This window comes from Semicossyphus pulcher, unplaced genomic scaffold, assembly GCF_022749685.1.
Source record: "Semicossyphus pulcher isolate SPU_LCO1_2020_fin unplaced genomic scaffold, fSemPul1.0.p SCAF_24, whole genome shotgun sequence".
NCBI lineage: Eukaryota > Metazoa > Chordata > Actinopteri > Labriformes > Labridae > Semicossyphus > Semicossyphus pulcher.
Window position 1 is genome coordinate 12,530,303 of NW_027211698.1, and position 144,179 is coordinate 12,674,481.

General features: G+C 43.4%; 4 protein-coding genes across 4 annotated transcripts; all 4 read left to right on the plus strand.

The window, feature by feature from the left end:
- The first annotated feature begins 10,066 nt into the window (after nucleotides 1–10,066).
- On the plus strand, nucleotides 10,067–92,022 carry LOC138603553 (nck-associated protein 5-like). Its single transcript, XM_069675398.1, has 18 exons — nucleotides 10,067–10,512; nucleotides 23,964–24,027; nucleotides 35,636–35,769; nucleotides 48,947–49,037; nucleotides 53,844–54,014; nucleotides 56,829–56,897; nucleotides 60,118–60,156; nucleotides 60,337–60,456; nucleotides 65,673–65,777; nucleotides 66,605–66,793; nucleotides 67,010–70,638; nucleotides 71,193–71,298; nucleotides 72,353–72,440; nucleotides 76,781–77,101; nucleotides 79,698–79,813; nucleotides 80,073–80,196; nucleotides 80,297–80,472; nucleotides 89,282–92,022. The coding sequence occupies exons 1-18, from the start codon at nucleotides 10,484–10,486 to the stop codon at nucleotides 89,579–89,581; spliced, it is 5,871 nt and encodes a 1,956-aa protein (XP_069531499.1). The 5' UTR covers nucleotides 10,067–10,483; the 3' UTR covers nucleotides 89,582–92,022.
- Nucleotides 92,023–93,227: 1,205 nt separating this feature from the next.
- Nucleotides 93,228–101,007, plus strand: LOC138603607 (ly6/PLAUR domain-containing protein 1-like). Its single transcript, XM_069675475.1, has 3 exons — nucleotides 93,228–93,276; nucleotides 96,453–96,587; nucleotides 98,800–101,007. The coding sequence occupies exons 1-3, from the start codon at nucleotides 93,228–93,230 to the stop codon at nucleotides 99,039–99,041; spliced, it is 426 nt and encodes a 141-aa protein (XP_069531576.1). The 3' UTR covers nucleotides 99,042–101,007.
- Nucleotides 101,008–105,667: 4,660 nt separating this feature from the next.
- On the plus strand, nucleotides 105,668–110,360 carry LOC138603611 (actin-related protein 3). Its single transcript, XM_069675478.1, has 12 exons — nucleotides 105,668–105,834; nucleotides 106,268–106,323; nucleotides 106,747–106,871; nucleotides 106,962–107,072; nucleotides 107,212–107,307; nucleotides 107,735–107,842; nucleotides 108,074–108,217; nucleotides 108,516–108,689; nucleotides 108,781–108,873; nucleotides 108,960–109,085; nucleotides 109,304–109,387; nucleotides 109,499–110,360. The coding sequence occupies exons 1-12, from the start codon at nucleotides 105,791–105,793 to the stop codon at nucleotides 109,592–109,594; spliced, it is 1,257 nt and encodes a 418-aa protein (XP_069531579.1). The 5' UTR covers nucleotides 105,668–105,790; the 3' UTR covers nucleotides 109,595–110,360.
- A 263-nt stretch (nucleotides 110,361–110,623) lies between these two features.
- On the plus strand, nucleotides 110,624–115,020 carry LOC138603762 (transmembrane protein 182-like). The gene is made up of 5 exons (XM_069675664.1): nucleotides 110,624–110,806; nucleotides 111,798–111,891; nucleotides 111,969–112,091; nucleotides 112,169–112,306; nucleotides 114,688–115,020. Exons 1-5 carry the CDS (start codon nucleotides 110,624–110,626, stop codon nucleotides 114,960–114,962), a joined length of 813 nt encoding a protein of 270 aa, XP_069531765.1. The 3' UTR covers nucleotides 114,963–115,020.
- The last annotated feature ends 29,159 nt before the right edge of the window (nucleotides 115,021–144,179 follow it).

Consider the following 144,179-nt stretch of genomic DNA (forward strand, 5'->3'; position numbering starts at 1 on the left):
TCAAACTTGAAGAAGGATTTGCTATTTTAAGCGCCTCCCTTTAAACTGAGGATCAGATAAGACTCCATCACATACTGCTTCATGAGGGTTTGTGGTTCATGTTTAGCTGGGGGCAGGTGCTAACTACAAAGACAACGCCAGCGCTTCCTTCTGTCTTCCACTACTTGAGGAACTCCTGCACAGATGCCACCTTTTTAAGCCATTGCAAAGAAAACCACAATGAATTCATTGGCCTCAGAAACCCCGCACGTCTTTGAAGCATCGAGTTTTTAAAAACAACATACCACCAGACCGGATTTGTACTTTCCAGCGTTGGCCAATTCAGAGTGCCGACGTTGATAAATGACTCCACAAAGGCTTTTGTTCAGCTAAAACACAGACCGCAAGTCACAAATACGCCTCCTTCCCCCTTATTAAGCAGCGTCTCACAACGCTATAGATGTCTCCCTCCACCCATCAGAATATGGGGCCCATCAATCCGTCAAGAAAAGAAAGCATAGTCGTCACATTCTTCTAGTTCTCTGTGTCCCTTCTTCATAACCCAGTGACCCAATGCATTCATGCCCCTTATTGTGCCATATTATAGGGTAGTTTCACACTGGCCGAGGACACGGATGTGACAATTATGACTTCCCTTTCAACCAGACTCCTTTTTTTGAGTACTTTAGGTAAAGCTACTATCATCTGCAAAGAATCATACTATACCACAAACATCAAAGTGATGGAAACGCAAGCCTAAAACAGTTTCAGCTTGTATTTTAATTTCATGTCATGAGCATCTGCCGTCTCCTCAGCATCCTGAAGCCCCTTGCGTGCACACACAGGCGCTCACACACCGTCTCTCTGCAGCATCATCGCTCGATGAAGCACAAAACCCCAGTGGGATGCTGGCCGGGCTCTCCTGCTCCCTCCATTCAATGTGACCACGTCCTTGACAGACGGAAACAAAAGCTCTGCGGCGCAGTGTCAACATCAGATGGAGCAGATCCAAATTTGGCAACACGAGATGCGGCGTACAGTAGGACGCTGACCTCGGGGTTTCCACTTATTCATCATGCGTTTGCAGTGTTTGCGAATGTCTTTTTAAACGTCTACAGTGTCATTAGTGTTGGCCTTGAAACAGCGGCGAGGATGCACTCAGTTGTATTGAGGAAAGGAGTTTATTAAAGACTTGTGCTGAGTGACAGACATGCGTGGGAGGGACATATGGATGCTCTGCAGCGCTAAAAAGCATGACGGGTGGGGAGTGAGTTTGCATGACCTCTTTCTGACAAGCTGCTGTGTCAAGGCACCGTGACTGTGTAATCTTCCCTGTGGATTAAAACAATGTAGATTAGATTTTTTCCCCCCCCGTCTCTGCTTCCGACCCTTTTTATCTCTTGATTTGTGCTGAGCTGGCGTCCCCTGAATCTTCTTTTGACCTTGTTTTTTAGTGGGTCGAGTCTGACTCAGATCACATGCTCTGAAGTCATCCTCACCTGCCTTCTGGAGCAGATGGCATTTGTCTGGGGCCCCTTCAACACCTTGGAGGGCAGGGAGGGGGCCCTGCTCTGATATACTGGGAGGTGTGGGAGGGGGAGGCGGGGGGACTCAGCTGGAAATCTACGGGGCTTAGGACAGGTTGCGCAGAGCAGGCGGCTGCAGCTGCAGCCCAAGCCGAAAGGACATTAGCGACGACATTGGCTGATCAATAAGCTATTTGTCATGTTCATAGAGCAACTGCGCGTGGAGACGGCGGAGATAGAAAGTGGAGGTCAGATCAGATGTGCTCTGAGCTGAGGGATTATAGGTAATAGGACTTTCTTTGTGTTCGTGAATTTGCCTGTGGGTAGAATCGAAAATTGACCAGTTTTGTCCTGTTGGACTAAACATTTAGTCCAATTTGTCTCGTCAAGAAATATTTCTATTTGAGGCTTAGGATTTGGGATTTGAAAGCAGTTGCCAGAAGCTGACTTATTTGGTTGATTATTAAAGTGTAATTTGGATTATTCCATATTTCCCTAATTGTTTATGCGATTAGCAGCTAATCTCATTAACGATACAAATGGCAAAAATTAGTTTCAAGTGAAGTTTAAGGCTTCAAAAGATCTGCACAAATTTCAACCAATAGAGGACACTTGGATGTCCTTGCAATGCTACAAGAAAGGCAAGGTCAAGCGAGGACGGAGAAAATGTGTGAGCGTACACACCGAGAGTAAAAAGACCACAGGAACACAAAGCTGGGAAACAGCTTTACAAATCTGGACCGTCCTGATGTTACTACAAGGCATATCTGGCCTCAAAGACGCCTGTGTGCTGCCGGCGGTCTGAGCAACATGAAAGGCTGTAATCCTCGGCTGAAGTATGTGGCCGGGCCTGTTCTGTCGATGAGGAGGTGGATAGGGTTCAGCCTCCCGCAAACCGTCCAACGCCCCGAGGATCTGCCGTCTCGCTTGGGCGAAAGCACACGCATTTTACAACTTTAATTGGATAAGTTGACCGGTCTAACGCAATAATTTGATCATGCTAAGCTCCGAAGAGATCTAATGCACTTCCAAAGTGTATTTGTGTGCCCTCTGAAGTGAATGACTGCGCCTAATCCGTCCATTAGAGGTCACTTTACGGCCCAGGAGCCCAGAATCCAGAATATCTCAAAGGAGCAGTCAGTGGGCAAATAAATCAATCCATGAAACGTTCATCTGAGCCTCAAGGCACTGGTGGAATTTGGTAAATAAGACGTTTCGAAGAGGTCTGTGGGTGGTTTTTACTCAAGATTTTCTTCTTCCACTTCTCTCTGTGTCCTCGTTTCTACATTTTAAAGAGGTGCTTTACAATTCACACACAAAACAAAACTGATTTAGGGCCTTTGAAACGACATGGTGGCGGGGATGCAAGGTGAAACAGTAGAGTACGTTCTATGCATTTAAAATGAAAATGTAGTGGCGTAGACCTAGCCCAAAGCTGGTGGGGGATAGCCCAAAGCAATCTTCTGTGTTTAGCATAGCTTGGTTGTTAGCATCTTTTTGATCTATATATCAGGCAGCAGGAGTTAACTGTAAGCATGATGATGGACTCCCCAAAGCAATTAGTTAAGGAGGTAACCCAACGCAACGCTTGCTAGTTTATCTCCTTTAAGATTCATTCAGTCTGTCTGGCTCGGGAAAATACACTCGTCTCCTGAGTCCAGTAAACGCCGCACGCTCCGGCCGTGATTCATCCGCCGAGTCCAGGCCCGGCTAAAACACATGCATCACTTTTTATGGAGCTTATGAGAGGACGAGGTTAATCGAATGGGTTAATGAAGCTTTTTATTGATGATCGCTCAAGGTCGTTTCTTAGCTTTTGGCGGTGCTGCATTCCCATGCACACTGGGTAGCAGGAGCTATGATGTGCTTTAGCTTCCCCGCTGTGCTGCCTCTGCTTCCACATATCATTCACCATCAGCCTTCGTGTTTTCTACCTGATGCATTCAGGGTTAAGCAGCTGTCTGCTGCTCTTACTCTACTTAGCATGATGGTGCTAAGCGTTCCCGGCAGATCGAGTTTCGTAATAAACGTTGTTGTTGTTCTAGCGGTTTCACAACATGGATACACAGCGTTTTACAGGACTTGTGACACGTAGTCTTGGCATTCGGATAGAATGGGGTATTATCTGCATTCCTTGTAGCAATTAGCTGTGTTTAAGAGCTGAGTCTTTTTCAGTCTTACATAATAGCTAATTACCACTCTTGTTTGTCTAAGTGAGTTCTCAGGGACTAATTTTAATGCCTTGTGCTGCTGGAAAAACTACTTTAATTACGCATTAGCTCAGAATATTGCATTGTTGTGTCACTCTGGCGTTGTCTGTTTCATTTAATGGAGGTTCGCACAACATTTAAGTCTATTAACTTCCTCTTTCCATTGTGTAATGAAGATCTTTTTTATCAGGATCAGCGTTGGGAGAATGTGCAAAGACTCCTTTCGTGCTCGTGGAAGCGTGCAGTTATTTTGACTAATGTGCGCGCTTGCAAAGCGTTTCGGAAAACATCCTCGCACTCAGATGAGACGAGCGATAGATCCTGTGTGGTTTAGATTGTAGATAGATCCGGTGTGTGGCTCGGGTTGTTGATGGATCCCGTGTGGTTTTGGCGGGTGGAAGTCACAGTGGTTGCATCCACGCTATTTTCCTCCAGCTCAGGGCTCTTTGAAAAACATCCTATCATCTATCTGAGGACTCCGGGAGGGGTAAGAATGTGTGAAACTCACAACACGTCAGTCTTAAAAGAGTCTGTTAATATCAGGGCCGGACAGTATGAAAGTATTGAGTATTATCTTTTTGGGAAACTTTGACTACACTACATTTCTATGAATGCTCTCGTTACTCTTTTGCTCTGAAGTCGGCTGATCCCAAAGACAACAGGTAGTTCTGTGTGTAGTTTGTCTAAGTGGTGTTGCCGTACCTCTACCTGGCACGTCTCCATGGTTGAATATAGAGCAAACGTCATGTGGTGGTAATGACGGCTACGATTCTCCCCCCGAGCACCCACGGCCGTATCTTCAGCCCATGTTTGAGGTTTTTGAAATGAAGAATGATTCTGTCGTTTACCAAGCTCACATTCTCCCTGGTCATCAGGTATTTTTGGTTGTTCCTGTTATTGTTCGATCATTCTAGAGCTGCAAATCTGGAAATCTGAAACCCATTGCATTTAAAGATCAATGAACTTCTATCTCCTCAATTGATATTTAACGCTAAATACCAACCGCGATTGGTCCATTCACTGCGTTTCTCTTTGTAGTTTGAGTTTAGGTTAAATGAGGCTGTGGTTTCTTCCACGATTACCCTTCAAAGAACATTTTTCAACAAATGAAAGCCTCTGTTTGTTCACTGTGTCTCACATTGTCACGCTTTGAGGAATTAAACAAAAAGGACCCAGATGCAGACGGTGATATTTAATAAAAAAACATACAAAACAAGGCAAAGACAAACGCTTACTACTGAGAGTCCAGGGAAACAAAAGTTAAGTCAACTAAAAAATCCAACAACAACCAGTCCAGTGAATAAAATTAAAGTCGTCCACAGTTAAACACGGGTATGACAAGTTTACTGAGGGAACACGACGAAAGACATGCAACATGACGAAGGGGAACACAAAGACTAAATAAACTTGGGAGGTGAGACAATCAAGAGGCAATCAAACAAGCGGGAAACGCACAAAGGCAGCAAGTGGAAGATCACAGGAGACAAGGTGACAAAGTAAAACAGGAAATGATCTAAACAAAAATACACAGATGAAATACTCAACTAAACAAGGCAGAATCATGACAACAATCATGACAGGGCTCAAACCCCCAACCTTCCAACTGAGACACGGCAAACTCCACCACTGAACCACAGCTAGGCTGCAGAGCGTCTTTGCTTTATGGTTTGAAATAGGAGGATGTTATACCCGCATTGTTTTAAATATTGGTCCCCGTAACCTCTTAACACCTCTAGTTTTTGAGACAAATAGTTTTGTAAGAACGTCTATTCTTCAATTCACTCCATTCTAAGTACTGACTTGCTGTGGGCTAAACTGTGCACTACAGCTTCCCTTAAAGGGCCAGGTCACCAATTTTTAACCTCAGTCCTATCATGCTATTATGGGGGGCTAGTACCATTATGGTAGGAAAAAAATGCAATTTGGCTCTGTGCCTTTGGCGGACGCTATCCGCTTCTCCAATGGGCCCTGGAAAACCAAGCCAAGGAGCTTGCTAAACTACACTTCCTCAATCTAGGACGCCAGCCTCCGATGTCGTGTCTCAAAATCGTCAGGTTTGAAATGTAGACTGCAGACCTGACGATTTTTTAGACGATCCCCTGGTATGTTCTCGTCCTGTTTTGGACTCCAGCGTCTCTTGCTGGGCCGTTCCTTTCAGAGGGACGGGCGCCATGCACCCTGGGTGTTGTAAGAATGCTTGAATTGCTCCTTTTACACCAATGAACTACCATCACAGTGAGTTTAAGCTTACATAACAATGACCAAAGTCAGCATCTATGGGTGGAAACACTCCTTTTCACATTCAGCTCTTGTTCGCTGGCTCTAAATAGAAGCATGGACCTTTTTTTCCCCTATTAGCAGTAAAAAGACTAAATGCTGATGGAAAAATAGTAAAGCAAGGACATCCCTGTGAATGGAAACAAGAGGCTTATGTCATAAAAATGTGGTGTTCATTTGGAAAAGTCCATCCACCAGTACCACCCGTGTGAGATAGAAGGATCCCACTGAAGTGAGCCGGGGTATAATAGTCCCTGTTGTTTACCATAATCACCCGAGGAATGTTAAAGTAATTCTTTAAGATTTACTGGAGATTAATTAAAGATTAACTCCATCAGTGTTAATCCTGCTCATTCCAGTCCTGATGAGCATTTCCTGAGTTGCACAAAGAGGAAAATCTCGCCCGCTGATGAAGTCTCGCTGGACCACCATCCCGTTCCGCCCCCATCCCCCCTGCCTAATGAAACATGACGGAGGTGCATTATCGCTTGCCTTGTATTACACACTTCATCATGCCACACAGAAGTTAAACGACACACATATCGACGCTCGCTAGCACGCACACACAATCTCTGGAGGGGGCTCAGCGTGACCCGTCGTGTGATTTGCATCTGCCTGGGCGTTTGTGTGGATCCTTGTGTTGGGTAAACAAACACTCTGCCTGGCATTTCCTTTGCTCGTCTTGATGCAGAAACACCCTCCTCTCCCCCCCTTCCCAAAAAAAGTCTAGCCACGCTGACAGCTAAGTATCTCCTGGATGGATCATTCCCACCCATGGTCCCTCTGATGTGCTTCCAAATCATTTTACACCCGTTACTTTTCCCCAGGAGTATCAGACATTAAATAGCTGTTCTCAGAAGCGTGTCTAAGCTTAAACACCGCATACATGCTAATCGTCTTTAGGGTGCTGGAGAGACGGGAAGGAAACAAAGTTTTCCTTCTTCTTCCCCCCCGTGTGATTAATGCCTGTCTCGGAACACACACCTAGACGGCGGACTCGGCTGGTCGGGTAATGAGCTCAAGTGACACTCCCCGGCCTCCCCCCCCTGGTCACTCATCTGTGATCAAGCTGCAGGGGATTAATGTCGTGGAAGGAAAGTGTGGCTGATGGCTGAAGCAGTGGGCAGTCCACTGAACAGCTGTTTGTACATTCATGTACACAAGTACATTTATTTGAGGGACCTGCACTTTGGTACAGTTTTTGCAACTGTACTTCTAATTTACTGACTGCAATGAAACTTTAAATTTCTGCTGCCTGAATTGTGCACTTACCTGTATTTACGTAGCCTTCATTAGTACCCCCAGAATGCAAAATACAACATTACTTAAAGGGCCTATTATGGGGAGCTAATGCCATTAACTTGCTTCAACCTACCTCGCATACCCAAAATACAGTGCCTCTTTCACTTCAGTAAAGTGTCTAAACGCCATGCACACATACTACCACAACCACTAGCATCCCTTAAAGCGGGGCCGCTTTACACCACTGTTTAAAGGTGCTTACACTCACATGTCCCCACATGAGCATCCCTTCCCCTCAGACCACCCTGCACCCCATTACAAATCCATATCGACCCGCCGTCCCTCCGGCCACCGTCCCAGCACCGTCCTGTCTCCCTATTACCCCCCCCCTCCTCCTCCTCCCTGCGGAATGCTAACCTAGCTTAAGTGTGTGTGTGCGTGCGCGTGTGTGTGACAGTGGTGGAGCCAGGCTGGCTGTGTGGGCGGCCGAGTGTTTCCAAACAGTGGAATCTGTCACTGACACCCCTGGCAGAGCAATAAGCAGCGCCTTAATGAGCTCAGCAGATCACTCAGCGCACAGGGTCGACACACACACACATGAACACACTCGAGCACACGCGTACAGGCGCATGAAAATTACAAATACAGACACATAATCGCATATATACACAGATACAATAGGCATGATTGGGGTTGACGGAACCTATATGCACCCATATGTGTTGTGTATGAACACGCCCACGCACAAGACTCTCATTAAGCAGTTAACATGGGAAAGAGTGAAGCTAAACAAACAAACATGGCGTGTTTCCTGCTTAGAGGAAAGAGGGGGTTCTGGGAAATAAGGATTCCTGACACCAACGCTACCGAACTCTGTTTGTCCGTCGACCTATCAGGCAAGAGTCATCGCTCAAAAATTCAGTAAATTAAATTAAAATGGAACACTGCCCTCAATATTTCTAGATTACCCCCCATATGTATGTGCCACTGCTGACTCAGGCGTCCATTTGTCTTTTTTTACCCAAATGGGACAATAGTGTCTAATTGGTGACCACCTGCTCTTAAAATCGAATCACGCTCGCTCTGTATTCAGATTTCCCCGCGAGCCAGCTGCGCTTATGATAAACACAATTACCCCTCCGCATGACATTTCCCTCATAAATGCAATAATCAGGCGTCATGAATCTCACTGAGTTTTATGATGACAAATGGGAATGTGGCAGCCGGCTTTACGAGACTTCTGATAACGGGAACGTGACAGGACGTGTCAATTTTTTATGATCGCTGTTGGGCGACGCCACGTTTCCCAGCATGAAATAATCAACCTCCAAACCCTGCGAGTGACAACTCATCCTTCCATGTTTGTCTCCACCTTCCCTCAACTTTCCGCCCTTCCAGCCGACCCCCCCTCTTCGACTCTCCGGCAAACTAATTTTCTCACATGGTTAGTGTCATTGTTCATTTAGGACATTAGTGACAGTGAATGTGGGGCAAAGTGGCAGTGATGGCCCCGGCTCTAAGTCAGCCCCGTCCTTTCTTTCCCCTCTTTAACTGAGCGCTCCTGTCACCGGGACCCTTTTAATTCTCCCTTTCACCCCTCCGGTGCCCGCCCCCTCTCGCACTGGTCCTATTGGGGAGCAGACAATAGAGAGTGTCCCCCCTCCTTTTCTGCCTCTTCATCCCCCCTTTCTCATCTCCCTAGACCCTAGCAGGCGTCCTGCCTGGTTGAGGTTGCGGGCTCCAGGCTGCAGTTTGTCACAGCCATTCAGCTGAGACTGATTGTGATTGCGGCAGATGGGCTGGAGCCTGGACCGTCACTCTGGCCCAAGCAGACCCAAGCACTTCTCTCCCTTATTCTCTCCTAGCCCTTTTTTTCTCCCTCGCTTTCAGAGTGTGTCCTTCGCTCTCTTGATCTTGAACTCTTCCTCGCTTGTCCCTATCTGTCTTTTGTTGGTGCCGCCTCTTTCTTTCTCTGCATTGTTTTCCAAAAGCTCCCTCGTATAGAGAAAAGAAAAATGGCTTGGTTGGAACTGAGTGCCAAAGATTCTTTCATAAAAAAGGACTTGGTATTCTTCAAACAGAGTGTATATCGTATTGTCCAACAGTCTCTGAAACCCCTTGTCCCAACACCTCCCAGACATCAGAATTGGCCCCGAGTTGACCATGTCTTTCAACTCTCTAGAGACGGACAATCCAACAAGCACAGCCACTTTACAATCATTTGCCAAGGTGGTGCAACATCTGAACTTTCCCTCATTTACTGACTTCCATCACTTGGACAACCAATTGCAAAATCATGAACGCTTTCATGTCTCTAGGAAGGCAGGTTCTTTGCCCTGTCTTTGAGGGTAGCCCTTCAAAACAGGTACAAAACACTTTTGCATTCAAGTGTGGCTTGATGACACATCATTTGTCTCTTCTTCTGTTGTCCCGACCTGTCCTTTTTGTCACCTCTTCTGCCTCTGGACTAAAAGAGCCCAGTTATTGGAACATCACAAGCTGGCTGCCTCTTGCCCGTCTCCTTGTTGGAGTTAAACCCCCCTCGACACTGTTTTCACCCCCCAAAAACTCCTCCTCCTCCGACCAAACCCCCACTCAAACCTCGCTTCTCCTCCCCTGAGGAAAGAGCCACCTTCAGAGAGGCAGCCGTCTCCCTGAACACATGTTAAACGTCCCGCAAGCCCGAGGAGGAGGGACGCAGTCAGAGAGAGCTCGCGAAAGACCCAGTGACAGACAGAATGAGCGAGAAAGAGATAGAAGCAGAGACAGACCGAGGAGAGGAACAGTCTGAGGATAGATAAAGCCTGGAGGCGGGGTGGGCGGGGGGAGGCACACAGCGCTGTGAGTGTGAAGAGGAGCCTCCGAGCGTGTGTGTTAGTGAGAGAAAGCCTAGCGCAGAGGGAGAGCGTATGTAGCGTGAAGGAAGAGAAGGGGAAGAGGGAAGCAGTGTCGGGAGAGTCAACGCATGTTGCCAGATTGAGAGAGACAGGGAGAAAGTAGAGGACGGAGGCAAAGAGGAGTAGGAGAGGGAGAGTGAAGCAAGGATTTTGATTGCTTGAGGGAACATAGAAAAGAGAGAGAGAGAGAGAGGAGAGGCAGTTGGGTCTCAGTCAAGTGGAGAGGCAGGGAGCAGTGTAGAGCCGGCAGTGCTGCATTGTGGATGTAAACTTTATCGTCAGCGGGATCAGTGGGTAGCAGCTGCAGAGCAGGAGGAGAGCGTGCTGGTGGATTACCATGTGTGTCCTCTGAATGCACCAGGATGCTGCATCTCCACTCGGGTAAGAAGGGGACAGTCGTCAGCGTATATGGAGGGACAAAATTGCCTTATTTCTTCTGCAACTTGAACCGTCTTGTTGATTGATGTACTATGTCTTTGTTGGAGGATATCTATTCATACGTGACATACTGTAGTTCTCTGTTGGCAGAAGAATGCATGCACACTCAGCTTTTGCTAGCACCCGATTCAACAAGGCTTAATGATTTCTTCCCCCAGCTGTACCTCCTTTAGGCATCTTTACTTTGTAATGAGCTGCAATTTTCCTGATAATCCCCTGAAGAGGCAGAATATTTCATACGGCAGCACTGTACACGTGCAGAGGATGATTTCTGATTTGCACTGAGCCCGATTAGCCAGTTGCAAAGGGGAATCGCGTGTCCTGTTGCTAGTAGCAACAGCATGGGGCCGGGGCGCTGCATAAACCACTTTGATTCTGATTGATAGCAGAAGGAAATGGATACCCGTCGTTTAAGCGGAGGTAAAACAATCAAGCATTGCAGGGGATTTGTAAGTGCAGGAATGCTTTCCTTCCCACTGCTCCTTTTCTTCTCTCTCAGGCAGATTAAGATTTTCTACCCAGCCCACTAATCCCACACTGAAATGACTGGTGTTGAACTGGGTGTGGATATGTGGTGGAGAATATGGATTATGGGGATAGAGGCTCTCTGTTATGATCAGCTTCTCTGCAGCTCCTTGTTAATGTGGCGTAAAGTGCTGCAGCACCAGCGTCCATATGTCAATGTCACGGCAGGTCAGAGGTCTTTTCTCATAGTCAGCCATATTTCCAGGACACAGAGAGAGAGAGGCTTGCAACTAACACACCAAGGATGCCACATGTAGGATTTTGGACACTGGGTTTATATTTTTAGTTAGGGTTGTTATCTCTAAAAACAGAACTGCAAGGGAACATGGAAATGAGAGCATGGGAGAGTATGGGAGGTATCATCACTCTCTCGCTGGATGCTGTCAAAGTGCCAAAAAGAAATGCCATTCCCCGTCTTTTTTGAGGTTTGTTTTATGCCCTGGGAACTGGTGCTTCCCAACACCAGAGCAAAAAATAGAATCTGCCATGTAGTGGATGCTTTATGACTGGAAATGCCAATGGATGTTAAGAGGAAAAGAGCTGTATCCTTGTACTACCTTCCAAATCTGGCGTTTGAGTGACCTTTCCCTAAATGCTTTACATTAGTATTTCTTGAACAACGCTGCCTTTGTCAGTGCCTGAAACTACGGGATTACAAGCAAGGTAAACAGGGATGTAGCTCAAAACAAAGCCATGCTCTATCAAGATGGCCGTGCCTTAAAGACCAAGTGTCATCAACAACAAGCATGTGACCTTTCAAGAACTTGACTTGAGGGAAATTCCTCCTCCGTGATTGCACTTAATGTATCAAATCATGCACTAAATGAACTGTTTGCATGCACGCTGGCCAGTTAACCCTAATCAGAGCATGTATCTGGTATCTAACCTTACTGCCTGTACTTATTAAAGGCTACAGTTGAGCCATTTTCTTCCAAACAGTGTCAGTTTAAAGCCTTTATTGGGACCAGAGCAGCAGCCAGTCATATCATCCCGCCACATGGGCAGATGTGTTGCTGCACTGGGCAGTTTGAGCCTGCTGCCCTCTGAAACCTACCTGGGGATTACTGGATAAGAGGATTGCCAAGTGCAGGGATTTGATTTTATAGAATTAAAACTGTAATTCTCTCCATCCCAAGCATGCTGCAGTGCAACCATTTTCCCCACGTTATTATTTCCCCCCCTTCTGCCATGTTCTTGTCTGACTAACACGTTCGACTGCTACATCATGTGTCCTACATTTAAGCAGTTTTGACTTAAAAGTCACGACACAGGAATGGCAGAAGTTGGCCTACATGTCGTTGTAAGCCTTGTGATACCAAATTCACTCTACAGAATTGGATTTGAACTGGGACATTTTGCCAGTTTGTGTAACTGTGGCGATCATTGTTACCCCAAACACCAGCCCAATCAACCAGATTAAGACCCCTCTAGAAGATCAAACTGACGTTTGTGCTTTTCTATTTCCTCGCACCCGTCCAATTCTTGTGCATCACTTTGCCTCTCACTCCTCCACATCCGATTTTCCCAACTTTTTTCTCCTCTCTGTATGTGGCGCTCAGTATTCAGTGACCCTCAGCTAGCATATTGGGTTCAGGTCAAACTGAATTACTGAGGAATGTTCCCCTGTTCAATGGCCGGCCCAGTGGGCCTCAGCATGGGAGCACTTCCCCTTCATTGACAGCCAGGGGACTTTAATTTTGAAGGAGGGGGGGAGCGCCTTCCAGACAACTTTCCCATATAATTCCCACTGTCTCCGCATTGGTACATGGAGCCGTGAGCCAAAGCAGCCAGTTTAATGATGTGTACGTGTGAGGCACATCTCAGGATCTCGCCAGCCTTGTTGAGACGCTCTGCTTCTGTGACTGCAGGCCATCCAGCTCAATTAAGGGTGCTTTGAATGCATTCCTCCCCTTGGCCTGCTCTACATTTATCTTCCCCCATGAACAGCACGTGGGAACTCTAAAAACAGTCCCGCAGAGCTCTTTTGGACTGTTATGAACCTGTTTTTTCTGCGCATGCAGCATCTGAAACAAACAACATTGCTCAATAACAGGTTTTGACATTTTTCCAGGCTTTGCATTTTTTGCTCCAAAGAGCCAAAACACATTACATTCCCCCTGAAGTCTGATGCTTGTTGTTTCACTGGATGTTAACAAGTTGGAAATCCAGAAAAACTGGACTCTCAGATGTCTTTTCTCAATGTCTCCTGTTGGCTTAACTTAGAGTAGTGTCACTCAGGAGAAACATAAAGTTTAATGGTCCGACACAATTTATAACCAATAAAAGGCTTTTATTTGCTAGCTATCAATGGCTTATTGCATGCACTGGCTGTTTTGCCTGGAGACAAAGCTTTGCCCAGACACCCTCGCTGACTGTTAAGTGATGTCATTAGAGACGGAGCATTTTTGTGGTTTTTAAATGGATGAACTCGCTCCATGTGAGTTCAGTAAGGTGCGAAGACTCGTGGGCTGTTCTTGCAGTTACTGCCTGTTGTCCAGTCAGAACTGGTTTAAAACATCACATAATAGCAATTGATTTTGTTGAATTATGTATGTTGGCTTGCAAGAGAAAAGCTTTTGTTCCTATCTGTTGTGTTCATGCCACAAGTGTTTCAGTTCTTTGGGAAAAAAATCCCCAAATTGGATTAGTTTTTTAGGTCATAGTCCTGCATGCCAACATTTTACAAGATAATATGTTGTTGCCCTTGTTTACTAGATGCGGCCTTCCTGCTGACACACTTTCACAGTCGCATGCATCTCACAAGCTGTCACATCAAAGCAGTCGAAACCCACTTTTGTGAGCGTTCCCTCTTCTTTCATATATCTTTCCTCGTCACGGTGATGCTTTCAACGGAGCCGGGCCGTTTACGAGGTTTGGAAAGGGGGTCGGTGTCGCATTTGAGGGCTGCGCGGTGCGGGAATGTCAACAGAACTTCAGCTCCCCACTATCACGGCTGTAAATCACCGGGTAATAGTGGGAGAAAACTTGCAGGACCTCGGCCAGTGGTTGGAGGTGTTGGTGCAGCTGGAGAGGAAACGGAGAGTGGCTGCTGGAGAGGCTTCACCTTAATGCCGTAAAACTCTTTTCCAAACACCTCTCTTGTTGAATTTAAGCTCTTTGAGCCATTTGGTGCAACTCTTTACTTGAAGTGAATTACAATGACTGCAGTGACTTTTAATTACTTTATTACCAGCATGCCAGAGTGCCAGAACAAGGATGCCATGGCAGTATTCCTTGGACAACCGAAAGAGTTCTTGGGTAGATTTTTCCCTCTATTTCTATCTTTATGTCTCTAAAGTTTTGCCTTTGGATTGAAAGAAGTTATGAGTCGATTCTAAATCTAGGGAGTCTCCTGCAACAGCTGCCCAGCAACTTGTGCTCACAAAGGCACAAGCACCCCAGTTGTAGAGGTGTCAGACCCGTGGTTCGAGTGCTCCTATTTACCGTACTTTTTGTTTCTATTGTATGTGAACCGGCCATTTGTCTGCCTTGTGTAAAGGGCTACTGTTTGCCCTGCTTCTCTGAAAACGATGTGTTGACAGCCACTGTAAAACACCCAACAGCCTTTGCATAGTCTCCATGAGTCAGCAGAACCTTCTAGTATTTCAGTACAGTAGTAAATGTGAGTCCCCTGATCCCCAATTACTTCAGCACAGGCCTGCAAAGGTGTGAATGCAGAACAATGGATGAAACGTGTGATTAACCCGAGTATGCTTGTGCCTTTTTTACTGCTGAGCATTTCAGGGGGCCCCACGGGTATTGGATATTAATTAAGCACCATATATTGAGCTTATTGAATCCTGCGTTTGGTTGTCCTTTTTTGTCTTTTTAGGGTACATCAGTACACTTTATAGATTTGTTGGTGATACCTTGACAAGGTGCCCAACCTTGGTTCCATCTTTGTCCAGTGGCGACTCGCAGTATTGCCGCACCAACGGGGGTTTCAAATTTGTAAAACTTTCCTTTGAGCCTAGGAAAGGATTTGAAATACCGTCACATGGACCATTGGCTCAGCAGGAAACCATGGCAGGGGCAAGAGGTAGAAACACTACTGGGCATATTCTGGGAAACTTAAGCAACTTCTTGGACTGAATAGGTGCCAACTTTGAGTCAGAAATCCAAGTCTTATTAACCAATCAGCTAGTTGTATGCATTAGCTTCCCTGCCATCCTCTGTGATCTAGAGAGGCTCATCAAGGCATCAAATTAAGTTTCATTGGATCGTAACGCAGCATTTAAAACCCACATCTTTGACATCTAGGAGGCTTGGTCCAATGGCTCCAGTGTTATCATCCATGTCATCATAAATCTGAGCTATATCACATTTGTCTTTGTAGAAGTATAGTTCCCCCCAAAACCAGGCCTTGTCCGTGTGAATGCACCTGACAAAGCACCCCCTAAATCTTGCGGTAATTGTAGTCCAGTGTGAAGGGTTCTTCACTTAAACCCAATTATGTGTCAGACTGTGTGACTCAAGCGAGACAAGCATCACTGGAAAAACTCAAACACACACATACCACAGGATTATTACCTGTTGGAATGTGAGCGTGCGGCTGGGAATGCCTTTTGATAAGCTCAATTTTAGAACAATGTATGTCTGAGAGGTTTTTTCCCCGTCTTTTGGGGGAAACTCGCTCGATTTCTCGCTCTGAATCAACACGTTTTTCCTTCCTCTTCATATCTGATGTTGTTCAAGCCGAGCAGCAGCGCACCTCTTCAGTTTGGAGTCATTTCTCTTTTATGATTTGGACATAAAAGATTCAAAATTTTGCAAGTGTGTGTGCATGTCTTTGCATATCCTTTCCAGTGTGTTTGTACATGTGTGCTCATGCATGTGTTTATGAGTTGCCCCCTTGTGTGTTCACGTCTCGCTCCGGTCTCATTCTTCACGAGCCGTCGCTGGTGAGTAAACCCTGCTGGCAGACGGGCGGGCGGGTGCTTCTGCGGCCATTTTTAAAGCACATCTGCTCATCCGCAACGTTTCGTTTCGTCTGGACAGGAATGCGTCTGTGGCTTGGAAACAATCGAGGTCAGGCCCTGCTCGCAGAATAAGAAAACATTTAGGGAGACAGACAGTCAGGCAGGGGTAATCCACGGCTGGCGAGCGCATTCCTCGGAGCTCTGGAGGAGTCTCGGAGGATTCCTCACGTCTGATTTTTGCTGCTTCAGAAGTTTGAAGATGCGGCGCATGCATTTGATCTGATCTTGACCTACAAAGTGATGCATTTAACTTCCCTCTCTTTGATTTGCAGATAAGATGCGCAAAGACGAATCATTTACACACACTTTTCATTGCATCAATCATGTTCTCCTGTCAGGAAACTACAATATAGGTCAGGTCTGTTAACTTGCAGCAGTGTAATTAAGACTCTCCAAGGAGCTAGATTTTATCACAAAGGGAAAGCATAAACAACCCCAGAGCATTCAACATGTTGTTGACTTTGGATAAATCTCGCTAATCACGAACATCTCAACTGGTTTGACCGCATTGCTGGTGCGCACGTGTCCAAACAAATCCATGACTCCATACATTTAGAGGAATAAGGGCAGAGCTTTGTGAGGGTGTTTAGATGACCCACATTTCTGGTGGTTTTTAAAAGGCTTCTTGAGTTGGAAACAGATTTTCTTTTGGGACAAATCATGTTGATTCGAAATGTCGCTTTTCCTACAGTAAAGATATTTCAAGGCCACATGGCAGCACGAAAAACCGTGTGTTCTTTGTGTGCTCACAGCAGAACCTCATCACATTTCACCTCGTCAATAATTGATGGTCTGCCGTGGTGAGGTAAGGCTCATTGTGCCTGCTTGCCTGGCTGCCTGGCTGGATGACTGGGTGGTGGTTGGCTGGGGCGTGTGAGGTGCTGACATGTGGCTCCTGTTTTTTCCGCTGCCCTCCGGTGCAGACGGGGTCCGAGGCGGGAGACGGGAGGTCAGGAACCAGCTGTGGGAACAGGCGCAGGTCGGGCCCGGTTGTTCGGCATCCACGGTGGAGCTCGCCGGTGATTGATTGGAGCTGCTTAATGCGTTGGGAGCGATTGAACGGTCACAGATGTGCGGACCCCGCCCCTCAGACGCCTGAAGCAGATGATGTGTTTACACTGAGGGCTGATTTTGATGCCTTTGCGGCTGCATAAAGGCTCATTAGGTCTTAAGAAAACACTTTGATGATGTGAAACGTTCAGATTCTGAGAACAATGAAGTACTAGTAGTCTGTATTAAAAATTTACACCCCCCCCAAATGTTTTGATCTAAAAATGTGGACATTTTTAAAGCCCCAACATGATAGTCTCTCATCCCATCTTGACTCCAACCTCCTGGCAGTTGCAACTCTGTTATCCTTTGAGGCTGTGTTGGATGTTATAACTTATCAAACGGCTCGGTAAGCTCATTGTCCCGCTGCTCGGGCCTGGAGGGGAAATTCTGGATCGGTGCAGAAGGTTACATAACAGAGCCGGAGGAGGATTAAGTATGGGAATGACCGGTCCGGAGTCGGGGCCAAAATGCCGCCTTTGGAGTCCGTTCTGAACAGGATGGATTCCCTATGCGTGGAGGTTGCGTGCATGTCAGAGCTCTTAACCCAGCAGGAGTGCAGACGCTAATACATAAATGCATGGCAGCGCTGCGCTCATCCAAACATTTGTGCATCCCTCCCGGCTGCTGTGTGTACGTTTGTGGTTCAGAGCGATCGAAATGTTTAGCTCCCTGTAAGCCCCGATGACAATATCGCAGAGACGGTTTATATTTATGCATCTTTTATACATCCTGATGTCAGAATAAGTAACTGCTGGAGCGTTTCTGTGGCGTTTAGTCTGTTAATCCAACAGAGGGGAGATTAAACACACTTGATAATAAGGTAGTGCAAAGGAAATGGGAAACCAAAAAGGCAGCAGACAGCACTTTCTTTCTCTTTCATTATGTGCTTAAGAGCAAACAATGTACAATGGATTACACCACCTGTATGAAGGAGCCGTGATAGCAGTGATGAAAACACAGCCGCCTCCCACAATGCACTTCAAAGCACATGGAGTCCAACATGTCAGCTCAGGTTGGCAAACGCTCTCCGTCTGATTGATCCGCCCTCGGCCCTGACAGATCGTGTCTTTGCACGCCGCCGCCAGCGTTGTCTCAACGTGAGCAGGAGGGGCGGGGGGGCGCGAAAGCGTGAGCGGGGTTTACACAGTGTGTGAGTAGAAGAGGAGGGCGGGGGGGGGGATCTGCTGTGAATGAAACAAGGCTGGTGTCATGATCACTTTGTGCTGAGAGAGGGATGGAGGGCTTTTGATGTGAAGGGGTTGCACGAGAACGGATCTGAGGTGTAAAAAGTTTGTGTGGGTGGATGGCAGGTGGTGTCAGCTGAGAATTCAAGAGAAGGAAAGTTTCAGGTGTTTGCAAACAGGGATTCAAACTTAGAAGATCCCCTCACCAAACCTTGATACAGGTCTGTGCAAAATGCTTATCACAACCTTTATTTTTAGGCGGCAACCTGTAATTATTATGTCAATATTAAAGAAGGAAGTCATGTGATGTCTGTGAGGAATCTCAGAGTTCCAGGTCAAGGTAATTCTAAGTTGTATCGCCTCTCATCCCTTGGTTGAGAGGCGATACAACTTAGAATTACCTGTTGTTATTTTGGTGCCTAGCCCTCACCAAACTGTGACCATTTCACAACCTTAACCTGGCGCTCCACAGGTGTGTTCAGTACAGACTTGTTCAGGTATGGCAAAGTGTTGCCTGCCATCTGTCGGGGCCCTTATTTAACACTCCTGTGGATCGTATTAGAGACTAGGAGCATCATCCAAAGCATGCATAACATTGTTTAACACATATGTTGCATCTCCAAAGCATCAATTTGTGAAGGAACCAAGACAAGCAGCTTTGTTCTAAAGGTCTAATCCGAGATCCCAAATCAGGAATGTACCTTGAATTCAAGGTATGATCTGACATACGCATTTAAAGTTGTTGGGTGTATTGAAGCAATCAATTTGACTGACCTGTGTTGTTTGAACTTTTAGCCCTGAGTAACCCTTCTCTTTACATTCAAATCACCCTATTTGACCTTTACCTAAAAAACAATGCCTTTTTGACGTCTCCCAATGTGTTGCGGAAGTGCTTGCAGGGGACCAAGTGATCCTTTCGCATGGCAGTAGCACTGTACGTGTTTGCTGCAGTTGTCCTTAAAATCAAGTCTTCGCAGCCTTTTTCCACATTAATTTTTGATGCATGGAAACATGAACACTGAAGTACACGGCCATTATCAGCTGGTTTGGCCTTCTACTCCAAGTCTCTGCAGGATTGCCCGCGCCGATAAGTCCTCTGGTGCTGTCAGGTGATTCCAGGTCAGTGGGAACCGCTGGAGGTCCACGTCGACGCTGCTCACGATTGGCTGCTGGAATTTACTCAGCCGAGCTTTATGTTGGCGCTCAACAGGGAAGAAAAACAGCAGAGGAGGAGGAGGAGGAGGAGGAGGGGGAATGTATGCACGGTCAACTGTCAGCTTGTGCTTTCATCACATGCTTGGATGTGCTGCGTAAAGGCATGGGGCTGTAGCCTGAAATAATTCCCATTTAGTCACAGTCAAGTGTGAAATATATACAGTGTGCGGAGCGTATACAGCGAGTATGTACAGTGCTTTGTTATTGGCTTAATTTTGCTGAACTTCCTGCCACTGTGGAAATAATTCTTCCTCTTTGTCTTGCAAGTCAGTGCCATCCTTTTAATGTCTAGTTCTGGTTTATTACAAAGTGGGTTTTACCTTAATGGGATAAAAATGTGGTACCATCACGAAACAGTGTGTCTGATATGGCCAAAGAAACAGAAGCAGACGGTTAGCCAAACAAAACAGGGATACTGTTACCTCAAATGTCCAAAGTTCGGGTTTAATTTTGACCTACTGTACTTGCCGTATGTTACTATTCATATACTAGTGGGAAAAATGGCTCAAATAAGCTGTTGGCAGATTTTAATCGTTACTTTGGCGTGTGCAATATGGCTGTCGTTGGGAAGGGATTTTTACCCTGTGGTGATTTTAGGCATACAAATTGGATGTTTGATGTATAGCCCGGTTTCATAGGGACCTCTGTGGCGCAAATTTTCCTATATTGCCTGGTCTAAATTGCCTTGCTGTCCCTCTCCATTGGTTGAAAGCTGACATGTTCCCAAACTGGAAGGGCCTAGCACGCAAAAATGAACGTGAACTTGTGACGCCGGCTGTCCAATAGTGAAGCGCTACAATATTGTGGTAATCGCAACAGCCAATCAATTGCCTTGACTACACAAAGAAGGCTACAGTGTGTTAATTGGAGTTTTCCTTTACGATAAGGTCTGTTTTAGCTGAAAATATGACTTTTGCATCTCTTTAAACTGCCTTCTCCAAGAGATACACGTCCTGACAATCGCTCAGTTGGACAAGGTTTCACATCTGGTAAAAGTTTATGAAGTAAGCGATTGGAAAAATATCAATTGGGATTGAAATGCAAAATGACATAATCAGAGCAGAACATGTCCAAACATCTATTACAGAATATAACGGATTACAGATTACCACGCTGTTCAAATCTGCTTAAAAATCCCACGTCAGCGCCAATTGGATCCAAATGTCGCCGGTGAGCATTTCTGCAGTGTTTAGAACACTGTTTTTTGACTGCTGCTGCTTGTGCCAGTTACTATAATTACGTTTAACTCGGGACGTCAAATTGCTCTATATTTGGCGATGATTTTCTCCGGGCGCAGTTGGCTCATGCTCGGTTGCTCCTGGAACATGCCTGTGCATAAGTGTGCTGAAACTTAACCCCTTACAGGGCTGACGCTCAGCCATAACACAGACTGGAGGAATGCCAGGCCGGTCTTGTTTAACAAAACAATATCTGGAGTGAGGAGTTCCAGAGACGTTCCTTTTTTTTCTTAAAGTAGTGTAATGGCTTCAAGCTATATGTCGTAATAGGAAGAGACACATTGTTTAACTGGAATATGAGTCAATCTCAGGTCTAGTCAGACTTTTATATGAATTTATGAGGGGTAGAAAACTCTAATAACACCTGTTCTCTAATGAGTGTAAGTCCCACGCCCTAATGAAGCCACAACACACTAATGCAAACATTCAAAACACACCCAAACACACCTCCTTGTCTCACTCATTGCTTGACTTCCTCCCGGATTTGTCACCGTCACAACGTGTCTTTCACAACCGGCGTGCCAGGCTCGCTCAGTCTGCTCCCATCAGAGGGAAACACAGCGACCGAAATGGCTGATTCCACTAGAAAAAGCGACGTTGCCTTGTAGCTCAGGTCCAGACGGCGGATTCATCCGTCAGACATACGTCTCCCCGGCTGTCTCTTAATCACAGGGGGGTTTTCCCGGCAGGTAAGCCGCTCAGAAACAATGATGTCTTGTCAGTGATGTTAGTCATGAGTTATTTTGGGGGAGTTGGGGGAGGTTGGCGAGGGGGTTTAGGTGTCTGCTCTGCTCAAGAAATGTAAAAAATGTGCAGGTGATTGTGATTACTTGCGGCTGTCTGCCGTATACTCTTCCTTATTAGGTCCCATGGTGCGTTATTAGGTGGCTGTGAGTGTGTGTGGTGTGTTGTTGTGAACACAGAACAATACTTTCCTGTCATTCACAATACATGTCCTTATTTTACTTTTAAGCGTGCTGTGTCCTGCTTTTATTCTGCTTTTTTGGTTGATATTTGTAATTTATTGTCATATTTGTATCTAATATTCTGCTTTTATAAGAAGCAGTGGAAGCATGTCTTATCTTATCTTGCTAATTAATGCAATAACTAGCTTAATTATTAAACAACATTCACATGGTGGCCATCCACTGAAGTTATGCCATGGGTGGAAAACTAAAATCCTGTTTTGTTGTTGTAAATTGTACAATCTTTATGAATTTAACAAATCGATATAATGACACATTTGAATGCTTGAACAGCAGCAAAAAAGATAAAAGATTCTGAAGGACATTCAGCCTTATTTCAGTGTAAAACAACATAGCCTAGATTTGATAGCTCATTAGCTATAGTTTGACCACAGCTAACCTTAGCTTTCAACTACTTTAAGCTTGCTAACATAACCCTTAGCTCATGAATGCCTTACTATCTTGTCATGTAAAACTATCAAGTGGTTATGTTAGCAAAGAATTGGCTGAGTGCTAATGTTAGAATATTTTACGGTAGTTAATGATCTACCAAATATGTGGCTCACCAAGTTCCTTGCTCACTGTTAGCTGGCTAACATAACCCTTAGTTAGTTATTATAGCATTTCCTATCATACTGTTGGCTTTCAAACAGTAGTGTTAGCTACAAGTGGTTGAAAGCTAACGCTAGCTGTTGTCTAACAGTAGCTAATGAGTTACCAAATATGTTGATCTCAAAGTTCCTTGCTAACTGTTAGCTGGCTAACATAACCCTTATTTAGTAATTATAGCATTTCCTATTGTACTGTTTGTACTGTATTGTACTGTTGGCTATTTAAACAGTGTTTAGCTATAAGTGGTTGAAAGATAAACGCAAGCTGTCAGCTAATGGGTTACCAAATATGTTGATCACCAAGTTCTTTGCTAACTGTTTACTGGCTGAGATAATCATTAGCTAGGAACTACAGCCTTTCCTGTTGTACTGTGTTACACTTTCAAACAATAGTTTTGGCTACAAGTGGTTGAAAGCTAATGCTAGCTCAGCTAGCTTGATCACCAAGTTCCTTGCTAACTGTTAGCTGGCTAAAATGACCCATAGTTGGAAACTGATATCTTTTTGTGGAACTCTATCAATTGTAATGTTGGCTTGAAAGTAGTTGATTGCTAACGTTAGCTGTTTTAGCTTGAAATATGGCTTGGTGTCCCTTTGTATTGTCACTACTCAGTGTCTGTGTAGCGGCTAATCAATCAGGAAGTGGCTAAATTAAAACCTTTTTTTCAGATCCGCTACTTTTACACCTTAAACTGAAGAGTATAACTTTAAAATAGCATTTTACCTACCCTATTTTAGCTAGCTCCAGCTCTACCCTGAATGTAATGTTGGAGGAAAATGACGTGGCTGGAGCTTATGTCCCTCTTGTGTCAGAAAACCTGTGAAATACAACATGTAGAACACTGTTATTTCATTTTTATGAATGCTAATACACTATTTGACATGAGAATGAATAACTTTGTACCGAAACCAGCGATTCAAACTGCCAGAGGAGGCTTTTTCCTCTGCAACACATCTGTTGGTCTTTCAGCCCTTTGGATAAAAACATTTGCAGACTGTCAAGCTTACAACAAACACTGTATGTCTCATCTCCGACTGTCAGGCGCAGGCTGGGTTTTCCTGCAGCGGTGCTTCAGTTGTTGTGATACCTCAGGAGAGGCCATAAAACAGGCTTCTTTATTATCCTACTAGTGTGCCAAGATTTATCCCATTAAAGTCTGGAATGCCCTCCTCTCCTCACGTGGGAAATGGATTGGGACGCGCACAGTCAATTTCTTTGTTTAGCCTGTTTCATGTGTGCGAGGGAGAGCGGGAGGGGGGGAGTGTGTTGGGAGTGAGGATGCCCTGCTTTTTGTTTCCTCCTGAGCTATTTTCGTCCGGACAGAACTGCAAACGCTCTGTTTTTGCGTGGTTAGCGGATGACCCAGTCTCCTCAGCATTGGTGTGTGTGTGTTGTCTGCTGATTTGCTGGTGGGCTTGTGAGGCAGCAGGGGGGAAAGATGGAATACAGATAGATTGGAGTGTTTCCTAGTTTAAAAGTGGCCTTTTCTTCACATTTTTTGGAAAAAGCTCTTAATTTAGATTAATTCGATGCAAAAATATCCGTGTCAGTGGAACCTGACCTGTGTCACCCACTAAACAATGACTCACTCTCCTTTTCTCCCTTCCTTCCCCCTCTGTTTAGAGAAAAGCTGGCCGTGGCTCGCCTGCAGAGGGAAGTCGCACGGAGCAAGAGCGAAGGAACAATGGTAAAGTACAGTGGAAACAGCCCGTCCCCTATAATCTGCACAGAGCCAGAAAAGCCACAGTATGCTCACTTCACACACACCCACAGACAAGCTGTAAAGCCCTGCCAAGCCGCCACACCGGCCAGAGTCAATCTTTGGTGTCTCAACACTTCATCAGCTGATCTTAATGGGGACAATAGTGGAGGAATGAGCGCAGGAGACGGAAATATTCTGCCATTTAACATGTGTCCTAAAAAACAAGGGCCAAATCCCAATTCCATCCTCGATGACGCCTTATTTTTGGGGCTTCCCTCGACTGAGTGGTGGCCCTTCTACAAGTGGTAGGGTTGGAAATATGTACCCAGGAAATGGGACGCCACATATTTGTCAAGCTTTATGTCAAAGGATTTTCCATGCAATGCTTGTTATATGACCGAAATATTCCTTAATTATAACCAAACAGCTTTTTACGCCTCTGCACGATTATTTGCAAAGCGGTTGTTCTTTGCAAAGGTGGCAAACTTCCATGTTAAAATGCCTCAGTTTGCAAAGCATTCTGGGAATTTCCTGTGGACTAATTGCGTCCTTTGGAGGCCACTTTGGAGGACTAGATAACCTCTTGATCGTTCACTAGACTTGGGGAAATAAAGAGGTAGGGCAAAACAGGCGAATTGGGATGCAGCCGAACTGTGCAAGAACTGTGCACGTGCAGCTCAAATTTAGGCAATATCTGATAAAAAGCTAAGAATCCAGTATTGAATGCCACTTTTGCATGAATCAATAACCTCTGCAATGAGGAAACACCGTGTATTTACTGAGCAAGCAGCAGTTTGGATAAAGTTTGAGCCTATCTGCAGGAATAACAGGTATTCAGATGCGTGCTGAGGTTGGGTAACATTACACAGCTCTAGCTGGGGCTTAACCTGTCAACACTGCATTGTGCCGAGCTTAACTGGAAGTTGCTGATGTTGTGCTTTCACTTCTTTTTTAAACAGGGGAAAGAATTCAGGAGGTCTATACGCGTACATAAGTGTTTGCATATTTGCCCGTGCGTCTGCAGCATGTGCGCTTCAGCGAGGTCAAACCACGTGACGGAGCCGAGCTCAGCTGATTGCAGCCTCCGTGCAGCGGCTGTAACCACAGGCCCAGCTGTTTGACTGCACCCCAGTGACGCCTCTTGTTCTCTTTATGGCAGCAGGCCTAAAGCTACAGCGTGCAGAGGGGCTGATTCACTGCGAGATTTTCACACTATTTTGTCTGATTCTCTATCGATCGCCGAGGGAGGGATGCTTGTTTTTTTTCCCTTCTCGTCTCCCCCGCCCCTCCCGGGTAGAGGAGGTCAGCTGACGGGGTCGGATTCAGAACGGAGCCCGCCGGAGCTGGGCGAGGGTTCAGATGAAGCTCGAGGGCAGAGGCTTATTTTTAGACGCAGTGAGAGAAACACGCCGTGTTATGTTCTGGATTCGAAGGGAATCGACCATGTGATTGTGGAAGATTAGTCCATGAATGTAAACATTGATAAAGCTGTGACTAATGACAGACGAGCGTACCTCGATCGCCGTCACCTCCACGACCTCTCTTGAACTTGGACATAAACAGGAAGTCACATCTCCCCCCAGTTTAACCAGCTGACCTTTCTGTGACTCTTCCAGTACTGTCATCCCAGTTATGCATGTGAAAGGAGGAGGTGCAGTATTGATTCCCACAGTGGGAATGCATGCATCCTTCATATCACGGGGAGACAATCAGTCATCTGACTGCTAGAGTATCCAGTAATGCTCGCTATAAACATGGCTAACTTGATTAGGTACGGCCACCTTCACACCTGTAGTTTGGCTTACAAAAAAGTAGTCCCTTTCTGTTTCATGCTGACTTTTAACAGATGATCTAAGAGGTGTAAAAATGAAGTTATACGGACTGACCGGTAAGCAATCCATCCGCAGTTTTGACAGGAAGTCATTATGACTTCACCGAGCTTTATGGGTTTATTTGTCTTCTCTGGTTGTCACAAAGGGGTCAGAGAAGTCGGTAGAGCCTGCAGCTAGACCCTATATGTCATAAATAGTGACAGGCAGGAGTGCAGCTGTCAATAATCGTAACGAACTGCCCAAAACATCATCATCACTTAGGTTCACTTTGTCGTGCCTCTGTGGTCCTTTTTGGCACCTTATGTGTGCACACCTTCTTGCGACGGCCTCCGGTAACCTCTCCTCCTCTGACCTTAACGTAGCCCAAGAAAAGCGCATCATTCTCCACGCTGAAGGCCCGACTCCGAGCCTCGCGCTAGTGGATGACATGCTAATTTGGAGGGGTATGCGAATTGTCTGCGCATGCACGGGGTTGAGAGAGAGAGAGAGAGAGAGGGATGAGTTATCTGTGCCAGACAGGAGGAGGGTGAGTTGGGGGGAGGTGGTGGAGGAAGAAGAAAAAAAAAAGGGAGGAGGGGGGATATCACTAAGCTCCATTTGAAATTGGGATAATCCCCGTTGGAGTCCCCTCGCACTCTCTCTCTCCGGCATTCCTGGGAGGCTCCGCAGCTCGGGCACGGTTCTTCAATGGGACTGCTGCATCAAGGAGATAATTGTCAAGAAGTGGGAGCTGCGCACCAGCCTCGCCTGTGCCCCGCAGACCCCCACACACCCCGACGCCCACTTCTATGCCCACTGGATTCCCCCAACCCCCCGTCTTCGCCTGCCAAGGGGCTAACCTAAAGAGACAGATTAAAAAGCGAGGACTTTTTGAAGTGCTTCTGTATCTGATGCGTCCCTTTAGCAGCCTTTTGGTCCTACTCCTCTACAACCATTAGTGTCTTCAGTGCAAAGCCATCAGAGTGCCACCCATTGCACAACAGTTTCTCCTCTGCGGGGAGGTGTTACGCTCCATCGTTGCTCCCGCTTTGTGTTGGGAAAGAATGCAAGCGGTATCTTTATGGTGGTACACACTGCCGCAGCTGTAAGCCTCGAGGTCTCGCTCGCAGAAACACACCCCTGAGTGTAAATGAAACAAGTATTAACAACGCAGTTTACAGAGGAGTGTGTGTTTTAATTGGGTCTCCTGTTGTGCAACACGACGGCTACTGGCGCTGCAGAAGCACAACGCTCTTTTGTTATGGATCTTTTGGGAGAATCGAGTGAGGCCTTTTTGGATCATTTGCAGGGAAATCAGGGGAGGACTCGCAGCAACTCCACCACAAAATATGGCCACACAAGATGAATGTGTTGGAAGGGAAGCTGTCCAACAACCATAAGGTCTGTCTGTCCTGGAGCCGCCTGTGTTTGCTGAGCTGCACTTCAAGGTTTGGACGTAGAGTTGTTCCAACATAAAACACAGGCTTTTATTTTGAAAAGATTATCAAAAGGCTCATTTGAATTCATTGTTTAATGTATTTACAGGATATTATATTAATGATGTTGAGACAGACAGATAGAGAGACAGACGGACAGAGAGTCAGACAGAAAGACTAACAGATGGACAGAAAGACATGCAAAAAGACAGACAGACAGACAGACAAGGAGACAGACAGGGAGACAAACAGGCTGGCAGACAGACAGACAGATTGGGAGAAAGACAGACAGACAGACAAGGAGACAGTTGGACAGGGAGGCAGGGTGACAGATTAGGAGAAAGACAGACAGACACACAGACAAGGAGATAAACAGACTGACAGACAGATTGAGAGAAAGACAGACAGACAGACAGACAGACAGACAAGGAGAAAGACAGACAGACAGACAGACAGACAAGGAGACAGTCGGACAGGGAGACAAACAGACTGGCAAACAGACAGGGAGACAAACAGACTGGCAGACAGACAGGGAGACAAACAGACTGGCAGACAGACAGGGAGACAGGGAGACAGACAGGGAGACAGGGGGATAGAAAAACTGATGGACAAACACACAAGGAGACAGGCAGAAAGACAGGGAAAGAGACAGATAGAAAGATGGACAGTGAGACGGACAGATAGACAGATAAGGAGAAGGCCAGATAGACCGTCAGACCGTCAGACAGACAGACAGACAGACAGATGGACAGACAGACAGGCTGACAGACCAACAGACAGACAGACAGGCCGACAGAGAAACAGATGGACGGACAGATGTACACGCAGCAACAATGCCAACAGTAACAGTAGAAATATTTCTAATATAATAACGACTACAATAATTATGTTGTCTGTGTGACTGATAACAATCACAGCAGTTGAAGTGCAGCAGGTCCACAGCAGCAGAGTGTTTGATGGAGCAGAGGTCGGGGTTAATTCAGGGAGGGCCTCGGTTTCCCTCCAACAATCCTGCCCTGTCTGCCTCCAGTCAAACCGCTCATTCACGGCCTCATCATCGCTGCTGTAGGTTTCCTCTGGAATTCCTCACACCCCAAACCCAGAGGCGTGGTGATGCAGGGCAGGGCTGTTTCTGTCTCCCGCTCCCGTTTGATGCCACTCCGAGGTGCAATCTAAGTCCGTCAGGGGCAGGATGCCGGGCTTCCTGTCGGGGTAGAAAACAGAAGTGCACATGCAGGCTTGTAAAGGCTGCTGAAGGGGGGGGCGGCGGGCTCTCCATTAAACAGGCGTTTAAAACAGTCGGGTTAGATTTTAACCACTGGAAGCGGCTGTCTAAACAACATGGGAAAATAAACCATCGCGCTTTGAGAGAAACTGGCTTTATTTTTCTTTGGGTTTTTGTGGACGCGCCGTGATATCTGAGCTTAAACAGATACGAGTCACATTCACACGCAGTTATTCTCCACTGAGGTTTCTGCTTGATTACAGCGTTTGATTCGTTCATACGTACGAACGCTGAAGGGAGCTGTTTTTTTTTAACTTAACTGTGTGACTCACTTATTTAAAAATCAGATTTCTCCAGAGCATTTCATGTAGAAAATGAAGTTAAGATAAGAAAGGAGCCGCTGTGAATTTAAAGTGGGAACCGGGTGGCACAGTGTGGTTAAATAGGCCCCGGAGCCAAGATAGGAATCAGCTATTTCTGTCCGTGAAAACAGATTTCTCGTGTGCTACGGTCTGCAAGATTGTATGTGACACAGTTTGTAACAGTGCAACAAGAACATTTTACTTCCAGAGACGAGCTAATGTCCTTCTGAACAAATCATTTAATAGCAGCCTTGAAACGTCCCTGCTGAACCAAACTTCTGTCTGCTGTTTGCTGTTTTAACTTCAGGTTTTGTCCTTTTACAATTGACTGAAGAAACTGCCCAATTTCTGATGTCTGTATTGAGATATTGCGGAGGCTGTGGCGCAGTAGTTCGAGGAAGGCCTTCCATAAATCGTAGCAGTTCGATCCTGGCTCCTTTAGTCCTCATCTTGAAGCTCCTTAGGCAAGATACTGATCCTTAAATTGCTTGTACATTAGGCTACACAAAGCTATAAGTGCTGTCCATTAACAATTAACCAGTTATTATTCTGCACGTCAAGATTTAAGTCTTATTCCAATGTTCAGGCCGATACAGGAAGTGCTAACTTAAAGGAGCTACTGTCAGTCAAAGCTCTCGGTAATCGATAGAAGCAATAATGTTTGAAATTGGCCATACTGGCATTAGCTCCCCATGATTGCATGATAGGACTGAGGTTGAAAATCGGTGTACTGGCCCTTTAAGGGGGAAAAAGTAAGAGGCTGGAGAGAGATACAACCATGTAGTGCTTAGCTAGCTTAATGTATGTTCCTGCAATGAACATTAGCCCTTTTATTAACTTTATTTTAATCGATTTATTAACTTAGTTGAGTGATTTAGTCAGCAAGCTTTAACCCCAACACTCATCAATAATGTCTTTGTCACAACAATGATCCGAACTGTAGCTTAGCTGCAAATAACTGCAAGCTAATGCTAGCCTTAAGCATACAGGGATTGCCATGCTAGCACATTTGCGTCCTCTACACGGCATTTTTTATTCAGTTGGGTTTAATTTATGAAAGAAATATTCTGGATTTCTGAAGCTCAAAGGAAACTAAAAGATTTCCAAGTTGGGGGACAGCGATTTCGTCTCTTTTGAGCACAGTTTTATTGGTGTACTGCACCAGTTAGCGCGTCCACTGTTAGCATAACCGTGGTTTAATTAGCCTGTGGTAATTAGACCCAGGTATCGGTTTATTTGACAGTGATTAATGAATGTTTAAACTTCCATAAAAAGGATTGAATCTTTTGTTTAAGCAGATAAAAACCCCCCGCTTTATAGAGACGGGGGGAAAAGCTTCGGTCCTCACGGAGCTCCAGCGCTCAGGGACCTTCCCCGACTGTTTCTGACAGCTGTTTGGAGTGCGTGTGACAGTGTGGAGGTGCAGGGGGACTCAGGTGCTGTCTCCGCAGATTGGCCTTATCAGCCGCGGACAGGGGCCGAGGGGCCGAGCCGGGGTCCCCCCAAAACGCTCGGCACATTCACCGGGGTGACGAGCGCTGACAGCCAGGCCCAAATCGCATCTCCACACCGTCCCTTTCACCCTCTCTCCGGAGTGTATTTGTGTGTGTGTGACTGAATGACTCGGGAGTGCGTGGGTGTGTAGGGGGGGGCTCCCTTGGCAATGATAAATGGGCCGCTCGTATGATTTAGCATATTCCTGGGGTGTGTGTATTATTTGCTATAGTGCCCGCGGCTGTAGGAGCGGAGTGGTACACTCTAATGTAGTGGCTCTCCATGATAATTGAATTGATGGAGCCCCGGGGGAGTCAGGACGCAGGTTTTTGGTGCATAAAACAGAGTTTAAACTCGACGTTGTTTCTTTAACAAATCATTTCTTCTCTTAAAGAAACACACACATTTCACCTTCATGAAAGACGTCTTTTTTCAGGTGCAAATATCTAGAAATACTTTAAATTACATGTAATTGCGTTTTTGATTAGATTTTCAAAATAAAAGCCTGTGTTATCCTAACGATATATTTGTCTTAAGCATTTTCAGATACACAGACCTGTGTAAACGATCATTAACTTAAATGCACTTTTTTAAAATTATATTTTCAAAATAAAAGCACATGTTGTTGTATATAGTGTATGGTATATATGCAACGCTAAAGACAAATCTAAAGAGATGATAATTATTTCAATCATATCCTGGAAATATCTCCGCTGACATGTACTTTTTAATATATTTTCAAAATAAAAGCCCACGTTATCTCAATGATAGATTTGCCTTCAGTAATTTGAAGACAAAACTATGTAGACTGTAATAAATACCTGGCATAGCATTTAAGTTGAATGCACTTTTAATGATATTTTCAAAATAAAAGCACGTTATCTTAATGATACATTTGTCTGGCATTTTAGTCCCAGTGCTATGTAGACTGCGATTACCATCATATCCTGCAAAAACTTTGAATGAAATGAAGCACTTCTTATATTTTCAAAATAAAAGCACGTTATCATAATGATAGATTTGTCTTTAGCATTTCAGATATGCAGCGCTAAGGGCAACTCCATGTAGACAGTCATTAGTATCATATCCTGCAAAAAAACTTGAATCACATTAAATGTAAAAGCACTTTTTAGTAGCTTTTCAAAATAAAAGCACACTATTTTCATGATAGATTTGTCTGGCATTTTAGTCCCAGTGCTAAAGACTAATCTTTGTAGACAGCGATTACTATCACATCCTGCAAACACTTTGAATGAAATCGACTATATAAGCACTTCTTCTTATCTTTTCAAAATAAAAGCATGTTATCTTAGTAATACATTTAGTCTTTTTTACACAGGACCTTGCATTTTAGATACACAGTGCTAAAGACAAACTAATGTAGATGATCATTATCATAATTTCAAAGCACTTTTTGTCATCTTTTCAAAATAAAAGCACACGTTGTCTCAGCTGACCTGGCATTTCACTTACACTCTGTGTGCCATGCAGCCAAATCCTCCTCATGTTACACTTTCATTTGAATTCAAGCTTGCTGATGAGCACACACACACACACACATCCACATGCGCGCACACACAAACAGCCAAGTGGCATGTTTTATTTATGAATGAGGAACCTGCGCGGGGTGCATTGTGTCCCTCATGTTTGCTTTAGCAGCGAGCCAGAGATCCGCTCCCGGCTCCCTTTGATTAGGCAAAGAGCTGCAACTGAGGTGGTGGTGGTGGTGGGGGTTTGTGTGTAATGAAGAGATTATTGAGCCCCCTGAACTGTACCCCAAACCCTGCAAAAACACACACAAACGCATACAGTTGCAGAGCTGCAGATGCACAACCTTCAGAATAAGGATGCACTTAACCTGATAGCTGCAGCTTTTATTTTATGGAGACAACATTGCAGGCGCAACAAGGAGAGGCAGAGGCCTCTAATTAATTTAGAGTCCTCTGTGGATGATGGAGGGTATCAGGGGGGCTCGCGTCTTCTAGTAATTCAGCTCGGATGAATACCATTACCATCTAATGCGGTCCAATTACAGGGGCGAGCTGCATTCTGCTGCTTCTAATATGATTTTAGACACATGACTCGATACGGACGTAACAGAGAGGAAGGTTTTTCATTTATTTCACTACATCTAGTGTATTGGAATCAATAGCATCCTGCAGTCCATTCAATCTAAAGCTCAAGGTGATAAATTCAGTCATATCTCAAAGGATGGCTGGGTGCATGTTTTTTTATCCAGCAGGAAATGAAAGCACGCGCCTGAGGTCACATTTAATCCTGAAACACCCAATCTGGGCTCGTTTCAGATATACGGCTCAGTGTAAAACGCAGCCTGGGCCATTTTATAGATTACTCCTGCTCTATTCCCTTTCACTGTATTGTTTGTCAAGAGCTGCTTGTTTTTATCCCAGGAAAACGTTGCCCCCTGCAGGAGACACAAGGCAGTGCACGCCATCCCTGCCAGGGCCAGTCAAGTGAGAGGATTATGTCCTCAATCGTCGGATTAACCAAAGTAAATGTTCTCACAGAAACTTGCCAGGCGTGTTTTCAGCACGTCCCATCTCCGTGTTGACTTTGAGATATCTTCCCAGGGCTTTGCTGAAGGCGTGTTTCAGGCTTATTAAAGAATATGCTTTCAATTAGCACAGAGAGGGGAGAAGAAAAAAAAAGCACAATAAACATTTCAGCTGAGAAGACGTGTAATGTATTGCTTGGGATTTCTGGCTACGTAAAGACATGGTTGATTTAACGGCGTTAGGGCCTTGTTAAAAAGCTGAAATTATATATCGAACAAAAGCAATAGAGGCCTTTTTTTACTGCGATGCAGGCCGTAAATCGTGTGTTGTTAGAGAGGTTGTTGGCAAGGCTCTGTCAGCAGACACGTAGTGATTGGTGGTTTATGTCGGGGGGTGCGTGAGCAACAAAAATCAGGACTACTTTGTGCACATGGAGCTGCAAAGAAAAGGCCTTTGTGCATGTTTGCATGAAGCCAAACTGCAGGATGCTGCACTCGGAGTTGCATCATTAAAACATATTTTCGCTGCGGAGATGACCTCCTTTGCATGTTTTCATCTTTCTGCCAACTTTCCCCTCCAAGATAAAAAAAGAACCTGGTTCCAGTCCAGATGTATAGGTCCAGCACTTGGCAGGAGGATGCACCGCTTTACGCGTCTGGATTTACGGCCGCCATTACTCCCCGACAGCGAGAGCCTCCCTGTTGTGTAAAGAGCCGCTTCTGCATAGTAGCCCGTCAGATTTACAACCGCAGCGAGGAGCAGAGCTGGTTTTAATGGTGACTTGGGTTTAATATTCTCGCTCCTCCTGACCGATTCACCCAGTTAAAGTGTGCTTTTGTGGCTGCCAATACGCTGCAGTGAAATATCCCGCACTGAGCGCGATACAGCCTCAGTAAAAATGGCAGTTTTGTAAAATGTTTTTCGCTGTTTTGATGGTTTACTTTGCAATTTGATTTTATGACGCACCTTTGAATGATGCATTGTCCATTTTGCAGCCTTCCCTTCTGCTCTCGCACCACTAGATGTCAGCACAAAGCTTGCCCATGAAGAGCATCTTTGCAGCCTCACACCACATAATGATCCACCCTGATTGGTGCTGAACACAAAGAGGGAGATTATTGCGCCTCCTAAACCTGCATCACACGCTTCCTCGACCGCTCAGGACAGGCGCTCTCTTTGTCTAAACCTTCTGTGGGAGTCGCTCATCTCACCTCTCAAGACACATGATGATAAATAATCTTTAACCAACAACTGACAGGATAATCCCCTCCTGAATTTACAGCCAGAGAATGACTCGATTGCAGGCAGCGCTCCAGTCATAATGGCTTAACACTTCAGCTCGTCGGCTCTTTGTTAAGCCAAACAAATAAGACGGAGTGCACTCCAAATTCAAAACCTCTTACTCAGCAAGAGCAGCAACTTTTTTCCCTCACAGATGGCAATCTTTTTTTTCACCTCAAGTTATTTTATTAGACATTCTTAGTGGTGTTCGCCGAAATATCTTCGGCACGTTCCCCACAATGCCCTCCGTCTCGCAAAGAGGGGAGCGTGCCCGAGCAGAATCGCGGCACTTTGAAGTTCAGTTTGAGGTGAGGACGAGCTCCCATGTTTCAGGAGCAGATGTCAGACGGACATAAATCCAATTAAAGACAAGAAAAAGTCCAGTTTCTGAATTGTGTCAAAAAAAGGGACGGATAGAAATGGTTTTGTGATCTGTGGAGACACAGAGGGGTTAACTCGCACCAAACTTCATTGAAAAAATCAGCAAATTTTGGCGATAGAAGTGCAAATAAATGGTTTTAAATAACTTGTGGGAAAGAATGAAAGGCTAGGGTTTCTTTCCAGGAGAAATCTTCCCAAAAAAATTGATTAGTTGAAGTAGACTGGGTTTCTTAAAGGAGCAGTTCTCCCCTGGAAAAAGCCGCTGGTGTACTCTGTTATCGATAGAAGCTTGTGGTTTCGCCCATTCTACATTCCTACAACACCCAGCGTGCATTGCTCCCCTCACTGTGAAAGGAACTTCCCAGCTGGAGTGAAATACTACCATTTTAGCTGCAGGCAACGGCTCAGAGCGGGACAGAATCTGAAGCTACTATCAGGTCAATCGTCCATTCCTGTGCTCTGAGATCTTCTCACTGATGAGCTGTCATATTCACCCTTAAAAAACTACTTTTTTGTGCAGTCTCCAGGCAACAAGTCGTAAAAGATGAATGAAACATGCAGGATAAAAGCACAGTGTGTGTATTGAGGCAGCAGGGATGGCATCACAGTCACATGGTGAAAAGCAAAGGCCGACTACGCACGCTTAAAGTTGCACAGAAGTAAAAGTAAGAGAAGGATTGAGGAGTGCGGCGGGCTCTGTGATGCTGTGTGACATTTAGTGTGAACTTTGTGTCATAGCAACGGCGAGAACAGGAAGTTCATTACCAACTTTTCAAAGTAACAACAAACTGCAGTTATAATGCCAATCTGAAGGCTTAAATGTCATCCTGCCCTTTTTCTCTTGTTTTCCTCACCTCTCAAGCATACAACAAACACCGCCTTCACTTCCCCTTCACCAAGCAGGGTCAAAGGTCAGGGTCAGTATTTGTAAAGGCATTGCCAAAGCTGTCGGGGGGATTCAGCGAACCATAAATATGTCGTATGATTAGGGATGATGAGGGCTGATCTTTTGAGCCTTTAAGTTGCCAACACGTCTCCGCAGAGAGAGACAGAGAGCTGACCGCTCTCCTGTTTTGTGTGTCCACAGCGAGAAAAGCTGATCCACGAGCTAGAGGAAGAGCGACGTTTGCGACTGGAGAGCGAGAAGCGTCTCCGGGAGGTGACGGAGGAGTCCGAGCTGGGACGGGCGCAGATGGTCTCAATGCAGCAGCAATTCTCCAGGTGAGAAGAACGGAGAGCTAAAGTTCAACTTTAATCTGTTTTTTCAACACCTTTAGACACTTTCCAATTTAAAACTTTGGATATACCAAGGTCTAGAGTCTCCTTATTGTCTCCCTAACTCTGTAAATGTATTTGATTATTTTGATTGTTGATATTTTATCCAACGACTTAACCGTTCAGTTTCATTTATTGCTCCTAAATTGTTAATTTGTTGGTTGAAAAGGAGTCAAATCTAAATATACGGAGTCCAAAGTGCTGAAATCTGCCTGTAAAGTAACCATCAAGTGTCTCAAGTATTAGGGGCGGCTTTGGCTCAGAGGAAGAGTGGGTTATCTCCCAATTGGAAGGTTGGCGGTTCGATCCCGAGCTCCTGCAGTCTAAACGCCGCAGTGTCCTAGACACTGAACCCAGAGGCACATCCATTGGGCGTATGAATGGTTAAATCCTTGCATAGTGGCCTCTGCCGACAGTGTGTAAATGTCTGTATGAAAGATGACACCCTCAGATAACATACAGAGGTCATGACCTTTGTGAGAGGTACGACCTTGCTAAAAGTTTGAAAATGGTTGGAGAAATTTCAATCAGTGTCTTTATTGTGAGACATCAGCAGCCCTGTATATGTTACGGGGAATCTACACAGGCGACGTATTTGAAGCGTGTTTATGACACGCGTGTTGCATGCTGCGTGAGAGGCGGGTGTAATACGCGAGTCTTTTTCTGCTGCTCCGTTCGTTTTACGCGTCAAGTCTATTTTCTCCCCGCTGCTGAGCGTCAGTGAAGCGTAGAAAGCCATTGACTTCAATGCAAATACATTCTCACAACCAGTTAATCCATGTTAAACGATGTGATCTCTTCACTTTGATTTCAGTTTCCTTATGAGATTTGCGTCAGTGTCGGTGTAGATTCCCAGTTAAAGCTGTTGCTTTAGGAAGGTTTCCACACATAAGCAATGTAACTCATGGGAAGAGCTTATTTTATAACTTTATAATCTGACATGATGACAGATAAAGTTAAATCAGTTAAAACAGCGTTTTGGCAATCAAACAAAACTAATGGACATTTTCAAGCCAATTAGAATGAAATAATCCTGTTAGGCTGCGGCAGAAGTCGTCGTAATGGACATTACAAGCCAGAAGCTGGATAAAAGCAACTTTATATTATTAGCCAATCGCACTCCCTCCACATTTACAGCCATCTGTCGACTATCAGCTGTCAAATAAAGGGATAAAAACGGCCACAAGAAGCTTTTAAAAAGTCTAGATTCAATAAGCATTGGGACGTTTTTTTGTCAATCATTCACTTTCACAATAAAAGTCTTAAACTTCAGCAGCAGTTTCCTGCAATCAGCATTTCGTCTTTCACGAAAGATCAATATTGGGTGCTAGTTCTTTGCATTTCCTCTGAGTGCTTCGCTGATATTCCTCTCGGCCACTCGACCTTGTCATCGGCAGAAGATGAAGAAGCGGAGAGAACTTACAAAGTGCTCAAACAATCCTCCCGTCACAACTTGAGCAACCTCTCGCTTCATGACCTCGTCCTCACCCTCGGAGCCGCTGAGGTGTGACCGAGCGCGCCTGCGGGGGGAGCGGTCAAAAATCTGGAGTTTTACCCGAGTTGATGCCTTAATTAGGCGATAGGCATTCAGCGCTTTGCTTGTCCACTAAAAAAAAAAAAAGGGAAGAAGCGGAGTCGAGAGGATTTCACATTAACTGCTTATCTTCTCATTAAGTTGGTGGAGAAAATCCTGTACGTTTTAATGGCCCCGGTGCTATAGTGCAGACGAGGGCTGAGTCACCGCCAGGGGAGGAATAAAATATTTAAGAGCCATTCTGAAGATTTATCTCATATTTGAAATGCTCCACTTATGCCTCTGAATTAAACCCACTGGTGTTTCTTGCTTCCTTACAAGCCTTTTATAAAAGCAGTTCCCTGCATTGCACTCATACGTTTCGGATTGTTAGCCACTCAGCTTAAATGTCTTGCTCAAGGATCCTTTGAAAGGTCATTTTTAACCAACTTTGCCATGTCAGAAGGATGGGTACTTTCCAATCGGTATAGCATCACTTCCTGTTCAGTCTGAGGTCTATAAATCGTCAGGAATCCTCCATAAACTTGTCAGAACCAACTTTATATTCTCAACATATCTTGCAGCACCTGTTCCCTTTGAGCATCTCTTGTCCAGAGGTCCTTGCACACAGGCACAAGCACTATTTGTGGCGATACAGTGCACTTATTCTTGGAGTGTAACTCCTAAAAAAGGGGTGCAGATGTAGCGGTGAATTAGCAGATAGGGCAACAGCAATATGAGACTCCCTGTCCTGCAGAAGAGTAAGGGAATGCACTGCAATTCTAGTAAGTGGGATATATATATAACGCTTATCCTTGATTGGGTCCTGCACAGGTCCCCACGGAGACAGATGAATTTGTCGCCTTGGCAGGGGTCGCCCAGATGGATGGCTCTCATTGGGTGCCAGGCGGCTGCCTGTGCTGTACCGAGCACGCTGTGGCTGTGCAATATAGACAAAAGATTCCATTATGTCCTTAAAAAGTGCTTATCTAAAAGGGGGGATGTTCGCCTAACCCCGCCACCTCACTCGGCTGTTGTCATTCCAGCAGCACCGCTCATTGTCATCATGCTGGATTGCTGTAATTTCAACGCTTTTGTGGCTCCTGTGGGGAAGACGCCAGGTTCGGCTGCTTTCCTTCCCACAACTGACAAAGACATCTCCCTCCAGCTCCTCGCAAACAAGCTAACAGGATTTCAGTCTCACTGTCTCAAAGTCTTTAATCTTTGTTTAAGCGTTGCTCAGTGCTTATCTGAATGGGAATGAGTGAGCGCGCTAAGCGTTTCCTCTACATGTGTGCGCCGAGTGTGTTTACGCATACCTGGCCCTTCAGTGGATTAACACGCTTACATGGCAGCCAATACTCGCTGGCTCTGCGCCCCGGTGGCAGATGGGACATCAGTGAGGTCACTTTAATTAGCGACTTACAAGCCAGCGAAAAGGAGAAGAAAAAACAAAAAAGGTAACTCGCTGACCACTGTCTTCCCATGAGCCTTTGCCCTGGTAGCATCTCCTGCTTGTTTTTTACAGTTATCGGCTTATGGATATACCTCATCAACAAGCACGGGCTTCACATAAATGCACACATGCATGCACACATGCTTCGGACCAACTGGTCGTATCTGCTGCAGCTCACGTTCTGCGAGGCTTCATCCATATCTCCTGATTGATTTAGGCTGGTTATTTGTTGTGCATTAAGGGAATAGAAACCTCAGTTCATCAATGTGTCTTTCGAGATAGCACCCGCAAATCATGTTAAGTGGACATCCAATCTTTTAAATAGACTGGGATCTGTTTGACCTCAGGCACCAATTGATTTGCGTATCGCTAATTAATTGAGGTTGTGCTTTGAATCACGACGATGGAAGTGAAATCAGGCTGCTAACAGGCGTTTGTAGCGATAAAGAACCAGCCAAATTTTACAGCAAAGATATCAAACACTATGCAAATGCTTGGAATGGATTTGTCAAACCTTGCCAAAATTAGGCACCAGTCAGATTTCACTAAATGCCTTTTTTTTAAATGTTTTGTTGCACCAGAAGACGGAGGTGTTCTGTGAAAATAAGGTAATGAGCTGCTTGTTAGAGCTGCTCTTTTATGGTACCACACACACACATGAACAAAAAGGCATATCAACACCAAAAAGAAAAGATCACAAAGTTGCTCCTGGAGCCAGACAAACTCCAGGGAATATCAGCTTCTTACAGCCTTTTGTTTGTGTGTGTGTGTTTGCCTCTGTAATGCTCACACTTCTTGGCAAGGCTTTAATGTAAGACAGGAATCGCTGAAAGTGGAACAACTGGCTTTTCTTTTTCTACATTCACCCGCTTAAAAAGCTCAATTTGTCTGTGTTTTCACGGCTGAGATTAGAAAGTCTGCATTCCTCAAGTGACTGGCCATTTAGCTCCAGACATAGGTGCACACTCACATCCTCCAATCACACACACACCCTCCCCCAACCGGTTGGGTTCTTAGCCTGGTGTGGGTCACATGCCCAGCCCCTCCTGACTTGGGTCAACCCCCCAGGGCTTCACCACCACTAGCATGGTCTGCCGTCATTAAACTCTGACGGATTAGTGGGAGACTCCAGCCCACAACCCAACAGCCTCCTGGGCCCACCCTGGATGTCCCACAACTCCATATGGGCAAGGCATTTAAGAGTGACGACAGGGTAGAGCGGAGGAGAGAAAAGATGGGGACAAGACCGGGTGCAACGCTGGAAGTTCTTTCTTTATCTCCTCCAACAGAAAGTGGATTTTTTTCAAGAGATAGAACTTAAACCCACTGAGTCATTCCAATGTCTCTCGATCAAGGACACTCTGAGGCCTTGTCCGCATCCCCTGTTCGCCCCAGAATGACTGGTGAGCAACCAGGAACCTGGGGGCCACTGCGAGCCCTACATGACCTGAAGATGCGGGAAGCGGTTTCCAGGTAAAACTCGAGACATGAGAAACTCTTTAGACACAATTTGTTTGGTTTCTCTCCACTGTGTTTGTTTTTGCTTACCGTCCTTATCCTGTTAAAGACTTCATTGTCGTTCCTGTGCCTGTAATGGAGATTAGCTCCTAGAAAGGAAGAAGGAGAAGCCCTTTGTTGGCTGCTGCTCACAAGTTTGCTCACACACACACAATTTGGCATGCACAGAAGCTCAGGTACCACATCTTGACGTTTGTGCTGCTTGCTTATTCTGGGATATCTTGTTTTCCTTTTGTCACTTTCGTTCTCTTTAAAGCATTCGAGGAAAACAGGTTTGCTAAACATAGCTTGGAAATAAATCCCTCTTGACTTCTTTGTGGATAACAGTCATTGACACCCAGATCACATGTGCACTCATCGGCAAAACCGGGGTGTTTACAGCCGACCCGGTCCACTTGACTTTGAATCATCGCCATCTTGAAGGGCCCTCTTCGTGGCAGGATATGGGAGACTTACGGCTAGACTAACAACAACAGCAGATGATGACTGGTGCTTGCAGATTTATAGCTCAGCTGCCTATTCTTTCTGCACATTACTCAGAGCCATGAGAACATACACCGCGTGTGTATGTCGGATGACGGTGATGCAAACAGGCAGGAATGGCAGACTTTTCAAGCCTGGACGTGTTGTTTGGACAGTCACGCTCAGGTTGAGATCCCTCCACGGTCCACAGGGTAACGTTTCAGAACTGGGTGTATGCTGCGAGGATTCATGTGCTACTCTCGTTACCACCGCAGAACTCCGGGCTGCACAGCTGGACCGGCAAGAGCTCACGCACTCAGAGAGGGAGCTGAGTGATTGTGCTGTGTTTGCAGATCAATGCACTCTCTTCTAATCATCCAAGCATCCAGCCACGCCTGCGACAAGTGTTTTAATTTGGCGCATTCGAAAACGGGCCCCCTGCATGCCTTGGCGGCTGCAGGATTTAGCCGGATGAATCAGCCCCCTGTTCAAGACGACACATCTGGGGTCATTAACAGGATGGAAAGGGGGGTCAGTCTTTTGAAGTTACTTCCTTGCCCCTGCCCAATGGGGACAAGGGCTGTTAAATAGATAATAGGTGTCTGGACTATTTTGGGAGCACCTCATATTTAGAGGATTTATTGGACCCTTTTAGTCCCTCTCTTTAACTTCCAAATTTGAACCAGGAATTATGTCTGATTGAACTTAATTTGGGTTATTCTACTCTATCACTTGCTCTAAATTACCAGCCCATAAAAGAGCCTTGGTACCAATCTCTCACTTTAAAGAAAGCCGGTTCCCTTTGTACGCACCATGATGGGTTTTCTGTTTCAAAGAGCGACCCTGGTTACTGGCTTGTAACTATGTCAGACAATCACAAACACTTGTATACACACACTCCACTTCCGCCTCGGATTAAACGCGCTGGTTTTGATGTTTATAGGCACGCCGAAAGAGGTCAGATTACAAGCCTTTGCGGAAGTAGGGCATCCATCCCTCACATCATGATAGCTCGCCTGTTCTGGTGCTCGGCTTGTGAAACTGGTGCTCGCGGATTGTAGCCTGCAGCCAAACAGCGTGTAATTCAAACTGACCTCATGGTTGCAGTATAGATTTGGGTTGTCTGGCAGCTGCTCTGGTTGACACATATACACAGCAGCTGCTTTTATGCTCTCTATATCATGTTTTATAAGCTAGGTTTGTATGTGTGTGTGTAATACGAGCAACAAAAAGGCCATTTTAATAGAAAATGCCTGTCAGCTACTTTCCTAAATACCTCTGCAGTACAACAAAGGTGAATAGCAACGTTTCTGCCCTGAGGCAGTGTCCTGGTTATTCTGGGTAATTCCCAAACCTAAAGTATGAACAGTTTTAATTGGAGCTATGTCCGACCAAAAGAATAGGCCCAATGAAAACCAATCAGTGTAATCTTCACGTTATCCAAAGAGACCCGAGGACATTTCTTTACCCCTTTCAATTATGAAATAGTTAACAATTAAAACCTGGTAATGGACTTGCACTCGATCAAACAATGGTTTCAGCTCTTCATGCGACTTCACATTAGGTTTTTTATCCGTATCAGCCAGCCCGATTCTTCATCTTGGCCCATCTCCGACTCCATTTTCCCAATTCCCAAATAGGCCCCTGCTTGGAAGCCGTTGAGACTCCCCCCAGTGTAAGTAATAGACTCCATGCTGTCATAATGACGAAGGTATCCTACTGGGATGTCTTCCTCAATCTATGTCTTTTGTCTCACATGTGGAACACACATGCTTGTAACCCATTGGGGAGGAAAAAAAAGACGCTCTTGAGTCCCAATGGCTTCCTCATTGCTAACTGCTTCCTTTGGCCAGGGGTGAACATGTGTGACGACCATCATGGATTTGCATCTAAATCCTCCCAAATGTAGTTGGACTGCTAGAGGGAGGACGAACTTAAGTCTGGTTCCCTCCATATGTCTCTTTTAATTTAAACTCTTTACAGACCCGAGCTCAAGTCGGCGTTGGTCTTCTGGTAAAATCGTTGCGGTGGTGCTGCAAGTGGGGACTTAATCGGATGATTTTGGAGAGAGTTTCAAGTACAAATTTAATGGAATATAAGATAAAAAAGGTCAATTAACCAACATTACTTTGAATAATTTAATCCTGAGTGAATTCTGATTAAGTCCTTTAATGTATAAAGAAGATTAACAACCAAAAACAAGCTCTTTTTCACAGCAGTTGGCCGACAAATATTGGAATGAGATATTACTGTGAGGACGTGCTAAGCACCTTGGCCTCTTGATCTCTTTTTCTTTGGCATGTGTGTCTCGTTGACAAGGTGATAGGTCACTGACAGGAGTCAGTGGTCATAAGGGCAAGGACCTTTGTAATGCTACCCCGCTGTAACATGCATGACTGGATGTGCATGACTTTTACAGCTCTGAAATGTCCTCAAGGCCTTAAGCTGCAGCAAACCTTTCACCAGAGGAGTCTAGTTTTCTTTGCAGGAGTCTGCTCGCCTTCATTTAGGTCACATCTAAGAAAGGGTCTCCTTGCATGTTTTCGGCAAACAGCTCTAAGAGGATAACAGTGGCTTAGCATTGGGTTAAGCTAGGCAATCATCCGGTGGGCGTTCATAAGTGATTTGCTGGAAAGGAGTCTGAGAAGAAGGATGGAATATTCTTGTGCTAAAATGGACGGTATCGCAGGGCGTCTGCGAGGTCAGATAAGGCGAATGTAACCTTCGATGCAGCCATCACGCGAGGGCCCCTGACGGGCTGGATTCAGCTGCACAACCAGGTGATTGTTCTCCCTATCATTTCAGCAGCTTGAGGATTTCCAATCGCTCACTGGTCAAATCTGATTAGAGGGTCTCGGTCAACCTGAGCCTCTGACAACGCTGATAAAGTGAGAGTGTGACCAGAGTTAGACAGAGAAAAGCTGAAGCATGCCACCTGGCAACTTTCCATCATTTTGGAGCTTCTCTCTTCTTAAGGTGAAGAGGTTTCTTCCTTATGCTCTGAGTTCTCTATGGCTGACGCTTTAAGAAGTTACCATGGATCTTACATTGTTATCCAAATCTTGAGTAACAAGTCTTGTCTCCAAGTTTTCTCTCCAAGTTTTCTGTGCAAAATATAGATACAGTGTCGTTCATTTTATGCTGCCAAGGAATGCTGGCAAGCCAAATATCCAACCATGGCAGGGGGGGATCAGCAACTCCTGCTTCTTCTGGGCTGTGAAACATACAAAGACGCAGGCGGCCATTGGCAGGAAAACGTGCATCTAAAAATTGCGTTAACGAAAAGTGGCATATTTGTGAAGAAGATCATTAGACGAACGAGCTCGAAATATGCGATGGCATGCCGAGATCTCTCGTCATGCTGCGAGCGTACTGGCATGCAGCCCCTCGTTAGCCTTTCTTGCACGGAAAGTGTTGATTTTAAGGAAGCCAAAGCCTCTTAATCACCAATGAAAACCCACACAACTACGTGCACACACAAGTACACACACGTTGGCTGACAAAACAGGGGGATCCCTGTCTTTAGTAGTGCTTCATCCCTGCAAGTCCATCCTTGATTCCCCGTCTGATCCGAGACTACCGGCCTGCTTGTCTCTCAGCAGGGGCCCTTCTCCCTCGGAGAGAGGGCTTAACATGGGACATATGGGAAAGTCTTTGCCTGCCAGATCACTGTCTTTGCACAGGGCCTGTGTCGGATAATCACACACTGGAGACACGGCAAGGAGAAAATGAGAACAGGAGATCCTCTGTCAGGCTGACTCGGTATGACCCGGCCACGGGACCGGCCATGCTGTCTGTCGATTGAGCGAAAAGCACTCAGGCTTATATGATGACTGCATGGCCTATTTTAGCCTAGAGACCCACATTTCAGCAACAGTGTCTGGGTCATTTTATAGCGCTGTGAGAGCTGGCAGAGCGCTGGCTGTGCAGTCGGATGTCTCTACATATGGAGCTCCGGGACGTCTGCACAGTGTTTGTGGCTCTTTTCCGGAAAAATGGCGGCGTTAAGAACGGAGGAAAACTCAAGCTGGGGTAAGTTTTTGAGCTTCCCGAGAGGTTTGGAGTCCTTTGATCATTTTCAGGTCTGTGAAGGAATTTGTCATTGACGGTAGAAGCCACTGCAGTTTGAATGAATTGAAAGACTTATGAATAAAACAGTCCTTCGTTTGAAGTTTTGATTCCATTGTGACCTTTGACGGCAAAAGAAGAAGAGAGGAAGTTATTCAGATGTCATGCAGTTGAAGAGAAGAGAGGCAGTATTTCACCTCTAATTGCCCGGCGTGTTTTGATGATGCATCACTTTGTTCAAGTCTCGCCGCCACATCAAAGCTCAAACTATCATGTGTGCTTTTTTTGTGTGTGTGTGTGTTTTTGCTGGAAGGAAAAAGGGTGTGTTGTCCTAAAGATTGTCAGACCTCAGGCGGAAAATTGATTGGACCCTTAATTGTATTTCCCGGACTGCTGTCGAACGTCGCGTTTGAAATTCAGCTTGTGCGGCGCGAGGGTCAGGGGAGTCAGAATTTGCTTTCGCCTCCACATACGCCCCGTTAGCAGACACACACACACTCGTTTGTCCTCTCTCTCCTTCACTGAATGATGTTTTCAATAGGTCGTTGGAAAGCACTTTAAGATTAATCACACTATCACTGAGCAAGACTATGTTTTCTATGTAAAGTAATGCTCTGTCATCTGAGAGTTATATTCCATCCATCATAAGCGTTCTGCAGACTCTCTTTCACATTTCAAGAGGTTTTAGGTGAATGAATCTACAGTAATGACAAATTACGCTGTTTATTTTACCGGATGTTTGGCTGGACACTTGTCCCGTCTCGTCCTTACCGAGCTTTTGAAACTCACATTTGATTATTTAAATGGACTCTTTCAAGCTTTTGGAAACACTCTTCATAATTATCTCTTCCACAAACACTCTCTAATGAATTATAAGTGCTTTGATTGAAAAGAAGGCGCGCTAAATAACATTATAAGCGGTTTGTTGGAGTTTGTAATCAGTGAAACATCGATAGTGATTACTGGGGGGTAATTGTCCAAAGCTTTCTTATTTGTTGTTGTTGCGCTGCTCGAGTTAGCAAAGAAAATGAGATGATGAGTTCAGGCAGGAACATGGGAGCACACTTTGAGCTATGTCATATTTGTACGCCACTGTCCTTGAGCAGTAATGTAGATGTACCCCAATCGTATAGATGTATCTTCCAAATGGACGTCCATGGTTAGCCTCTCCAGTCAAGTCTTTCCCTGCCCCTGCCGTCAACAGAACCAAAGTCTATCCAGTGAGATGCCACACATTTGGGCCTTTCTGACACTATGGAAAGCAAGGCAACTCCAGAGCTCAACACAAAGAGTCCCTTTCAGGTGTGCGAGAACGCCAAACACCCCCATTAAAACATCTGTAAAAACCACACACCTAGTCCCGTCCCCCGCTCCCCCGCTCCCAGTCACAACATGAGGAAGCAGGCCGCGCCGAGGCATCAAAGCACCACCGCTAATTTGTAACGCAAAAGGTCATAAAGGTCTGACCAATCGCAGAGAGCATGTTGGGGAAGTTTCTGTGGAAGTTCTGCAGGTATGGCTGCGTATTCACGGCCGCAAAAGCAACAAAACCAAATGCTGATACCATCCATTTCATTTTACAATAATTGCTTCCGTGGCTCATTTGGCACATGTTTTCGTTCATGCCGCATTGGAGTAATTTTGAGTCCATCTGTCGGCTTGCCTGATGATATCTCCACTATTTCTCATTTCAGGTTTAATTCTAAAAAACCCACATTCACATCTTTTTCATGGGTGTATCTTCCATATGTTCTGTTGGGTGCGGACCAACAGAGGGTCAGTATCTGACTTGTCTGCATCCTTTACCTGTGGTTTAAAGGTATTCCTTTCAAGGCATACATGGCCATATTGGGAATCTTTTTGACAAGAATTCGATCAGGAAAATGGTACCACTTTTGCAATCATTTGTTTAAACATAAATTAAGGAAACAAACTGGTTAGCTTAGCTTAGCACAAAGACTGGACACAAGAGCCAGCAGCGAGCCTGGCGTTATATGTTGGACAATTTATTGGCAAGGAACAATAACTTCCTGTATTCGTCCCTCGTTGCAGCCTCACTGTGCAGGTGAGGTTTTATTTTAACCTATATCCACAGGAAAGTGTTGTTAAATGACCTTGTGTGTTTTTCAAAGCTCTGCAGGGATTTACCTGTCAGAAATAAAAAAGCTCTGCGACCTGAAAGTCCTCACACCAGAGCTACATCAGTAGGTGGTCAACTGCCCAAATCCCCTCTGTCCAACGACTACCCCCTACTCGCCATGCTGATCATGCCTGTCAGCTAGTCCTTGACCCTGTGTCAGAGCATCCGGACTCCAAAGCTGTCTCTGTCACGTCCTCTTTGCTCTATAGGTTGTGCTGATTAAGGCCAGCATTTAAAGTAGGAACTGGAGCAATCTGCCACCAGCTCTGCCCGCCTGGTTCTTTGACTGTTCAGTCAGCAGCGAGGCGGCCTGATTACATCCGGCTTTATGGCTCAGCCTGGACAGATGGTGTGGCTAGCGCCGTCCTCCGCTGCCCTGCTCCTGCCTGCATTCATTGTCACCCAGTGTCATTCAACAGCCAGGGACGATGAGTGGAGTGAGTTTTGTAGTTTAGCTTTCCAGCTACACTTCTAGTAGAACTTATGCTACAGTATTTGTATGTAAATAATGTTCCCAATTCCCTTCCCTTTTCATGCAGCATGACAATTCATAAAATAAGTACAAAACGTGTCGTAGCACCAGATTTTGCCTTCAGTTTTTGGGTTAAAGGAATACCGGTAGGTCTTTTTTTAGACTTCTTGGCTCGCTGTTCCCTCCCAGTCTTTATGCTAAGCTAGGCTAGAACTTATGCTAAGCTAGGCTAGAACTAAACTTCCAGAAGCTGGTTAAACCCTTATTTTCTCGGATTGAAACTCTTTGGCACCGGTTTGACACTGAAGATTACATAAGGACAAATTAAGGTAGCATTTTTGCTATGCTAGTGGTGAAAATACCCAACAGAATGGGCGAATCCCCTCTATAAAGCAGCCGTTTCACCCATAATTTGACTATTTTTACTTTGCTGCATAACCCCTTTTTTACTTGTTTGACTTCACCCTGAAAGAAGCCAGCAAAAGAAGAAGAAAGGATCATGAAATTCAGATGATTCCCTGAACTGATTCCCTGATTCAGTCACTCCCCATCCACCAGCGCTCCTGAATGTCACTTCTATCTTATCATTTCTTTTAACATGATCCCAGCTGGGTCCAAGATCATCTTACGTAGCTTATCTGGAGCTGCGGTAGCCTTTCTCCTCTCCCTGGAATCAGAAAGCGAATTCGTGCAGGGTCAGAGGTCACCCGACAGCTCCAGGGGTACAGATAGCATGTGGCGCTTGTTCTGATGGAAACAGGCTGAGGCATTTTCACATGCACTCTTTGGCACCTGTTTTGCATGCAGCTTGCAGTGTTAGCAGCACAAACCAGATTGTTTTGAGCAGACCAGGCCTTCAAGGTTAAGGGCACTCGCTCGGTTTTTGCTGCTGTGATTGCACTTAATTCAAATGATTGGGGGGGACGAGGGGGGAGGCACACATGCGACCGTGCTGCGACAAACACCTACAAAATCACACACATAAGTCAGAGAGGATTGTGTTTGCACATTTTGTACTCAATCTAGTCATTTGGACGGAGCAGAAGTTTGGGATTCAGTCCAAAGAAATGCGACTGATTGTTGTTTGTATGCCAATGGGAAGTGAAGGGTTTAATGATCCATTTCAAACAACAAACATCTTATCAAATGGTATAAGAGCTTGGAAATAGATCCAATTTTAGATGTCTACACTGGATAGGCACGTTTGGATCATGGGTTGCTTCAGCTCGGGGGAATCTAACCACCTAAAACTGCTGCTGGGTAGATGTCTGTTAAGGAACAATGTCATGGTTACTCAGAACAATCCACAGCTTGAGTGAAACCAACAGGTCCTACAAATTAAATGACAAAACACAGTGTTCGTCCATGTCCTCTGGGTTAGAAAACCTTGCCTCCTACAGGAATTCAAACTTAACTGCCATAGCAAATGAAATGGCATCCTTGACTTGACTTAATAAGTTTAACTTAACGGGACAAAATGTGTTTTGTGTGCAGGATGGAAGAGACGGTGCGGTCGCTGCTGCAGAATCAGGGCGTCCTGGAGCAGACTGCCTTGGACACGGTGGACATCATGAAGGCCTACAAGGTGAATAACCTCCACAAAGTTGCTGAATTATAGCAGAAAAAAATGTGTAAAGAATTCAATAACTTCCCTAATGGCATGTAAGTGAATTTTCTACTTACTTACTCATACGCCAGCAGCAATTTTTCAGGTATAGGTATTTTGTTTGTGTCCGTGTCTCCCCTCAGAGACCCGCGGTGTAGAATAAAGCAGGAATGATTCAAGGTGAAACGCTGACCCTGTTGCATAACAGAAATAGCTGCTGGGATGTAGCAGAGAGGCAGAAGGAATAAGTAATACCGCGCATTTCTGAAGCACGGGGTCACCTTTGGGGTCGCGCTTCACAATTTGGAGCTCAGCGTGTTAACAGCGCTGAAATGCTTTCGCCTCAGTCTGTTTATCCGCAGTGTGATTTCACTCATTCTCATGTTTGAGAGCCTTAACCACGAAAGAAATTTTCCTTCCAACTATTTGTAGACTTTTTGAAAGTAAGTAGCGTCTATAGAAGAATGTGCGAACTTTAGTGTCAATAAAGCGGCGACCGTACTGTCTTTACCGCAGAGCAGCTGAAACTACAGCCTCCAGGGAGCAGACGAAAAGGGCATCACTAATTCAGCAAGTATGCAATAAAAAGAGCGTCTTTATAAATGACTACACACGTTCATCACTGTGAATAAAAGCCCGGAAAAATCTTTGACTGATGAGTGCAAATAAAAGCAGGCAGAATAAAAAACGAGCGCCGTTAAATTAAATGTCAGCTGCTTTTACTGCTTGCTTTTCGGAGAGAGTGTGAGAGGATTGTGAAACACGGGATTAGCAGCATGATAATAGACTGATGTGCTGTAAATCGTCCTGAGGTGCAAAAGCTTTGCAATAAGAAAAATATGACTAGACAGCTCGGTGTTATATATGAATGTGTCAATATGCAAATTATGTTTTAATGCAGACAGAGTAATCCTGTCCTGGGCTCCCCAGCACAAACAGATTATGCAAAGATGAAACAGTCTGACGAAACGTTGTCAAACCGTGTTAGTCCAACAAGAGTCCAAAATGCAAATATATTTAATTTACAATGATATCGGTCAGAAAAGAGAATCTAATCTCACATTGAAGAAGCGAATATTTGCTCATTCACTCGGTAAGGACTTAGATATTTACTTCAGCTTTTGTTGGTTTAATCTTTTATAATCTAATTTTCTAACAGCAGGTTAAACTTTCAACCTTTAGCTGAAACTTAGCTTAAACTCCAGTTAATGTAACTCTGATCCAAGTCAAAGTTAAGCTAGCTAATTTTTAGCCATGCTAGCAACATCACTCTAGGTCAGTTTTTGCTTCAAATTTCTGCAAAACTCATTACATTCAAATTAGCCTCAGCTGCGCTCTATGTTCACTGCCAATTAGCAAATGTTAGCATACTTAAACTATAATGTAATCATGGTAACTAGGCTACCCTGCTTAGTGTTAGCATGTTTTCATGCTGATGCTAGCATTTTGCAGATTTGCATAATGCAGCCTCACATAGCTGCTAGCATGGCTTTACACTTTTTTGTCTTTAGACATGTAGGTCCACAAAACTGTGTGTTAGCCTTGTAATTCCTTCTAAGCGATAGAAACAACAAAGCTGGTTGTTTTAGTATTCCCAGCTGCTTATGTGCTATGCTAACTACACATTTATGGGCTTGTGCTGCAGCTGTGTTATGTTTTTAGTGCTAATTAGCAAAAGATAGCATGCTAACACGGCATACTTTGAAAGCATTGAAAGTCAGTACACTTACGTAATATTAGCATGTAAACATTGTCCTTGCGTGCATGTTAGCATACCAATGCTAGCGTTAAGCTCATATACAGCCTAACAGAGCTGCTAGCATGGCTGTTGACCTTTAGCCGTTTGATATTTAAGTACACAAAATTGTATGTTTATGACTGTAATTCGTTCTATAGAAACAACATGGCGGCTTGTTTTAGTTGCTAATATTTGAGCACCTTCCATTACTACACATTTATGAGCTCCTGCTGCAGCTGTAACATGTTTTAAGTGCTACTTAGCAAAAGCTAGCATGCTAACACAGCATACTATGATAGAATCGATGGTAAGCAGTAGGCTACATGTAATATTAGCATGTAAACCTTGTCCTTGTGTGTATGTTAGCAGCCTCACAGAGATTATTTTGAACGCTAATGTACAGTAATAACTTTATGGTACAGTTTGTGGACACTTTTCCTGGCTGTTCAGCAGTGGACGGACGCTGTCTTACAGAATAAACTTTGAGGGTTATTATGGTATTCCCAGTTGCTGTATTACTGAGCACTCTCTGTACCTACGCAGTGATGGGCTCCTGCTGCAGCCATATTCTGTGTATTCAGCAGACAAACTCAATAACTTGAAAGGGCAGTGTGAGGGACAAGGTTCCCTCCCCTCTCCAACTCCAGACTCTCTCTGCGGAGATTATTAGCGAGCCCTTTAACGCCGTCTGATGAGCAGTCTCTCAGAGCGAGCCGCAGACTTCACAGGCCGGCAAACAAAAGCAAAGTAAAAAACCGTGACTTTAAAGCATTGCCTTGAACACAATTGTCTGATGGAATCAAGCAAGATTGAAAACCTAATATATGTTTAGAGGAGATTGGATCAAGCCGCAAACAAAGTGCCCTGGAGGACGTATATCCAATTCGTATTAGGAGAGAGAAGCTTGTTCTCAGCTGCGCTTGGATTTATAAAAGACATCCATTAGTGCTGCTAACTTCGTCCAGCACATTAACCGGAGATATCTCCAGGTTTGACAATAATCTGTCAGCCAGGAATGAAAAATGTAACGTGTGCGCACGGTGATATATCACTCTGAACAACTGAATGCCTCTTTGTCATTTGAAGAAAAGCTGCCATTGCTTCATTCATGTCAAAGTCAGCCTAACTCCCACTCTATGCAGCTTTAGAGTACGATAATACACGCAGTGTGAGAGGGGGATTTTAAGTGAATGGGCACGAAATAAAGGGCATGTAATGCTTGAAATGGAAAAGGCTGTGAAATGCTGCATTCAGGAAAACTTTTGTATATTAGTTCTACTTTTAATTAAAGCTTTCTTGAGTCTTTCCAACCTAAAGGGAGGACTACTGGTGCACTGAAGGGGTTGTAAGATAAATCTGAGGGTTATAAAGTCATTTATTGGACAGGATGTCATTTCTCTAATCTTTGCTTTTACAGGTTAGATTTACTTGTCGTATAAAAGTTCTAATGAAAGGTTTAGAGGAGAAGCTCTTCGGGTGTAACCAATGACTATACAGTTTGTGCAGTAGATGTCCCGCCCCTTCCTCGACCCAAAACACACATTTAACTTACCGACTATAGACACCTCAGGTCAGTCTGCAGCAGAACGGCTTCTTGTGTTTGTCTGAAGCAGATATTCACCGTTAAGGATACTTCAGTGACTGTAGTGACTGTTATAGTTACGTTCTACAGGCTGCAGGAGCCGTATTTGTCAACAGAGCTGTCAATCATGAGGCCACACCCTTTTTACAGCATCAAATAACTAATTAAAAGTGTTAGAAAAATGTCACTGGGACATAAATCAGCATGATAAGAACTTGACCCATGTCCCATCTGTTAACATGGAGGAGGCGGGGCTTATGAGCTATACTGCAGCAGGGGGCGATAGAGAGGGTTTAGCGTCACTTTAAGGCAGCAGTCATGTCGGCCATCTTTTTATACAGTCTATAGGCAAGCTTACTGCTTTTTTACCTCGACTTTAATCATCAAAATGTGCTTTTTAATACCAGAAAACTTTACATTTTTGGTTGTTTTCCATTGCGCAACAATTCAAAAACAAATGTAATCTTATGAAATCTAAAATAAATCTGAATTATTCTTCTGCCACTCTCATTTAGATCCTTTTAATTCAAGGTTTTTGTGCGATTCTGGCCTAGTTTTACCCCGTAAATCCAGGTTATTCAAGCGAAACTCCAAACTCTGCTTCTGTCTTGTGATTACTGTCTCGCTCTACCTTCTCAGTCCTCTAACAGCCATTGAAATGAAACAATCTGGAAGTTATATTGGCGGAAATTCACATTCAGCCTGTGAGAGGTGGTCACGGCCACTTGCTTTGTCTATATCATGCTGAAGAATACCAATCATAGAGCCCCCTGAGCCCAAGGTGACCTCTTGAAGGCTCCTGTTTTAAGACGTACAGATAAAATCGGCCATTTTTCTGTCGATTTTGCTTTATAAATTCATTTAAAACCATCCTCGTCACAGATCAGGGGATGCTATGCTAGCTTTCCGCTACATATTAGCATGCAGAATGGATGTTCAGTGATCCAAAGATCTCTCAGAAAAGATGAATAGCATCTCGAGTATGACAGATAGCTCGTTGTGTTTTCTCTCCTCGCCTCGGTGCTAGCCAGACACTGCCTAATTAGCAGCTAATTATTACCAGTAGTTAATTATCACAGATGCCGGGAAGCCAAAGAAGACGGACACAGGAGAGCAGAGACGGAGGAGAAAGATAGCTGGCAGAGAGACAGAGAAATAAAAGAGAGGCGGATACTCGGCGAGGGCAGAGAGGGAGAGATTCTGATCCCTCATAATGCGAGAGACGAGAGCCCTCAAGGTCGCAGCCTCTCTTTGGAAAACAAGTGAAACATGATTAGGGATTATGGGATGTTTGGGAGCTCTGTTGTCAAAGCTGTTGTCCCGTCTGCCCATCTGATCTTCTCCCTTCTTTTACTTCTGATTTCTTCCTTTCACGGCGACTCCAAACACATCTCGCACCTTCTTCCCATCTGTTCCCGTCTCTTCTGCTTCTCCTCTAACCTCGTTTCTTCTCTTTGTGCGGCAGGATAAACTCTCGGAGGAAGTGCGGAAGCAGCACGACGTCCCCGAAGAGAACGGCTCCCCGCCGGCGACTCAAGCGGAGCCAGACGCCGGGAACGCCGATCCTGATGCCAGCCAATCAGAGGAGGACAAAGACAAAAGCAAGCCCCTCCTGGAGCGCCTCAAGGCCCTGGAGGTAACTTCTCACCTCTTTTTCTTTCCTCTTCCTATCTCTACTCTCTGCACCTTCTTTCTGCTTCGCTCGTCTTCTTTCCCTCCACCTCTAGCTCTCCTCTGTGGCCGGCTTTGTGTGCCAGTTGTCAAGAGTCCTTCCTCAGCTGCGTCTGAAAGCATGACAGCTCGTCAAATTCTCCCGTCTTCTTCGTTTGGAGAGCAAAGTCATCCTGAGAGAGTCGCCGCGGGGGCCTCGGGCTGTGCTCCAACTTCGGTTTTGTTTTGCTCCGCCGCTCGGGGGATTCGAGCCGCACACCGCCAAGAGCCGAAAGCAACAGATTCATGCTGATTGTTGTGTGTGTTTTTTTTCACTGAAGCCACTGGACACACATCCTCTTAGATCTCTTCAGCAATTAAAGCACTCAGACTTAATTAAATCTCCCTCCTGAGTGGCTTCTTGATGTTGACATGCAGCCTTTTCCTCGTCTCAAATTATGTAAAAACCTTATAAAACAGTAATGTGAGGTATTAAAAAAGGATCCAACAAAAAGCTCGAATAACTACAGTCAAAGAAAGAGAAATCCTTTCTGCCTCTTTCCCCTAAATTACACAAAAGCCTCCCCGATAAAAAATAGTCCCTAATTACTCCAAAGCACCAGGTAATTGCCTGTTGCTCCTCCGCTGTGAGTTATCTCTCAGCGCTGGCAGGAAGTACGGCTCGACCCGCCTGATGAATCGCGCTACCCAAACATTACACTTTAAACGGCTTTATCAAAAGGTATCTGCGGCGAAGGCGTGATGGATGCACCAGCCGGCCAAAGCGGCAAGAACAAAAGCCGGGGCGATTCATCACCGCGCCGGCGTCGTGCATAAACTCCACTGACACTAAGTAAGCGCCGCCCGGCTCTTATTTCTCCGGCTCAACTGATACTGGTCATTAAGCTGGCAGGCACGCACTGTGGTCTGTAGCCGGGGCTTCAGATGAAGACTGTGGGAGACGTGCCTGCTGGTCATCTTACTGGTGAAGTGGTGAGAGAGCGGATGCTAAAATTAGCAGTGTGTCCAAATCATTTAAAATTACACAGATTTTTACGCTTCACTAACCAACATTTCCTACATTTAGGGATCAAATGATGCACGATGTGAAATATGCAGCCCCGAGTGACAACCCCACTGTTTAGCTTGTTGTTTTGGTTGCTGACCCCCACCCTTCCTTCGCAACTACCTAGTTTTGAGGCGTCTCTTTCAGGTTGTATGTGACCTACCTGGCGTCAACTACAGACGAGCGTAGGTAGCAGCTTTCTGGTGTAGAAAGTGAAGCATTTAGGAGCCAAAAACTGGTGGAGACCAAAAACAGAGCGCGTAACATACGACTTCAATTCATCAGACGACCTTTAAAAGAGCTACAGGTGTTTCCAGAGAGATGACAGTGTGTTGTGGAGGAGAGATGAACACATGCAGCTTTAATAAACATCGCCTTAGCCGGTGTTGGTTTAGCTAAGTCGGTGGAGCAGGCACCCAGTGAACAGAGGCTACAGAACTTGACGTCCTCTCTCTTCTCCCAATATTTCCTGTCTCTCGATTTGTCACATAAATAAAGGCAAAAACATCCCAAAAATAATCTTGCCAATCGCCAAGGATTCCCTTATACTATACTATATACTATACATCTCAACTGCAATCAAGAATAAAAAAGTTCTGCTAAAAAATCTGAAGCTGTCGCAGGATAGTAAAGCAGCCCCTACCGCTCTACTCGCACAGGAAAGTGCCGAGTCATCCACAATTGATGCTATGTATAGCAAAGCTTCAGGAGCAGCGGCCGGGTGCTACAGCAGATCCCCACCCTTTAATCTTTTACTTTGAAGGCGTCATAGCCTCCAACTTTCCGCCTTTCACTTTTGCGCAGTTTACCTACAACTTCCACAAACTCGAGAGCTGCCACAGCGACTCAGTCCATCACTGTAAATGTTGTTATTGCCTGGAATTAAACTGCATTTCTCTGTTGCTAAACCGAGTGTTCACATTGTGCCACAACAGTCCCCCGACAGCAGCAGACTAAAATTGGAATAATCCCTCCAAACAATGCCACCTCATGCACCTGAATGCCACATTTCCGTCTTTTTGTATCGTATTTCCTGAAGTTTGTTTCTAAGTTTTCCATGGAGCCACTTAAAGATCCCACTTAGAGAACAATGAGGGAAGAAAATGATGCACTTAACCCCAATATTTATTACAGAGTGAAGACTTTGAGTCACTTTGACACAATTCTTTTTGATTTTTAAGACGAATTAAGACGTCAACGGATTTGTTAGTTAAATGTCTTTAATGACTTTGGCCTTTCTCTACATTTGCACCTTTACCCAACTTAAAGGCCTTTAATTAGTCACTGTTCCGTCCTTTTGGTTGTAATTATGTTCCCCATGTCTCCATCATGGGATCTGTAGTTCTTACTAAAGGCCAGAGGCCCGACTGACAGCTCCTAATATGCCGCCTGCCTCTGACAAATTGGAAACTCCCAGCAATCAATACGCCGCCGACGCTGCCTCCTCTCCCGGCGAGTGGAGGAGATATTCCTATTAGGGTCCGAACTCCAAATGGCGAGCCGGCGCCCCAAAGTTCAGCCTCACAGCCTCCCTCCCCTTGACCTTTTTCTCCGCGCTGCCTTCTACATTTTTTATCGTCCGTCCGGGTTTAGCGCTGACATCTGACCTTTGTGGAGCAGCCGTCGTCTTTGCTTGATTGCTGCTTCCGTCTGCACTGTTGTTGCATCAAATGTAACCGAAGCCACGCGGTGCGTTCAAGTGTCTCACTCTGCTTGTGTGTGTTTGTGTTGCAGGAGCGGAACACTGTGCTGGCCTCGGAGAACGAGAGCCAGAGGGTGCAGTACGAACGCTGTCTCGATGAGGTGAGTCGATGTTTCACTCGCCGTGAGAAACTTACGAGTTTGTTGGTCCAGTTTCTCTGACTTCATGAGAGCAGAACAAGCATATTGTTGAGCTAAATATAAAAGGTTTTAATGAGGCATTCAAAGTTTCCCCAAAGGTCGGCAATTTAGTTAAACCGCAGCTCGAGGGAGGCGGAGGAGAGTTGTTGATATGAACAATTAGTTCAGAAAACAGTGTCTCATATTTTCAGGCACTTTATATCTTAATTAAAGTAACAGGTGGGATGTTAAAGTCTGATTTATGGGGAAAAAAACCTTTATGACACCAGGATGCTTGTAATGTTGATGCTTTTTTTCCTCTCTAATGCACAATTAAGGAGTTTATAAAGAAAGGACGCCTTTGTTGAGGCGTGTATGATAGCAGAGGTGCAGGAGAGGATGTTTATTTACAGGTCCAGTCCTCTGCACCGGCTAATGCTAACAGCTACTTAGTAGTGACGTATACACAGGCAACATTGTCATATATTTTTAACCCTTAAAAAGTGGTCCTCTCACTAGAGTTTGTTTTCTTGTTTTTTTCATAATTTTTTAAAAGAATTTTCCACATTTTTCCTTCATTTTCCTTTTCATTTTTTTCTTTTTGTTTATAATTTTTTCAATTTTAATGTTTTATATAAATATTTTTATATATATATTTTTTTTAAATTCAAGATTTTTTTTAACAATTATCTTTAAATATTTCCTTCTTTTTAAAAATTTAAAAAAAAAAATATATAATTATGTTTTCTTTTTTCTAATTTGTTTTTCTTTTTCTAATTTATGTATTTTTTCTTTATATATATCTTTATATATATATATATATATATATATACATATTGGGGGAGTTTTTGTTTATATAATCCTGCTAAAGTTCTTCTAAAATAACAATTTTGACAGCCAGATCCCCTCCCCAGCATCCCCTTTTTTTTGCTTAATATTTTTTTTATTTTAAAGATTATTTCTTGAGTCATTTGGGCCTTTTATCACAGGACAGCTGAGGAGAGACAGGAAATATAGGGAGAAGAGAGTGGGGGGATGACATGCAGCAAAGGGCGTCTGTGCATGGGGCGCCTGCTCTACCCACTGAGCTACACCAGCTCCCCCTACGTTCAGTAATGACATCAAAACATTACGTTATGTTCAAACACTTCATCAAAAAAAATCTGATATTCTGATACAGAATCTAAGGATGTAATGCATTTGAAAATACCCCATGAAATGACATCACAACAAGCAAAAACACAGGCGAGGCTGCAACGTAAGGGCTCATGGTCCGAACACATCACAGTTGTTTTTATTCGTTGGCAGGATTCGTTTAGTTTTTAACCGTCGACAACATGAGCTGTTAAATAAGCTCAGCCCGACGTGAGCTGGTGTTGCAGAAGCGATGGCTTTACGTAACAATGGGCCCTTGTGCGCCCTGCGGTTATTTGTGCGAGCTTGATAAGTGCTGTTTAGAGAGACACATGAGGGGAATAAAGCAGCATGGCTGTTGGCTGAATCACTCCAGAAGGGGCAGACGGAGGGAGAGGAGGGGAGGGGAGGGGAGGGGGGGTGTGACCAGCAGGGACAAGTTGCCCAGTTTGTCCTGGAAGCAACCGGCTCAGCAGACCGAGCAGATGTGCCCGAGGGCGAGAGAAGAAGGAAAGAGAGAGAGAGGGTTTTGGTGATACAGCTGTGTTAGAGTTTGCATCCTCCCTGCGTTGCATTATGGGTAAATTCAGCCACCTTTCTGCTTCCCTGCCCTCATTAAAACAGCCCGACTCGGCTGTGTTGTGTTTACTTGTCATTTTTTTCCCTGTGTGGTTGACTTTTGGGGCAGCAGGGCTCTGTAATGATGCCGTGTTGATGATAGAGGCTGCACACAGAAGGGAAAATTATTTCTTTATGTGCCACCAGCTGCTCCTAGCGTGCGGTCAAGCTAATTTGTAGCTTAATTACTTGTGTCAAAGTCGCACAATGAGTCAGGGTTTTGTTTCAGCGACATCTGTGTCCTGCGGTTCCAGGCGCGGGGCTCATTTCACCGTATTTACTCTCATCGCTCCTCATTCAATAAGGGAGAGCGAGGGCAGTTGAGAAAGCCGATGTGGATTCACACGGTATTAATGAGCAATCAATGGGCGGTAATCGGAGACACTTCTGCATCGCAGTGCGGTCTGGAGTGCGGCGGGTGCTGGGCCTCTGCATCTGTTAATATCAGCATCAAGAAGAGAGAGTTAAATATTATAAAAGAGGTGCACAAGCTCATAATAATGCATCTTATTTCCAAATCGGCTGAAAAAGTGCAGCATTAGCCCGGAGAAGGTGTTCTACAGGAGCCTGTGAGGGTCATACGAGGTCAAAAAGGCAAACAACCTGCAAAATAACCCGTTATTTTGTTCACTTAAGCTCATAATAATGCATCTTATGTCTCAATCGGCTGAGTGCAAGCAGTGTAAATGCAGCCTACAGAGGCCTGTGAGGGTCATATGAGGTCAAAAAGGTGAAAATCGGTAACATAATGTGTTATTCTGTTTATATAAGCTCATAATAATGCATCTTATGTCTGAATAAGCCCAGTGTTAGAAAGCAAAGGTGGTCTACAGAGGCCTGCGAGGGTCATACCAGGTCAAAATGGCAAAAAGATGTAGCATAACTTGTTATTTTGTTCCCTTAAGCTCATAATAATGCATCTTATATATACTTTGAGAATGCAAAGGTGGTCTACAGAGGCCTGTGAGGGTCATACGAGGTCAGAAAGGTGAAAAATCTGTAATATAAGGTGTTATATTGTTTACACACGCTCATAATAATGCATCTTATGTGTAAATTGGCCGAGGAAGTGCAGCGCAAGCAGAGTAGATGCAGTCTACAGAGGCCTGCGAGGGTCATACCAGGTCAAAAAGGCAAAAAGATGTAGCATAACTTGTTATTTTGTTCACTTAAGCTCATAATAATGCATCTTATGTGTAGTTTGAGAATGCAAAGGTGGTCTACAGAGGCCTGTGAGGGTCATACGAGGTCAAAAAGGCAAAAAGAAGTAACATAACTTGTTATTTTGTTCACTTAAGCTCATAACAATGCATCTTATGTCTTACTAAGCCGAGGATGTGTAGTGTGAGAATGCAAAGGTGGTCTACAGAGGCCTGTGAGGGTCATATGAGGTAAAGAAAGCCAAGCGAAAGTTGCATTCAATGACGGCTTGTTTTTCTGTCCGTTTCAGGTTGCAAATCAAGTCGTGCAGGCGCTGCTCACCCAGAAGGTTTGTGTCTTCTACTTTCTCTTTTTTTTGCTGCCATAGTGCGACAAAAATAAAATTAAATCACAAAGTTGAATGCTTTATTCATTCATTATGTTATTGAATGCTATTCGATGCATAGCCTGAACCGTACATGTGTAAGACAGCATTCCCCTGACTCTCCTCGTGTTTCTTCTCTCTCAGGATCTGAGGGAGGAATGTCTGAAGCTGCGGACTCGTGTGTTCGACCTCGAGCAGCAGAATCGGGCGCTGAGCGTTTTGTTCCAGCAGCGCATCAAGCCGGCCTCGGACCTGCTTCTCCAGGTACGCTGCCCACACATCGGCCACTCTTTCCTCCTACTTTGGCCCTTAGTTACTTTCCAGTCTGATCCTTTTATCTTCTGTTGCTCAAACTGCAAAACAAATGTGAAAAAAAATATTTTATTTTGGTAGTTTTACTTTGGTCTGTCTCTTACAGAGCTGTGCTTTATTTTGTGATACGTTGAGTCATTCGTGTATCATATTTGTGCATTTTTGCAGCACTTTTTAACTGTGTTTTTATAAATAAAGCTTTTTTACTGTAATTTCCACAACCTAACCTATTACAAACAAGAAAGAAATAGCTTCTTTGCATGCAGAAATGCAGGTACCAGTCACCTGAATGCAGCAGCGCTTTTAAAGCTACTGTAAAAACGACATTAAAAAGCTTTTATTTATGTATATCAAATATCCATCGTCCTGTAAACCTGCCCGCTCGCTCTCCGCCTGATTCTAAAGGAATCAGCTCCTCCAGTAAACAAGGCCGGCCGCTCATTCTCATGCATTTGAAGTTGTTTTTCATTTGAAACCGCTCCGGGGTCTCAGCCGCAGACCGAGGCTGTAAAGCAGACTGTAAATACTTTGATTTAGAATACAGAAAACTTTTACATCCATCTTAATCAAATGTTTCTCTGCTCAGAAGCTGCTTTTGCACTTTGAAGCGGGGATAAAGGAAGTTGAGACACAGATTGGAGCCCTTGCGGTTGCTTTTCCTGTAGTTCATCGTGCATTATGTCTCAATCTGAGCTTGTTGTTAGACTACAGTTACATCAAACTTCCTCAAACTAGTCAGAAATGTTTCCCCGGTGTCCAAATACCTAATACACTGTTATGTTGTGCCTTTAATGCAGCTCGGACTCTGCGAAAAGTTTCCAGCGCTAAAATAAATGACATATGAGGGAACCTTCAAACGCAGTAAAAATAAAGATTTGAACCATCAGAGAAAAGTAACTGCACTTATATCCTCCACAATTCTTACATAATGTTGTTTGGAGAGGCTGAAATTGCCTCAGTTCATCTTATAAAAACAGGCGTTTTAAGGTGTAATTATGCGACAGACTGACCTGCAACCGTGTGCATCTTTTGTCAGCAGGGATATAGCATAAAGGCCGGGGCAATGAGGCCAGTTTTAAAAGTAGGGTTTCCTGTAATCGTGCAAATTGTCGCAGGGCTCCTGGATGTCATAAGAGGAAAGAGAGGAAAGGGAGACGTCAGTCAATTCAGACAAGGAGGAGAGGATGGAGAAAAAAGGAGGCAAGCAAGGGTAGATAAGAAGGACGGGAGAGTGAAAATGGAGAAAGATGAGATAGCAGAGGAGCATGCGGCGCCGAGACGACAAGGAGGAAGAAGTGAGGGCAAAATAAGAAGAGGCAGACACGGTAGATAAATGCAGTCAAAAAAAAAAAAAAGAAAGAAAGGAGGGAGGGAAAGAGAAATAATACGGCTGTGGGTGTTTTGTAAAGCTCTCCGTCAGTTCGAGCTACTTCCAGAGCCATTATTGGACAGGCAGGGACATTGTCAAGTGAAACTGCAATATAAAAGGCTTGAAGAGGGATATTGATGAAACCTCTGCGGGGACCAAGAGGTGCAATCGAGTCTGAGACGCGAATTAGGGCCGAGACTCCGTGTAATGTGGTTTTTTCATCCTCTGTATGATTCAGCTGGAAAGAAGCTTAAAATGTTTGTGTGTGCGTCTTCATTTTGACACGTTGAAGTGACGCAAACACACAGTCTGATGCGACCTTTAAACGTGTAGGTTTTTCCACTGCTCATTACTTAATAATGACATTTTCACCAAACTCTGGTGATTCAGTGGAAGAATGAATCATATTTTACAGCGTGGGAGAGGTGTTAAAAACATCTATATTTATCGCCATGACACCTGGCTGAAACTTCTGATTGGTTAATTCTTTTTATTAAAATGAATTAATTAAATTGGCCACCTAAAATAATAAATAAGACAATGAATTTAGCGCGATACATCCAAAAAAAGGGGGTTTGATTTGGACAACTCACTGCAGTTCCACAATGAACCAGTAGCACACATCATAAAACCATTTAATACATTAAAAATGAGAGAAAATAGCTTATTTATTCCTGTTAAAGTGAGAAAATATAAGTAGTTCTCTTGTCTATATGCTTAAAATTAAGCTAACTCCAGGCTAACTGTAGCGCCAAGACTGAAAAGAGCGGGAAACAGCTAGCTTAGCTGAAGATACTAAAATCTACACACCACATAAGCTTCTAAAGATTTCAGTTATTGTTCAAACTAAACAAAAAAGATATAATTTGTTTGTTTGAGCTTTAGAGGTGGTGAAATTTAGTTTCTGTTTAAAAGGAGCCAAGCTAACTGTTTACATTGTTGGTGCGTAGCTATGCTAGCTAACTGCTCACTCCAGCTTTTCCCTAAATTATCCTTTGAAGTTAACCATGTAGATTAGAAATTAAGAAGAAAAAGTAGTCTGTAATTGTTTCAGAGACAACAGATGTAAGGTAATTTGAAGAATTTATAACTACAAGGGCGTGAGTTCAACTTTTACAATCCTATTTTTGTCAAGTTGTCTGGGAAATTAGCTTAAAGAGCATTAGCAAGTGATGTCGCTAATTTACATTTTTTGGGGCTCTTAAGCTACAAAAGGCTGCCATCCTTTCTTTCTCTTTCTTTCTACATTAATATGGATTTTCTAAACCAGCCATCCTACTTGGAGATTTTCCACTGAAAATATGAATATCATCATGGCGACTTTTCATTTCTTTTCCCTGCTGGGGCCTTGAGCAGAGGGAGACTTAATCACCCGTAAGAGTGTCCTGTTTCCCATTTAGCTGTGGTCCTTTTGCTTATCAGTAATTAAACGTTCTCCGGTTCCCAGTGGGCATCTTCAGTTTCTCTGATAAAGAACCGTAATGCTTCTGATGGCGATTACACCAGTGGTCCACCATCACCCTCTTTAACTGATTGGTTTAATTCCCAGAGTGCCGCGCATTATTTGGAGAACCACTTTTCTTTGGCTTTATTTACAAGCCAAAGGGAAATAACTGGTGTGCAGTCCCATCCACTTGTGCTGTTTATCCAATATGACAGGCAAGTGGCAATTGTGTCGCCCATTACGCGGACAGATCTTCAGCGTCTATTCTGCTACTTCAAGGCCCCAAGGACACGGCGTTGACGCCCATGACCTCATAACCGCTCGTGCAATTTGTGTACGCAAACACGTGCTGCTGCCACGGCCACCAGCAAGAAAATAGTGTGCAAATTTAAACAAAAATTAGGCTTTTAAATTTTGATTACAGAAGAGGGCCTTTGGAGACACTGAATGAACTCGATCTCTCTGTGCTTGTGTTAGAGCTGAGGTTTTGTCTCGTTTCACAGAAAAGCCTTTGATATGAGTCATGGCGTGTGCGTCTGAATTTAAGTGTTGTTCTTTTCTCTCTCAATGCTTGAACCTGCTGTTGTGTGTGTTCGGGTGTGTTTGAGTGCCGTTATGATGCATCAAACATCTCCATTAGCTTCCTGACTAATGCCGTTATTCCAAATGTTAACTAATAATTGATAAAAATCCAAATTTGCACGACATATTGCAGCGTTTTCGACTTTGATCTTGGCCTTGAACCTTCAAAAAGTCCAATAACTGTACACCCACGGCTTCGTCATCTGTCGTTTCCTTCAACTATCTCCTCGTGACCCTGCGACACTATTGACTGAATCCTTGATGAGGCTGCTGAGGAGGTGAAATCCAGCACCCTACGATAAGATCAGAGCCTCCCGTGACACCTCAGCCACTCCCATCCCGTGCGGACAGCAGGGATGCGGCACTGGAGCTGCATGAATTTCAATCTTATGACTTTGAAATTGGGTTTTGAAGCCTTCTGGTGCTTTGGGTAAAACTAAAAGTAAAATGCATTTTGGGCGACTTGAAATTGTAAAAGCCTTTGACTCATTTGACTCGAATCAAACCAGTGCCGAAACTCAGAGTTTGATGTTATATAAATCCTAAAAATAGTGAAGAATTCTTTTCCTTATCTCCGTCCTGAAACAGCAGTGAAAGTGGGCATCGATCTGTTTCCATGGCACCATTACCACCTAGTCACTGAAGGTGAAAAGTCCGTCTCTTTGAAAGCTGATTCACAAGCTCCCGCTAATACAAAAAGAAGCTTTCCCTTTGGTTGTTTTTGCAGAGAGTTGAAGAGAAAATATGTGGGATGGTTGTGTTTTGGCCACAGGCGACGTGATGCAGGTTGTTTGTTCTTCGGAGACAAAAGAAGCTGTTAAGTTTTGGCATCATTAGGAGCTGTTTTCTTTCTTTTTTCTCGACACCGTAATGTTCGGGGGATTCTTTCTCAGCACACAAAAAGTCAATACAAACTGTCAGCAAAGACTTTTATGGAATGCAATGCAGTTTTTATTTCAGGATGGTTATGGCATTGATGTAAAATTCAAGCGGTCGGTTTTCAAAGCCGTCTTGTGGAAGGTGACTTTCACTTTTATAACATGCAGTTTCCCTGATAGATATTCCTCTGATTTAAGGTGCACAGCATGAAAGGTGCATTTCATTTTAATGCAGAAGCTAAGACAGAAGCACGCTTGTATATACATATACTCCCTGAGGGAGCATAAGCGTCTCCCTCGGCAGGAAATCCACCATAAGACCAAGTGATTGATTCCGGCATATTTCCAGTTTGAGTTAATTTGTGCGCGCGGTGTAATTAACTTCTGAGATTAATACGTGGAAATGTGTTTTGTATCCGTCCCCGTTAAGCACGAGAGTTAAATAATAAGAAGAGACTGCGGACTTGCATATGAATGAAAAAAATCAAAGGGATCCCTTACTCCCTGATGCAATTATTTCCTATTCACTGTTTTTTTCTGGCCAATGACTTAATGACTTTGAGGGGTATGAACCAGGGCGCTGCATGGTGCCACTGTTGGGAATTTGATGGAGCTTGTAAGGCCGGGAAATATTTAGCTTCAACAGATTTTTTGAGATGTTGGAAAACAAATCCAAATATATATTTTCTACACGCTTTATTTTATCATTTACAACCCGGGATTTACTGGTATGAAACGTTAAGTGAGCACTAAAAGCAAACCATTTGATGATCTAGGAAGGAAAAAAACATCTCCCTACCATATTGCTGTTGTGTCTCAGTCCATAAACCAAGCCTCATTTTAATGTCTTGAACTCCCCGCAGTCAATCAATCTGGTTTTCCCTTTTCCTTCCAGAAACTCCACTCTCGGATCATGGATTTATCCGCGGCAGATTTGCTCCTGGAGCCCGAGAGGAGCAAGGCCTTCTTGCTTTCCAGGAACACAGAATCTCCCTCCAATGTAAGCTTAATGTGAAACATGCAGATGACAGTGTATTTCTTATTGAGCCGTATAAATCGCCCCCTCCTCGCTCAAGAAATCATTACGAGATATTAAAATACAGACCCGAATATCTTAAGCCGTGACCCCTCCTCGGCCTCAGCAGGAAGAGCTGGCAGTATCACTTGGCACTAAGAGGAATAAATCCTTGTCATATTACCAGAAAACCATCGATTGAGACTCTGCGTCAGTAAAAATGACTCCGTAGGACACTGTGGTACATTAGTCATCTTATGTATTATGCATTAAGGGCTGAAAGGGAGTTCGCTCTATTCTTTTACCCCTGTGAGATGCCACCTGATAAACTCTAATGTGTGCATTGAGAGCAGAAGAAGATGTAATAATGGCCAAGAAGTACATTATGCATCATCTTGTTATCTTAATGTGCAGAAGTACCACATTTCATTTTAAAAGCTGGGTTATGCGATACACACCAGCGACACTTATACAAGATCAGTGAAATAGAAACTGTGTCTTATTTCAAATCTTGCCAACCGTAACTTGTTTAAATACTTTCTCCTCATCGCCTAATATGCTGGAGTGAAATGCTAATTGGAAAACCATCTGCTGAGTTATGATCGCTGCACATGAAAATGTGATTGATCATTTTAAGGTAAATTTGAAAGATGAGCATTTTAGACTTTCCGACTCATCTTTCATCACAAATTAGACATGCAGCTCTACCCCAGAACTTACACATCAAATATCCCACCTCAGAAACCAAGACATAGCAGCTAAAATGCAAATGATTCCCTTATAATGTCATGCCTCTTTCCTCTATCTCGTAGGAGGTTCAGCTGAATGGAAAGGCAGGTCTCCCTGTGGCCAAGTGTCTGAGCCAGCTGAGTCTGACAGTGCCAGCGCCGCTATACCCACGCAGCAGCTGTAGCAGTAGTGAGTTGTCCCTGTCAAGTGCGTGCAGCGAATTCTCCAGCGGATCGTACACCTGGAATGATGGACGCTCCAGTGGGAAAATGGTAAACTCCTTTACTCTATAAAGACACCAATTCCACAAAATAGTACCACTGGGTAGAGTTTATTTTTCTCTTTTTCTTTTGAGACCACAATTTATGGCTTACTTACAATGGAGTTTAAGGATGGTACACCTATCAACCAGTGAAGAACTTATCAAGAGGTCATAATGGCTTTATAACTTGTGTGTGGTTAACCCACTCTTCCTTTTTGCCCTGCAGTCAACTCTGACCTGGGAGAAGAGGCTAAGTCTGGGTTCGTCAGCCCCCAGTAATATCTGTGATCCCATGGAGGAGCAGCAGCCCACAAGGCGCAAGGAGAGCCACATCCTAGAGGGCTTGAGAAAGCTCCAGAGGAAAAAACACAGGAGCTCGTCTTTTTCATCTAAGGTCTCCAAGTCAGGCTCCAAGTCAGACTGCATGAACTCTAACGAGGGCATCTACTCCCTGGGTATCAAGAGTACCAACAAAGGGGTATCCAAGCCTACCCTTGTGGGTAGAAGTTTCGCTGTTGTGGGCAGAAAGTTCTCTTACGATTCTGATGATGCAGATGATGAACTCGCACAGTCGGGTCGTGGAGACAACATCCCAACCAAGGACAACTGGTTTTACTGTAAGAGACTCTCCCACAGCATCTCAGACAGTTTGTGTAGCTGGGAAGGAACACAGGACAGTATAAGTGGAGGTGGAGTTGACGGTACCTCAGGTCCTGTGACTACACAGCCTACTGGGTATGATTCAAAAGAGCGTCCTGAAAAACTCATGAGTTTCATTAATAGTTTTCTCCCTGAGGGAGGGCGGAAATCAGCTTTTAGTAAACCATCCAAGCTACACTTTAACCCTTCTGAACCAGAGGGTCAAAGTCACCTTCCTCACGTGGATGATCCAGAGGAACCTAGCTCTGAATCCAGTGACATCCGAATGTCGTTTAGCCAGCCATCAGAGCAAGCAGAGAGGGACTCCAAAAGGTTGTCAAGAGATGCTGCTAAGCTGCTCAAACAACAGTGGTTGGGAAAAGACCAGGGACGCACCCAGTCTGCAGATGGGAGGCCCATCCCTTTTAGCCTGTTAAAGGAGCCCAAAGTGGCCAAGTGTACTCAGTCTGAAGAGAGCATATTGGCAATATTTGATGCAGATGGAGAACCCATTGAACTTTGTGCCCAAAAGCTAAAACCAGGTGCTGGGCATCAAAATGATATTCAAGGTAGCAAGGTTGGTGCAAATTACGCAGAAATAGTGCCCAAAGAGAGGCCTACAAGACAAAAATCAACAAACACAAGAAACTACTCTATTCTTGAGTCTCCAGAGAAGCCATCTGAATATCAAATCAGGACAAGCAAAACAAGCAATAGCAGGGAGGGCAGTGCAGAAAGGCTTTCAATGCCGTTGACTCCTCAAAGGAAACTAATCAAGCCACCAAGCAGCCGACCTACTAAAGTCCATTCCATCCCTCCCATGAACGATTCTGCTGGTCCAAAGTCTGGTGGTTCAAAGATACCCGGTCGTAATAAACCTGCAGGATCCCCTCTGAAATTTTCTAAGGGCTCTACCACTGAACTCAGTAACAGTGGAAACTCAGGACCCTCTGGTCGGGAGAAATCCCCCTCCTCTCCTACAGTCAGATTGTCCAGGTTCATCAAGGCAACAGGAACCTGCTCACAGAGCCCAAAGGCGGTTAACTCCAAGCTCCCCAGCAGGGCAGAATGGAATAAGGGCTCCTCCTCCTGTTCCCCACACCTCTCAAGGAGACACCTGGAGTATGCTGACAATTGCGAACAGCCAACCAGAGACAAACACTGTGAAACCAGCATTAACAAACTCAGGTCCCCTTCTCCTCCCCCTCCCCCTGGCCGCACCACCTCCTTACTGATCAGACCAAATTACGAAGGGTCACCTCAAGCACATAAAACATGGGTGGCTCAACCATCCACACCAACCACTGTGAGGGGCCCTCCCCCAAGTTACCACACCTCACTCTTACCAAATATGCAAAGTACGCTACCCATCAAGGATAAAGACTGTTTAGACATGGATGCAGGCTACGGGACTGCACTTGCACCTCAGAAACTGGTCGACAAAACCAGTCAGCACCTTCAAAAGTCCCCCGCCATGACTCAGACACCTACTAAAGGCACTTCCAAGAGGATGACCACGAAAGACTACCTCCCTCCTGCAAACTCAGGGTGTGCTCCAGAAACTGAAAATGCACCTAAAAGCATAAAGAATGTCCCTCCTCCCTATAGTGCCCTCAGAGGGTCCTCACTTCAGAACTCATTTGCAAGTAAAAGAGGATCAACCCACGAACCTGTCCATCACACAGTACAGAAGACCTCTATTAGTTTACCTATATCGCTTCAGGACACCCCTCAAGGTAAAACAGAACCACCAAATGGTAAAGCTGTAGTCAGCCCGCCAAGCTCTGTCATAACTTCCCCTAACGCAGCAGAAAAAGCCTCAAAGACCCGCATCCCAATGGGGTTTAAAGCATTTTTAAAATCTCCCCCCAGCCATAAAAATAGTCCCTCAATACCAGGCAAGCAAGAGAAAGATCATATCAACTCAGTCTCCAAGGAAACAGTGACTTCAACTGCTTCTATCCAGTGTGACAGCTTGCCGCCAGCGTATAGTATTGATTCACCACAGAAGATGGCCAATACTGAGGGTAAAGGTGAGGTCCAGTGTAGGTTACTGGAGGAGGAAGTACAAGCTGCTGTATTACCAGAGGAGGGGGATGTTTGCGATAAAGGGAAAAGGGGAAGTCAACTTTTCTCTCGATCCATATCTGTTACCACCAAACCTCATCTAAAGCCGGCCTTGGGTATGAATGGGGCCAAAGCCCGTAGCCAGAGTTTCAGCACCAACTACATTGAGAAACCCAACATCAATTCCCTAGATGGACCGGGAAAGATCCGAACTCAGATCATCACCAACTCAGGTGAAAGGGGGAACTCTTTGTCAAGACAGACTTCCTTGGAGGTACCCAATGTAGGTTTAGCCGAGAGCCCTGTCCATTCCCCCAGGACTCGGCTAAGCCACTATGGAGGCATGACAGGGTCAAATAGTCACAACATCCTCCCTGAGAGAACTTCAAAGTCCGGCTCCAAAGGTGAGGCTTCACAGGGCACAGCACAGGGGGAGGCAATCACCTCACCTTCTCAGAAAGAGGCACGTAGCTTACCAATCAGTGATAGGATTGGTTTGAAGAACATCCGTAAGCCAGCAAAAGTTGCATCTCATCCACAGTTTCAGCCTCCCTCCTCTTGTGTCTACAGCTCGGAAAACTCTGTGCGAGAGACCGGAGGCATAGCAATGACCCCTAATGAGCCAGACTTTAGCAGGGAAGTAAAAACCCCAACGGACTCACCGAACAAAGCCCCAGATATGGAGGAGAAAAAGCTCAGCCCAACAGCCTGCACTATTGAAGAGAAAGTCATGATGGGAATAGAAGAGAATCTGCAGAAATGTCAAGAACAAGAGAAGGTTGCTGCCAACGAGGCCAAACAAAAAACAGGCCCCTCTTTGGCAAACTGGTTCGGACTTCGTAAGAGCAAACTTCCAGCTCTGAGCGGCAAGAAAGCGGACTCCCCCAAGGGAAAAGATGAGAAGAAAGAGCTGAAGATCGGATCAGTGCTTGGAAGCAAACAAATGAAGTCTGACAAGAAAAAGGATAAGAAGAAAAACGATAACCAGCAGAAAGACGGTCAGGAGGTGCAGAATCTGTCTGAGATGAACAACAAGCTGAGCTCCATCATGGACCACTGCAACAATCAGATGGGTCAAATCGCCAGTCAGATCCAGTGCACGACGGCTTTTATTGGCAAAGACCAGTTTGTGAAAGAGCTTCTTGGCAGGTGGGTGAAAACAGCGTTGTCATCATCTAAATTGATCGGATTTTATACTGATTACTTCCTGCCTCAGAGCCTTGTCAGAGTTCTGTTTCTCTCAAGTTAATTGACACAACAAATTGCTTCTTATGTAAATAAACAACACAAAATACAGCTGTCTGTTTGAGTTACGAATGCACTCCAGTAGGCACAAGCAGTTATTTGACGGGCGTCCAGACACATAGGCAGCACACTCAGAGTAAATTATCTGTAAGCCAGGGAAACTCAACATTTCCTCGCATCACTTTACCGATTTGCCACTTCAATTAACAGCTGGCAGATTTTTATCCAGAGTAACTGCAAGAAATCATTCAAGAGGAAGCACTGCTTCATGTTGTTAAACGTTTGATGGCATCTCTGTGTGCGCTTCTGTTCATGTACACGTGTTTGCGAGAGCATCCGTGAAGCACAAGAGCAGGTCAATGCAATTTATCAGCAGGCTCACTTTCTACCTGCCGTGTTGATAAAGGAGGAACTCGGCACATAGACATGAAAACAGATCAAATCTTATTTCCTCGCAGGACCGCTGTGAAGGGCAACTCGTTGGCTGCATCGCCGCCTGGGATCTCCACGCCCAAGAAACACAGCGACATGAAGGGAGATATGGAGATCTGCACAGATACTGCTGTAAGTGAGCAAACATGCCGCCATAACAGAACTCCACTGACTTTATTAAAGTGCAGCCTGTGTCGAGCTCCGCTTGTTTGGCCGAGCTGTTGGCACAAACACATACAGATGCAAATTCCCGCAGGTTTCCACACTTGTACAGTACATGTTCACGCTCACAAACATCCACAAGCCCGGCCGCCTCTTCAGCATCTTTTCCCCTTAAGGATTGCTATTGATTCACATTGTGTTCTTTCTCAGCCTACAATTCATCGCCTACTTTTTCATTATCTTCCAAGGCTGATGTTGTTCTTTCCACACGGCTGGAGGTTTTTTTTAAGCTACATCTCAGCCAGAATGCAAACTTAAATTAGGCTGCTCCCAGATGCTCCAAATCATATCTGTGCACTTTGTAAGAAAAAGGCTAAAATTATGACCTTGCGGATTTTGTTCTTTATTATCTGTCAGTCAAAAGAATGAAATGATGGCGAGGCTGAGTGCTTGAGAGAGCACAAAAAGCAATAAAAAAGAAGGTAAAAGGAGCAGGCTGAATGGAGGACGAGCGTTACAAAAAGCGAGTCTCACTGCATAATGTAGGAAATTTAATCCAGATGATGTGGAATTTTGATAACATGGAGGAGCCCCTTATCGCTGGCACTCAATTTGACAAAGGGGCCATTTAATACCATCCTCCGAGCCTTCTCTCTATCTTCTCCCCACAGAAATACAACAAAAGAGACACTTTATGACCTACAAGCTCCTGCTCTTTATCCACCCCAAAACCAAACCTTCTTTTGAAAAATAACCCAATTAAAGTACGGCATGAAAGTATGACCACTGCCTTACTTCTCTTTGAACAAAACTTTGATATATTTTTCACTGCCAGAAGCTTCTCTTTTCATCTTAAACGCTACCGAAAACAGGAATTTTTGGGGGTGATGTTCGTTTCCTTCTACAAATTACTTTAAAGTGAGGTTTTTAAATGGTTAAATGTTATATATGCGACACCTTGTGCTGAAAAGGTGCATATGAAGAAGTTTTTATCACCAAAAAGCACTGTTTTGTATTATTCTAGACCCTTCTGATGTCGCAAAAGATCAACCTGAGGGCTGAAAATGAAGAGGGGCGCATCCCAGACACAGCCTGTCAAGACCACATGATAGGTAAGCTTATGTTTTATATACATTACACCAACAAACACAACAATTTTTGTGAAGTATTCCTTTTTACCAACTTTACTCTGTTCCTTTCACTTCGCCAAAAGCTCACACCGTCTGATTTAAGCCACTGAGTTTCATATTTGTTTACCTCAGCCGGTACACAAATCTGTCACTAACCATCAGGAATCAACCGGTGCAATCGAGCATTAACGCATTTTACAGTTGTGATTTCCTGATGTGATTGACAACTCAATCCCTCCGCCCGCTAATTCTCCCTCACTGCCAGACTTGCCATTACTGTAGGGAAATCGCAGCCGCATGTTGACAGTCTAGTCAGGTGATTGATGTGCAACCGGGTGATGTTTTACAACGCCTGAGCAGCTAAGGAAGGGAAAAACTATTCGCAAGACGGGACGATGATTGTTATCATATCGTTATTATAACAGTGGTATGTATTTCAGCGCTGGGAGGGAGCGCGGAAGGCCGTTTACTGGAAGTGGAGTGCAGCAAGTTTGTCACTCAGTTGTCAGTCAGTTGATATTTGAGAAAATCTCTCAGTGATCCATCTCAAAGGTCGGAATGACTTATCTCATGTAATATAGCACCACAGCCCGAGTGTATTGAGATCTGCTGTAGGGGTCTTTTTTTATTAACTAGGGGCCAAATTCTGTAAAAGAGCATCTTTTATATTGTCTTTATTGTTGTTTGTGTCTCTTTGCGGTTGTTGTGTGTTTCTTTGTCGTCATTTTATGCATCTTTATAGTTGCTTTGTGTCTCTTTGTGGTTGTTTTGTGTCTGTTTTGATTATTGTCTCTTTGTAGCAAATGTTTGTCTTTGAAGTTGTTTGTGTGTACTTGTAGTCGTTTTGTGTCTCTGTACTTCTTTGTCTCTTTTTTGTTTGTTGTGGTTGTTTTGTGTCTGTTGTGATTGTCTCTTTGTAGCATTTATTTCTCTTTGTGGTTGTTGTTTGTCTCTTTTAGGTTGTTTTCTCCATCTTTGAGGTTGTTTTGTGTTCGTTTTGACTATTGTCTCTATGAAGATTTTTTTCTCTTTGAAGTTGTGTCTCCTTGAAGTCGTGTTGAGTCTCTTTGCACGTCTTTGTTGTGTCTCCTTGTAGTTGTATTCTGTCTCTTTGTAGTTGAGTGGTCTTTGTTGTCTCTCCTTGATGTTGGGTCTAAGCTGAGTCTCTTTGCACGTCTTTGTTGTGTCTCCTTGACATTTTTGTCCCTCTTCGTTATTGATTTTAATCATTTTTGTGTCTTTGAAGTTGTTTGCGTCTCTTCTTTGTAATTTGTGGTCTCTCAGTAGTTGTTTTTTGTCTCTTTGCAGTCATATTGGGTTGTTTCTTTGTTTAATCAACAACATATGTTAACAGTCACTTAAAGCAGAGGTTCTGGTGTAGGGGCCACCTGACCCATTTGCTCCTTGCTCCCTCTCAGTGATCCATCTATGCTCTCTGTAATGAAACAACAGAGTTATGACTGGACTATTTAGTTATCACAAACTTTGCTATCTTGGTTCACTCTCACGGCTTCCTTCCCCTGCAGGCGGCTGTTTTTAGTGTAAAAAGTAAATGACTACCAAGTGAACATAATGTGTTGGATGGTAATACTTAGCTTATTGTTGCGACCTGGCTGCAGGTTTGTGTCACAGTTTTTATCAAAAATATGCACATGGTGTTGTTCGTGATAAATTCAAATGGCGTCCAACTTCATTACAGCCATTCCTTATGTTCAGTGTACACTGTGTAATTACACTGGATGTATTTGGCAGAGTGGAGTGTTGGTGGAAATAATCTCTATAGAACCAGAAGCAGGTTTTAAGCTTCACCTGTTTTTGTAGTTTAAAGCTTCAGCTAAAAAGTTCAGCCTAACGAGTCAGAGGAAAGTTGCCCAAGCCAAAACTGAGTGGAAGTGAACTCACGATGTGTCGCAGCCTTGGTGCTGAAAATAAATCCCTTAATTGTCTCTGTATTCTGATTAACACGCTGCCTTTTTTTGTATTCTGCCAGCTAAGCACTTCCAGACAGTATAAATTAAATATTTCATAAAGGTTTCAGCCGCGGCCGTTCGCTGGTCCTCTGTGCTGCTTTAATGTCACGGTTCTCAAAGTGCAGGCCGGATACCGGACAAACACATCAATCATATAAATAGTTTACATCCAGACATCCAGTTTATGATCCGAGCAGCTTGAGCTCAAAATCCATCTCTCAAGTCATGAATGTGAAGTTCACTCTGCACTGGTCAGTTTTTGTTTATTAGAAGAATTCCCTCCAGGCAGTATTTTTTCCGGTAAAGGGACAATAAATAACATTTTGTCGGGCCTAAAGCTCTGAATGACCCTAATATATCTGCAAGGGTTTGATGGCATTGTTGATCAATACCAATGATTTAGCAATTACTTTACTGAGGCTGGCTTTCAGGACTCAGTTCTTCAGCCTTCAGACTATTCAGGAAAACAAAAAAAAAGTGAGTTACGATCAAACAACTGTGGGATTTTGTGAAGCATAATCCTGGAGATACTTTTTGTAGCCTCTTTTTTCAGTCTAATGATCTAAAAGACCAGAATTTGTCTCATTGACATTGCCTTTTCATCTGCTTCACACACAGAAAAACACCATAGAAAACGTTACGCCGACGACTCTCTCTTTTACTTCTAAAGCCGTCTCGCTGTGTAAAGTCCATTTGACAGTGTGCAGGTATCAACAAACCAGCTTCCTACCCTCAAACCCCGGAGGTAGTGTACAGAAATGATAGGGAGCTCATGAAAAACTGGATTATGTCCAGTTGTTGTTGCCTTTGGGTGGAATTACAGCGGACCTTGTTATGGTCTGGCTACAGAGGGCATTTAGAACTGCCGAGGCTTGGCATTCAATTATACAGCCGTGTAATCTATGGCTCTCTCCACATTTCCCTTTCTCTCACACACAAATAAAAACCCATGCATGTGCTCTTTGCATCTTTACATCATTCTCTTTTGAAAACATAGACTTTCTTATTCCTTTTGAAGCAACTGTCCTTGAGGGACTCACAAGTTATGGGCCATCTGATCAATGAACACCTTGTATGTGCAGATACATACACAAAGGAGTTGTTCTCAGAGGTTCTAAGTGCAGAATGTGGTGTTAAAGGCCATAAACAATTCAGATAAGTATCAAGAGAACTCGTAAACAAGAACGTTCAAGGCAAGTTTTTCATAAAGAACTCGAAACAAATATCTCCTTGTCTGAGAATTTATTGACACTATTTTGACATTCAAGAAAGAATAGAGTTCAGTGCTTCGCTAATGGCGCAAAGAGACGCGATTGCACGCTATCCAAAGAGAGAATGGATCAATACTTTGAGCTTCAGATGCTCTTTGGAATGAACCAATTCTTCAAATGTGCCCCTTACCCCCTGTGCAAACTCTTTTGAAACTCAATGCCTGACAGCACTCGGAGAGAACTTTTATTCATGGAAGCAAATGCACATGACGAGGCTTTGTTTGTGCTCCAGTATCCTGTCGAGACGAGGCTTTACAGCTGAGTAGCAGAGCCTTTCAATATCGATCCACCTCTACAAACATGCCAGAGTTTTCACCTACCAATATTTTGAGAGACAGGACTCATGGCTGCAGAGGATTCGTTCTCTCAAAGGCAGACAGTAGAAGATGAAACATAATGGGAGAGAGCTGGACCTAAGTTTGCCCACAGCAACAGACAAGCATGAAGAGAGGAAGAGACGTGACGAGCCTTTTCACTTTCACAAATTCACTCTGAGCAAAAAGTTGCAAACCACACATAATAAGCCGATGTAACTGTTGGCCATTAGCGTTCACAGTTACAAGGACCTGGGCTGAGCTCAATGGCCGTCCATCTGTTCGAGCCTGAGTCAAGGCTCTGCAAACTGTGCTCTCTAAACGATGTCCATCTGTTGCTGCTTGCTGTCATTTCTGCTGATTACGACCCAGCATGCACTCTGGTGAATCAGAGGAGCATGTCCTCGGGATGTGGCTAAATTGTGTTTGGTTCAGAATGGCTGGCAGCAGGTGCTGCCTCGTGTCGGATTATATTAGGATCTGTTGCTGCAAATGCTTCTAACGAGAGTCACTAATAGGCGAAGGTGCATTAGGATGGAGCCAACAACAGCTCTTCAGAGGAAACCGTATCAGTTTGATGTCTTAAATATTTCTAAATCAAATAAAAATGCTGTCTTTTCTCTCTCTTCCTACTGGCCACTTGTTACAGATGCCCTCTTTACTCACAACCCCTTCCGTTGCATGTGAATCCAAGCCCTTCCTTTCTCTTCCTTTCTTGTTGTTCCCTGCTTCTCCCAGACGTCACAATCCTCTCCCTGTCACTCTAGGCTCCGGCTGTCAGATGCGAACTCTGGACAGTGGGATCGGCACCTTCCCTCTCCCCGATTCCGTCACCCGGGCCAGCGGTCGCCACATCCCTAAATCTGAATCCAGTCCTGATGGGGTGACCGCCGGCTCCTCCGAGCTTGATCGGGAGCCTCCCTCTTCTCACCCAGACCCCTCACAACCTGATGTGAAAGTGCCTTCCCTCCCAAAATCCCGTCTGCATGCCCCCACCAGCTTGGGTCACTCCCTGTCTGACCCCACTGTGACCTGCAGCGACAACACGCAAGACACCCAGACCCGCCTGCCCAAATTAGCAACTTCAGGTAAGTCGAGAACCACTTCGTTATCCAATGTGTTACCTGGTGGACTTTGTGGTTATTGAAAATTTGCAAATTATGGCAGGTGACATGCTAACCTAAGGTCCTGTAGATGGTAAACATACCTGTAAAACATCAGAATGCCAGCATTGTCATTTGGAGAGAATTAGCATGCTGACGTTAGCACTTAGCTCTTAGAGCTACTGTGTTAAACAACAGGCCAGCAGAGATGATAACATGGATGTAAACTGTCAAGAGATTTTACTTCATGAAAGTAGGAAAAACTACAAAATAGAAAAATGGCGGGAAAGCTAGCTTAGGTTTCGCTGCTCTTGGAGTAGCTAGCATTACATTTAAGTCTCAGAGCTAAGTATCTGAGAGAGTAGAGAGTAATATTTGTACAACAGCAATATCTTTAGTAGCCCTAGCTTAAGCTGCTATTCTCATACACTGTCATTACATTCAAGTACCAGCCCTAGGCTAGTTATATTACTAACTGTGACCACACTGTATAACAAAGACGAACAATGTAATTGGCTCTCTCATTCAAAGCCAAGGAGGAAACGCATGTCTGTAAAAGCTACTGTTAAGTTGGCCAAAAGCGTTAAACAGCTTGTTTTACCTTTCAGAAGCAAAGTAAATTATTCAGTGTCAGTGTTTTTATGTAACATATTTTCCTCTGGCGCACTCAAAGGCTCCAGACAAGCAGACAGGAGGAAGTCGTTTGGTTTATTAGACTCTGATTAAAAGAAGAACCTTGTTTGTTCGGCTAATTCAAAAGCTAATGCATCAACACCGACATATGATACTCAGCTGAGATGACAAAGGAGTCTGTGTCCTTAAAGAAATGAAAACACTCCCCAAGCCCACGAGGGAAAGTAACAAGTGCAATTAGATAAGCATGTCAACACGGTCATAAATCATAAAGCGCCGTCTCCCTCCGTGTTGGATGTGATGCACAACAGGAAGGTGTTAAGTGGATTTATGCTTACAGGACATGAGCCTGCTTCTATTTATTCTCAGTGCTGTGGTGGCATTTTGCGTCACTACTGTTGGCTCGTGTATTAAATGCGTCTTTGTCGTAAGTTGTGTCCTTTCTTTTATCATTATGTAGAGTCTTAAATCCAATGGAAAGCCAAATCCATCACAGCTTTATAGACGCACCCAATAAAGCCAAGTAAGGTCTACATGGGCCATGTCATATTTAGGTTGGGCTCAGAGTTGGGTTTTGGCGTTGGTGTTTGGGACACAAATGGGCATACCATTTAGACAGTAAAAAATGGGTACTAAAGAGGTCCCAAGTGGGATCCCTTAAAGGGCCCTCCATCATCCTATTTGGGCCAACCCATGTGGGGCCTGAATGGAAGAACAAAATTGGCCAGTTGGGTATTCGATTGGGCCCAACATTGGTGTGCTGGCTGGGAAGACTCTAAAGAGTATTACAAAATGGTTTAAATCCAAATGTGAAAATATTGTTGCTGCACACGCTGTAAACTGTCCTGATATTGGGTTTAAATTGGGCGTGGTTTCGCTCAGATAGTTATTACACAAAAATATGCAATACATTTAACAATACCAATCATTAGATGAATTGGATGGCAGCTATTCGGCTCGTTACTCCATCAGTGTTGACCACATGGAGTTAATAACGGCGGCCAATGTTGAATTTGGTCCGTTATTCTTGTAGTTCAATTTTTGGCGACAGATCTTTGGCGGAGGGAGTAACTTCCTGTATGATATAGCACTAGCTAAAGCTACAGAGCTATCATTTAGCATTGCGTTCATTGCTTTGAGAATAGGGGCATCTCAGGTTGTGTGCGTATGCTAACTGCTAACTATTAGCATAGCATTTGTAACCCAATGCCACTAAAATTAATAGGCTCTCTTTTGATTCTGAATCAAATGACTGAAACTGTTTAAGGCTGAATAACTCGTGCTGTTGTTGTGGGCGAAGCCAGGCAGATGTGACTTGTCCGTAGAACTGGTCCAAACAGCAAAATGGGTTCTTTTTGGGGGCATTTTTCTGGGTCCTTAACTTTAATGTTATTTTGCGTTTTTACTTTTTCGAGACAATTTTCCAGAGGCGGTAAGGATGCCAGAAAAGCAGCAGCGTCTGTCACATTATTTGCTTCCTAAAAGGCGAGAGAAAGAAGGTGAAAGGACCCTTCATGCAGATTTTTCAGCCGCCTGTTATTGTAATGCAGCCGAATGTAAAAAAAGAGACAATTATTGGCGTTTGCAGGAGTGGGAAGAGGGATAATAAAGCTTCTTCATTCGGGAACAAAAGCTGAAAGCTGTTATATCTGAGCTGCCAGGAGTCACGGCCGGGAACAATCGCAGGCTGGACACCATTAATGTTTGATAGCATGGATATTGTAGCAGCTGCATTCATATAAGCAGGAAATGTATGCGTCGGCAGCTGGACGGGTTTTGGTTGAATGGTCTGTCCGCCGAAGGAAAGATTGTCACTTTGGATGAATTCAAATGATGTTTTCCGCTTCCCACTGTCTATGTGTATTACATTAGGTGGCCATGCGCTGAATGCAAGACAGTTTCCTGGACTTACATACTGTAAAACTTATTTGTCTCGTTGGACTTTCAGATGCGTTCAGGACCAAGAGGTTGAGTCTCGGGACCCCTCGCTGTAACATCCCCACAGAGGACAAAGAAAAGGAAGCAGACAGGAAGTTGAAAACCAAGGACCAGGACATGTCCGGTGTAAGTCACTGACAGAAAGAAATACACATACATATACTGATGATCTTAAAAACTTAAAAGAACTCAAGAAACACGGCAAATTTGAACCCTGACCTCATGAATTTTGCACAAAGCTCTGTCTCAGGTTTCCTCTTTGATATTTTCTTGTTTATTTGCCGTCTTTATTCTGTTTTCCAGACATCTAACAGCATAACAGTGTTGTTTTTGAGGCTTTGTGAACATGTTTTGAAAAGGGAATCTGCTTTCTAAATGTGAACAGGAAAGAGCCCTTCAAGTGTGCACATACTCTGGGAGCAGCAGCGACTCGGAGGCTGATCCCGAGGGAAGCACTTTGGGCTCGCCGCAGAGGACCCTTGTCAACAGAGCGAAGAAGAGTGACTCAGGTCTGGTTTGAAATTTAAGTCACCGAACGACTCCCAAAGTTCCTTTTCGGACCTTCTGCTGTCTTTGAATGAATAATAAATTGATTTCCTGCATCCACAGTCGACCAGAACGAGGAGACCCTGAAGAGAAGCAGCGTTGAGAAACCCCTGTCGATCATGGACTTCTACCAACATGACGTCTTCTCACATCTGGAGAAGGACAGCAGGAGGATCTCTCAGTACAACCTGTTGCACAAGGAGTCCTCCCTCGATGGCAAAGCCGGAGACAGACTCAGCGTGAGTATTAACACGGCTCAAAAGATGCTTTACAGGCATGCTGCTTATTCCTATGAAGTCATTAAACCCTCAGTGAAATCCAGGAAGCTGCACAGTTATTCAGAGATATAACAAGTGCTGCTAACGGGAGTCTAGAAGTCTCACTTTTGTTCTCTTTGGCGCCACCTGTGGCGATAAACGGTAATTGCGGGAGCACACTTCCCAGATATCCAGAAAGTGTTGCGTGTGTGACGTCCACGGTTGGCTCCGGTTGCAACTCTTGATTTCCCTCGCTGAGGGTCGCTTTCCTTTTTCAACTGTTTGCCTTCATCTGAGCATCGAGTTTGTTTCTTTTTCTTTGGATTTTCACTTATTTTTGAAGTTGTATCTGTAGTCATCGATCTTTTCTTTGTTCGTTCAGCCACAGCAGGCTCAATCACCATTGTGTTACCTCATTCGGCGATTGTTTTGCCTGCACATACCATTGGACGCGAGAAAAAAAGGTCCCCCCTGTGTTGAATGTTCTAGAATAAATCTATTTCCTGTTTTCTTGGAGGCCATAAGAGGTGGTTTAAAGTGACACTACATCCTACATAGTACGGAAAGAATGGGAAGTATGTTTTTGGATGAGTTTCTGGATAAGTGTGGACAAATGAACCAAATGTGTTTTTTCCATCAGTTTGATCAAACAAGCAGTTGTGTGTGTGGCGTTTGGAGCAGGAAACCAGGACAGCCAAAAAAACACATCCAGACTCTCCTGCCAAATTAGTAACAAAGAAAATAAAAGGACCTTCTATTTTTAAGGCTGTGTTTTTCGTCTTCCCCATGGTTACAGTGAGTTTACAAGGCTTTGTGGTTCTAAATTTAAAAAAAGAGACAAAAAAATAACATAAAAATGTTGCAGTTTGATGCAGAGCAGCAGTTTGTCGTTTTATAGGAATAAATGGTTAAAATGGGTACATGCAAGTTTACAAAGGATATAAAGCCTCATTAGATGTCAGATATGGTCTAAAGAATCGACTTAAATGTCATGTATGTGTGTCTGGAGAAGCCCACAATGTAAAATGTGTAGGAACATGTTTATATATCCAGGCAGCTCCCAGGTGTAGATGTTCTCTCCTTTATGCGGTATGAAGTGAGGTGCTGAGAGAGTCTGCCCTCAATGAAACTCTTCCCAGGATAGCGACACTCACTGTGACAGGGTTTGCATTAATTTTTCCTCCTCACAGCAGAGGCAAGAAGATGAATAAATTGAATTTTCTTTGCCATTCTGTGTGTAATACAATTCGGCAAGGAGACTTTTCGGATGGTCAGAGAAACTCGTGTTCGAAACATTCCCTGAAGCATGAACAAAAACGCCAAACGCCAAGGTTTTCTTTGTTTTTTTTTTTAGGTTGAATGTTTGCAGATTTTCATAGAGAAAGACGTCTAATTGCTTTCGATCGCCTCGCCCTCTCGTGTCAGCGGGTATTTGCCTACTAGTATTTAACGCGGCTGAATGACAAATGAGAATCAGAGACCATGAAATGGCCTCCAGCCTGCGGGGCCCGGCTCTATGGGACAGCCAAACTCTCCTCTCGCTGACATAAAAATCCATACTTTGAAAAAAAGGAACTGACTCAACACAAGCTCAAAAAACAATTGTGTATGAGGGGAGAAAAAATCTCAATTTATTCAGTGTGTTTTTTAATCTCGACCTTTGGTGTCCTCGTGGAGCTTAATATCAGGATCTACTTGTACAGTTTGACGCATAAATACGAATAATTATGCAGAAATTCTTGGAGAACGTCTTTCATTATCTACATGAAAGAGACAAATTTGCCTGGATGTTTGTCAGGAGAAAAATGGAATCCGTCTTCGCTCAGAGGGTACTTCTCTTTTGCCAACTCCCCCATCTGACCTCCCTGAGCATGCAGAGCATTTCCATCATGTTTCATGTTCTGCTGTGAGGCAACATTCTTAGCTTAGCAAAATCGATCGCTCGCACTCGAACGAGGAGCAGGAATCTCTTGAAAGATACATTCTCAATCCTGAACCGAGTCTCAGTGGGGAGAGTCAGCGCTGTGCAACCGAGCTGCAAGCACAACTCTATTAACTGACGTGCAAGAGACAACAGCGGAGCTGTGTTTGTCTCATCCTCAAACCTGTCTGTCATTTAATTGGATGCGCTAGGCTACATTTCTAAGGGCAGCCTGTAGCCCTAGTGGGGACGGAAAACAAGAGGTCAAGGGTTGAACTCCCAGAACAACCAGGCATCACGTCCAGTCCTGTCAAAGCAAATGATGTTTACTCAAGAGCTGGACAAAGAACAGTCTGGAGGTTTACTTGACTCACTTGAACATATGATTAAACTACCCCACAGTACATAAAGTGGTTGAAAGTTGCCCCAACTTGCTGGCGGCAACACTCCTTAAGTTTCTTATACTGTATATGACCACAATTATGGCGATATTCCCCGCCATCATGCATCTTTATGCCTCATAAGAATAATGCAGTTATACAATGGTCTGGGTGAATGCTTGATTCTGATTGGCTACGAGGTGTCCATTATTTCCTGATAATACACACCTACCCTGTAAAACTGTTTACTGTTACAAATAATGCGCTGGCTACATAGTTTCAGCCTGTATCTAAAATGAGTAATCATAGCAACAGGAAACAGTCAAAGCGTCCATTTACAACAGAAAGTGACTTCAATATCTCCTGATAATGGACACCTCACGGTGCATTATCACATACATAATAGACCTTAACTAAACTGGACACCGCAGCGTTTTCGCCCTCTGTATGAGTGTGATAGTGAGTACATTAATCACAGCACAGAAAATCAATAGGTTGTCAAGTCTTTGCTGTCGAAAATTGAGTCCTAAAACCTTCTCTTCTTAAAGTAAGCACTGCCAACGCAGGATGTACCAGCTGGTCTCCAAAGGAAATTCACTGACTTGTTCTATGGAGGAGAATCGGAATCTTTAAACAAGGAAAAAAGTTCAATTCAGGAATACTTGAAACAAACTCGGATAATACGACTTTATTCAAACTAAAGTGACTTCATTATGAGGTTTTTGCAGCGGCTGGACTTCCAGATAACTCAATTTCATAAATGAAAGTCGTGATTTTCCACTTTCTTTGCTTTCATTATGAGCCAAAGTTGGTATTGATTTTGACAATAACCTCACTCTTGAACTGTGAACCAGCCATAATGATGGATGACTGCCGTTGAACCCATTTACCCTACATTATTTCTTTGAAAAAGTCAATCCATCTGCGTGCCATCACCTCCTCACCCCTCTCAAGCGAATGTCCGTACCCGATCGGCCGCTTTCTCCTTTTGTCTCTGCTCTGCTCGGGAGCTTTTGACTCGGGAGACGTTGTCATTGTCGGCAGTTTTGGGGAAGTTTGGTGGCTGGTAGCGGGCCCCGTGTCAGAGCCTGGTGATTTAAGCGCCTTTAATAACCTTTCACAAACACTCAGGAGAGTGATGTAAAGCTCAGCGGCTCCCATCAGAGCCCTCACAGCCCGAGCTGGCCTCCCATTCATCATCCTGACAGCACCTGACAGCCCTGCTAACGGCGGCCTCCGCCCCCTTCTGCTTCTATCCTCTCCTTCCTCCGAGTCTCTCTGTTCTCCCACGTGTCTCCCCTCGTCTTCCTTTCACTTTTGCCTCTCTCTATTTAGCCACAGCTCTTCTCAGTTGACTTTTGTTCTCAACAGTTTTCCCTTGTCCTCCCTTGAATTCCCATCCCAAACTTTTCTCATTTTGTCACTTTCCTGTTACTCTCTTTTGTTTTTCCATCTGTTGTCTGAAGGAGAAAAGAATTGCTGCAGGAAAACAACTTGTGCCAAGGCGTAGCATCGCTAAAGTTAGAGGGATTCCTGAGGTTTATGTGACCTGGGTCCCAAAAGCAGTGGTAAAAAAAATTAGCATGCGCGGCATCTCCCTGAGCGTGGAGCGGCTTGTTTCCTTGAGCAATCATTACATTGCGAGGAAACATTTCAGTTGACATGTAATTTGAAACAGCGCTGCTGGATAACCAAGACTATATCAGCGTACAAATGAATATCAACAGTAGGAATATGTGCTCCCACTGAGCTGCTGTCAGAGTGATAGCATTGCTAGCCGGCGTGATACAGGAGTCGAGACAGAAAACCTTGGAGAAATTATTCGCACAATAATGCTGTACATTCTGAGATATGTTTTTTCACTGACAACCTTCCTACTCTTAACTTTTTAGTGACCAAACCAAACTTTGGATGTGCTGCCTCCAGTAAGACACAAAAGATCCGGCTGTCCTCACAATGGGAATTCAGTCGCATAGAACACAGTGTCATCTGCATACAGGTTCACATTTATCAGAATTTGGCATTAACGGTTTCTATAAACCATTCACTGGCCCACTGAATGTCCTCTATTGTGTGAATTTTCCAGCAGATGGGAACAAAGAGCCTTTTTATACTCTTTTTAAACCACTAAAGTCAGTAAAAATGTCTAAATTTGTCACTTGGCTAGCTGCTTTATTGTCCCTTAACGTCAGCAGGCTGATTGTAAAGCTCCACTGCTGGAGTTATAGTAATAGTTTCTTCATTGGTTCCAAATTCAATTCTGTGTTGGATGAACAAATAATAAGGGTTATCTATGTTCAAGTTGTATTCCTTAAGATTTCAGTCCAGCTTGGACTCTTTATGCTTAGAAATTGCTTTTACCCTGAACTGCAGGACACCAAAAGTTGGTTCCCTTGTTGAATTGCAGTTCTTCATTTTACAGTTCACTCTGGCTGCTGCTTCTTTTTTCATAACCACCTTGCAAATATAAAAAAAATATTATAAATGGCCTTGTCTTGTCTTGGTTAGTAGACAAGCAAAAGAAAAATCAGTGTGCACTAACCTCAGTGATTAACACACTGCATTTCCTGTGGCTTCGTCTCAACAAAAGCCACTCTGTTTTACATGTCATATGCTTTTAATAGCATTAACTGTAGCTGTAGCTTGATTCAGCTGTGACACGGTGTAAACACAGTGCTCATTAAACAGTGAGGCTGACATTTTGATTAACGTGCATCATTTCCTGTGAATACCCCATTTTTAGGCAATCTGAACCATGTGTTGGTTTGGTGGACTCCTTTGCTATCAATAAAAACTTGAAGACATTATTGATGTAAGTTAAAGTACAGATCATGAGTAGTATCTTTAAATCATAATGGTTATAACTTTAAAGCACACCCACACTTTACCAATCGTACGAGTCAAAACGTCAAGGATAAGGAGGACAGAAGAATAGATAACAGCACAGGAAGAGGAGGAAATATGTCTCGCTGAAGTAACAATAAAAGACCCTTTTGATAAGCTTTTGTAGCGAGCAGTGCTTCTCAATTCCAGTTTAGACATCCTATTACTGACATGCGATGCAGAACCAATTGCCGATTTGGCCCCTCGTGTTTTCAAGTGGGAAGCTCTCGCTGAGGCGTCCGCCTGCAGCCTCAGTTATGCGTGCAGCCATCATTTTGGCTGAACCCGCAGGTGGTACAGAGACCCTGCACGGGGAAGGTTCGATCTGCCGGTAATTGTGTTCCTCCAAAATCAAATCCAATCAGCGATGAGACCAGTCCCCATCTTTCTCCTTCTTTCTGTCCAAATCCATATATATAGTGGGAGTTTGCTGAGAGAGTCTGGAGCTAACGCAGATCCCCGACATGTCATGCACTCCAAGGCTGTAAAACGTCAATTTTCATAGCAGACTATGATGCCAAATAAAAATAGTGATGTTATGAAGTGGCATGTGGGTGTCGAAGTTAATCTGAATTCAACACCTGTGCTTAATTTGGGCTTAACCTCCACACCTCCAAAAACCTAATTAACATTTTATATCATCAGGAGTCAGATGTCACCTTTGGGCATATTTTCCTTTAATTTCTCCTTTGATTCCATCTTCTTTACAAATTTATAATGATTGTGCCTACGAAGAAAGGTCACAAGTGCACATTAAAAGGGTTTGGTGGGATTTTTAGGGTGGGACAGTATGAGATGATTAGAAATAAAAAGGTTTTAGAGTTCAAGTTCTGAAGAAAAAAGCCTCAACAAATGAGAATTCTCTGCTCTTATTAGACATGTTGCTTTCTGAGAAAAGAGACATGATTTTCTCCTCCTCCAGCTCGTCTTCCTTCTCGTACAAGTAGTTCTCATACTCGGCTATCTGTGCTCTGAGTCCTGGTGGTTTCATTCCAGCAACTTAATCACAGAATAGCTTACACCTGGGTTGGCAGGTGAATGCAATTAGCTAGCTGGTAGGAGAGGAAACCAACAAGGCTGAAGGCCCAAGAGGAACAGGACTGAGAACAACAATCACCATTGTTTGTACTCTCTCCACCTACACATGCAGCCTGAGATACAGCTGAAAGCAAACACTCCATGTTGGCTTTGTACAACTTATATTCATTATGTGAAATGCAGGAACATCTCGGGTTAGGGTGTAGTAGATTATGAACCAAACCGGAATGAGAATATTGAGTATCCAAGGGTGGATTTTTTTTGTCTTATCAACAGTGAAACTCTGTCAATAAGCCTGAGAAGAAGGTATTGATTTGAGTCAGTCTTTGACTTATAATTCTGATGTGCAAACGGTGACGATATCTTCCACTTGGTGGTTAAGATCTACAGAGATTTCAATGAAACGTCTCTGGAGTTTGGAGCTGAATTACACCAGAATTAACACAAATTTCTTGTTGTCAGTTTTCACTCATGCCAAAACACTCCAAATAGTTGACGCCACAAAAGTAGCTATATAAGGCTAACTAAATTTCACAATTACAGGGCTAGCACTTTGGTTTTTGCAGTCATTAAATGTGTTGATGTATGTGGCTTTATGTCATTGGGGTAGTTTGCACACCTAAAGACTGTACCCCTGAACTTTGTCTTTGTGGTTTGATATTATGCAGACGATATACTATTCTACATCAACACATATGTAACTACTGTTTAAAGAAACCTGCCTAATAGGGTTTGTTAACTTTACAAACTGAGTCTCGACATGATTAGAAACCACAAACTGTGACGGAAGGAAAAAGGGTGATTGAAACTGAGGGCGGCATGAGGCAGTGCAGTGCGACTCCAGGCCGTTGGCTGCTCCGACGCCCTCTGCTCCGAATGTCACCGAAGTCGGCTAAACTACTTCTGAACCAGACAGTGGTGCAACCTCCTCCACTGCTGTCCACTGTGATTGACTTCAGCTGACAGCGCTGTTGGCAGCCCATCAGAAGAGAGGCTTCATAGTGCACTTGGATATTATAACAGATAATGAGCGGGGTGAGCACTTTAGCGGCCTCTTTGTGTGATGAAAATCTCACAGAGATCACAAAGAAAGGAATAAAACTTGCTTCTTAGACGTAAAACTTGAGACTCATGTTGGGTGACATAGGCAAAGATAGTCAATGGGGCTTTGAATCAACATGTTACATCGGAAGAGGGGTTAGAGATCAAGAACTATCAGCTTTGGGGGATGGACAATGGCAGTGCCAACGTGTCGACCAGTATTTGTCTTGGTGAACGTGTAAGGCTTGACCGACCCAAATGTGAAACACCTTCTAAGTATTGCATTTTTAACGTGGCAGATTAGTATACCAATCAGAACTTTGGTAACTCGGAAGATCAAATAACAGGAAAGAGTTTATACCACTTTTAAAGTACTTTAGACCAATGCAATACATTGTGTCCATGCTTTTTGTGTAGGTCTGCAGGGAGATACACCTCACAGCATAATGCTAAATGGTCCAGTTTGGAGCATCCCACGAGGTTGCCTGGACCCTCCAGCTATTCCTCTGTGTACCTACCTCTGCAAAAAATACTTGTGTAGATAACTGCTCTCCCTGGCTGGAATTGCTAAGAGGAAACTGTTGCTACCCAGAGAATTTTGTTTACAGCCTCTCGGGAAGGATTTTGATGCTGATTGGTACAGTAACGAGCTCCCAAAAGTGCATTTTGAGACATACAGTAGAGGTTACGGAGCTTGCTGAAATAGTTGGCACATCATAAACAACAACGCACTATTTTTAGCTTCATGTGTTGTTCTGTTTTCCTCTGAAGACAGGGTTTGACTTGTGGGTCATTACTGCAGCAATGGCGCGGCGTTGAGTCAATTTTAAGCACCAAAGAAGCAGCTGGTTAATTAATGCAGGCTTTTGCACTTTAGTTGCCGAGTTGCCCGCAGGCGAGAACCCTTGAAAAGGCCATCATGCTCAGATGTGAAGACACAATCCAGTCCAGTGATAGGGACTAATAATACCTTCTGAACTGTCACAACTCCAAGCACATGTAGTTGCCCTAATCATTAGCACACTCAAGATGATATACTCCCGCTAATTGAAGTGCCGTCAACAGAAAGCAGCTTTAGACGTAACATTTCCCCAGAGAAACATATTTCAGATGATGCTAATTTATAAAGCAGACTGCCACAGGCTGTACAAAAAAATAATACATCATATGAGACAGTTAATATAACCGGGAGAGTGGGTGGGCGCAGATGCCCAGTGATGCATGCCTGCCAACACCCAAGACATACATTTGGTCCTTGAGCGCGATAAAAATCTCAATATAGATCACTGTCATACTCTCAAGTGGCGTCAGTCTTATTGCTTTGCAGCACAACACTGCAAACAAGATGAGCTACACGGTGCAACATTAGACCTACTTGAGTGCTTAGCAGATCTGTCGAAGCAACAGAAGTAGGTGTGGAGTTTCAAGGGCACCAATTTGTGACTGAATTGAGGAGGTTACCAAAAGTAAAGATGCCTATGATGATAAATTAGCACATGTTGATTCATATTCCTTTTTGTCTCTGCAGAAGGAGATTTCATTGGAGAAGACGCCCATCAGTGCAAACCAGCCAGGGTCCCTCGACTTCTCCTTGGAGTCTCTAAACCAGCTGAATCACAGCAGCTCCAGCAGCGGCAGCCTGTATCCGGACACAGGGTCGGGCAGCCGCACCGACATGGGGAAGAGTGCCGAGGACTGCTGTAAGTTGGACGAGCCTTCCTCTTCCAGCTTCTCGAGCAAGCCTGGGGCGGATCCTGTGGGTTCCCTCAGCGACTCGCTTTACGACAGCTTCTCCTCTTGCACCAGTCAGGGCTCCAATGACGTGTAGGGGCGACCTGGAAGAAGGTGCAAGAATCCAGATTGTCAGACTGATCCTTTCACATCTTGGGACAACTTTTTTTCTTTCCTTTTCGAAATCCCATGCGTTGATTGGTTGGATGTTGACGGGTACAGCAGGCCCATGGAGTGGCATTCCAGGTAGATTGGAACCCCTATTGACCTTCAAGAAGGCCCTAAGCAATAGTGTTAGCTTTTACCCAATAGGACTTGGTTTGTTGTCCCAACTCCCTTTGGATCTGGTCTTGATCGGAGCTCGACTCTTGCCTGTTCTTGGAAATGACTCCAACTGGACTAAAATGGTCCTGTCGACGGCAGGAACCCTGACCTTGCTACAAACAACAAGAAGCACTTAGTAGAGCTGGAGACACGAGGATGAAACCTCAACAGAACACCAAACGAGGACTTTGAATATTTTACTCTGGGTGTGGTGGACTTGACAGCATTACAAAAAAAAAATTCTCATTGCAAATTTTAGTTTCCTCTTCCCCGAATGCTGGGGAACTTCTTATCATTGCACTGTAACAAATACTGTACAAAGTGTGTAAGGAGTGTAAAGTGAATGATTATTCAAGCAGTGATGAGCAGAGCGTCTTCTGGGAGCAATGCTAATGGGCAACGTTGGTGTGTTGCGACAAAATGTTTGCGTTCCTTTTTGCTAGGAAACTAGATTTCAAACTAAGGTGTCATTTTATGTTTGCTGCTAAGTTTGTTGCCCATTGCAGTTGCGCAAAAATCACAACACATCATAAAACAACTGGTTCATCTTTTTCTACTGGTTTTTTGAAGCAATATTTCTGAAGACATGACAAATCACGTTTTCTTTCATCTCTGTTCGTTTTAAGTAGGGATGCACGATATTGGATTGTTTGCCGATATCCGATATACCGATATTTTCCGACCCTTTTTGCCGATTGTGATACAGATATATTAGGCACGTTTTTTTTTTCTGCAGATGCCGATATGTAACTTTCAAGCCATTATCTGCAGAAACCGATAACATGCCGATAATATCGTGCATCCCTAGTTTTAAGTCATTTCAGTGATAAACCATATTGTCTTTGTGTGTCATTTTAAGTAGGCATGCATAATGTGGATTTTCTTGCCAATATTGAAACTGATAATCATCTGCTTCTAATGGCCGATACAGATAAGGCCGATAATTTCATATTTTGTGTATCTTGCGGAACATGTATTGCAATTTGCGGTCATGTCGTCTTCCTCTGTAAAGTTTTTTGTCTCATTCCACGCTTCATATCGGACAACATGTAAGCCGATACCGATATATACCGATATAACTGTGATAGGCTGATATCGGAGCCGATAATTTTTTGGTTCCTATGTATTAAACATCCCTATTTTTTAGCAGCTCATAAGGGCAAGCAAAAAATGGGGGGGATTTTTCTTTAATACAACGCAAAAATAACAATTTAGCTAACATTTTAGCAGCAGGTTATCTCATGATGTCAACTGAAGCAAAGCAGATGATTTTTTTACAGTCTGACTGGTACACAGGTACACCAAACGACCAACATTTTGTCTTGAACACATCTGGTGTCATTGTTGGTAGCTCAGGGAACATACTGGACTGATGTAGATTGTAAAAAACAAAAAATGCAGCCATCAGGAAATTGTTAAAAAAACATTTTTTTTTGCTTTTCTTTTTTGGACTCCTCGTGCAAAAATTCCAGAATCCAAAACGCTTTAGCTTATGTAGCATAGCATACCTGAACTCTCCAAACCTCAGTTTTCCTTTTATAGGTGTATATTATGTTGTATATAGAAACTACTATAAGTTAATATCAGAATGGGCATTGCTGATTGATATATGCAAATATGAAACAAACAAAAAAAAAAGATGTAAATTGTTTGCCAATCATTCAACCAAGGTTTTACGTCTACTGTTTGAAACTGGCATGTATCTTTTCTTGTGGAATTCTTTCGGGGTTCTTGTGTTTAAAACAAATCTTTATTTTGATCGATAAGAGCTAATACTAAAATATTTTATCACTTTATTTTAAAGACATATTTGAACTTTTAGGTGAAGTTATTATGCCAAATGTCTATCTGGAATTTGACCAGCTGGTGCTAATCAACAGAGCCGACTGTGTGTTTCGATTTTTCTATGAAACTGTTAATAATGTATGAAGAGAGTCTGCAGAGGACTTGTGTATTTTTCTAGATGTCCAGTATTTATACCCACATTTTGTACTGTCAGACTGTAGTGTGATTGTCATGCTTCACCTCTCTCCTTAAATGTTCCTGGTTCCTTTGTAAAGAGAAATGGTTACCAGCAGTGTTACTTTGGTAATTATTATTATTATTATTAATGTTATTGTTATTATTATTACTGTGTGCAATTTTTGTCTGTTACACCAGACTTTAATGCTATATTTTATGTAACTATTTCCTAAATAAATATGAGAAACTATTTCCTATTTCAAACTGAGCTGAACGTGAGTCTGTGTATTTTTTAATTTCTGTGGGGCATGATGCATCCTCGTGCATACACAAGTGGGCGCGTGCAGGCGTGATGCATGCGTCACCAGGTGATTCATTCCTGTTTTCTTCTTCACTTTGGAAAGAAAAGGTTTGGATAGAAAACCCCGAAATCTTTCACCCCACGGGCATTGTGGGTAATCACAACTCCCCCTCAAACACTCACGATCTGTCTGCAGGAAGGTGAAGCTCAGAGCCGGCCACAGTTCACTGCAGGACGAGCTCCTGCTCTGCGCGGAGGGATTTATAACAATTAGTCCCTTGATGGGTAATTATGTGCGTGTAAATAAACGCAATTATTTAAGGCACGCGCTGATGATTTCTGTCTCTCCATAAAGAATAAACTTCGTGTTGTATCGATCACATTTAAACTACAACAGAAGCACACGATGTTGTGTTTATTAGGACTAAATAAGTGGGATTAAAAGCGTCTTTACGGGGAAAATAGTCCCCAAAAACAAGGCTATAATACAGTTAAGCTGCACATAAACACTAAGGAGAAGGCTGCAGAAGAGGGCAAATGTCACAAAAAGTCAGCATGCATTATTAAAGAAATATATGGGAGTAATAAAATGTAAAACCTAATAAAGTACGTTAATACGGCAACAGAAAGGTGACAAAACAGCTACAAGACAACCCTGCAGCCAAATAAACCCCAAATACTAAATAAAAATATAAATGGTTACATGATTGTTTATAAAATCATTTGTAGGCATAAAAGCGCAATAAATTCAACGTTTAAGAGAACAATCTAATATTGTATTGAAGTTAATCTCAAATAAATCCGCTGAACGTAACATTAAAGTCTTAAAAGATTCTGTTAACTACATGTTGAATGCCTCATTCTTATGTTATAAGCGCATGAACGCAAACTGCATAAGTAAGACATGAAAGCATCTGTTCTCTCTCCATCACGTGGTGCAATGTATGATTTCTGCGCTCTGGACTCGTCTCCACTCGCGCGCCTGAGAACAGACCCTCTCTCACTGTGCGCCGGAGCTTTCACCTTAAACCGACTCGAGAGGATGAGCGGATCCGGGTCTGGGCTTCCTCCGCGGCGGTTCCTCCTCCATGCCTCCTCCGCCTAAAACGGGCTCCTTTGATCGGATGTTTCCCCTCCGAGCGGCTTTTGGGAGAGAATGCGTCTGCTCGTTTTTGCGACTTTATTCGGAGTCCTTGTCGACGCAGGTAAGGTGTGAGTTGGAGACACTGCGGAGCCGTTACACACACTTTGGAGCCCGTGTATGCAGCAAAAACAAGTTATTATATTGTGGCACGTGTGGCGTTTCTTTCTACACTCGTGCGTAAAAGCGCTGAAATGCCAACATTCCAAATAAATACTTGATTATTTGCATGGTTTGCATCAATTTTACAGAAACAATAAACCATTTAATGTGTTTTTTTCTTCCAAAACGTTTTCGAATTTATTTTGACGCCATTTCATTAAAAAAAACCCAACTATTGTCTTCTGGGAACTCTTTTAATCTGCGTATTTGAAGTCCGTAACTCAGACTTCCAAGCGTCTGTTGGGAAAATTAGGAAACACGGAGAAATATAATACTGTAATTACAATATGATGCGTTTTTGTGCATGGTTTACGCGGTAATGGATGGAGCAGTGCTGTGCCGTACTCCTCTGCGCTCATTTGGCACGGTTGGAACAAGACAGGGACCAGATTAAAGCCAATAACAACCTTAAATCTGAGTTTATTAGTTACACTTTAGCTGTTCTTTTCAATTATAAGTGTTGACACAGGAGGATGAAGATGCTGCCTTTTTGTGCCATTTAAAATAGCTGTTGCTCAGATGAGGACATCAAGCTGATTCCAGAGCTGTTGTTGCATCTGTCTGCAAAGCCTGGAGTGATTATAGTTAATGGGATTGTGATTTTAAGATATGGGTTTTGCAGTTTTCCACACCTGCATGCAGGCGGTGAAAAACAGAATTTTGCTAATCTGCTTCTGTTTTGTGTTTGTGGGGGAAACAAATAGATTTAGAGTCATTTCCTGAAACAGATACGCTGTGCATTCACCCTCCAGTATGACAGATATTCCTCCAAAATAAGAGAGTCTCCTGTTATCAAGATGATGGATGGAGGTTTCAGATATTTGCTTGGTTTAAAGTAATTACGCTCGGTTTGTGATGTTATATGTGGACCTTTATCAGATGCGTTTGATGGCGCTGTCGGGGTGGAGATTAATGTTTGGTGCCACTTCAATAATTACATCGGTAATATATGTCAGCGGGGACGGATTGCTTGTGTGGGATGTTTTGAAAAGAAAGGGCAGGCGTGTTTGTCGGACGCGGAGTTCGTGATTGAATGCCTCCTTATGATGAAGATATCTAAGAGAAATGCTAATGAAACCTGGCAGGTTTGGCATATATCACATGTAAGCAGCTAATTAACACTGATTTATGCAATTAGAGGTAATAAAGAACGTCTTGTGTGCAATTTTGCTTCTCTTGTCCCTGCGGAAACACCCAGAAGTTCAAAAAAATACTCTTGACTTAAGATGTAATGAGTTTCTGTCAAATTTCCAAGCTTTCACAGCCCCATAAAAGCACCATAATGTCAATTTGAAACAGAATAATATTGACTCCAAGCCTTAACGTTTTCTCCAAGTTTCCTCAGATACCTTACCTTTTCTGCAGGACATGCACAGCTAAAATAAATGAGTTTTCATGCCGTATTCCGGCTGCTTTAAAAGCATCAGATGAAATTTGCAAGAGCAAGAAGCGCCGAGTGTTATCTCCACGAGAAGACGAAGTGAAAGCAGTCGGACACTCACATTTTTATTATCTCATGGGAAGAGAATTCACGCGGGCAATCTCTGCTCCGCCAGAGTGCATCGAATCCCCTCTTACGGCCTGCTTGTGTTGTAAATGGAGCTTTATCACCCATAAAAATCCATGGGTTAAAAGGGAATTTAAAGGGACCACTGTGTGTTCCTTTACAGCTTCTTCTCACCTCACAATCTAAAACCTCTGTTGACACTCACGATACAGCCGATAAACACTGGAAAAACACCTGAGATTGGACCTGCTTATGAAAGCAAAAACCTGGTAACGGGCCTTCTGCTAGCAGGCGCAGTGTCAAGGCACAGTGCAGAAGACAGACACGATGACACTGCACTCTCATCTAGTGCCATTAGTCTTGTTTGGAGCTCTAACACCATCAAAGGCACTCGCACAAAGTGAAACCTCTAAAAGCCTGTGCTGCTTGACTTGAGGAAAAACATAAAATACAAGGCACATAATAGATAGAGGTGTGTGGAATGAGAATAATGTGAAAAAATGTCAATTAGAGGCTGCACTGTGCACACAAGTAAAGACAAATAACGTGTCCTGTTATTAAAGGTCAGAGAAAAATATGTGATGTTGAACTAGATGACAGCAAGTAAGCTATGTGCTTTAGCTTCGACTGCGATTCAGTTCCTTAAATTATAATAAAATACATAAAAAGATAATCAAGATATCATTAAATTTGTTAACTTAAAAGGAAAAGTTCTTCAGTTTCCGCTAAGAATGGATTACAATACAAAACTCGTAATCTTGTGTAAGATAGGCTAATGTAAGGCACTAGCAGGTTAGCTAAGCCAAGCTAGCTTTGCTCATCTCTATCGGCTAACTAATTTTTACTCTTTGTTTTCCTACAGTTAAATCAAGTCATAATGTGTTAGTTAGCCTTAGAGTTGCTGATAAGTGTATTATGTTCTTCAGACAGCATAAGCCGAGTTGTTTACCCCTGTTAAACAAGTTTAGCTACTATAAGCTAGCTTGTCTGTGAGCTAATTAGCAGAAACAGCTAGCCTGGCTGCCTCAAAGGATCTTAAAATGCACCTTCCAGCTCACAAAATATCTAATTTGTTTAACCTATAATAAGTATTTATAGGGGTTATAGGGCAACTTCCTGTAGTCTACGTTGGATGCTAGGGCGACCACTTCCAGCACAGCACGCCCACGTATAAGAGCACATTTTTACACTTTGTTTTTTAAATTGACAACTATACAAAGTGTTAATTTGTGCGATTGAGAAGCACCCAAAGGATGATTTTGGAACCTTTAGTTGGAGCAAGGCTACCTGTTTGCCTCTATTTCCACTCTTTGTGCTAAGCTAAGCTAACCGTATGAAAGTCGTATCAATCTTCTCAGTTAAATCTCTGTAATCTCCAGTAACCATTTCTTTTACCCAACCGTTAAAATTGCTGCACACAAGATTTACAGGTATAAAAAGGTTAGCTTAAAGCTAATTACGCTTCATAACAAGCTAGCTGAGTGCTTTTATTTTCCAAATGTCTGTGGAACTGGTAATTATTTTCAAAAACAGATCAATCTGAATAATCTGCACTCTTGTTCGTGCTGCAGGAGATGCCCTTCAGATCCAGTGCTACCAGTGTGAGGAGATGAAGCACAATGACTGCTCCACGCCGGAGTACATCGTCAACTGCACCGTCAACGTACAGGACATGTGCCAGAAGGAGGTGCTGGTTAAACCGGACGGTAAGGGACAGTTGCGTTACTATATGGATTCCATTTATGTAGTTGGAGATGCAGAACTGAGAGTTATTCACGACCTCTGAGCAATAAGTTTATTTCCCTGCCAGTCAGATGAGGGCAGGCCAAATTATTGAATCACTAAGCACCCAGCAATCTTCTTGATGTACAACAGGGCGGACAATTATCATAAATACTGATGTCTGGACTGGATAAGTATGAGACAATGTTGTAAACAAGGTTGTCTGGAAAACTGCAGGTCAAAAAACATCCCTTTTAAAAAGTTTTTTTTGCGTGAATGTGACATATTTCAAGTCGTGCAAGAGCAGCCTCCATAAACAACCCATTAAATCAGCCGCCGGAACACCTTTTAATCCACATAACATGTGACTTACTGAGCAGAGAGGGCCAAGCAGTTCAAACCAATCCCCTGTTATTTTCAGTGTAACAGACATTGTTATCTGTTATTTTGTTCTTCAGCTCTGCTTCAAAGGCGGAGAGGGAAGCATTGATTGATGCGTGGATGGACTCCCTGTGTTACAGATAGCACTGGCTAGCAGACATAAGCATCAGGCTGTGTATCACTCTGTCCTGCAGTGTAAAAATAAAGCTACAAAATGGTTCTGCATTGTTTTAGGAGGCATTTCTATATTGTGTTGTTGTAGTTTCACTCCACAAACCCAGCAAACACTATCACCCTGCACCAGTTTATTCAACTCATTTGTCTGAGAGGAGGCTTTTCTTCAACTGCCACTGACACAACATTAGATTAGCTTTGCGCTGCGCTACAGAAAATAAAATGGTCGAGTCTGTAGAGTGCCAAATTGACCATTTGCTAAAGAGTTTAAAGGGTGGTGTTTTTTTAGCCTTCCAAAACAAAAAAACAACATTAAAAGTAGAAGGAATTGATTAAACAGCATAGCTGCTTTAACGTAAGCTACCATTAGCAGGTTTGGCTAACTAGCTTACCACTGTAGGCTACCTAAAATAGTAACTCAGTGTGTCATTTGCTAGCGAGTAAAAGTAATTTATGGGTTGTGTGTTAATAGGAAAGCCACATTCACAACTTGTAGGCTAATTTAACTGTGCATTAGGTTACTGTCCTGAATGCTAGCACAGTTTAGGCTAACATTAGCAGCTCTGCTCGTAGCTGGAAGATTATTATTATTACAGCACCTGGGGGTAGTGTTATGAAAGACGTCATTGAATTTGCCAAAAACAAGTCGTTCTTCATACAAATTTTTCTTGTAAAAAAGTGTTAAATATGAACAAGTTTGGAGCTTAAGCTAGGCTACGCGGCTAAACAAGTTGAGGTTAGATTTAAATAATATTCTGATATGACATTTACCTTTATAACACTTAAAATAACACTAGTCTAGTTCTACATTAAAATACAAGAAGTGTTTTATTTCAATGTCTTTTAGAGGGATTATTAACTGTGATGCTCATTTTAGCCTCGCTAAAGTAGCTAGCTTTAGCCGCAGTCTTTTAGCATTGTTTTGCTTTAGTTTCTTTGTTGTTGGGGCAACAAATGACACGTTTGAGGTCAAGTATTCTGTTGTGGCGCGTTGATAACTTTTAATACTGTGTGTCGTGAAGGATATCAGACAGGTGGTTTGATGATTAGGCACAATATGTAGCTTTTTGTGATGTCCTTGAGTTAGACATTGAGCCTGCGACGCTACAGATGTTAATTTAATGCTCTGCCTGGTCCGACACACTAGCTGACTGCTGGTGATTTCTGCAGAAACATATGTACTCTTGTATTCGATAGAGGAAACACAAGAAGTTGGAACATAATGGATAAAATACATGCTTTAATATACCTTTAAAACCCATCACAAACCAGATTGAGGCACACCGCTTGATAACAGAGTCAGGGGCTCCCTGGTGCAATAAAAAGTTACAGCGCTGCAGAATATGAGTTTCTTCATACAAGCAAACAAATTGTAGTAACATATACAACACTGACAAACATCAGTTAATAAGAGCGGACAGAAAGTCAATAGCCCTATAGCACAATAAAACGCTGCAGCATTGCAAAACACAAAAGCTTTTATGTGTTATAGTTTCAATCTAAGCAATCTAATCACAACAGGGGGAAGGTGAAACTATTCTTTAAAGTTTGAGGTTGTAAAAAGGTTGGATTTCAGGTGAAAATCGGTAGTTTCTCTCTGTGGATGACCATAAAAAATTCAGTAATACAATTCTCTTTCAGGTATACATTATCGGAAGTCCTGCGCATCCTCCGGGGCTTGCCTCATCGCCTCCTCCGGGTACCAGCAGTTCTGCACCGGCAGGCTGAACTCGGTGTGCATCTCCTGCTGCAACACGCCGCTCTGCAACGGGCCGAGGAGGAAGCGACCCACCCCGTCGGCAGCTTCTCCCCGGACCAACCGACGGCTTCGCCTCCTCCTGACCTTCTTCCTGCCGCTGCTGACGCTCCTTCCTGTGACGTAGACCAAGAAGGCCATCACGTCTCTCCTGTACAGTTTGTTTTCTTCAGTACAAAACAAAGAAAAGAAAGAATCCACTGCTCGGTCAGAACTTAATTAGGGCTCGAGTCAAAAGGTCGATTCAGGCTAATAATCAAATTAAATTTTCCCTGCTACTTTAGCTGCACTTTTGAAAGAAAATAGTCCCATAACATTTATTCTCCCCTACAGAATGATTGACCAAGTCTTAGTATTTCCTCTTGAGTGTGGTAGAAGCCACAAAATCTCTCCGCCTGCTAAGTTTAAGTCTACATAAGTTAGCTTAGCTTAGCGCAAAGACGGAAACCAGGGGGAAACAGCTAGCCCGGCTCCATTTCAGGGTGACATTTTTCCTACCTGCACCTTTAAAGCCGACTTATTAACACCTCATATCATTGTTTAATCCATACAATAAAGAACTAAAGTGTTAAATTAACAATCCTTTTTTCAGCGTGCAGCTTTCTCTTGGCTGCTGACTCCAAGAAGTTACTGCCCTTGCATGGATTGACAAATTATATGTGCAAAATATGTCATTGAATTAGCTTGGAGGTGGACAAAGCCAGCCTCGCTGTCTCCTCCTCCGTGCTAATAAGCTAAGCTAATGTAGGCCTACATTGAATGGACAGATATGGGAGTTAAATAAGACAAATCCACAGCATGCACTGATAATAGTGTGCTTCCACCACCCAAGGAATTAAACAGCCGCCCTGCTGAATTTAAAACAGCCCACCAAAAATGACTAATGAATGCATCGTGAATCATCCTTAAACATTTGGGTGGCACACTCACGCACACATTATTCTGAAGGCTGAACGAGCACATTTTGTGTCGCAGGTTCACCTCGGAGCACGGACACGCAAGGAGCAGATTTGGACACGTCGGCTTTGTGACTTCTCAGCATCATGAAAAACTGTTGATGTGATCGATTAACCGGCGCGACCGCTGTGAAAGACTCCGGAAAACTGGAGGAACAGGAAGCTTTCTGAAGGACCGACGCGCCTGCAGCCGAGGCATCTCTCGATTTCTTTCGCTTTTTCGTGAAGTGGAGCGTTTTGTGAGGAGCCCGGCTCGGAAGTTTCCGGTCGTTACACGCTGTAAAAGGTGCCGGTGTAGAAGTCATTGTGGGGAGATGATATGTTTTGAGCTTTTATTTCGTGAGCTTGATTTGATTGATTGCTTGAAGCAGCACTTTAAGTTCTCTCTCTTGACGTTGTTGCTCAGAATAATTTCAGATTTTGACTTTATTACAACAGAGATGATATTATGAACCCAGAATACACCGAAGAAGAAGGTGAAGGCACTTTAATTAAGGCATTAGTTGAATTTGAAATGTTCTGAGGCCTGTTACACCATACTCCCTGTCATAGATTTGCATATTTTCAACGGCTGCGCAGTATTAATTGAATTTTTACTACTTGACATAAAATGGTTTTAAATTTAAAAGTTGATTCTTTCAAAATAAGAGCTGTTTATGTACACTATATTAATTAGAGAATATTCAATAAACTATCATAGAGGTTAACTTTGAAACAGCCAGTACAATCATTGAAAGAGTGCAGTATGCTTAGTATCAGCCCCTTCAGTTTAAACGTCTTTATAGCTTTAAATTAATGCCCAAATTATATTGCATGAAGCCAATTCTAGCAACCAAAACCGACATTTTATAATCAACAATTAAAAGAAATTTTAATTCTCATCATGTGGATCTTATTTAAACGTAAATCTGTCTAATGAAGTTCGGTTTCAACACGTTTCACATCAACTACACGTTTTAATATTGAAGTGAATGTTGTAATTTGGTTGGTATTTTATTTAAAGTTGTTTCGGAGCATCATGTGACCGTTCTGGAAACTTCAAGATGATTTGAGAGCATCTGATGTTTCGTTCTTGGCAGTTTTTTATCTGGTCTTCTGTGAAGAGTGACGCTGTATTCTGCTGATGTGATGTAAATAAATGTTGCAGAAAAACAGACACATGTCACGTGGCCGGACTTTTTTCTGCTTTATGTTTCACCGTAACAAAAATAACACGATTGTGTGTATAATAGGATGAAATGATGAAGTGATGACTTTTTTACCTTAAGGGTCAAAGGTCAACTTCACTGTGACGTCATAAAATCCTGGGGGAAAAAAACCCACTTTTCTTGCCTTTACTCCCATCCCGATATCCAAGGAACTCATGGAGGGAATATCTTCAGATTTGGCACAAATGTTTACTTGGACTTAAAGATTAGCTGATTAGAATTTGGTGGTCAGAGGTCAAAGGTCACTATAGTATTCTTTAAATATTTCTAATATCCCCTGTCCTGGTTTGAGTTTGGAGGCATACGACTGCAAGATCATAATTGTAGTTGCAAACTTTTCTGCTGACTTCCTGTGTGCTGACTCAAACTCTCTCTAGGTTACGCTCCTAATTAACTGGAAGTAATGGATTGGTAAGTATCCCAATTAACACTGCCTCCATTTTCCCTGTTCAGTAATTAGCAACAAATTAGATCCTTTTAAGGAACCTTCGACAACTTTAGTTGCATAATAGTTCCATTTCTTAGGAAGTTATCTGAAACTGAGGGATCTGTGAAGTGTAAAAAATAGTCCCAACAAAATGAGGCCCCTCTTGGAAGAGGAAAAACAAATCGACACGTTTCCCTTCAAAACAAATTGAAGTTAAGAGTGCAACCACCACCTACAACCCGTCTTCCTGACATTAGAAGTCTCCTCAGGTATCATTCTTGAACTTCGGGTTGTTTGAGGGAGGGTCTGACTTTATTTGACTCTCTGGGAGGTGAAATCCGCCTCTGCTTGTGGTCCCTGCGAGCCTAAGCGCTCCCTCTGTGTCTCTAACCTTCACGCAGCCCGACTGAGGACAGAGTGGAACCGGTGTTTTATTAAATTAGTTACATTTCAGCATGCTACCATCTATTGATTAGCTTAGTGCAACAGCTGTGGATTTTAAATGAGTTTGCACAAACATTGTTGCAGTATTTTACCAGTGAATACTCCACATGTTCCTTCTGTGCATGTGTCTACCTGCGTGCATGTTCAATTACAGATGATCTCCAGCCTGATGAAATCCCCAAGTGAGACAGAGGATTACAGGTTAGTTAGAATGTGCGGAGAATACAGATAAAACATAATCCACTTTATATTACTCCCGGCTTATAATAGAGGTTTTTTTTCTTGTACGGACGACGTCAGAGTCAGTGAAAGAAAAGCCAGAAAATATATGAAATCCTCTGTCAGGTCCTCTTCTGCTCTAAAAATGTAATTATTCCAAAACTTGGCGGTCTGGGGGTCTAACTATAAAATCGTGCTGTGTCATTAAAAACTGCTCGTCTACAGACGACGACCATTTGTGCAAATGAAACAAGCATACAGTGTCCATCACTCCCGCCCACGCTAGCTGTGGACCAATAGAAACTGATGATCGTGACACATCACGTCAGTCTGTCATGAATCACTGAACTCACTCAGGTCGCAGTGATCCGGTCCTGCAGCTGTCTGCTGCTGGTTACTTTCTGAAGCTTTTAATTACACAAAAAGTATAAACGCTGTCAAGCTGAGTCCACAAGCAGTTTGACTAAAATGAGCTACTGTTTTAAAGAAGAGGTATTAACATGATTCAAACTGAAATGTTTTGCTGTTTATTGCTATGAAACAGGTCTGAAGTATTATGGTTGAAAACTTTTACAATACAAATAGTTCCAATGGCAGCTTCAGCGGCCTCATTTAAACCCTTTAACAACTTTCACAAGTTTTACTGTAATCCCTGAAGTTTATTTAGAGTTCCTTTAAGTTAATAACTCAGGCATAGTCCAGGTGGCATAGAAATGAGAGGATCATCACACAGGTATCAGATGACTTCAGTTTCTTTAAACGCTCCTTAAACGTCGGATCTATTAGCGCTAACAGCCTCCCGCCTGTGTGACAGAGCATCATTAAGCGCGGACACAGAGGAGGAGGATGAAGGAGTCGGGGATCACAGAGTGCCGACATCAGATCCTGTGAGATTAAGAAGCAGCAGAAAAAAGAGCCGATTATTAAAAATAATAAGGCCCACCTCTGCTCCGCTCTAATGAGGAGGCATCGGCTGCAGAATACTCGAGCTGACGAGGGACCACAACTCATCTGCTTTGTTTACCGTGTAGGAGAAGAACATTAGAGTATCCAAGGGGTCAATTATGCTAAGTTTAACCATATAGATACTGTATAAAATCCGAGCTAGCCTCTGAAATGCATCTAATCTTATTCACTTATTTATTTTCCTATTGATTAAACGTCTCAATTAATTAAAATTCAATTTAATTCATCTTCCATTAAGCATATTACATTGAATAATAAAAAAGGAAAGCGTGCACAGCTTCAACAATAACCTTAAATCTCATGACGTAGCATTCAAGCTACTTTACTATCACTCCAATCTACTTGAACACAAATCTTCATTCCTGTAAGTCGTTCCAATACAGTGAGACACTTAAACCCCAAAAGTTACAGCGACACAAAGGGCGGATTAATCTGCGCTTGTAGGGAAGTTAATAAACGTCAGATTTGTGTAAAATACTGGAGGGACACGCAGGGTGAAAGAGATGTGGTTTGGTTTATTGGAAGCAGGAAGTGACCGGCTGATGAGCATGTAAAAACAGGAGCACTGGTGCCCTCTAGTATTCAAAGATGGTGACACACAGGAAGGTGAAGCACTTGGAGAAACTGGCAGCTTTATAATGAAAGAGGACGAGACATTAGAATACAAATCATGACAATCAGGGTCAAAGTTCATCAGAGCCTGTTGGCCTTGAACTTCTTAAGTGATGGTGTTTGGACTAAATGGTGCCGGGGATGCTACTTTCATTTACCTGGGCTTCTACCAGCCTTGGCATCAAAATGGACAGTGGTTTTACAACAAGAAAAGGTAGAAGTGTTAGCTACATGGAAAGGCTAGCTATCTTTAGCCTAGCTACTATGAGGCAGCCACAGAGTTGATGCTGAGTGTATTTAAATTGCTTACCAGTGAGTTTTACTGCTTATTAATAAAAATTTGTAAGAGGAAGATTATGTTATTCTATTTTGCAAACATTCCCCAACTCGGACAAAACTAACACTTGCTAACACTAGCTAGCTTAACATTGGTCACTAAAGGCTAGCTTACTGGTCAAACAATGCTTTAGAACTCTGACTAGCAGGGGCTAACAGCTATTAAAGTGAAATTATATAAGTTTATGTCCAAATAATAGCTACTAACCCATTAACAGATACAGGGTTAAGGTAAATGCTAACCTGTAGTGTAAAGGTAGAACAATTTGACAAGTGTTAGCTTCATGAATATCTAGCTAGCTTTAGCCAAGCTGAGGCAGCCACAGTAAATGATGAGTGTGTACTGCTTATGAATTAAACTTTGAAATTGTAAGAGGAAGATTATGGTGTTTTATTTTGCAAACACCTATGTAATCATTTGTAACACTGAGCCAATGGCGTGATTCATTCATCCCTGAGTGTTGGATTATTGATCTTGAACTTAAAATAACTCCTTCTTCTAATTTGTTTTCGCTTTTATCAACAAGATTTCTGCTTTATCTCTTAATTTCCAATTTAACTTGTTTTTATTCCTCTCAGAGATGCACTGAAAGTTTGTTTTTTTGTGTCTCGCCAGATAATTGCTTTATAAAAGCAATTCTAGTGTTTTACCACCATTACGTGCTGTTGTTGCTCAGTTCCACTACAAAGACGGGACAAAAGACACCTCTTGTGTTTGTGCCATTCATCTCAGTGATGTAAAAGGAAAGTCGCGCTTTGAAAGCGGCCTCCTGGCGAATCTTTGCCGCAGCTCTGACAATGTTGTAACAAATTGTTCCAGCTACACTTCTTGATAGAGAGTTTCCATCAAGTGACCCGGCTCCACGGCGAGGAGACTGCTTCTATCAGGAGCAACACAGCCGACGGCTCTTCTAAAGAGACTCGAGTGTGAGTGATGAGTCTACCCGAGGACAAAGGGCCAATGTTCTCAGAGCAGGGGATTGGTTTTAATGTGGTAAAGGGCTCTGAAGCCAGAATCCAGCCCTGAAGCTCCTTACTGCTCATATATTGTCTTTATCAGTGACCCTCCATGCAGTCGAAGAGGGTGAGAAGCATTTTATCGAGCCTTTGATTGCAACTAAATCACTGATATCATCTGGTGGAGTCAGCAGACCGAGATGAGGTCGGTAACTATTTTTGGTACAAAGGAAAACCCCTGTAAAAAAGACAGGTAGGTGGAAGGGCCCAGGAGCAGACCCAGAGACAGTTGAAGTTCTTTACTGAAGTATTCAAAATTTAAAGTACAAAATATGCTGCCAGCTCTACACTTACATAAACTCCTGACACAGGTGTGCAATTTTAATCCGTCATAATTATAATTTTATCGTTTGTATTTTTTCTGACTCTTCCAATAAATAAAGGACAAGTTTTTAAAAAGTGAAGCTGTTTTTATTAAACAATTGCATCATTAATTTCCTATATATAAAACACATTATTAAAAAGCACAATTATAGCAGTAACAGTATCCCTCCACTGGGGGGCGGTGTTGCGCCTATGAAGCTGCTGACTCTGCACTAGAAGAAATTTCCTCAAACCCGGAAGCGCTCCTGAATCGGCCGAGACTGCTATTCATTCAGGCTGCTGCGATTTAAATCAGTAACTATATAAATCTCCGTTCGTACCGAGGAACTGATATATTTGCCTGTTGATAGACTAACGGAGAGCAAGCATGGCTGGTCGGCTACCGGCTTGTGTTGTTGACTGTGGCACAGGGTAAGTAACACAAATAGATGCTAGGTAGTTAGCATTAGCATGGCTTTCATTGACCACATAAGCGGCTGTCAAACTTCCAGCTAACGCCCCGTTTAGCTGTTTAGCTAAAGGGTGCTAACGTTACTTAGCCACATCTTTTGACTTGTTATATGCTATGTTGTCTCTAAAGCAAGGGTTAATGCGACGAAATAGCATGCCAGAGTGCCCTAATGGTTTGCTTTATATGCTTTTATTCTCAGCCCTGCTTTATGATTGCAGTTAGCTGCTGCTAGCTACCGAAGCTAATGTTACTTCCTGGACAAGACCCATACATGGGAATGCATATCGTGCTGTTTGTTTCGGCTAATAGTGAATTTAAGTGCCTGTTTATAAGTTACAACAGAAACAAAGTACTGTAAGTACATATTTATCCTGGTTTTGTTCCTTTTTTTAGGTACACAAAGCTTGGTTATGCAGGAAATACAGAACCTCAGTTCATCATACCATCATGTAAGTACATTTTAAAATATGCAAAACGCGAATTTGGTTTCTTATTATTTATTAAAAGTCGAGTTTAAGTGTATTTAAATGTGTAATACGAATCCTGTAATATGTATAAATGTGTGGTACCATTTTTCAAAGGTAACCATCACTGTTAGTCACTGCAAAAATACTTAAATGTTAGTTTTAATGTTGTTAAAATGTCCGTATAATGCAGCTAATATTTGAGCAATCTTGCTTTTACAATCGGCCACAATATGACAGTTTCAGGTCAACTTCCTTTTATGCCTGGGTTAGACCAGATTTCCTCATACTTAAAGATAAAGACTTACTACTGGCATATGGTCACATAAAAAACAACAACTGTAATGTAGAATACATTTAATCAAATGTTTAATGGTTGCTCTGTGAAATCGTCACGATCACCTGCAGGTATCGCCATCAAAGAATCCGCAAAGGTGGGCGACCAGGCCCAGCGCAGGATGATGAGAGGTGTCGACGACCTGGACTTCTTCATCGGGGACGAAGCCATCGATAAACCATCGTATTCAACAAAGGTAGACTCTATAGTCTTCATAATGTTTGTGGAGCAGTCTGATTGAGGCTTTAAGAACAGATTGACACTGTTTCGCCTTTCTCGCCTCCAGTGGCCGATCCGTCACGGGATAGTGGAAGACTGGGACCTGATGGAGAGATTTATGGAGCAGATCATCTTCAAGTATCTGCGGGCAGAACCTGAGGACCACTACTTTCTATTGGTAAGACAAGAGCTCCAGTGTAAACATAAGGAGGTCAATAATAAGTGTATTTTATTGAATGATTTATTGTCCTTTTCATGAAACAAAATGTAGAATAGTGGCTTAAAGTTGTTGCTTTTTCCATTCTCTCTCTGCGCAGACAGAGCCTCCCCTCAACACGCCAGAGAACAGAGAGTACACAGCAGAGATCATGTTTGAGTCGTTCAATGTCCCCGGGCTCTACATCGCTGTCCAGGTACGTTTCCAAAACATGCCAGCACACTCGCATGCAGCCAAATATCCACACTGGGGACCAGAGAAGCCTTTTAGGGAAGTGGCTGCATTAATAAATCACTGCAGCTGACTGATGAAATGCCTAAAACCAGACTTTTACGGCTGTAAATAGACTTAGATTTAACTGTTTTACTGGGAATATAAATGACTCAGAGTTTCTATGAGGAAATGCAGATTCTCACTTCTTCTATTTAAACTTTCCACACCATCTGAATCCTTCACAATGTCGTCATTCAGTATTTCTCAAATCAAGACCATGTAATAGTTACAACACTCCTAACTGAGGCCTCAAACTCTGCAGTTCTTAAGTCTTATTTGCTTGATGAGCTCACCTTGCTCTCTAGGATGGTTTTATTCCTACATCATTTGTTGTCTGTTTTCTGCATCAGGCTGTCCTGGCGCTGGCTGCCTCCTGGACGTCCCGACAGGTGGGAGAGCGGACCCTGACGGGGACCGTGATCGACAGCGGGGACGGAGTTACGCACGTCATCCCCGTGGTAAGTGTCCCTCTCTATCGCCCCCTGCTGACTGGCTGCAGTATAGCTCATAAGCCACGCCTCCTCCATGTTAACAGATGGGACATGAGTCAAACTATAAAATCAAAATAAACGCCAAAGATGGAGACGTGTCGTCCATCTTTACATACACTCTGGTCCTTTTCCAGAATGTTTTTATATTTTATTCGTGCTCCTTCCTTGCTCTCAACCTTAAACTGTTTTTTATTCCAGGCTGAAGGTTACGTCATCGGCAGCTGCATCAAGCACATCCCCATCGCCGGCAGAGACATCACCTACTTCACCCAACAGCTGCTGAGGGAGCGGGAGGTGGGGATTCCTCCGGAGCAGTCCCTGGAGACGGCTAAGGCTGTCAAGGTAGGACGTTAAAACTGTCCCATTACTAAGCTTGCATGCATAGTTTCCATTTAAGTGAAAAGACAGGAAGAGTGTATATTTAGTGCCCCATAACAGGAAGTGATACTGGTAGTTAAAGTCCCTGTCATGCAATTCTCAGCCTGGCCACTAGAGGTCAGTGCTGCTGCAGAAGCAAACAACTCAGCAAACCTCCTCCAACATCTGGCATTAAAGAGTTAAAGATTACGTTCTTAAACGTGCTTAGAGTTAATTCTGTCTGCATCCTGTTGAAGTCATACGTTGTTGTTGTGTTTTTTAGGAGCGCTTCAGCTACGTCTGCCCCGACCTCGTCAAGGAGTTCAACAAGTACGACACAGACGGCTCCAAGTGGATCAAACAGTACACGGGCATCAACGCCATCAGCAAGAAGGAGTTCACCATCGACGTGGGCTACGAGCGCTTCCTGGGGCCGGAGATCTTCTTCCACCCAGAGGTACATGAACACAGTGTGTTCACGCAGCTGCTGCTAACAGATGATGTAAAGGAAACTAATACGTATTGTTTCTCTGTTCGGTTTGGTTCAGTTTGCCAACCCGGACTTCACCCAGCCGATCTCAGAGGTGGTGGACGAAGTCATCCAGAACTGCCCGATCGATGTCAGACGTCCGCTGTACAAGGTGTGTCATCAAAGCTGCTACATGTGCTGTTACTGTTCGCCTGCGTGCCTTCTTCTGCCAACGTCCATGTGTTCTTTGTGCTGCAGAACATCGTGCTCTCCGGAGGCTCCACCATGTTCAGAGACTTCGGCAGACGCCTGCAGAGGGACCTGAAGAGGACCGTGGACGCGAGGCTGAAGATGAGCGAAGAGCTGAGCGGCGGCAAGTTGAAGGTGAGGAGACGAGGACGGAGAGTGGATACGAACCCTTAGTTTGAAAGATCTTTTAAAGGGCCGGGTCGCCGATTTTCAGCCTCATGCTATTAGGGGGAAAATAGCAAAATAAAACGCCTGAAAATGTGACAAAACTTGTTCTTTTTTTTCTTCTAAAACTTTGACAGGAAGTGTTTTTGTGTTTCAGTCTTTAATATTGATTATCTGTTTCCTTGTAGCCTAAACCAATCGACGTGCAAGTCATCACTCACCACATGCAGAGGTACGCTGTCTGGTTCGGAGGATCAATGCTGGCGTCTACAGTGAGTATCGTCTCCTCTAACGACACATAATCATTCTTCATCAGAAATAACCGATGAAAAACGTTTTATTTTGAAAGGGAACAACACTAATAAAGATGGTTTCTGTTCCAGCCCGAGTTCTACCAAGTGTGCCACACCAAGAAAGACTACGAGGAGATCGGCCCGAGCATCTGCCGCCACAACCCCGTCTTCGGCGTCATGTCTTAGTGGAGGCGTCGCGAGACCTCACATGCTGTGGAAGTCCCATGAGCCTTTTGCACACGGATGCTCCCGACACACCCGGAAATAAAGCGACAGCGGACCAAACAAACTGCCAAAAAAAAAATAAAGAGCGGCAAACGTCCCGAGAGGAGAAGACGAGGCCCAAAGGATCCTCAGAATAAAATGTTTACTGCAAGTAGGTTAATAATAGGTGATAATCTTTCATTTCTGCGTGCCTCGTATATGTACTTATGGTATCCTCACAGGGTTGTAATATGTCATTAATCAACAGGAGTCCTGTGTAAATGCACTTCTTTGTGTATATGGGTTGGGTTCTTGCGATATGTTGTGTACTCTAAAAGAATAATGAAGCAGGAAGCGCGTAGGCCGATAGTTTTCCACCTGGATCATCCAATAAAACATTTCTTTTTTTTCAGAATTAAGGTTTAAAGGAACATAAAGAAACAATCACAAGCATTCCTGATTTCCTTTTCTGTGTCTTTTATTTTGAAATCTCCCTGCAGGAAATACTTACTTGAACTAAAAAATACGTTCAAATAAATATTTCCCAGGCGCTTATTTTTTATTTGTATTAATCATCTGGAACTTCCTGTTTAAAAAAAGTTGTATTAATATATGAACATGCAGTTTGACTGACTGTTGTTGGACCGTCACTGTTGCCTAGAACTCAGTTATACTGGATAGCCTTGTACTGTACCAAATCTGGATTCAATGCTGGCATTCCAATAAATGCCACGGAGATATTTCTACAGGTGTGACGCTCTTATTTCCTCAAACCCAAATATAAACATGTAAATACCATCAATGCCTGCATGTTATTTTAGTGTGTGAGAGAAGCTGCTGTAACCGTATCCCTTCATCCATGAGGCAAGAGGTTATTTTCACTGCATTGGTCAGTATTGAAGCGGGAGTGCTGTCCGGAGCCTCGTCTTTGTCATGTCAAATGTACAAGTGTGAATGTGCTTAAACAGGAAGTGGTTAAAAGGAAAGAGTGACAAAACTTCAAAGGGAGGTATGACTCCGACCGAGAGGCTGAGGCTGCTCCTCTTCTTGGCCTTGTTCTTCGGAGCGGCGGGGTGTCTGTCCACGCTGCTCTCCTGTGGGACCGAGTACTGGCTGCTGGCCGCAGAGTCCTGCAGCCGCACGGAGGGACGCTTCGGAGGAAGTGGAGTGAGAGAGGGGAAGAGCGGCACTGAGGTAATGTGTGTGGATCTCTTCGAACGTGGAGGAAAGTTAGAGAATGCAACAAAGCAGTGAACATGAGAGAATATATTCCATTTAGAATAAATTAAAGTGAAATAAAAGTAGAAATAAAGCAAAAGTACGGAAGCCCTTAGCGGACATGCATCCATATGTTTTATTTACTCTGTTTTCCTGTGATAACGAGTCATTTCCTGTTGTTATCTCGACATATCAAAGCTGGTTTTCTCGTGATAAAGGGATAATTTTCTGTCGAACAGGCTGCTCACTGTGATGTTACAGAGCAGGTCATGCCATGCTGCCATCGCCCACACTAATGAGTTAAGTTAAGCCTGTTTCTATGTTTGTTTTGTGCTTTTGCAGCTCTTGGAAACGAGTTATGAACTGAAATTAACTCATTATCACGGGAAAACCAGCGTTAAATAAGTCCAGATCTTGGAAGTTACTTGTTATCACAGGGAAACAGTAAATAACATGTATGGATGCATGTCCGCTCAGGGCTTCCGTACAAAACAGAAGGAGTACAATGAAAACAATGTCTCAAGTCGTCAAACTGTGAGAAAAAGCAATACTTTTAATATAGGTCCTTATTACGGAAGCCCTAAGCAGACATGCATCCATACATTTTATTTCCAGTTGTTCTTTATCCCGTTATCACACGTAAACAAGCCTTGTTATGTGGCGATAATGAGACAAATTAACCCATTATAATGGAAAAAGATTATATGAGGTACTTTTATCTAACTTGCGTTCTACAATTTTCTACAATTGCTGTATCCTTCTACTCCACCATGAACCAGGAAGATGTTGCACTTTTCACTTCACAACAGATTTCGTAAGCAAGTTTATTTGTAGTCAGAGTGATCCTAAAAGTCCATGTAGCATACAGTAAAGACACGTGCACAGCTTTGAACCGATCGTCCATTAACAAAGTAAAATCTTACACTAAAACAAAAAGCTGCATTGTAACCACATTTGATCTCATCAGGCTTCGGTCGGTGTGAGGGTCTTCCATGAGGGTCTGTTTTGGCGCTGCTCCTTCATGGCCTCTCATGAATACTCTATCTGGGACTTCTGGATCTGTAAGAACCTCTGTTATTAATGTAAAGATTTTAGACTGCCACAAACAAAAGGGTCATCACTTCCTGTTTCCCTTCAGCCAATCAGCCCCCGTCGAAGCTCTGCCAGGCCGCCTTCCTCTTCCCATTTCCTGTCACTGAGCGATCCTGGGCGGAGCCACACGGCTTACCCTCAGAGGTGTACGAACAGCACTCTGCCATTGGTCGGTCTGATTTTCTGTTATAAAGTTACTTATTTTTACATTATCATTATAATCTTTAACTTTTCCTCTTTGTTCAGTTTTCAGGACCTTCTGGAGCATCTTCCTCGTCGCAGGCTCGATGTCCGTCTTCATTGGTGGATTCGTCATTGTCTGTGCTGGACCGCTGGCCAATCACAAGCTGTATAAAGTGGGCGGGGCTTTGCAGCTGAGTGGTGGTAAGGGAAAATCAGCTGAAAAGTTCTTACTTCTATATGAGCTGAAAAGTTTAGTATTGAGTCCTAATCCTAACAAAATGAAAGGTAGTTTGACAGAAGCACATTTTGTGTGTTTTTCTCCTAAATTAACAATAATTTGACTGAGGTTTGGTTTGTATTGTAAGAGTCTGTCATTAGGATCTACTCGTTAGCTGTCATCGCTCACAGCTGAGCTTAACGAGCAGCACAGGTGTTGTTTGTGTGACTCTCTCCACCTGTATTAAGATTTATTAACAGAAAATATGAGTTATTTGTGAGATTTCAGGTTTTTTTAAAACATTTTAACTTTTTCAAATTCAGGATTTTTTACTGTAACATCAAAAAAAAACAAATGTGATTCCAGGGAAGAAGAAACAAGCAAATATGTACCCCTTTAAAAATATATCAACGGACATCAAATTAAAGTGTAAAATGAAACAGTGGCCGCACAAAAGGCACCTGAAGATGTGTAATTTCCTCTAACCAAACCCCATTTGCTTTTGAGGTAAATTTACAGACACAGTTATTAATCCTGCAAAAGACCTCAGTCAAGTTGGTCTACAAAGGCTGCTGCAGTCAAATTAATTTGGAGAAGAAGAAGTAGCAGAAGTGACTCATAAAAAATATTAACTGGAGACAAATCATATAAATAACACAGCTGGTGGTCACTTCAGCTCATCTTCCTGCTCTTGAGTCAAAAAACTTGACGGATTAGACGGAGAAATGTAAGTTGCAAGCGTTTGTGCTCACATGTGCCGTTACAAAACAATGAAATAATAGTTTAGATCCTTATCATACTTTCTTAACCAGAATAATTAATAAAACAAGATAGTAACTCTACTGTGTACTCAAAAAGGGCATCTTGAATACTCTTAATACTCCCTCACACTTCCTTGTAAAGTAGCTTCAATCCAGGGGTCTCCAGCCCTGCTCCTGGAGAGCTCCCTTCCTGCATGTTTTAGGTTTCACCTGATTCGAACGATTTGCTCGTTATCAGCCAACGGAAGCGTCTCAGGGGATTGATAACAAAACATTACAGTACGGAGAAACATGCAGGAAGGGAGCTCTCGAGCAGCAGGGCTGGAGACCTAATGCATCATTTTACGCACATTTCTTCAAAATTTGACCTTCACGTTTTTTAAAGCAGTTACATTTTTGGCATCACACACGTCCTGGAAATATTATATAGAAGTTATATTAAATTTGACAATGTTTTTTCTGCATTTGACGGAGGTTTAAGATGTTAAACTATAAAGAATCATTACGTAAATTTGTTTCCAGAAAGTCGTGACAAAATAAGGCTTTTATGCTGAAGAAAATGCAGCTACATATATTCTATTCTATGGATGCTATTTTCATTTATTTTGTTCTTACAAATGATGTTAAAATATGAATTAATCATCTAAATCAGCTTTAAAAAAACACAATAAGAGTTTAATAAGTCAGATAAAGGTCAGTCGTTTTCACATTGTAACATTGTGTTTGAGTTTGAGCGCTGGCAGCTGCAGCTGCTCGTTAGTCGTCATTGGCTGCAGCTGGACAGAGATTTTAAAAAGCCTCAGTTTGCCTGAGCTCGTGTTCGGTGTTTCTTTGTGTGTGTGCGTGTGAGGAGGAGATGCCATCACTCTCACTCTGCCGTGTGTTTTAGGCCTCATGTTCAAAAGTTTTAATGAGGGAGGTGGTTTTGTTGAACCTCTTCCCACGTGAGCTTCCCTTTTCTTTAAGGATTGTAGTTTGGGGAAAGTTTAGAAAGATTTCATTTTAATAAAGAGGAATGTTTCATGACAAATATCATCAAAAAAAGTTGGTTTGAAAAGTCTCAAATATGACCTCACCCCTCCGCCCATGATCAATATCCTCACTCTCTGCATATGCAAGCATCTGCTGCATCATGGCTGCCAGAGTGAGAAAGCGTGAGCTGTCTCTGACCATAAATCAAACGTGTTGCTTCATATCCCCGCAGAGAGGAACAGTATCTGTGAGCCCTCAGGGTTAGGGATTTTCAAAATAAGAGTCGACAGAAGGCTGCAAAAACTTGTCCTTTCTTTCATTTCCATCATCTGCAAAGTCGTTAATAAAGTTCGTATTTATGTGAAGATTGACGCCACTATAAAGGACATTGTGTGCACTACTTTAACTCCAGTAAAGGTGCATAAAAAGGTGCAAAAAAACAGTAAAGAAAACATTAGTCACTCCAGATTTGCAGGTTTTGTGCAATAAAGCCAAAAAGTAATAAAGTGCAAAAGAAAGATGAACAAAAAGCAAAGTAAATATGGGGTAACGGCTATATTTAATAAAGAAAAGGCTTCATATAAAACAAAAGCAGCACAATGACATGTAGCGAAACTGTCTCTGTGTGTCAGGTGTGTGCCTCCTGGCCGTGGTGCTCATGTACCTGCTGTGGATCCAGGTCTTGGACACTCTGGAGCAGTTTGTCCTCCATCAGAGGGTCTCCTCCTCCTCCTGCCCCTCCTTCCACCTCAGCGTCCAGCACGGCCCGTCCTTCCTCCTCGCTCCCGTTGCCGTCTTCTCCTGCCTGCTGGCCGGCCTGCTCTCAACGCTGGTGGGTTGGAGGGTGCAGGAGGTACAGAGGGAGAAGAGGGAGAAAGCTCCTGAACTTCCAGCATCGGATGTTTAAAGTGGATCCTTTATACTGAAGAGGAGAATCCTCTGTTTGTAGCTTTTTAGCCTCTAAGTCTAGGGATGTTCTCTAACAACAAGCGTCTTGACTTCACTGAGTCTTACCTGCTTTTAGTGCGATCAGTGCATTGAGGACTGTAGCCTCTAAACCAGCGCCCCGAGCTCTTATTAACTTATTCACTACTTCTAATGAAGTTAATGTACTGGATTCTTGAACGAATGCGTACAGGCCTCTGCTTTAAGTAGCTGTCTGTATCAAATAAATGTCAGTTCTGCTCACTCAGACACATGCATAAGGGCCCGATCAGACAGAGCGTGTTTTAGCATCTGGGGGATTTTTTGTCCTTGTTTTTAGAGATAGACCGATATGTTTTTTTTCAGGGCCGATACCGATTATTAGTAGTCAAGGAGGCCGATAACCGATATTTGAAGCCGATATTCATTTGCAGTAAAAGTGAAAATATTGGCGTCAAAATTTTTAATAATACAAACTCCAACACTTAACTTTGTTTAAATGCCTTTAAGCATATGCATCAGAGCCAAAATAACCCAATTTTAAATTGATCTCTTATCGGCCGTAAAAAAAAAAAAGAAAAAAGGCCGATGCCGATATGCGTCAAAATGCCGCATATCGGCGCCGATAATCGGCCCGGCCGATAATCGTCTATCCCTACTTGTTTTCAATGAGAGGCTTTTGCGTGCTGCTTTTGCGTTGCAGAGCGCCTCGCGTTTTTTTTCCGCTCTGTGTGCCCGACGTCATGGGTTTTTTTTCTCATTGTCCAATCAGATGAAAGGAGAGGCGGGCCTTCTGTCAGTTTACAAAATAACGGATGGTTAATGATAGCTAATGATTTGGTGGTTGCCTTGACAACAGTTCAAAACCGTAGTCTTTAACAAGAAAGGCAGCGCGGTGCGCCTCGCGTTTTACAGTCTGCTAAACGCGCTCCGTCTGATCGCGCCCTAACATGTTTCAGGGAGGATTTTGTGTCCTGTTTTTTTTTCTTCAAGGATAAATGTACCTAAATAGTTTTATTTAAAGCATAAACTGTTTAAGTTGATTGACAGGTGCTGATTCAAATGTAAACTAATATCTAAAGAGTAAAATCACAGACGTGGATCTTTCTGATTCCCTATTTGAAGCTGGTTACTACAAATTATCTCTATCTCTCTCTCTCTCTCTCTCTCTCTCTCTCTCTCTCTCTCTCTCTCTCTCGCTCTCTCTCTCTCTCCCTGCTTTGATTATAATTGATGAATCAGTTCAGACAAATGTGTGGAGAAGAAGCCTGCCTGTCATTAGGACATCAGGTCTGAAATATTGGGTCAGAGGGACGGAGATAATAATAAATTAGACTGTCATAATCCATTCTGTGACAGGAGGACCACTTCAGGGACGGCGTGTAAAATACAGAACAGCCACTAGAGGGCAGTGTTGCCTCAGGATAACGATGTCCGACAGCATTGAAGGAGAAAGTTGCAGCGTTGGAAGCAGATTAGGATGAAACCAGGAGAGAAATCTGTAAGTGATAATGAATTCAACAAACAAAAGAAATGATTTTTTTTTTCAAGTTCGGTAACATTACAAGGCCCAGAGTCACACCTTGATAATTGGAAAAGGCAAACAGAAGTGAGACCTTGACAAAAGGGGGGAGAAGGTGGGGGAGGAAAGTGAGAGAGAGAGACTGCTCATCAGCAAGTCTTTCAATATTCCTTCATGTCTGACGCTCCCGTGCCTCTTCATCCCCTCTCCTCTTCATCTCCGCTGTGAACTAGGTGAGTATAATTACACCTGAGCGTGTCACATTCACTTCCCCCGGCCTTCGCCGCGTTTAAACACATGTCACCTCCTCTCCCTCGTCACGCAGCCACCAGCAGCCGACGCAGTCCGTGGGGTTTAAAGGGCGAGGAGATGCAGTCATATCGCCTGGTTTCAATCTCTGAGAGCAGGACGGTGGCAGATTCATTACCCGCGTCCGGACGAGGAGGCGCTGCTGTTGTAGCTGTCAGGTCTGGACTCGCGCACACCTTTATATACACCGTGAAGCAGCGCTGAAGTCCCTTACATCACATCATCACAGCAGGTCTTTGTCCTCAGGAGATAGAGCTGTCCACGGCAATTACTGCCACGGCAACACAGACGTTTAAAGAAGACACTTAAAGACACCAAATCTCATCTGCTTTTTTATGCTTTTAAAGACGGACAAGGAGCAGAAAGGTCAAGTTAAATCTTCACTTTTGATTTAAGTTTGAGGAGAAAGATTTTAACTTATTCAAAGCATCTTTGCATTCACGCAAGTCGAGCTTTGGGTGCTGGACTCAGAGTTAGAGCTACAACTCACTCTTTGATCAATTGTTTGGTCCATATAAAGACAGAAAAAAGGGGGGAAAGTCTGTTCTGTTTTCTGAAAGTGTTCAAAAAGATTCATTAAACATGAAATCAAACAGATAAAGGCGAGTAAAGTCATTATTTGAAAGGCTGAAAACAACCATCCATCTTTTGCATGAAAATGTTCTCTAACAATTAATCGAATTGGTGGATGAAATGATGGATGGACCGATAGATGAACGGCTTGATGGATGGATGGATGGGTGGATAGACTGATGGATGGACACACGGATCAATTGCTGGGTGGATGGATGAACAGAAGGATGGACTAATGGATAGAAGGATGGGTGGATAGATGGACAGATGGGCTGATAGAAGGATGGATGGACTGATGAATAAACTGATGGATGGATAGAAAGGATGGATGGATGGTTGGACGGATGGATGGACAGATGTACTGATGGATGGATTCATGGATGGACCAGTAGATGGACGGCTGGATGGGTGGACGGATGGATGGGCTGATAGAAGGATGGATGGATGATGGATGGACTATTGGACGGATGGACGGATGAATGGATGGATAGACGGATGGATGGTTGGCCGGATGGATGGACAGATGTACTGATGGATGGATTCCTGGATGGACGGATGGACTGATGCATGCATTCATGATTGGATTGATGGATGGACCAATAGATGGACGGCTGGATGGATGCATGGAAGGACGGATTGTTGAATGGATGGATGGTATATGACGGTATAGCTGCATTATAGTTGCCACCAAATCTGGCCTTTCAGGGCCTACATTTTCCGGAGAGCACACACAGAACATCCCGGGCTAACTAAGCCATGCATCCTGACTCTCCTTCCCCGAACAGCAAAGAGTCTGGAGGCTGAGGGTCTTTGTTTGTTGACTTTGAATGTGTTCGTCTAATCTGCCTTGGACTTAAGTCCGTCAGACCGTTGGCTTCAAAGGGAGAATTTGGGATATTACTATGTCGCTTCTTCTTTTCTCTAGGGGATGCTACTTGCAGCAAAATGCTGTTGATGATGCCCGAACATAAAGGTTTAAGTTAATGTGAACAGAATCACACAATGTAGCTTAAAGCACAAACATCAGTGTTTGAGGATACTGTAACAACATAAAAACATGTATGATGAGCAGCCATTAAAACCTGGACACAACCTTTTCTCCCCTGTTCTCTCTCCACGTTGGTACGCTCCGCTCTACCTCCACATTACCCAGAGGCCAACCCATGGGGCGCAATTATTCAGGCCTTTGCTCAGCCAAGTAGAAGAAATTAGCCTCTTCTCCTGAACCAAGACCTTCTAACCTGCACCAGGACCTGGGGCTGCCTCTCTGACTGGAATGACCCCCTGTGACTTCCCTCTGCAGACCTTGTTTTCCATACATATGAGCCTGAGCTGGCCGGAGCCACGCTTGGCTGCCATATGGGCTCCTGTTGCCCCGGCTGGCAGAGTGGGGCTGGGGCGCTGCGGGCTATGAAATATAAAAAAATAAAACACCCCCACATCTCTTCGAGAAACATTGGGCCCTCCTGGAAGGATGCTGGTGTCCTCGGGCCGACGACGCGCTTCAGAAAAACACAAGAAACATCTAAAATAGAGAGCAAGATGTGTCATTAAAAGCTTTGATTATAAAAGAAGGAAATACAATGTAGAATTGGTGTAACCTGTAGTAGAAGGTTATATATTTTTTATTCTTTGGTTGACCTTTTCTGTAATTTCCACATTCGTTTTCTTCATGAAAAGTCACAGGTGATTCTATTTCCCATGATCCTCTTCTCTCACCTTTTATTCTCCCTCCTTCCCTCCTGTCCGCGAGCTTCTCCCGCCCTCCATTTCATCTGTTCCGAGCACTCAGCGGTGGATAATGAGGTCTGTGGCCTGGCACTGTGCTCGCTGACAGAGTTTAAGAACCTTCAACGCTTTGTGGTAGCATCACAGTGCGACTATAAAAACTGATAATGTGGTCAGTTTAGCCGCAAGTCTGAAGTATTTGTTTCTCCAAATTAAGCTGTGTACTGTCTCTTGGGTTATACCATTGAAAGACCAAACCTTACCTCTAGATACAGCAACCAATCAGAGCAAAGAAATGGTGATGTAGCAGCAGGGTGCTAGGCTAGGTAGCTAGTTCTAACTCATGTAGCTTCCAGTTAAACATAATACACTGACGTTTGGCACGGCGTGATGTAGTAGCCAACACTTACCGTTCGTAGATAACATGAATATCCATCCTGTTTGTAAAAAAACGACGTCATAGGGGATACGGATGGTCGGCCATCTTGGTTGCTTACATCTTTTTTAACTTGTTTGCAGGAAACGCATTTTATTCAGGTGTTTGTGTTTAGCAAAACAGAGCTAAAGAGAGAGTGGCCATGAACTTGAATTAGCGCAGGAACAAAGACACAGCTGTGGTCGGTCTTAGTCGTAAGCTACGCCAGTTGCTGGTGGTTTGCTAGCTTGCTAACTAGCATAACTTATCACAGTAAATTAGCATTGTATCATTTCTCTTTAAGCTTACTTTCCCACCTGAGCCGAGTCATAAACATACTTGCATTATTACAGTTTGTTAAATTTCTGGCAGTGATCTTCTTTGACTTCATATGTTTAACTGAAACAACCAATGATAAAATGCTAGCTGCTGCTAGCTCATATGTATCTTAGACCTGTAAAAATGTTCCTTTTTGGTCTTCCATGATAAAAACACATTAAAAAAACAAGTTATTTCTTTAAAGAGACTTTTTTATGGAGGAAACATTATCCGTGAAAATAAGGGGACTTCAAAAAACAGGAGTGTTTTTAATTAATGCAGAAATATTAGCTCATTTAAGGCTTTTTCGACTTAGCCCTTTGCCAAGTCTGCTAACTGTCTTGACTTACCAGTTTAGCCCCCGTTCTGATTTAATTCCATAGTTTGTCTGCATTCTTACTTTACAAGCTTGCCAACTGCAGCTGTTAAATAAAGAAGTAGCTTTTGTGTATCTGCTTCAGAGTGGATCTTTTATCCGAGCTCAGACCCTCCATGTCTGACAAACTGGATTCAATTTGAGCGTTTAATTCTTTGTCTTACTTCATACGCCGAGTGAATATCCCTCTTACAGCCTGTCTACACTTCATCCACTCCTCCTCTTCCTCCATAGTCCATTCCGCAGTCTTTCTATCTCCGCTTTATGACAGGCCTCTTACCTTGTGACTACAGATACCTGAGAGCCGCTGGCCTTATCGTAGCAGGGGCCAAATGAGGCACGGGAGGGAAAACGGCTTTTCTTTATCTTTGCCCCCTCTCCTCTCCGGACCACTCTTCCATCAGGTCAGTGTGTGTACATTCAGAGAGGGTAAACTGATTCGATTGAACCACTTCCCCACTTTTCCTCACCTGGTGCTCGTCGCTCCAAATGGGCTTTTCCGCCGTTTTTTTTATTTCCTCCACTCTTCCGCTTCTTCCGCCTCTCCCCATCCCCAAAGAAAACGATCAACACCGTGTACTGGAAGAGAGAGCGGAAGACGGCGAGAAAGATTAAATCCAAGTTTCTTTCATCCGTGAACGCTTTCATCTCTTTTTTTTTTTTTCAAACAAGAGGGAATTATCAGCAACCGACACAGGCTTTTGACGAGGGCGATGGCACCGGATGGGGGAGGAGGAGGATGGTGGTGGAATAAGGGAGGAGGCGAAGGCTGGGTTGGGTGGGAAGTTAGGTGGTTGCAGATTGGAGGGAATCCACTTCCTGTGTAGTCTTTGAGCTTCTTGGTTTATCTACTGAAGGCCAGGGGTGCTTCTCATTGTCTCGCCTCACCACTTCCTACCTTTGATATTGAATTACCGCCTTAAAAACGTAGAAGTAACCCTTAAAGAATGATCAGGAGTGTAAGTGCGCTCCTCGGTATCTCAATGCGACTTGAGCGTAAAAGAGACAAAACAAGCGAGTACGCTAGCAGTCGCTAACGAACAGTGCTAATCCACCCTTCCAAAAATGAAACCAAAACTAAAAAGATGATTTTTTCTTTCCCCCTTTTCCTTCCTTCTTTCCGAGACACTCGGCATGACGTCTAATCTCCGCGGTTCTGAGTGTTTTTTCATTAAATTTGTGTCAGGACTAATTTCGAGGGGGGGAATGAATACAGATGTCAGGATGCCATCGAGTCCCATCGCGGGGCCTTTTAATGAGATAACAGGCTTTAGTCAAAGAATTAGCGCTATTGAAATATAAAAAATGAGATTAGTTCAATGGGATGTGGATGCAGAGTGGAACGAGACTCTGGCTGCGGAGAGCGAGAGCGAAGGCAGACCGGAGTCATATCAAACCTGCCCTGCCAAATCACAAATCTATTTCCGACACTGGTATTAATTATCAAACTAAAGCTGCTGTTGCATATTGATTCATCAGGGTGCGCGCTTGTATTATCTCCTATTAAGCAGAGGGGAAAAAAAGAGAGATTATATGAAGCCTTCGGGGGCGTTTTATGGATCCTGAGAGACTGTTAAACCGTGTCACGGACTCCAGAGCAACAAGGCAAGCTGCCTGTGTTTGTGTGTGTGCCGTCTTCTTATGTGGGCTCGAATGCACTCTTAAGCTTTAAATTTGATTATTTTGGTGAACATTTTTCAATTAGCGCAACATTCACGGCCTTGAATTTATTTCCGGGCACAGAAACGCGTCTGCATGCAAACACATCTGTGTATATTTGGGTCGCAAGTGCAGACGGGGATATTTAAAGCTCAGTAAGGCAGCTACTTATGTGGATGTTGGGCTCCAAATGGCAACACGATGCAACTTTTATGTGAAGTTAACGTGTAAGCAAACTCCACTGTAAGGCCTTTTACAAATGGTTAGCAGTTTGAACTTTAATGCAGCGAATAGGGCACAAAGTATAGAAAGGAATAGAGGTTAAATAATCTTTGGTCAGCCAGCAGAATGCTTCTTTTCTTGCCTGTTTTTAAAGGGCCAGTTCGCAATATAATTGCTTCTATCGATTACAGAGAACACAAGCTTTGACTGACAGCGGCCAATTGCTTCTTTAAGCTAATCTTTAAAGGCCCAATGAAACCGCTAGCATAATGCTATTTAATTTTCCATCTGTTTCCTTTAAAAACAGAAGGCTAAGGAGGGATTTGTCATGGATATTGATTGGCGTTAACGGTAACCAATAGCGTCATTTGTGATGTAACATTCAAATAAAACCAACAAAGTGACGACTCATAACTGCAAGCTAGTTCTGCAGCTAGCAGTGAATGCTCCCTTATTTGTGTGCCATCTACATCCTGAGATTGAGCTCTGTAGGTTGTTAACCTTTGATGAAGGGGCAAATTTGTCTGTTGAACTCTTCAAGCAGTTTTCATCTTAAATATCAAATGTACCTACTTTAGCTGTTAGCTAGCAATGCTATGACTGTGGGCGCGTGTTTGGTGACCTCAGAAACTTTATGTCTGTCTGCTATTGTCTCCCGCTTTTTCCCCTCAACTTTGTCCATTTTATAAAGCAGATTCATGTAGCCTCTGGATTGGAACAAGTTGATGTGTTTTGTAGTTGTTTGGCCACATCTTGGTTCAATCTGTTTCAGGCGATTTCACACCCACTTATGCATCTTCCTGCCTCTTAATTCTGACCACAGGGTAGAGCAGGGCCTTTTGGATGTCTGTATTCCTTCAGTTGCTTTGCCTAAATGCTCCCAATTCTTCAAAAATTTGCATTTACCACAATCTAAGACACACAACACACCAACCCCGAGACCTTCAGGGTCCTGCGGCTGTTTTGTTACTAAAAACTTGGCCAAAGAAATGCCCAAACTTGACGCCAAAATTTGTAGTTTGAAAAAGGCAATGAGGAAACGCCGTCACTAAGTGGGAGAGCTTGGGAGTCCACGTCCTTTTGAGTCAGGCTGCTCTTTACGCGGCCAACGCTTCAGAGTGTGGAGACAAGTTCTGCGTGACAACATCACAATTGTCATTTATTTCTCACCAAAAGACAACTGATGAGCACAAAAGGTGTGAACAAATCCCCAGCGAACGGCTCATCGTGTGCTGACCAGTGGAGTGACAAATCTGTCACCGTTGACCAACGCGTTCCCCAAAGGAAGTGAGGATCCGTTCGCACCTCGTATCGAATCAAGGTTGTTGGAAATAGATTTGGAGGTACAGTACGCCCGGCATGCAAAAGCCCTGTTTGAGATTACCAGCAGAGGAGGCTTATTACATCGTCACTGTGACCGGTGTGGGTGGTAGCCAAAGTGTTGAGACACGCGCACACTTCACGAATAATGAGACCTCCAACGGTGTGACACCCATTTCACACATGGATGGCATCTGTGATTGGGAAACATATGTTTGTATTGATGTATAATTATGAGCATTGAGCTCCTCTACTTCCTCTAAGTTGAAATGACTCCGGTGTGTATGATTGTGTGTGCGTTGGAAAGACAAAAGAGAGCAAGAAGGGAGAGAACGTGTGATGGAGAAAGAGCATCAACACCCCGCTGACTGCACTCAATCACTTTCTTAATTATACAGCGAGAACACAAGTCGCTGTCTGTCCGGAACCGAAGTCACGAATTCGTCGCGAGATATCATCTCCGTCTTCTGCGTCACCTCCTCACTTTCCACCGTCGACTGTTCAGGTGTTACACAGGTAGCGAAAGCTGGAAATATAGTGATTATACAAGAGGCGTGAAGATTGACGTTCGTCCGTGATGTTGTGATTGGGTGCGATGATTCCGCGAATGTGGGTCTCCCTCGGTATAAGGTGCGAGAGAAACAAAAAAAAAAAAGGGGGAGCAGAGGAGGAAAGATTTACAAATTTAAGGGCAAAGTGGGGTAGAAATGAGACGAGAGAGAGAGAGATTGGAAAGGGGGAAGGGTGGGTAGAAAAGGGGAGGATGTGGGTGAGGGGGGAGGGGTTGCGGAGGACGAAATGAGACCAAATTTTCTTTGGCAATCTCCGTGTTCCTGCTGCAGGTGCCGGGGCCATTTCACTAAAGCAGGGCCAGACGCGAATGTCATTAGTTCCTGAGCCCCAGGTGAATTTGCCACAGTTCCACATGATTAACCCAGATAATTGTGTGTTGATAGCGAGCATGGTCGATGGAATACAATTTTCGGGCCCAGATTCCTAAACAAACAGCTCAGCAGCAGCAGCAGCAGCCGGGGAGAGACGGGATAACGGCGGCGGTGACGGCAGCAACACTTGTGATGCCCGATGCGTTCACGTACGGAGGTTTACAAAGAGAGGGAGAGGGAGAGAAAGAGGGACGCAGAGGGAGGAAGCGTATTCAAGGGATGGGAGGAAAAAAGGCCAGGTCAGCCATGGATGACACTGAGAGGAAGCCACAATGATTTCATTCAGTTTCATTTAATGTACTCCTGTCATATTAGGTACAAATGTAGCCAGGGCAAGTGCCAGATTAGAAATATAGTCCATAAAAAGGCATTTATTTTACAACAGAACACCTGGCCAACCATGTATGTTAGATTATGTGAAGTTACACGTTTTCGCGATTGATTTTGACACCTTCTAAGTTAGTAACTGTACAACAAACTTTTATACACATCCAGCAGACATGGTGCGACATTAGCATTCATTTCTACTGAGCTAGTTTTCCTTTGGTCTCAATAGATGTGTCCCAATCCAGGTGCTGCAGCCTCGGAAGCCCATCACAGCAGCACTTCGAAGGTTGTCACACTTAGAAGGCTCCTTCAGATGCAGCCGACAAATGCATCCTCCTTTTCCCGGGCCACGAAGGATCCATCAGGAGCATCTTACGTGGCCCAACATATCACGAGATTCATTGCGTACCATTTCAAAAGAGATGGCGGACTCTTACACGGCAAATTATCTTTAAAATATTAGGGTAAGTTACGTGAAGTTAGTTATGCTAGCTAGTTAGCCCGCTAGCTACCTGTTGCGAGGCGACAGGAGTGGCATTTGGTGACGCAAGGGTAAGGGTGGCAAACAGGAAATCCTCTGTAGACCACAGTCTACGTAGGCTATGAATGGCGCATCCTCTGTACACCGCCTCCTTCGAAGGCTGCAGCCCCTGGATTGGGACACAGCTTTGACTGCCTCTTTGCCTGGAATATGCTCCGGCAGCTCTGCTAGCTAGCAGCTAGCTTAGTCAAGCTATGGGTTACTAAAAGGTCGGATGGTAAAAATATTGATTAAAGCAGCTTGCATGCATTAGACCACGAAATACTATAATTGGTCTAGAAAATGTCCATCGAGTATTAGCTAACTTGTAAAACAAGCTAAAGTTAGCTAAAGCCTTCATATTTCCAGCTTTCTCCATGCTAGCTATAGCTTTCTGCATGCTAGCTAGCTTGGATTACAGGTAAAGTCATAACACAATATGAAGAAAAAGCCCCCCAGTGTTTGTGTGAATTGTCAAATGTCTGTTGTTTTGCTGTCTGAGCTCACCCTTGCGATTTGCCTTTAAACTAAACTTGCTGAGGAAGCATGAAAACCATGACACCTTCTATATATCCTCTGGATTATACGATTTATAGCCCGACGTGCAGCTCTATGGATTTCATCAGCAGGGTGTGAGAATTAGCAGGAGGTGAGAGACTGAGCTGAGTAAACACTCACAGGATACAGATACATACATTTCAGAGGTAAAGGAAAGATATAAACTTGTGTACATGCACCCGTACACTCATACTGAGAAGTGTACAAATGGCTAAGGTTAGATAGAGGGTGCCTTCCTGGCTACCTGAGCAGTAATGTAATTTCCCAGAGTGCCATGGGGTTGATGGGACATGCAGTGGAATAGTCAAAAGTTATTGGTGTCCTTGTCCCTCTACGTTCTTGAAAGGTGTTGACCTCTGTACTCTTACACACTAGCTCTTGACCTCACACACATTTAGCATTAGCTGAAATATTAAAATTCTTCCCTTGAGTACAAATATAAGCTTAACAATGTAAAAAAAAAAAAAAAAACGTTTAAATGTGCTTAAGTAAAACAAATACAGCAGTTTTAGATCTAGAAATACTTTTTCCCAAGCATAAATCACAAGGCTAAAGCTAGCAGCTGCTTAGCTTAGAAGAACTGCTAAACAGCTAGCCTGTGCAGCACATGATCACCTTTAAATCACTTGAGGGTTTTACACTGTTAAGATTCTTACAAACATAAATTAACAAGCCATAATGTGTTCACAAGTGAGGTTAAAGTGCTGGTATGAGAATTTCATCATTTTAAAACATAGGCTAGCTTAACTCTTTACGCTTAGCTATGCTAACGGAACTAGCTACTGGCTGTTGCTTCATCCTCCATGAATATATGTAAGAGTGGTATCCATTTTCTCGTCTTCTACTGAATATTATAACTTAAATAAGCCTTATTACATTATTACAACACTAGAAACATTGTACTATTGTATCTGCTCGAGGTGGCCTGATCTAAGCTATACTGTTGGCCCTTTAATTGATTTGTAATGCGTAACATCTTATAAGCAAACCATGTAATGTTATACCTGTTTAATGGATCTAACTGTATTAAAAATACAGGCCAGGAGAAAGCAATTTTGACTAGCTGGCCTGTACATACAAGGAGAACAACTGTTTTGCAATGGTGCTAGAGACATTAAAACAGCATTAAACTGTGTTAAAAAGTATTTAACCAAATGTCCTTTTTTACAATGAAATGGCGGCAGAAGTTCAGCAGGCATGTTTAAAGAAAGTCAGACTTCTGCAGCTAAAACATCTTTGCGAGGAAGACTTTTCATGAGCGGAGTAAGACGGATAATAACCCAGCTCAATCTCATAGGTGCTAAAGACCAATATCTACTGTCTTGTGAGTCATAAAATGAGGCTTTAATCAGGTAAGAAAAGGGAAAATTCAACCTGTTAGACGCTGACAACACCTGTTTTACGAGAGCTATGCACCTTAATCTTGTTTTCAGGCACACGTGTGCAAGCTTGAGTCCCAGGAATACGGTTCTGTAGCCTGCCAAGTGAATTCGTAAAACACCATCAAAGAAGAGGATGAGGAGAAAGAAACACTGGGGTTTGTGTTCCCACCAGCCGGGAGATAAAACAAGTCAGGGAGCCAGGTATGGAGAGGGAGGAGAGAGTGAAGGAGCAAGCGAGAGAGAGACTGGCAACAAGGAGAGAGGAGAAAGAAAGAACAGAAGCAGAGACAGCCAATCTCCCTGGTGCATTCTGGGAGTTGAACCTGGCAGGAGAAATTAGCAGCGTGCGCGCTAAGTGAAAGGGATAATCCCTCTCTGACGGAGAGGAGAGGAGGGGAGTGCAGAGAGGTGCAGCAGTGATCCCGCCTGTGTTCCTGTGATTTTAGGTTCCAGGTTTATTTATTAAGAGGATAAGCTCTTCCTCTGTGTGCAAACCTCAGAGGGAAGAGGAGTCGCCGTCACTCTCATGCCAACACCGTGTTGATTTGAGGGAGTTCTTGCTACTTGGCATGATGCTGGCTGTAGGCCCAGACGAGGCATTCGCTGTAGCTGAGTGTGGCTTCAGGTGGAGTTAAGATCTACTAAATAAAACTGAAACAGTGAAATAAATGTAAGGTGACGCACTGACACTTTCAGGACCATAAAGTGAAATGTTGGTCTTTATTTTAAAGCTTCTAGAGGACACATGAGTGTCCCAACCAGTTTAGGTCCATAACAACATGGTGTTCTTCGTTTGGTGTGAAAGAATTTGACTTCAACCCAATCCCGACAACTTTTTGGACCATCCCGACAACCTTCGCAAAAGTGTAGATGCTATTAAAGTAGATGTTGCCTCTGTGACGCCAATGGGGAAGTCTCTTAAACCTGCATTCTTTCTAATGGACCGAAGGGGCGACTCCACTGGCTGCAAAAACGAATCTGATTGTATAGAAAAAATATGATAAAATGACCCTTCTTCTTGGTTGATTTTGCCCCCTACTAAACATTTTCTTAATATGTTTATGGTCCCCATTGCCAGTTTGAAGTCTTCTTCAACTTAGCATGATGTTCATTGCGTAATTAATGGTCCAGTTAGAGGAAAATGGACGATAAAGCAGGGTATGCTTCAGGACATGGCTTCATTATGATTGACAAGTTGCTACCACCAAGCCCTGTCCACCCTCTCCTCCAATGACGGTCACTTCTGGCTCCAAAATCTTTGCAATTTTTGTGTGTGAGGAAACTAGATGAAAAAGCAGGGTATGATTTAGGACATGGCAACATTATGGTTGACAAGTCACTGTCACCGCAACCTGTCCACCCTCTACTCCAATTATGGTCACTTATGGCTCCAAAAACCAAGATCGCAACCCAAAGTCGAGGCTTTAAAATGGTCTTCAAACCATTGAGTGATGTCATGGTGGCGATTTCCACTTTTTCTGTTCTTTTTATGGTTTGGATTGAGATGTTAGCAAACACAAATGGATACAATGATGAGTGTTCACATAGTGTGTACAAATTATGCTCATGGAAGTGAGGTAGTAATTTGGAACCACCAAGAAGTGGTGGATCTTTTTGTGATACGGTTTTCTGTTGTTTTGTGTTTTAATCGAAGCTAACAACTCAATTCTTGTTTTTTATGTACACACCAAGGTCAGCATTCACCAAATGAGGGATAGGAGTGCTAATCTTAAATCACTCCCACTTCCAATGAAACCTTTTTTCATCCAAAGGTAACAAAGAAGCTAATTGTATTCACAAAGATGCACCAGCTGTTCTGTGCTCCTTCAAATGCCCAAAAATATCCCATTTGGACAGGCTTAAAGAATTAAGATGTTAAAAGCTCTCCTTTACATGTTCATCCCACTTACTTTGTGCTGATTGAACGATATCAAAAGCTAACACCACAGGATCAACCCTCCTACACACCTTGTAGCGAGATTCCAAAAGCACGATATGGCAAACCACTGTATAAATTATATGAGAAGAGAGGAGCACTAATGAAAAATGAATGCATTGCTTGGCAAACACAATCTCTTGAAACTGAAAGAGCGTATCAATTGCATAAATATGTTTACCCGCATTGTTTTTCATTCGGTTAAGAGAGTAATGGCATCAGAGGCAGAAGAAGTGGAAGTATACCCGTGTCTATCTGTCCATGTCTGCCCTTGATCGCCACAGAAACACAGATCAGTTCTGTACTTGTACAAAGTTTGTGGATGCTATTATCCAACCAAATGGAAACATTATTCAGTGGAAATTGTGTTGAAATAACAAATGATTCTATAACCACTTTCTCCCCCTCAAACTTCAGATCCATATTCATGCTCTGACGGCCTCTCGCGTCTTTACCCCCCCGTTGATGAAGCGATATTTAGTTTGTATGCGAGCCAGCTCCGCTCATGTGAAATGGCGAGTGGGTGAAAAAACATTGTTTTAATGAAATGTGACAAAACTGCTTCATCACTGAGTACAACCACCGTTTTTTTCTTGTTTTTAGCAGGAAGTTGCGACTCAAAGAGAAGTATTACAAAAGCAACACTCAAATGGAGTTTCATATTAATGTTTGGATGTAGGGTATCTGTCATCGGTAGCAGCGCTAATGGCTGGTCCCCTTTGGTTCCATGGAATGAACAGAAGTTCATGGCCTCAAGGGTTATCCCCTTAATCTCTTGGAAGGTGGATGGTTCTGTTGTTACAATTCCTTCCTTTCGGCCTTATAGATACATCTTTGGTGGAACTTTGTGCTTGAAACCAGTGACGACCAGTCGAACGCTCCCATTGGTTTGTTAGCAGAGCGGTAACAACCCTTAACTCAACCGTCCAACGTCTTTTCATGGCCATGTCTTTTATACACTTGTGACTTTTTAGGCGTCTACATAAAGTATCATATGGATTGCTTTTACATTTGGCCTTGACATACATGTTACCCCAAGGAAAGACTTTTCATACATCACCAATGTCATGGAAAATTTAACTTTGTCTAAACCTTTGGTTCATTACTCACCTTAATCATGTGCTCCTTGGATGGTCCCGTTTTTTGACTCTGGAAGTTGATCCTTCTCTTATGGTGTGTTCAAAAGTTCCAATGTGGATGAAACATGGACGCTACAAAGATGTCTTGTAGTTTATATCTCAGAACTAATCCAGGTCAGTCTGGGTGTGGTTACAACCTAAAAAATCCAGACCCAATAATTACTTTTATCCGCCATTTTTCTACATGATGGGATGCCAAGTCTGTGAACTCAGCTGGTCCTGCTACCAAACTTTTTTCTGTCTCTTTCCAAGTTGATTGCCAATATATTGCCATTGCTGATTTGGCTGTTATCATGCTGGCATTAGCATTTAGCTTTAAGCAACACTATAGCCAAGTACAACCTTAAGAAGCAGCTAGCATACCTGTAAACTGCAACAAAAATTGTAGACTTTGCGTAGTTAACCCTCTATACTTTGGGATGGGGTTCCTGAATATCACCAACATCATGCTAATAAGGCTTCAGATCCAACTTAATTTGACAGGAAGTGGACAAGGCTTCTGAATGCATCCTAGCGTGTTTAACTGTACAACACTCCTCTGTTTGCCCCATTCACACATTTTCCCTCCATTCTAGGCCAATCTCTTCTCCTAGCAAGCCCTTGCGATGAACATCCCTGAGCTAACGAGCGCCTCATCGATTCGTTCAGGACAAGGAGAGATAAGAGAACAAACAGGCTGAGAGAGAAAGGAGGGGGATGGTGGTGAAGAGACAGAGAGAATAAGCAAAAAGAACCAGGAAACCAGACAATCTTTGCCATGTTCTGGAGCTAAAAATCTCTGATTCGTTCCACCTGTAAGTCGCCTCTGAGAGAGATCCGGCTGAGACACCATATTATATGTTAAATGTCAGGGCTGTATCATTAACAGGCTTCTCACTTGTATGACTGAACAATGATTCAGCCAGCTGGAACTGTTCCTAGTGACACCAACGTGTGGTGTCCGTGTCACATTACCACTGTACCTGTGAGGAGCAGTCACGCCGCTGATAACTTCTTAATGTAATCATCTCGCTCTTCGTCTGCGGGGAAGTTTCTTGCCAAACTGTGAGCTAACGGAAGTTTTTCCACCATTGCAAGCACTTTGCCCTGTGATTATATGAAGCAAAAGCCGCAACAATGACAGGTTCTACTTTAAAGCCAGCAGACTTGTACCAGTTTGGATTTTTAAGGCTTTAAGATTTAAAAAAGGCAAAAAGTGAATGCAGTTTCGTCAGGAATTGGGCAACTTAAAAGGTGTTGTTATACTGTAAAATAATGGTACCAATTGGATCCTAAAAGACAGAATGCAAATGATGGATGCAACTTAAATGATCTCTCTTTTTAGGAAATCTTTCGTGGGAAAATGGCAAATTGCACAACCAAATCCAACCAACAAACTGATTAAAACCAAAAATCTTTTCCCCATTTATGTGGATCTAATTTAATTATTACCGCACCTTTTTGGAACATGTCGAACCTGATCCTTGCATTATGCCACACAGATCCACAAAAGGGAATTAAATCCTTTGTAAATATCAAACTAAGACCTCCCAGTCACAACAAGGACTCTGCTTGATAGCTGTCTCACAAGCTATCAAATGAGGCAGGTTGCTTGTTTGGGGGGGGTTCGAAGGAGGGACTAGGATGAGGGCCAATTCTCCTTAGTGTCAGCGATAAAAATCCATCTGATTGAAATTGCAGGCCATTATGATATGAGGAGCAGAGATGGGTAGAGATGGGGAGAAAAGAGAGAGTGGCGGCACAATTGCTGAGGTGCTCCTTTCTTTTCATTCTCAGATGAAAGCTAATTACGCGGCGTGGCGAGGAGACGGGGCGGCGTGCGCGATGCAGGAAACCGGGAGCCGAGCTGGTTAATTGGGGTATGTGATTACACAGGGCTGTAGTTAGAGGGAATTAGGCAACAACACACTCGGCAGCACAGCTCATCATGGGGAGAGTGAAAGGAGCGGGCGATAACGCTGATATCCTCCGCACTCAGCAGAGCTTGCCCTCAGTAGACGCTCTATGAGGCCTGCAGAGTGGGATCTGACTTCTAGATTTAAAGAGGACAACAAGACTTTTGGTTATCTATTCTGATTGTTCATTACATTTAAAGAAATTACAGTCCAAAGTTGAAGTAGAGCTGCAATGATTAATCAATTGATAGAAGATTAATCGCCAAATGTTTGATTAATCGATTAATCATTTTTGGAGATTTGGTGGGAATTTCCTGCTTTTTGACATTTTGTTTGGGTTTTGAACTGTTGGTTTGTCAAAAGAAGGAATTTTGAGATGCCACTTTGGGTTTCTGGAAGTTTTAATCGCCAACGAAAGTGATCCTTCGAAGCAGCTCTACTATGAAGTAAACTAAATGCTTCCAACTTGTTCTCATAGTTGTACGTCAATAAAGCTATTTAAGAGGTGGATATATTCATACTGATGTATATACTTCCAAAACAGATTAAATAAGGAATGTTGAGACATTGTTCCCTTTGTTGGTTGAACAAAAGAAGCCACACAGGAGATTTTCCTTATTATAGTTGTCTGTCTTATTTTCCTCGTGATCCAGATCTGACCCAAAGACGGTCGGTTGTCTCACACCACCAGCCCCCTGCTGCTAAGCAACTTCCGAGGAGCAACTGTGGGTTAAACACCTTCCTCGACTCCCCTTGTATTCACATTTCCCAGATTTATACCACTGGTTCAAGATTCAAACCATCAACCTTCCATTTACAAGACAATTCACTCTTCTTGAAGTTCCTCCCGAGCTTTGAACCCCATCAAAGCGAACATTTGTATCGCCGGCCTGACATAACTGCAGAGGATGACCTACAGCACGAACTCTTTCTCACTGAGAGCGCTATCGATGACACTTCAACAACCCGCACTCTAAATTTCCCAACATTATCTCGGTGCTAGATGGTCTTTATTGATCAGCGTGTTATTCAAAGTGTCTCCCGGCCTCTCCGTGTAGAGACTTCTCCTTTTATGTTGAAGAACAAAAGGGCCGGCCATGAAAAGACGTTGGTGAGTTAAGGGTTGTTACCGCTCTGCTAGCAAACCAAAGGGAGCGTTCGACTGGGTGTCAGGAGTTTCAAACACAAAGTTCCACCAAAGATGTATTTATAAGGTCGGAGAGAAGGAATTGTAACAACAGAACCATCCATCCTCTTAAGGCTTTATCTCAAACTGTCAATAGGTTGCTCTGGCATCACTCAACTTTGGTCAATACCTGTGACTGCTTCAGGAAGGGTTTCGTACGTGGAGTAGAGCCTGGAATGGAAAGGCTGCTGTAAAGGCAAACTTGAAAGTACAGCAACCAAAGTTATCAAGCTTTTTCAGGAATCTTCGTCTGTTTTAGTTTAAAAGCTGAGATTAAATCATGTTTTTTTTCGATCTTTTACCAACCACTGTTCCTTGAACAGGATGCTAGTACTCGCAAAGTTCACAGACTGCTTGAGCTATGACCTTGGGGGAAAATTGGGGCCATTTCTTTCATTATTTCTGCTTCCCCATGCTTTCAAAGTTCCTACATTCATTCTTACATTTAATTCTTAATGTATTGAGTCTGTTCGATTACGTCTTCTCTGCTAACAACATATATTTTTAGGGGCGAAAAGTTAAAGTTGAGAAAGAGAATGTTTTAAGAAGTTATTCAGAAGTCACTTAGTAGATTTGTTAGTACTTGGTTCCTAGCTGAATAGGATAAATGCCAAATTGAGGCACTTGACCAATGCTAAAGCTAACATGCAGCATCTACAAAGTTTACTATAGCTAGTATATTACATTTTGTCTCAAGACCAAGCCTCTACTTTATGATAGAGACAATTTAAAGGCAAATGAAAACTTTTAGAAAGTTATTCATAAGTTACTCAAGTGATTTATTATTGTTTTTGTTTTCTAGCTGAGCAGAAAACAGGCTAATTCAGGAACACGACTAATGCTAAAGCTAATATGGAGCTTCTTAAAGGTTCACTACAGCTATTATATATTAAATCTTAATACCGAGCCTCTACTTAGTAAAAAGTACACTTTAAAGCCAAATGAAGAGTATTAAAAGTTATTCAGAAGTTATTCATGCTAACACGACTAATGCTAAAGCTAACGTCGGCTTCTACAGCTCACTACAGCTTCTATATTACTAAGTTGTGTGTCGTGTATACGAAATAGACCAGAAACATGCTTAATGGTGTTATTAAGACTTAATCAATGTTTGTCCGTCCATCATTAGCACCACATAGCTACCCTTTAGCAAAACCCTTAATCCCCAGCTGTCTTTAGCATGTGCATTGGCCAAAGACGACGTTAATTCACCTGTAAGCTCTCTATTGTCTCCACAGCTACTGTCCATGTGTGATCTCTGCATGAATATGAATCTCTGCCACTTAAGCGGCCCATTGTCCGGTTCTTCCTCTTCTCCCTGTCGTGACCTGGTCACTCCTTCCCCGAGTGGCGCGTTGTGTCCGGTAAGCCCTCTCCAACGGCCGCGGTGACCTCTTGAATCAAAGCCACATGTGCAGAAGAAGTACCAAACATCAAAGGCGCCGACTCTCCTGAAATAAAACCGCGTGCAGTCGTCGGACGGCTCTTCGCCTTTGAACCTCGATCTGCGTTACAAAGCTTCAATCAAACGACATCAGATCACTCGGAAACGTAGGAAGCGGCGGTTTCCTTCACAGACGCTTTGTTTCAGCTGAATTATTCCTGCATAGTCAGCTGCTGTTATTGTTAATCAATCTTAACCACCCACACGGTGATGAAGGTAACTCTCAGATGAGAGCAAACACAGGCACATTAGAGCGAATGTATTACAGGCGTTGGTGGATGTATGAAAGGGCGGTTGGCGCGATACTTGGGTGCAGCAGTTGCGGGTTGTTTTTACAGAGTTTTGAGGGTCGTTTTGATTGATTTTGATTGTATTCAGGGGAGACAGGAAGTAAGAGTAAGAGACAGATGTGTCAGGTTCAAAAAGAAAAGATGTGCTTTGGATAAAACCAGGAAAAGAGTGTAAAGTGTAATCAAAGAATTATTTTAAAGCATTAAAAAATGGAAGGAAATGGTTGCAACTATGGGGAGATTCTGCTAAAAGTAGCTACAGTCAAGTTGCATTTTTTGATGTTCCTGAATGAAAAATGTATCAGACAACTCATCATGTTGTATATTCTCCCAAAGAAACACAAAAAACTTAGCAGAAAACTGTTGAGAAAAGTGATTAAATACATCTTGGACTGAACTGTAGTGGGCTATGAAATGGATTGCATGCAGGGTTTGTGGTGTCATGAAAGAAACAGCCACTAGATGTCACTCTAAGATGTGATAATAATCTACAGCGGGGCCTGCTCTGCAAGTGGTGATTCTCTAATGACATATCAGCAAGTTGTGTGCGCAAAATAACAATGAAAAGGGATTAAATTTCATTATTTTTTATCATTTTTTTGATCTAAAATAGTAAAAAATGATCAAAGCAAGACGGTATTTGAATCAAGCAAATATATTGTTCTGTTTGCGTCTCTTAGTTTCACTTTAAAGCTTCAGTTTTTAACACTTTAGTTAGAATGACATCACTTTTTAAAGGCTGAATTCTTTTGAGGTGCTGTCACGAAATACTATAATCATTATTTAACTTAAAAAACACTGAAGGGAGCTTTTCTTTCAGGGTGTAAGAAAGTGCAACATATTCTACCGAATTCTTACGAACAAAAAACGTCCATAAAACCAAATTCCTTTATTATCCATTCCCTCGTGCTCGCAGCGAACCACCTCTCCTCAACAGATTGCCATTCAACCTAATTTATGCAGGGTAACCTTTTGTAAAATGTCCATATGCTTGATATGCCTCCCTTCACACAGGCGTGCGCTAAGCAGCTCGCTGTTAACACAGATGGAGCAAACTGCTGCAGAAATGGAAGCGAACATCTGTATGGAAGGGATCTAATGTAGCCTATTGCTATTATATTGCTGTCCCATATGGAAACAATCCGAGTGTGTGTGTGTGTGCGTGCGTGCATGTGTGTGTGAATGCAATGCATTGGGCTGGGAAATATTATTTGCTTGTGCATGCAGTAAAAAGAAATTTCCAATTAGTCTTTGCAGCTCATTCCTTTTTTATTGATTTAATCTTAAAATTTGTGGAATATTTGCGATGTTTTCACACTTTTTTATATCAAAACTGGATTTTAATAATGTTCTCACTTGCATTGAAGAAAAAGGGACTATTTTCTGTCTCTGCACAGTCTCCCAGATGATTGAGTTCTCCCCTCAGAAGGCTGACTCAAGGCGTACAAAGGCCACTGATGAGGTAAAACGAGTTTCCCTCTCCCCTATAATCTCCTTGTTGTGCTGCCATTCTGAAAAAGACATTTGAGGGGCTCTTTCCCCGTCGCTTTTACACTTTTTTACCTCCCTGAATGAGCATTTCTGTGTTATAATTTAGCCAGAAAATTATTAGGCGATAGATTGCCGGCTATCAGGAAACACCGGGCTTCTATGACCGGCATTATCTCAGCCTTTTCAAGGAGCTGCAGGTTTCAAACTGCCACCTAATGAGTGAATTAATTCAACAAAAGCAAATGATGTTTCTCTCTGTCTCAATGGGAGGAAAATTCAAAAGGCGATTCTTCAGGTGCCGTGTCATGTAGGGGGGGAGAAAAGTGGGTAAATACAACCGGAGAGAAGGAAGGAAGCGTTTACAATTTAAATCAGCATTAGTAAGTCATAACCCTCGGAGCACATCTCTCCTTCTAGCACCCCAATCCACGTTTAGGATGCACCAGATTTAATATAATACACTTATAAATGTAGATAAACCCATGTGACATTTAAGTGTAATTCTCATTTAAATGGGACACTTCGCCTCCAAGTAAGCAAACGTGTTAGAATAACATGCATTTTATTACACACACCGAGCGCCATTGAGAGCTTGTTTTACATAATTCACTGACTGTCTGAGAAAATGAATAAACAAAGAATTATGTAAAATGTTGTGATCTGAATAACAGGAATAATGCACATGATTAGGATGCGAAGGAAAGGGGGTGGTGTGCTGGCGCTGGAGCTGTGCGGAGTGTTGGAGGAGGCAAGAAAGCAGGGCAGATTCAACAAAATAAAAGAGCCATATTTCCTTCCTAACACTATTTATTTTAATAGTGTAAGGTATGAGAAAGATTGATGTCAAGTCCTAAAGCAACCTGGGTAATTCACCTGTCTTCCGCTCACCCTGTCTCCTAAAATAGAAGTTCAAATACAAGAAATGTAAAAAAGAAAATGGGGTAATTGTAATGATAAACAAATTTACTTTTTCTATTAACCTTAACGACAAATCATGTGAAATAACATACTTTGCCGGGCACAAAATGTTCATATTGAGTCTTAAATTGTATTTATTTTCAATTGATTTCAGCAAAAGGTGCACAAAAACTTTCCCCTCTATCTGTTTAAAGTATTATAAAGTTTTTATAGTTATATTTAATACAGAAATTCAGCAGTTTAGATCAAACAAAATCGAACCCAAATGATCTTTTCCCTCATCTAAAAGTCATTTTGTTGCCCATTAAAGCTTTAAATATGGACTCAAACCCCAGACTTTAGTGTCACAGTCCTATATTTGTATGCCCACCATCCACTTTAAAGCATGGTACATAAATTGAGTGTTTTGTTCACTGTAAAAAACTTTGTTGTTGAATATAATCCAGGTAAGGATCACGATGGCATTAAAAAGTCATTTTATTGCATGGAAATATGGAGTGGAACTCCGGACTTTGGTGTCAGAGTCCTATGTTTGTACGTCCACGTACACTTCCAAGCATGGTACATAAATTTTGTGTTTTATGCACTGTAAAAAACTTTGTCGTTGAATATAATCCAGGGTTGCCAATTAAAGCTTGACATGTGGACTCAAATCCCGGACTTGGGTGTCACAGTCCTACGTCTGGATGCCCAACGTTCCCTTCCAAGCATGGTACATAAACTGTAAAAAAGTTTTTTGTTGAATATAATCCAGTGAAGGATAATGATGTTACCAAAAAGTCATTTTGTTGCCCATTAAGGCTTTAAATATGGACTCAAACCCCCGGACTTTGGTGTCACAGTCCTACATTTGTACTGTCAATGTCCACTTCCAAGCATGGTACATAAATTGAGCATTTTATTCACTGTAAAAAACTTTGTCGTTGAATATAATCCAGGTAGGGATAACGTCAACATAAAGTAATTAGAAAGCAGAATTGATGAATTGAATTAAAAGTCTTGCACCATATTTTCAAGACAAATTTGAATACTCCCGAGGTTGTCCGATAAGTAATGTCATCCACATATTGCTGGATCAGCTGGTTTCCCTCTTAAAATGACCTGTGCCCGTCCTTTGTGGCAGCTGGAGTCTCACTCTACTTGTTGTACTACATGAAGGCGATATCCCAAACAAGATGATTGAACTTTGCCATCGGCCCCCGCTGTTGTTTTAATGGTGATGCATGGATTTTCTTTAACGTGCTGCCAAGGGACTCGCATTAGCATGCCATTTAGAAGCTGCATTCTTCCCTGAAATAACAGTTATTGCATAATATCCCGATGAACAAGCTGCGGTAATACGCCACAATTAAGCTGGGAAGCGTTTTGCATCTGCCAACCCTCCACTAGCCCCGGTTATTTGGCAGTAGGTACACAAAGGGTTATGGGCAGTCGTTTGATGGACACACGGGCCTTTTGATTTTTAATTGTAATTGTAATCCTCTCCACTTGAGGACTTGGAAATGCATCGTTTGAACCCCCCTCCCTCATCTCCACACACACACACCCATCACCTCCTCCTCCTCCTCCTGTGGTGGAGATGTGGAGTATTCAACGGCTGCCCACTTCTCGCCCGTGTGTAGCATTAAAAGGTGTAATCCCACTGAAATGTAAATCACAGTTCTTGAAAACAAATTACGCGCAAAGATAACAGGGCTACCGCTCTATCAATAAGGCATCAAAAAGGGGCCTTGAGCAGTTTCTCTCGATGTGTGTTGCTCTGTTTTTTTTAATATATATATTTTCTTTCGGGGTCCAAATTGCAGCAGACCCTGTTATCAGGGGTAATGGTGAGCTGTCAACCAAGCCAGGTTGATTACAAGTAAACAATCCCGCCTGACTGCCGTGGACAGACTGATGGAGGGGATAGATGAGTAGCGCACGTCACATTCATCAAGCAGATTTAAACGAACGCTCAGGGGGTTCGATGGTTGCCATCACCGGCTCCCCCGTCTCTCTAACTCATGATAATTGCCACTATTTCTGCGTCTACTCTGCTGCTTTTTCTCTGCAGACCTTCACTTAGTTATCCCGTCTCTCCGTCAAAGCTGGTTGTGATATTAGGCGAGATGAAATTTGCGAAAGTGACCGTCAATTTGTCAGCTGCTGGGTTTGAAAAAGGATGTTGGATATTGGAAAAAGCTGCCGCTGAAAAAGAGACAGGAAGGTGTAAACGAGTGGTAACTGATCGGCCAAGCAAAGCAACACTGGTACAGAACGACATGTATTGGAAGATTGATTGATTTGACATCTCGTTCCGCTCAACATCCATTTCATGTTTGAACCATCGATTTGAAACCTGTCTTCTCTTCAAGAAAAGAGTTGGAATCAAGACTTGGCCTCCACTCTGGCATTTCTGCCTCCAACAGTGCCATTATTGAGCTCAATCAGCTCCTTGTTAGTGCCAAAGTCATTCAATTAAACGGACTCGGAGAAACAAATTTGCTACAAATCGAGCTCGTTGATGTCCTGTGAAGTTGAGAGAAAGGTTGGGCAGTCGGGGGGTTAGGAGAAGGAGGATTCATTTCTTTGAGGTTGCCCCCTGTCCTCAGTTGGAGTCCTGATGGTAAAGATACATCCTCTGCCAGGGTAAGAGGCCAGTCTTTCTTGGGCCGTCTCCATTAAGGGGTTGGGTGGAACAATCATCTCCGTTGTTCGGGCCGGGAAAGTGATGAGGCTGCAAATGGAATCCCGGAGAGGGAAACAAAAGATGAGGAGATCGTTTAGTGCAACCGGACTCCTCGGTAGGTGCCCCTCTTGGACACGTTAATTGATCTCATTTGTTACCTATACCTGCCCGATCAAGCTGCTATCATTGCCGGGTAGAAGGGGGGCTTGCCAGTCTGGCATGGGCTTGCGGTGTCATGTCCTGTCGGGATATAGAAAGATAGAGACCAAATGAGAATGAAGACACGGCAAAGGAAGCAAACGAAAGTAAAGCAAGCAAACAAGGATAGAAAGTAAGAAAGAAAAGAAGTGATACGAGAGGAGAGTTCAGAGAAAGTGATGAGAAAAGAGAGCCGAGGCGAGCGAGAGGGCAGCCTCGCCTGCCAGTGCGACGCTCTAGTCTTACAGGCTTCATTTCACCGCAGCTCCGATGGGCCCTGAAACGAGACACTCCCAAATATCCCAATTACACCTGCACTTCTTGTCCTTTTGTAATGGGAATTCTGCTTTTTTTTCCTCCCCTCCCTGAATACCTGCGAACACAAAGTGGACAATTGTCCAGCAGGGAGCTTGAGACGACCTGCTCAAACATCCATGTCTGTTTTACTGGAGGCAGGCGGATCGGATGTGCTTTTAATGGCCCTAATGGGACACTGTATTAGTCTGCAGTTATGTAAGTATTAGGAGTTTAATTCACATTTCATACACTTTGAGAGTGATTTCCTGCTGTCTTTGATGTGATCCCAATGCCTTGTGTGGACAGCAGGAAAACTTGCATAGAGATTTCCCAAACACAAAACATCAGGAAGCCCAGAAGGGCCAAAATAGGGAGGAATTATTGCAGATTGTCACGTTCAATTGTTTGCTCACCAAGAGCATACCGTGATGGTCAATTTGGGGCATCATTGGTATTCTATCCACATTCCTATTCATACTCAGTCCAACCTTTATTTCCCATTAAAAGCGATGTACTGACGATGCACAGGCCGAGGAGGCAGAGGAAGTCTCCAAGGACTTCACCCTCAGTGTTTTTCCTCAGCTGGTTCGCTACCTTCTGGTGGAGTGATGACGTGCGTATCCTCTTGCCCTCAGCGAGACAAAGTGCAAGTTTGTTTGTTCAAGGTCTCCCAAAAGTGAGCGCACTGATCTCTGGCTTTGCTCTTTTGTCTCAGCGTGTCTTTTGCAACTTCGCCCCCCTCCTGCCGGCGTGTCTTCTGAGCTGGCATGGCAGGGTGAGAGCTCTCCAAGCTGCCCGCAGCTTCTCATGCATCCCGCGTGGCTGTCACAAGACGAGATGGGCGCCATTCAACCCAATTAGCGAAATCCACTCTGATGTTGGGAAGAGGGAGAAAGGAATCAAATTTTTATTTCGCCCCCTGTCCATCATCTGCCAATTTCACTGGAAGTAAGAGAGTGGCACCAATTAGTGACCGTGGGCCGGAGGCGGCACCAGCACTGGCACAAGAACAGCATGTTTCAAGCGTCGGGTGGCATCATGCAAGGCCTGCTTCTCCACCGACGCTAAAGCAAATGAAATGAGACTAATAGGGAGCTCGTTTCCAGCCACTGATTAAAAGGCCTGGGAGCTCCTGAGGCATCGCCCGTGTCCAGGTCTAGGCCCGCCATCACGGGGCCTTCACATTGCTCCTGTAATGTCATTTTGGACATCAGCACGTCTGTCTCCCTGAGGTCATCCTTCTTCAGACTCTCTCATTTTTGTTTGTGCTGCAGCAAAGGCGGGCTAGGAAATCTACACTTTCCTTTGGGGTGTTAATTAAGGGGAGCATCCAAAATTAATCAGCAAATTCACTAGGGCGAAGGGCGATGTGTCTGAAGGCCTGGAAACAAAGTCCGTGAAGCGCCCGCGGAGAAAGAAGCCCTCGGCTATGGCCGGGCAGAAAAACAAGCGCACAGACGGCGATCTGACACAAAAATTCATGTAAGTATAAAATTTTACACTCATTTTGCCTGTCAGCTTGTCACAATGAATTATAAAGGTTGATTCGCTTATCTGGCTAAGGGAGATCTCACACGCCCGGTCATCTGAACACCGTCATATGGTCAATGTCTGCTGGTGGAGACCTGTGCTAACCAAGCTAAAGCTACATTGCTATAAGACACAGGAAGTCGGTTCCTTCACACGCTCGTGTTGCTTCTAAACCAAGAGCAGGCCGACACTTTAAGAATTCTGCAGCAGCTCTGGATTCAATTTGCGCCTTTGTTTTGGGACTCCACCTCCAGGAAGAGTTTTATTTTGCAAGATTCAGCCACTTCCTGTCTCCTTTCATTCACCTTATCCCCACTTTCATTACACCACTTTAGTTAGATAACTCTCTCATTTTTGTCTTTCAATTTATCTTTGGAGTTTTTTTTGCCACATTCTCTAATTAGCACAGTGCCTGCAGGCTATTTGTGACCTTTCCATATGTAAATAGACGGATGCTTCCCTCCCTCTCCCCTCTTTCTCTCCCCCTTTTTCTCTCCCCGTCTCTGACTTGCAGTGACAGGATGAGTGCAGTCGGAGTGAGCCAGTGCTCATGTGTGGATGGATGACACCACTCAAGGCATGTTTGGCAGCGGCTCCGGCGATATCAGGGAGCGAGGTGTTCGGGAGTGTGGTGATTGACAGCTGCCAGGTGTGACACTGCCAGCCTGACACAGTGTGTAGCAACTGTCTCCTGTCACTTCCCCTCTCCTCATCGCCCCTCGCGCCGTGCCGCCGCGTCACTCACGCTGTCCTTCAAGCCCTCTCGCCCAGGGTGCTTCAGCTACCGTGCAGCTGGAGTGCACTAACAGCGGAGTGCACTTCGCGGAGGCCTCGCTGCTCCACAGCTATAGTTTCTTGATCTAGAACAGGAGTTTGTTTTATATGTCAGAGCAGTTATTTTTGTCAAGTTGATATTGACTAGTGGAGGGGAGAGGCTAAAGTTGGAATATGTTGGAAGTTTGTTTTTCGTGGAGAGCCAAAACTTTCTTTTTTTCTAGGAACCAAAGTCCGCCCTTTGTGAAACTAACCAAAACTGGAAGATAAACTTTTTTATTATAAGCAAATAAATCAACAAACCTCAAAGCTGCACCAAAAGGCCGACTGATCCGAAGCCTCTTGCATGTTTTATAAGCAACTTAAATTCCAGTTCTGACGTGCTTTTGCCATCCTGAGGCAATTCTGCTGCATTATTTCTGACGTCTTAACACTCAAACCAAAGGAATCTTACAACTAGTTAAATATTATTAAAATGTCTTTTGCATATACTTCAATATAAAATATAAGGAAATAAGTGATCTGTAATGTTAGGATATGTAATGCATTAGCTTTAGAAAGGGGGACAAATGGATTCTAGTTAAATAATAGTTAATTGTAAACCACAGAACCTGCAAATATCTGATCAAATTAGACCATATTTATTATTTTCTTTGTAAAATAGAAAGTTGTTAGTTCTTCTTTGGATTTAAGGACGTTATAAGTTATAAAAACAACCTCCTTTGTGTATTTTAATGCATATTTATTCCTGTGTGGACACATCTGAAACACATACTCCTAGAAATAGCCGAAACAATCATTCTGACCGTCATAATAATGTAGAAAAACAATCACTTAAACTGCAGGAAGATTAACTGATTTAGAAATGGTTAATATGCAAAAACATGCTGTAAAATTATACTTTAAATATAATGTTTAAAATGTAAAATTGCAATAAAAGTTAAAGAGCAGGCTCAGTTGCACGAGCCATCGGGTTGTTTTGGAGGGAAATACCGTTTTTGGCTTTAGCGCTGAGCTAAAGCTTTTCAGCTTAGCGCTAAGGTAACATATGCTAACAAAAATATATAATTTTAAATATAGATTTTAGATTCTTTTTTTGTCCTTTCCAGGAAATGTGTTGCCACAGTCTGTACACTGCCTCGCGGACACATAGGTTCCATTTGTACGTGGTATCTATTTAATCTAACATAACGACGTGACGCACGCACACGTAACAGCATTATCCCTCTCTCTCTTACCGGGTGGTGTTGTTTAATGATTG

Bases quoted from the DNA above. Each gene is read 5' to 3' on its own strand.
- LOC138603607 (XM_069675475.1), top strand. From the start codon at position 93,228: ATGCGTCTGCTCGTTTTTGCGACTTTATTCGGAGTCCTTGTCGACGCA. The intron at 93,277-96,452 runs GTAAGGTGTGAG...TTCGTGCTGCAG, and splicing joins CGGAGTCCTTGTCGACGCAG to GAGATGCCCTTCAGATCCAG. The intron at 96,588-98,799 runs GTAAGGGACAGT...ATTCTCTTTCAG, and splicing joins GGTGCTGGTTAAACCGGACG to GTATACATTATCGGAAGTCC.
- LOC138603762 (XM_069675664.1), top strand. From the start codon at position 110,624: ATGACTCCGACCGAGAGGCTGAGGCTGCTCCTCTTCTTGGCCTTGTTC. The intron at 111,892-111,968 runs GTAAGAACCTCT...GTTTCCCTTCAG, and splicing joins TATCTGGGACTTCTGGATCT to CCAATCAGCCCCCGTCGAAG. The intron at 112,092-112,168 runs GTCGGTCTGATT...CTCTTTGTTCAG, and splicing joins CGAACAGCACTCTGCCATTG to TTTTCAGGACCTTCTGGAGC.
- LOC138603611 (XM_069675478.1), top strand. From the start codon at position 105,791: ATGGCTGGTCGGCTACCGGCTTGTGTTGTTGACTGTGGCACAGG. The intron at 107,073-107,211 runs GTAAGACAAGAG...CTCTCTGCGCAG, and splicing joins AGGACCACTACTTTCTATTG to ACAGAGCCTCCCCTCAACAC. The intron at 108,874-108,959 runs GTGTGTCATCAA...TTTGTGCTGCAG, and splicing joins TCAGACGTCCGCTGTACAAG to AACATCGTGCTCTCCGGAGG.
- LOC138603553 (XM_069675398.1), top strand. From the start codon at position 10,484: ATGCACCAGGATGCTGCATCTCCACTCGG. The intron at 65,778-66,604 runs GTAAGCTTAATG...TCTATCTCGTAG, and splicing joins ACACAGAATCTCCCTCCAAT to GAGGTTCAGCTGAATGGAAA. The intron at 80,197-80,296 runs GTCTGGTTTGAA...CTGCATCCACAG, and splicing joins AGCGAAGAAGAGTGACTCAG to TCGACCAGAACGAGGAGACC.